Raw genomic sequence first — 144,179 nt, 5'->3', positions numbered from 1 at the left:
TTGTGCATCCATTCAATATGGTTGGTGTAAAGAAGAGGCAAGCCGTTTCATTTGAAATGAAAGTGGAATAAGAAAGCTGGATACGGTTGAGAAGATGGTTGGATAGCGTTTTTCTGCCACTTTTTACCACGGAGGAGGAAGTGGCCTAACTATTGAAACTCATCTTCTAAACGTAAGTTAAACTTAACTTTATTTATCTTCATAGAGTATATTATTTTATGAAATGTTTATTTTTAGTACAAAACAATACAGGTTACTTATGCAACTTCACTTTTCTGCTCACCGTTCGCATATATTTGAGTTATCAGCTGATTCTCAAAGTTTCAGTTCCCTGTTTGCACTGTGGCCACGTGGTTTCTTGACATCAGGCTGATCATTGTTTTTTTCGCTTAAAGTTCCTGAAATTAGTTTGAACTTGTAGTTTGCATTGAAAATATTCATTTTTATTAAAAGCTGATGTATTTCATGTACAATAGGTCTACACTAAGTAAAGACATCTTGGCTTAAAGAGTCACAGATCTGAGAGAAAATCAATGTTTTGAATTTAAGAAAAAGCATATTATTTTGAGGGCAGCACGGTAGCGCAGTGGTCAGTGTGTGTGCGGCACAGTTCTGAGGTCATGAGATCAAATGGTAAATGGTCTGCATTTATTTAGCACTTTTCAAGTCAATGATGACCCCCCAAAGCGCTTTACAATGTGCGTCACTTACCCATTCACACACACACTCACACGGAGCCATGCAAGGCCTGCTTGTTGTCTTGCCCAAGGACACTTCAACATATAACACGGAGGAGTCGGGAATCGAACCTGCGATCTCTTGTTCCCAAGACAAGCGCTCTACCTCCTGAGCCAATGCCGCCCTGTGTGGGGTTTGCATGTTCTTCTTGTGCTTGTGGGCACTCCAGTTTCCTCCCACATTCTCAAAAACCATGCATGTCAGGTTAATTGGCCGGTCCAAATTGTCCCTAGGTGTGAATGAGTGAGTGAGTTTTCTGGCTGGCAACCATTTCAGGGGTCCTCTGCCCACTGCCCGGAGATAGCTGGGATGGGCTCCAGCACCCCCGCAACCCTATTTAGGATAAGCGGTGTGGAGAATGAATGAATGAATGAATATTATTTTGCACTGAAGGTTTCGGTGAATGCATATATGAAGCGCTGGGGTTCAGTAGCTCCGGCCGGGTTAAGAACCACTGATCTCAAACCACTTTCATCACTCAAGATTTTGCTGTCAACTGGACATTGTTATTGCCTATATTTCATTAATGTTGACTGTCTATTGTCTTTTGATGCTCTTTCAGAATCCATTGCAACCTGGTCATCTCAGTTTCTTAATTTTCCTCATGTCGAAGTTTTTCCTTGCCTCCATTTCGGTTTCAGATCAGGGGATGTAGAAATTGTGGTCTGTGAAACCCTTTGAGACTTTTTGTGATAAAGGGCTAGACAAATAAATATTACGTGACATAAAATGCTCACTTTTTGATTCAAAATTGAGTTTTGCTACGTTCAAAGACAATAGCTCTGAATCGATGTCGTCAAACACTTTAAAGGCAATTGGGTCAGTCTGATGTAATCGACTGGCGCTCGTGTTGCTTTAAGCGTTTTTCACGGATGCAAAACTGTTTCCCTACATTGGTAGCCAGTCGAGCGATGGCTCGGTAGGCTTATTTAAAATAAACCGGCTTGTAGCCGCTTCTTTAGAGATTATGGCAGATAAAAGGGGGCGCCGAGGAAACAGTGAGCAGGGAAAGGCGGCATGCAGTCTTTGAAATTCTACTCTCGCTTCCGACACCTCCTCCGCCTAGTCCTCCCTGCACACGGCCCTGCATCACCATAGAAACCCTGCCCTTTTGGTCGCAACACAAGCCTCATTTCCTTCTCCCGACAAAGAGCCCCCAATGCCCGCCTCGTCTGGCCTCCTCGTGCCGGCTCTACCTTTAGCGGGCGCTATGAAATATCTAGCCTGACCCTAGCGCGTTTTCCACAGTTACAGATTAACTGTGCTCGTCAAGTTCCTGTTTCCACACCTTGAGTGACTTGATTGTCAGGATCTGTCGCTTTTTTTTCCAGCGGAATCGTTCCACGTCATAATCTTTTAAAGTGAAGTTTGGCACATGCTGGAAGACTCTGGATGACCCTGAATGACCTGCACAAATCTTATAGTCAAGTTAGTTCTTATGTATAGCCTTGATCACAAAAAGTCTCCAACAGTTTAAGTTCTCAACTTCTCATTTTGTTTTGTTTTATTTTCTTCTTATTGTTTTGTCTTCTATTCAAGCTTCATCAGTAGATGATTAGTAAAAGAAAAGTCCAGAAAACCAAGAGTGTGTGTCTTTATTAGAGTATATTGAACTATCAAACAGTAGAAAGAATTCACCTAAAGTGTGTGTAGCTACCCTTCAGAATAACTAAACAAGGTTCTTCATCCGTTTTCCTGACACGATGATCTCAAAACGTATATGGCGCTGAAAGGATAAAGAAGGGTCAAACGTTGACACCTTAATTTTTGACCGAGTCACTCTTGGTGATATTACAATTGTTCAGAGGTGGGTAGTAACGAGTAACATATACTCTGTAACGTTTACTTGATTACGTTTTGGGACATTTTGTACTTTTAGGAGTATTTTAGATCATTATACTTTTTACTTGAGTAGATTTGTGAAGAAGAAACAGTATTCTTACTCCGCTATATTGTGCTACATCGAAGCCGTTACTAAGTAACTTAAATCCCTTTCACATAAGTATGGGCATTTCCCTGAATCCTTCGTTAGCTTTTTTTTTTTGTCTCTGGTCAGAGCCATGGTACAGCTCAAGCACCGTCCCTTTTAAAGGGGCAGCGTCACCCAAGCAGATGGCTTTTTTAAAGCAAACTGGCTGGTTTGTGATCTACAAAAGTAGAAAAAGAAAAATAACTCCCAGAAATCAAACTTAGACTGTATTTATGTGATATTATTTACTTTACCTTTTCAAAAGGTTGCTATTTTATGTGTTCTATTGCACTCTTTCTTGGACAGATGAGGGGCACATAAGGCACTTTTGTTGTTGTTTTTTTAATCCTAAAAATGACATCAGGAATTTAATTTCTTTATTGTGTTTCATTAATTTCAAACATTCCATAATTCATTAATAAACTTGAAGCGACATCATACAGTAGTTGCATAGACTGCAATCTAATATCGATGCATACAGCATGTGTTGCGTTCATTATAAGGCTCTTCTTTTTTGTTTGGCTCCTGAAAAATGTGTTTTTTTGGTCCAATATGGCTCTTTCAACATTTTGGGGCGCCTGACCCCTGGGCTAGCTTCTTCTGCCTGCAGAGCCTGTTCACAAAAAGTACTTGGACTTTAAATGTGCTACTTGTGCTTAATGTATTTATTTGATTTATACTATTATAATTGTATTGTTTACTGAAGTACTTAAATTGAACTTGAGTTTTGTCTATTATATTAAATTAAGTATAATTTACTGTTGATTAGACAGATTTTGATGATTGAATAGTTGCCATAGTTACTCAGGACGTGAGTAGTTTTTTTTCACCAAGTACTTTCTTTTACTTTTACTCAAGCAATTATTTGGATGACTACTTTTTACTTTTACTTTTGTAATGTTATTCTGAAGTAGCAGTACTTTTACTTGAGTAACATTTTGGACTATTCTACCGACTTCTAATTTGTCTTTGTTGTGTCTTGCACTCTAGGAGAGGAAGTACACGTACATGTAGGCCACGTACTCTACACTTAGAGGGGGGGGTTGTCCGAGACATTCTCTTTTGATGTCCTGCTCCTGTTTTGTTTATCTGGGAATGTTGCCAGGTGGTTTCCTCAGCCTGCAGCCAGACTAGAACCCTTCCCTCCTCTTGACGTATGTATAACAACCCACCACAACCACAACTCCCAACCACCACTACCACCAATTGCTGCCACAGTATTAAAGGGTCGTTCGAGAACAAACGGCTCTGTGAGCCAGCTCTTTGAAGTAAAGGAAGAGAGCCGGCTTCCCATCAATAAGGAGCCTGATCTTTCTGAAACCCTCTCGCGATCTAAACTCTATCTCTCTTTCTATATATTTCTCTTTTTTTTTCCTTCCTCTCTTTTTTACCTGTATTTCTATATCATTATATCTCTATTGTTTTCAGTTTTTTTCTTTCCTCTTTATTTCTCTCTTTTTCTATTTCCCTTTCTTTTCTCTGGCTCTCTCTTTCTCTAGTGCTCTTCTCTCTCTCTCTCTCTCTCTCTCTCTCTCTCTCTCTCTCTCTCTCTCTCTCTTGATCCCTCTGTCTCTCGATCTCTCTTTCTAAACTTCTATATTCCTCTGTCTCTATTTTTCTCTGTGTGTTTATCTCTCTCTCTCTTTGGCCATCTTCCTCACTTTCAATTTATTTTTCTCGTTATCTTTCTTCTCTCACCCTGTTTCTCTCATTTTTTTCTTTTTCTGTTTCTTTCTCTCTATCTGTCTCTCTATTTCTCTCTCTCTCTCTCTCTCTCTCTCTCTCTCTCTCTCTCTTTTTGTGTCTGTCTCCCTGTTTATTGTTCTAAGCCTCTCTTGCTCTCTTTATTTTTGTCACTCCATCTTTCTCTTTGTATTCGTCTTCCTCTATCTTTCTCTGTCCATCATTGTCTTTATTCCTCTATGTGTGTCTCTTTCCTTTTTTCTCTCTTTGTATCAGCCTCTCTTTCTCTCTCTTTGTCTCTCTCTCTCTGTGTTTCTCTCTGACTATTTTTCCGCCTTTCTCTGTCTGTGTGTATGTCTCCCTCTCTATCTACCTGTCTCTGTGCCTCCCTCTCTCTCACTTTCTCTCATTTTCTATCTCTCAATCTTTCTTTCTCTCTCTCAACGGGTCAATATGAGTTGTGTCAACTCTCTGTTTCTTTCTTAGTACGAACGCTTCAAAAGTTTACTGAGTTAAAGGGTCACTGTATGCAATAAGGGCTATACAATCAAAATTACTTGACTACTAAAATATCATATAATACGTTTTCAAAATTACTTAAATTAGTACATAACATTTCGTTGTTTACAACAAAACAAAACCGAAGAACCGTTCGGGAGCCGAGAAAGCCGGCTTTTCGCAGTGAGCCAGGCCGAAAAAGCCGTCTCTCTATAAAGAGGCGGAATTCCCATCAATAGTCACCACCAACACTCTTCCTCCCCCTCCTCTATCCTCTCTCCACTCTCCCCCTCACCCACATCTCCGGAAAGTTGCTAGGCAACCGCACACCGTGAGCACATCCACTAGCCAATTGGATTGGCCGAAACGTTTTCAAAAATTCCCCCACCCCGTCCTCACCCACAATCAAGTCAATTGTTTTCCATGCAAAAATTAGATTCCCCATCTCTCTTTTTTCTGGTGAAATATTCTTTAACACGTGTCGAATGTCGATTGATTGACATTTTCCCCCCTCTGTTTGTCATTTACAAGGTGACAATGAATTTAAAAATAGCAGGTTTGATAAATATTGAGAAAACTGAAGGGAAAAGGCGGAGCTTATCCTGGCCCCCTTGGCAGTCCTATTACATTAATTATGTAACTACTTATCATAAAAAGGTAAAATATATAAAATCAGGCATGAAAATGGGCCTGGGATTAAAAAAACTCACCTCGAGTTAATCTTGTGTTTTTATCCTTTTAATATGTGTAATGTTTTTTTATGTATACATTTATGTAGTTTCTATTTTTACGCTGGCAACTGTGTGGATAGCTAAGTATGAATTTCTTTGTGCAGGGAATTGCGGTTCTTTACTGTGCATATGACAGTAAACACTTTGAATTTGAGACGGTGTGGAGTAAATGCCGTAATTATTTGGGATGAATGCGCAAAATGTTGTTAAATACATGTCGCCTTGATAGAAATAATTTATTGACGACTATGAACATGATACCAAGATCAAATGTACTATCTATTTATTTCAATTCCTTCAAAGTTTATCAACATTTATCATCAGATACACCAACAAGTTGTTGCCATCATCATGCTTTTTCTGTGTTTATTTGTATATTTCAGGACAACTTTCTGTTTTCTCCATTCTCTAATATTCATTTCTGGTACCATGAATGCAAATTTTTTTGGTTTGAACAAATTTATTGACACTAATAACAGAAAACAATCTTGACAATCTCAACAGCAATCAAGCACATTCACAATATTATATTACAACAGAAAAGGTGGGGCATATGCTATGCTATTTTTTGGTTTGAACAAATTTATTGACACTAATAACAGAAAACAATAGTGTGATAATGAGTTAAAGTAAAAAGTACACCAGGCTGTACTCGCCCAAGTACACTGACTCAAACGCACCACCTGAAACGCCAAATTCACTCTGGGAACTACAATTCATGTTGGTCACACTCTTTGACATCAAAATGGTGAATTTCTCTCAAAGGTGAGAGATTTTCATACCAGTAAAATGAATCAGACTTTATCATCATTCAAAGAAAATAAAACAATAATGAATTAATATTGAATTGGGGCGGCAGGGCAAATGAGTGGTAAGCGCGTCCGCGGCACAGTACTGAGGTCATGGGATCAAATGCTCCTGTGCGGAGTTTGCATGTTCTCCCCGAGGGCTGCAGATAATGGATGGATAATATGAAATTAAATAAATGCAGGATTATAGTTTCACATCACACCATTGAATACAATTATGACTCACAACACGTGGTAAGCTTTCTCTCCTGGTTTTGATCTCTTTGATCTCCGGCAAAACTAACATAAAATGCGACAGAAACAACAAAATAAATCCAAACAGCTTGCCAACATCATTTTTTGCCGTTCCGTGTGTTCCGTTACTCCCCAAGCCTGCACAAAATGTAGTAATTTTATTTATATTTAGTTTCTTTTGTCTTTTATTAGCATATTTGGTATTGGAGTAATCCAAAAGTAATTGAATGTAAGTTAAAGTAACCCTACACAACCCTGCCTAATTCCTTCCTATTTATTTTTTTCATTCATCCATGGTGTAATTTGAAAAACTGACGTTGTCCGCCGGGTGGCAGCACGACGGCTTTTTCCTGATGTATTTCTTTTCTTCTTTCCCCTGTTGCCAAGCAATCCCGACTGTTGAGTTTTTACCGTTAAAAACATCTTTGCAGATTTCCAGGTCACCACTTTGTCTTTGTTTTCGCCGCAATCACATGTGATAGCGGCATAGCACAGATTAGCATGAGTAACTGGTGTTTCAGCAAAAACACAAAAATAACCTTGCCCCTGGTGCCGTAATACTTGGCACCGATTTGACTTCTTTGCATCAGGCTGCAGACAGGAAGTGTGCACTTGACTGATTAGGCCTTCAGCTCTCCTGTCTGCTACTTTGCCGACAGAGAGGAGTCCTGTCAAGTCAAGTCATGTTTATTTACTTAGTCCTTAATCACATGAAGTTCCTATTACACCCTCCCCTGATCTAAAACCTACATCAGGGCAAGAAAAAACTCAAAAACCTCAGCATGAGGAAAATTAAGAAACCTTGAGAAACCTTATGAAGTAATCCCCCTTTCAAGGATGGCCAGGCTGCAAAATATGTTGCAAGGGCACCAAAAGACAATACACAACCACCATCAACATGAAATGTAGGACATAACAGAGTGTCCTGTTGACGGCTTACTGTTCCAAAATCTTGACCGATACAGCAGGTTGTAGATGATGCCATACATCAGGTGCAAGTGCCGGTACAGTGGCTCGAAAGGCATGCATGTCATGATTACCGAACCCAGCCCTGTTGTCAGTCCTTCTGCGAACCTCTGTGTATACAAGGTAAGACTTTTTCGACACTGACTCACGCCTGTCCCGTTGTTGCTCTCGTTTGTCTCCGGCTATGACCCGTTTTGATCCTGACCACGTCTGCTCTACCGTCCCAGTTTACAACCCATTTTTGATCCCGACTACGTCTACTCTCCCGTCCTGGCTTACGACTCGTTTCCGACCACGCTTTGCTCTCCCAGTCCCGGCTACCCACCAGTTTTTCCGTTCCTGACACCGCCATCGCTCGCTACGGAAGATCCACTTCCGTGTTCAGATCCCAATCCAAGGGCGAGAGCGAGTTGCTTCCCACGTCCAGCGAATACCGGATCGTGGGTGCAGCCCTTCCTCTTTCTTTCAATAAAACTTGTGGTAAACGTTACGCGATTGGGTCTACCCTTTGTGCTGGTCCTGACAATGCACCGTGCAACAACCAGGCTTATCCCTACCCTCAAGGGCAAGAAGACAAGAGTATGGGGTCAAAATCACTCATAAGCTATAGAATTGAAGTGTGTCTTAAGCCTAGCGTTAAACAGTTCCACTGAGGTTGCGGTTCGAATCTCATAGGGCAGAGCATTCCAGAGCACCGGGGCCCGAATGGAGAACGCTGTCAATCTTGCGGATTTCTTCTTGACTCTTGGGATCACTAGTTGAGCGTTTTCAATTAAATCATGGTGGCATTGTCTCAAGCGCAGAGTTTGAGGTTGTGTAATTTCTCCCTACTGATATTCTAATATTCTCCCTACTGTATATATGCACATTTAAGTTGTATTTATAACTGTAAAAAAGGAATTTAAATGGTCTTTACTGTCATTGATATCAATGTTCTGAAACATTGTGTGCAACAAGATTAGACATAGCACTCCAGGTTAAACATAAAAATACTTTAAAGAGAAAGAAAACGATAAGACCGTCAGCCCCTGGGTAAGGAGCTGTCTCCGAGCCTTGGTTTTCCCTGCTTCAAGGGACCTGTAGCGCCTCCCAGAGGGATACAGGTCAAAGAGGTGGTGGGCAGAGTGGAAATTGTCTTTTATAATGTTGATGGTTCTACTGCGGGATCGCAAGCCGGCAGTGTCCTATAGACTGGGTAGGGAACCGCCGATGATCTTCTGGGCTGTGTTGATTACTCTGTATGTTTTTCATGTCCGCTGCTATACTCCCATCATACCACACGGTGATGCCGTATGCCAGAATTCTCTCCACTGTGGATTTGTAGAAGGGCACCAGCAGTTCCTCTTGTAGGTCGTTTCCAACTAAAATACTGAAATCAGGGGGGTTAGTTTATATGAGCATATTTGGTTGTGTGTCACCAGTAGCGAATAGTAGGTGGAGAGGGGGCGTGGCTAATACCACAACAACAATATCAATGGGGCGAATGAGAGCAATAGAATTTACGGTAAAAGAGTGTTGAATTTCGGTGTTTTTAATTTGTAATATGATTTTTGCAATAACTCAGATAAAACTGTAATATTACAACAGAAATACTACAAAATAGAACAATAGTATTACGACAAAAACACTACAGATATACTACAAAATAAAAGTACAGTAATATTACAAAAATACAACAGAATACGACAAAAAAACTGGCTGCAGATGTACTACAAAGATTCTACGATGAAAATACTACACAAATACAACCACAGATAAACTACAAAAATAAAATTATGATAACTGGGTGGAAACCTATGTTGGCCAGGAGAGGGATGGGCACCACCAGGCTGTACCTGCCCAAGACACACCACAGGAAAATGGTACCCCTATGGCCCTAGTAGTTAGGGGTTAAAAAACAACAAACAAAAACAAACTACAGTACAGTATTACTACAACATGATGAGAATATAAATACTACAGAAATACTACAAAATACAACGACAATAATACCACAAAATACTACAGATATACTACAAAATTATACCATGGAAATACTAGTATATACTACAAAATACGATTACAGCAATATTATAAAAATACTACAGAAATACTACAAAAAATACAACTGCAGAAATACTACCATAATAAAATTACAATAACTGGGTGGAAACCTATGTTGGCCAGGAGAAGGGAGGGCACCACCAGGCGGTACGTGCCCAAGACACACCACAGGAAAATGGTGCCCCTACGGCTTTAGTGGTTAAGGGATCCAAACAAACTACAACAATATTACAAAAACACAACTACAGTAATACTACAAAAATAGTACAGATATATTACAATATTATACTATGGAAATACTACATAATACTTAAAAAAAGTACAGAAATACTACAAAAATACCTCAAAGATACTACTCAAGTAAATCCTTAAAATATTGCAGGTATACTACCAAAAATTACAATGGAAATACTACAAAAATAAAATAACATTAGGAGGACGGAAATGTATGTTGGCCTGGAGAGCGAATGGGCGACACCAGGCTGTACTTGCCCAAGACACACCACAGGAAAATGGTGCCCATACAACCCTAGTGGTTAAGGGATCCAAACAAACAAGAACAAACTACAGCGATACAACAACATTTTGACTACAAAAACACAACTACAGTTATACTACAAAAATACTATGAATATACTACAAAACTATAATATGGAAATACTACAATATACTACAAAAGAAAAGGACAGTAATATTATAAAAACGCTAAATAAATACTACAAAAATCCAACTACAGAAATACTACAAAAACACCACAACGATACAACTCAAGTAAAATACTTTTAAATACTGCAGATATGCAGTACCATAAAGGAAAATGGTACCCCTACGACCCTTGTGGTTAAGGGATCCAAACAAACAAAACAAACTACAGTGATACTCATACATTTTGACTACAGAAATACTAAAAAAATACAACTACAGTAATACGACAAAAATACTACAGATATACTACAAAATTATACTATAGAAATAATCCAATATACTACAGAAAAAGTACAGTAATAATATAAAAACACTTCAAAAATACTACAAAAATCTGACTACAGAAATACTACAAAAATACCACAAAAATACATCTCAAGTAAAATACTTAAAATATTGCGGATTTACTACAAAAATTCTACAATGGACCTAAACAGACAAAACAAACTACAGCAATACTAAACATTTTGACTACAGAAATACCAAAGAAAATACAACTACAGTTATACTACAAGAACACTACAAATATACTACAAAACCATAATATGGAAATACTACAATATAGTACAAAACAAAGTACAATAATATTATAAAAACAATATAGAAATACTACAAAAATCCGACTACAGAAATACTACAAAAATACCACATCTCAAGTAAAATACTTCAAATATTGCGGATATTCTACAAATATTCCACAATGGATCTAAACAGACCAAACAAACAGTGATACTACCACTACTGTAATACTACAAAAATACTACAGATATACTACAAAATTATGACATGGAAATACTTCAATATACTACAAAATAAAAGTACAATAATATTATAAAAGTAATATAGAAATACTACAAAAATACCACAAAGATACATCTCAAGTAAAATACGTAAAATATTGTAGATATACTACAAAGATTCTACAAGGGATACTACATACAAGAAATACTACAAAAATACAACCATACAAAATCTACAAAAATGCTACTGCAGAAGTACTACGATGCGGTGCTAGCATTCAAATAGACTGAACCATTTCAAAGCAGTGGAGTATTTCCGACAGTTTCAAAAACGCTATATCTTTCAGGGGTGCTCGCGTTGAATCTGGGGGTGCGCGAGCACCTCCAAAACCGAGCTGGTTACGCCCATGACTGTAACTCATTGCTGCTTCTACCGAGCTTCTGTTCATGGTGTGCGTTTTTACTCCCCAAATCTGTCCCAGGTCCCTTCCCCCTTCACGTCCCCCTGCGTACGAGTCCCTTGCCGTCGAGCTGCTGCGCAGATGGCTCTTTGTTGGAGCTTCACAATGGAGCTAAGGTCAGCACGCCTCACGCCATGAGCGCATGCTCCAAAGTTCTCCTTTCCAGCTGCTTTTTGTCTTTTTGAGGTTGGTTTGTTTTGCAAAGCCAAAGCACGCTTGCACTCTAGTTCTAGTTTTGGGTGAGGGTCTATCAGTGTGTGTTAAAGTTGTCCACGCTGTTAAGGTTTGGGGTGGGGGGTTGCTAGGTGAGAACCTTATGCCTAGAGCCAAGGATTTGGTCTAAATATATATAGCTTAAGAGTGGTAGAATATTTCCTAATAACGTCATAAGAGGGATCAAATAAGGGTAAAGGATCGGTCCAAATATCGAAATTATCGATGCTACGCGGGTAATTGGATCAGATGGATTCTATTGTCCTGGGATTGATACTTTACTCCTCCATCCATTTCCTCAAAGCAGCGTTTCTCTTTGTGGATGGCGCAATCCTTTTCTCTAATGGAGCCTTTGGCAACGTGAAGTTTATGCCTGAGTTGTGACTGACAGGTACACTTTTAGTACCTCTCCCTACCTGACCTCTGTCTCACTCTCTCTCTCTCTCTGTCTCTCTCCCTCTCTCTCTCATACATGGAGGGTTCAAATTACAGCGACTCAAAGTGGTCTTTCTCTCTCTTTAATTCTCTCATTTCTCTCTCTCTTTATTTCTTTTTTCTCCCTCTTTCTCTCTCTAGCACAATGGAGTAATCAAATTATAGTGACTTAAAGGGATATTTCTCTGTTTCTCTGTCTCTGTCTCTCTCTCTCTCTCATACAATGGAGGATTCAAATTAAAGCGACTCAAAGTGGTCTTTCTCTCTTTCTCTCTCTTTAATTCTCTCTCTTTATTTCTCTCTCTCTCTCTTTCTTCATCTCTTTTTTTCTCCCTCTTTCTCTCTCTAGCACAATGGAGTGATCAAATTATAGTGAATTAAAGGGATATTTCTCTCCCTCTCTGTGTCTTTCTCTCTCTCTTTCCTTCTTTCTTTTTTTCTATCTCTATCTCTCTCTTTCTCTAGCACAATGGAGTAATCAAATTACAGTGACTTGAAGTGATATTTCTCTCTCTCTCTCTCTCTCTCTCTCCTTCTCTCTCGCACAATGAAGGATTCAAATTACAGTGACTTAAAGTGATATTTCTCTCTCTATTTCCTTCTTTCTTTCTTTGTGCTGTGCTGGCCTGCCCCAAGTTAATAAAATGTAAATCATGAAGTCAGGCCGAGGCCTGCTTCTCTCTCTCTCTCTGTCTCTCTTTCTGTCTGTCTCTCTCTCTCTCTCTCTCTCTCTCTCTCTCTCTCTCTCTCTCTCTCTCTCTATCTATCTCTCTCTCTCTCTCTCTCTCGAGCAAAATGGAGTTATCAAATTACAGTGACTTAAAGTGATATCTCGCTCTCTCTCTCTCTCTCTCTCTCTCTCGCTCTTTTTTCTCTATCTCTCTCTTTCTCTCTCTAGCACAATGAAGTAATCAAATTACAATGATTTGAAGTGATATTTCTCTCTCTCTCTCACACACACACAATGCAGGATTCAAATTACAGTGACTTAAAGTGATATTTCTTTCTTTCTTTCTCAATCTCGCTCTCCTTCCCCATTAATGAAAGAGCACCTTCGTTTAATCAATAACTTAAGACCTTAAATCTGTTCGACCTGTAAAAATCTAAAATGATATTGTTTCTTACAATTTATTTTTTGTCGATCCGTTAATATTTTAATCCAACGTTCCACTTGAAATTGGATGTGTGTTAAAAACCTAAAAATTGATTTTTGTATTTCATACTGTATATGTTGTCGCGGTGAAAAATACATCATTTGACTTTACATTTTGTTGTCGTGCGTTTTTCAGGGATTTTGTGTCACTTGACTTTGAAATTGCTTACTTACTATATACCAGTGTTTATAATACTTAAAATAAAAAAGAATGATGTAATTTATTTATGTTTTTATTTTTTACAGTACAATCTTAACCCGCTTTGTTGAGCAAATTAAGTTATTAAATGTACAGTGCTACCTCATGAGCAGATAATTAGTCAATAAAAAGTATATAAAAATCTACTGCCACCTACTGATATGGATGACTTACAGTTCCTCGTCTGAAGATAGCAAAAATGCTGAATAATGGCATTGTTTTTTGGAAAGATAAAATTGGGCAAATTCCAGTGGCGCACTCGACAAGGTCTCACTAGTATAAACAACAAGTTTAAATTGGGTAAAAGTTCACAAAAGATTGAAACAATAAGGGCTGTTATAATGTAGTGGCATAATTCGTTTTTAAAATCAATTATAAACGAATTTGGTGTATATATATTTGGTAATTATTATTAGTCAAAAATCTTTAAAAAATAATAATAATACGAAGAGCCGTTTGGGAGCCGAAAGAGACGGTCCTTAAAAAAGAGCCGGAATTGCCATGAAGGCCATGAGGTCTGGGGGGCAGGTAAAGCAGAAAGGCGGGAAAATCCAGGAAGAAGGGGGAGGAGTCTAGAGAGAGAGGAGCGCTTTTTAGAATTACTGGAAATTTCCACTTACACGCACTCGCTGAGAGGGAGGAGCTAGGAGGTGAAGAAAGCGCTAGACGCCCTTCTCAAGTCGTTCATAGTGGAGAAAGTTATCAATTATCCGAGTAAAACGAAATGAAATAACAACAAAATATCTACTAAAACCAATAACGTACAGTGACACGTTCTAAGGAGATAACTAACGCGGGATTTTGAGGGCATTCTCGGCTTTATTATGGTTTTGGTCATGTTGCCATGGCAATTGTCCACAAACTTGCCCAAACAATAGTCACGCAATTCCTTAAAGGGACAGTGTGTAATAATTGAACGCACAATGGAGTGTTGAAATTACAGTGACTTCAGGTGATCCTTCTTTATTTCTTTCTGTCTTTTCTTTTTCTTTTTTCTTGTCATTCTTTTTTTCTTCTTTCTTTCTTGCCAAGTATTTGGTGAACAGAAAAAGAGAAAAAGAAAAAAAAAAGAAAAACTGAAAAAGGAAGGAAGAAGAAAAGAAGGATCAAAGAAAAAAAATAAAGAAAAAAAAAGAAAATGTAAGAAGGCCAAATGAATAAAAGAGAAGGACAAAAGTGAATAAGAAAAAGGTGAAATATAGGGGACAACATTATTAAAAGAGAAATACTGAATTAAAAAGAAGAAGAAGAGTAAAAGAGGCAGCACGGCGGCGCAGTGGTTAGCGCTTGTGCGGCACAGTTCATGTCATGGGAACCTGTCGTGGGTTCAAATCCAGCTCCAGACTTCCTGTGCGGAGTTTGTATGTTCTCCCCGTGCTTGCGTGGGTTTCCTCCGGGCACTCCGGTTTCCTCCCACGTTCCAAAAACATGCATTTCAGGTGAATTGGCCGGTCCAAATTGTCCATAGGTGTGAATGAGCGAATGAGTTGTCTGTCCCTGTGTGCCCTGCGATTGGCTGGCAACCAGTTCAGGGTGTCCCCTGCCCACTGCCCGGAGATGGTTGGGATGGGCTCCAGCCCCCCCGCGACCCTAATGAGGATAAGCGGTACGGCTGATGAGATGAAGAAGAGTAAAAGAGAAATATTAAAAAGAAGGAAGAATATTAAAGTAAAAAAAGAAAAATAATTCAAGGTGGAAAATGAATAAAAAGAGAATGACAAAAGTAAAAAGAAGAACTACAGGGGACAAAAGAGTAGAAGAGAATTGCTACAGTATGAATGAATGAAACGTGAATGAAAGTAAAAAGAAGAAATACAAGTCAAACTGAGGAAAAAAACAAATACAAAAGAAAGGAAAAACATAAAAGTGAATAGCAAGAAAAATATAAGAAGAATCGAGAAAGCCAAACGAAGGAAAACATAACAAGGAGGGAAAAAAGGAAAAAAAATAAAAGCATGAAAAGAAAAACAAAGGACATGCATTTGTTTTGGGGGGACCTGAAGCAGCAAGATGGCAGAAAATAACATCAGCTCCCTCGAGGTGAGCCTTATCTTATGTAAAAAAATATATATATTTTTCAACATTTCATACATTTTTGAATCAGTTTTCCCTTAACACTAGGAGGCATCAAATACACACTGTCCCTTTAACCGTTGCCCTGCAAAACGCAAATGGACAATTACCAGGAATTCCTCATTTATTTTCAAGAAAGCTGATATAAAGATGCACCCTATTCCAAAATGTCCAGGGATAGAACACCCGTTCCTTTTCTTAGCTCAAGGTCACACCTAAAATGTGTTCTTATTCCTTATGCCCTTATAAGGAGACATCACCCATTAAAACAATGCCACACATAAAAGACTTGTTCAATCCCGTTTTAATTCGTTTTCCAGCAACCAAATCGCAAACAGAATTTCACTCCATATTTTCAAGATTAGACAAAGACTAGGCAAAATGCGCTCTTAAAGTCGATATTGCGAGTGCGTCTCAAATCCTTTTCGTATTCTTCGAGCAGCTAGCAAATCCTCGCCAAAGCTTTAATCCTCGGAGAAGACATTGAAAAGGCAAGTTAACCCGCTGGACCCGCACACGTCTTGCGAATCTCTACCTCGGGGGGGATGTCGAACTCATTATGAGCTGGGGGACACATGCGAGAACAAAACTGTATCGCTGGGGCCGGACTAATAGTTTTAAGAGAGGAAGAAAGAGACGGAGGGATTAAAAGAGAGCAAAGGAAAGGGACAGGGATAAAAAAGAGAGAACAACCGAGAGAGGGAGATAGAGATAGAAAAAAACAGAGGGATTAAAAGAGAGGGGGAAAAGAGAATTAAAGAGATGGGGATGAAAAAGAGAGAACAAGTGAGAGAGAGGGAGAGAGAGGGAAAACGACAGGGGATTAAAAAGAGAGGGGACAGAGAGAAGAAAAGAGACAGAGATAAAAACAAGAGAACATGCGAAACAAAAAGAAAGAGATAGATTAAAAAAAGGGATAGTGAAAGAGAGAGAAGGAAAGAGACAGGGATCAAATGAGAGAGAGAGCAAGAGAGAGAGAGAGATTATAAAAGAGAGATTGGGAAAGAGAAGAAAAGAGACAGGGATAAAAACAAGAGAACAAGGGAAACAAAAAGAAAGAGATAGATTAAAAAAAGGGATGGTGAAAGAGAGAGAAGGAAAGAGACAGGGATCAAATGAGAGAGAGAGAGGGAGAGAGAGAGATTATAAAAGAGATTGGGAAAGAGAAGAAAAGAGACAGGGATAAAAACAAGAGAACAAGGGAAACAAAAAGACAGAGATAGATTAAAAAAAGGGATGGTGAAAGAGAGAGAAGGAAAGAGACAGGGATCAAATGAGAGAGAGAGAGAGAGATTATAAAAGAGAGATTGGGAAAGAGAAGAAAAGATACAGGGATAAAAAAGAGATAAGAAGGGAAAGAGAGATAGCAATTGAAAGAGACAGAGGGATTAAAAGAGAGATAGGGGAAGAGAGAGAGGAAAAGAGACAGGGATAAAAAAGATAGAACAAGAGAGCGAGAGAGGGATTAAAAATGAGAGAACAAGACAGTGAGAGAGATAGAAAGAGACAAAGGGATTAAGTCAAGTCATATTTATTTGTATAGTAGCGCTTTATCACAAAAAGTATCAAAAGGGCTGTACAGAGTACAACAACAACAAAATAACTAGTAAACTATAACATAAGTTATACGTACATTTTCGGTACGTCTGTAAATATTTTAAATGGATGTTTCCTGTGTTTTTTAGGGATAATGGGTTTTACATGACAAATGTAAAGTGTATTCTTGTGTCTCATAGTTTATTTGTTGTTACACCGGAAATTCTATATTTTGAATTGACATTTCGTTGTGTGTGTCTGTCAGAGATTTTGAATTGCTTGACATAAAAGTTGTCTATAATAAAAAAAAATAAAACGTTTTAAATGAGTTAAAATTTCATTTTAGAGTGAAAAAAATCTTTTATAATTAAGTAAAAATTTTTATTTTTATCCATTACCGCCCCAATCTGACGTTTCACAAGGCTACCCTCACTTTGCCAACTCAAACTCTAACAAACAGCGTTAGTGACACCTGTGTTAGTCCACATGGGGCCTTCAAAACAATTCTGAAGGCCTCCGTGCAGATTCCTGGCAACAAGTAATGGGTGAAATGCGATTGGTTAAATGCTTAAATATGAAAGCATACTGCTGGAACCATTTAATAAGTATTCATAGACAAAATGTAATCAAATCACATGGTTGAGATATTTTTCAGGCCAGCAGGAAAGGCCTTCCAGGCCCCGACGGCCCACCGCTCTGTTCTGTTACCCTGATTTACTGTAACAATGTGTTTTTTCCTTTGCATATACTGCAATTGAATGCAATGTTGTCTATCTACATTATACTATCAATAGATGTATCAATCCCTTTGTTTTCTCAACGAAAAGTCAACCTTATGTTTCCCTTTGAGCACCGCGGGATCCGCCTGACGACAGTAGAAAGGTTGCTGGACCATGCTGGAACCCCACTGTCCGAAACAAAAGAGCTCAGAATGTGGCCACCAATTTCTCGAATTATCAGGCCCCATCAACCCTCCCCCTTCCATCCCTAATCCTGACCCTTGCTCTTGAAGGGCCCCCACTTTGCTATGAACATTGAAATTCCACAAGTCAGGTCAGGCCTTTTTTTGTCCTCGTAAAACGGAGGTGAAATCAAGGCGTTTGAAAACTTACTTGCCATCCCGTATCATGTAAGCGCAGTCGGGGGTCTTGAAATCATATTTCCGACTTTTCACAACATAGAGGGGTCTGTCTTTGGTCAATGATTACTTAAGCCTCTTACCACGGACATCTTTTTACCCCTGCAGCTGGAAAGTGTGGTTCAAAGCTCAACTGTTCTTACAATTGCAAGTATTTTTCTTTTTTGTATTACCTGCACACAAACTCTCCATTGAGTTGGACAAACATGGTTGGAAACAAGCTGGGGAAGGAGGAGAAAATTATCTCACAATTCACACCCCCTCCCCCCCAAAACCTCACCGCCCCACCCTCCTTGAAAAGCGCTTGCTTGATTCTATTGGTGCTCACTTTCCACTCTTACAAAGTGGAGAGTGACTAATGCCTTCTGCTATCCCGGAGTTACTCTTGTGTCTCTATCCTAAGCACTCAGTCTATTAGATGCAAGGCAATTGGCATTTTCTTTAGAGGGTTACAATTTCGAGACAGTCTTATCAGTGATAGCACCACCTGATAACAAACAAAACAGGAAAGCCCTTGCATTTTCATTGAACCTACGTGAACCAAGTTACATATTGACTTTTTCCGAATTGTTGGGAATTAATATCAAAATGTACCGTTTACCAAATTGTTCGAATTAGTTATCAGACTCCAGGGGCGGCAGTAGCTCAGGAGGTGGAGCGCTCGTTTTGGGATCAAGGGATCCCGGTTCGAATCCCGACTCGTCCGTGTTACATGTCGAAGTGTCCTCGGGTAAGACACTGAACCCCTAATACTCCCAACAAGCAGGTTAGCGCCTTACATGGCTGCAAGGCCGCTATTGGGAAATGTGGAGCACATTGTAAAGCGCTTTGAGAAGTCATTGACTTAAAAAGCGCTATAGAAATGCAGATCATTTCATTTCATTTCATTAACCAAACACAACCTACATTCACCCAACAATTTATGCGTGCTCGTTTCATGAGGGAAAAGATGAACAAGAAAGCCGACATTTTCACACGGGGGCAGATTTAATTTCATTAACAATTTAACTAAGTGTACTCCATCGAAAATGGCTGAATTAGTGTCGTTGGAGTCTCTGGGAAGCCTTTTTCTCAAGTCCTTTAGCTTTCTCCTAATGGCGTGCCGACTCCTCCCATGGGCGTGCGATGTCTGGAATACTCAAAACAACACCGAGCGTCATCAGGGCCTTTCTGCGTCTGGGTGTGCTGATTACCTTATCAGCCTTACGTTCCGTTCCCGCCGTTCCTGTAAACAACATTTTCTACCAGGGTGCCCTGACCTCGCACCACAGCCCAGTCAGTGAGAATCTTTTGCATTAAATGTAATTTGTATTCAATCGTATAAAATCCTTTATAGTCCAATGTATAAAATTCTTCAATACTTTGCTTAAAACATTCCCGTTCCTATAAAATGATTGTATGTACCTGATGTTATATTTTACTAGTTATTTTGTTGTTGTTGTGCTCTGTACAGCCCTTTGAGACCTTTTGTGATAAAGGGCCATACAAATAAATATAACTTGACTTGAGGCTACATATGAAGCCCCGGTAAGGAGCAGTTCAAAAAGACCTTCGTACAAGTGCTATAAAAGTCATAAAACATTTATCATTGCGTTTTCCAGGATATGGCAGTCCTCGGTTTATGTTACACGCTTATGCTCTGCAGCAAGGGCTTAGGTTGGGACTGGGTATTAGCGGGAACATGGCGCATTTCGGAGAGTGATCACATAACTTCTGAGGTGTATTTTCTCGAGTGCTGGCAGGAACTAAGATGGACCATGTTTGATGAAGCAATGAAGTCTCTTAGTTGTTAAGTTGGAGAGATTTGTTAATGCACATTTTCCACTACGGGGTTCTGGCCTTCTTCTCCTCGCCCAGCTTTTTTTGTTTTTCCATTATGAAAAAGAAACCAGTTCTTAGTGCAGCCTTGGTACCCTCTCTGTTGAGGTTCTATACCCCGGACCGGGGACTTAAAACATCACCCCTGTCACTGCATGTCATGATTACTGATGCGGGGCACCTGAGTCTGCTCCGTTGGCGCCAACAGCCGCGGACGCTGATTGGCTGCTTCCTCTTTTTTAAACCCCCGCCTTCCTGTCAACATTTGTCGGATCGTCTGCGAACCTTCGCTACACGCTAGGCAAGCTTTTGTGACTCCTGACTCTATCCTACCCTGTTTTCTGTCTGATTCCCGTTGCCGACCTGTTTCTGGACCCGTTTATGTTTTTGCCCCTCCGTCCCGGCCATCGACCTGTTTTTTTCTCGCTCTCGACACTGCCTTCACTTGACACGGAAGTGCCACTTCCGCGTTCCCAGTAATCTGCGACCCGTGACCGACGATCACCGGATCGTGGGTGCAAGCCCTTTCCTCCTTCTAAACAAAGCTGAGTAAAACAAACGCAATTGGGTTCCGTCTCCGTTCCTGGTTCGTGACACTGCCGACCACTGATTGCTGCGCTACGTTGGGGCACTGCTGACGCATTGTCACTTGTCTGAGTGTGAGTGTGCTACTGGTTTGCCCGAAGATTCACGCCAAATATGACGCTGACATGACGACAAGAGGCAGCACCGACCTATCATGGAAAAGGTACCCGGGGAGAGGCCGGGCGAGGAAGGCCAGAACCGTGTAGTGAAAAAGGGTCTTTAGAGGACAAATGGAGGCCTAGACACACAAAGGAAAAGAAAGCTGGGGCCAGGCAAAGGTGGAGTAAAGAAAGGCAGAAACATCTCTGGACTTTTCTGACCACGGGTTTTATTACATGTCGATCAATGCCCACAGGGCAGGGCTAAGTGTCTGGTCTCAAATGCACATCCACAAGGGTGGGGCTCCTGGCACAATAGGGGTAAGAACATAAAAGTGTATATCTATTAAAATCTACTTCATGTTGGTGGGGCAAAACATTGATTGCTCAATATTAGTGGGGACATGTCTCCTTAGTCCATGATAAAACTATGCTCTTGCTCTGCATGCTAACATGAACGCAATCTTTCCGTTAATCTTGTATACAACGTTCAAATTCGGTAAAGATCATTTATAATATTTAAAACGTTCGTATCTTTAAAATGTTATACATAAAAATCCTAGATTTAAGATATTTTTTTGCCTCTACTCATGGTTGACAGCAAATTTCTTTGCTAATGTCCAACCAAGTGCATTTTGGCACCAAAACTCAATTTGAGATATAAAAAACGGACTCAGTAACAGTAAATTCATAATTAGACTCTCAAAGACGAGAAACGGAGACAGGACCCACTTGCGTTTGTTTTCACCTCATCTCATTAGCTGCACCCCTTATCCTCAGTAGGGTCGCGGGGGTGCTGGAGCCCATCCCAGCAATCATCGGGCAGTGGGCAGGGGACACCCTGAATTGGTTGCCAGCCAGTTTGCGTTTGTTTTAACTCAGCTTTATTTAGAAAGAGGAAAGGGCTTGCACCCACGTTCTGGTAATTGTCGGTCACGGGTATCAGATCGCTTGGAACGCGGAAGTGGCACTTCCGTGGCGAGCGAAGGCAGTGTCGAGAGCGGGGAAAGAACAGGTCGATGGCCGGGACGGTGGAGCAGAAACTAAATCGGGTTCAGAAAAAGGGTCGACGCTGGGAATCAAACGGGAATCAGGACAGGATTGAGTCAGGGGTCAAAAAGTGCTTGCCTAGCGTGGGGCTGAGGATCACAGACGGACTGACAATCGTTGACTGGACGACGGGGGTTTGAAAAAGGGGAAGCAGCCAATCAGCGTCCGAGGCTGTTGGCGCCAAAGGAGCAGACTTTGGTGCCCCGCATCAGAAAGTATTGCAAAAAAAATGGTATTCTGGGAGCAAGACAGCTAACAGGTTATCAACACAGTCCAGAAAATCATTGGCTGCTCTCTTTTATTTCATTGGAATTATAGTCACCAGGGATACAAACACAAAACATATTCAGGTTGTTCAGTAAAATTACAGCATCCGTGGTGACAATATAACATAAAAACAACCCAACCCAATCCACACCCAACAACAAACAGAGACGACCAAGAGAACAGAAAGAAACAACAAAAAAGGGACCTTGACATACCCGCTAAGGTGGGTGGTACCCCACACGTGAAACACCTGAACACATTGTTGTAAGAAAGAAAAGAAAGCACATTATACACAAAACATTATTCATAATCAATAGTCATTGGCTGCTCTCTGCCCAGTCTGGAGGACATTGCTGGCTTGCCATACCGCAACAGAGCCAACATTAGCATAAAACACTCCTCTCACCCTGGCCACCACAATTTGACCAGTTGTCCTCTGCTACGCTACATGTCTCTCAAAACAAAGACTAACAGGCTTAAGGACAGTTTCTTACCCATGGCCATCACCACCCTAGACAAGAGCATAAGAATGTGAAAAATATATATCTTGCCAGTTGTCTTGGAACATGGGTTTGCTGCTAAATGTAATCGCACCACTTTTCATTGCATTATTGGTACGATGCACTATTTTTCATTGGACTATCACTAAGACAGGAAATTGAACTTCAAACTTAGGCCTGTCTCCAAGAATGCCTGTCTTGTTTATCCTGGAGTGCCATGTCTAACCTTGTTCCAGACAACATTGTCATCAATGACAATAAAGTCTATTCTATTCTGTTTTATTATTTAAGGTTACATAAGGTAACATAATAATGTTGTATGTTTTAACCTAAGGCTGTCAAAAAGGCGGCCCGTGGGCCGGGTCAGGCCTGTTAGTGGATTGAATCTGGCCCACGAGACAATGCGCTGAGTAGTGCAAGAGAAAAACGAGCTGCAGGTTGAAATATGTCCATTTGATGTTGCCAAAGCCAGGTGCCTCGCACAAAGACGGTGTACTTGTATTTCTCTCTCTCTCTCTCTCTCTCTCTCTCTCTCTCTCTCTCTCTCTCTCTCTCTCTCTCTCCCTTCCTCCCTTTTTCTCTCACTCTCTGTCCCTCTATCTTTCCTCCCTTTTTCTCTTTCTTTGTTCTTCCTTGTCTCTTTACCTAATTTTGCTCTCTCTTCCTTTTTTCCTTTTCTCTCCCTTTTCTCTCTGTCTCTCTTGCTTTCCCCTTCTCTTTCTCTCCATCTCTTTTCTGTCCTTCTCTTTTTATCTCTGTCTATTTCTCTTTGGATTTCTTTCTTTCTCTTTCTTTTCCCCTCTGTCACTATTTCTCTTTTTATCTCTTTTGTTGCTTGCATCATCTCTCTCTCTCTCTTTGTCCCACCCTCTCTACTTTTATTACCCTCTCTTTCTCTTATTTCTTTCTCTATTTTTTTTCTTTCTCTATCTACTAGTCTGGCCCTGAGAGAATGTTCTAACGTGTGGCCCCCGTGTTAAAAGGAGTTCTACACCCCTGTTTTAACCATTGTAATAAATGTATATTAGCATATTTGTTGATCAATAATCACATTTCAACATGTTTAAATACAAAATAATTATAAAGCGTAATTTGTTACTGCCTATAAGCCGGCAGTCGCATTGACGAAAGAGGTCCCGGATCCTGCCAGGCACTCACGGCTTTGAACTCACTGCATGTAATTAGTTTTCGTAATTATATTTCTGAATGTGAGGCGAGTCACTAAATAGGCTCATGGCCCCGAAGGCTTCCTTGAAATCTGTGGTTGCAGCCGTGGTGGGGAGGAAAAGGAAAAAAGAAGGTGAGGATCCCAGGAGACGAACTAAAATTAGACGCTTGTGACTTGATATCCCTGCTCGGGCTAATAACATTCTGAAACAAGTGTATTTGGAAAGTAATACAAACCGTAGCTAAAAATTGCTCAGCTAAGGTTTATGAGCCAATTTTGAAACAACTTTGAGCAAAATTGAGGACATTTGTTTACGATTTAGATGTTGAACCTTTCAAACAGTTGATCACAACAAAAACAGTTACCTGGATGCATAATAACGAGCCCAGTTAGCGAAGCAAGGTACAAACATGTCCAGTACATGCTGATACATGCTTTGTAATGCCTGTTGCTGTTAGCATCGCTTTATACTGCTTTTCAAAGTTTCAGGCAGGGCAGCCCGGGTGGGGAATTTTTCTCTTTTGGAGGAGGTTTAGGTTACAATGATTCTAATGTACAGTAACTGACATAGGTTTTTTTCAGACCTTTGCTAACATTCAAGAGCTATTTTCACAGGTACAGTAATCGCTCGTTTTTTGCGAGAGTTGTGTTCCGAGAAAGTCCAGCAATAGTCAAAAAAACAGCTCAGTAGAAACATTTATTAATTTATTATACACGACTGTAACGAAACTACAACTGTAGATGTACAAATAAAAACACCGAATTGCAGTTGAATGAATGAATGAATGAAGGGTCTTTATTGTCACTATAATAGTACATTGAAATTGGAGGGCTTCTCCTTTCAGGGTAAGAAGGCGATATAGAAGGCGGCTGGCTAGCTGCACACTAGCATTGGTAATCAATGGGATGATTAAAATACAAACATCGCAAATGTAGCGGTTTCGCACAAGTTGTAGCTCCAGGTTATCCGTTTCATGGGTAATAGATCTGGCATTGGTGAAATACAGACAAGGCAACGGTGGCTTGTGAGAGTTGTTACATAGCCTCAGCAGTAGGCTGGACCTGCAACCCTGCTTTTGCTCCCAAACACTGCCTCCGTTTTTTCCCGGACTCGCTAAAATTCCAGTGAGCACCCACTGGTGATCAGAATTTCTTTGCACTCTTCTGGCTTTCCTCAGAGTCCAATTTAAATGAATAATTTATCTTCAATGTAATGAGCTACTTGAATACTAGCTGTCACTGTGTTTCATAGTTTGTTTTGGTGGCCACATTGACTTGTGTGCCTGCCCCGCTGTTTGATTGACAGCACACATCAGCCTATCACAGTAGCACACACAAACAGTCACGCCCACTCAATACACACCCACACACAGCCCTCAGCAACCTGCCTTTGTGATAGCATTAGCTGTGTTATGTCTGCTGCACAACACAATGCACGGTTAAAATCCGCAAAGTACTTTATTGGAATCGCAAAGTAATTTCATCAAGGTTTACTATATACTGCAACGCATCTAATTTTTGCCAAGCCTAAGGAGTTCTGACTTGAACATAGAAAGTGGTTTTGATTTTTGGGTTTTGCAGTTTCTGGTATTACATCAGGAGCATGAAGGTCAGTTTTGTGAAAAGCTAGTCATGCAAGAAGTATATAAAAATAGAACCAATAAATGTTACTGATGTAATTAGAGAAATCTTTGCGTGTGTTGTAGAAATGGAAATCAAAGGCGTTCAAAGTGTTTAATCAGTTTTGTGGTTTTGTTTTTGTTAACCATCGTCACAGAAGACCTGGCCACAGGAAGATAGAGTTTTGACTGCTTTTTAGGAGGCATATTTTCACATGCATGTTACTACATCTTGCACAGAACAAGGTGGTTTTGTGAGAATGACCACACTCTTAAAACTGTGGGATCAAAGGTAACCAAAATTGGGTTGTTTTACTTAACACTTCACAGGATCCAAAAGGAGAAACACCAATAATTTCAGGAGTGGATCCCAAATGTTTGATCCCACATGGTGTAAAATAAAATCAAAAAACAAAAGAACACATATCGATGAGTCCAAGTGACAAGAACGGGTTATCAGATTATTGGGATAATTATGGTTAAGCTTATTTTATTTCAAACTTCTTAAAGAAAATTCCTTGAGAAACTTTCTTCACATTTAGTCATTCACACAATATGTTAGGCAGGGTTTTTACTGATCACATTTTCCATGGGTTCAATGTACTCCCTCATTGGGATTTGAAATACAATTTTCAACAAAATCTCCTGGGTTGAAAGTTTTCAGCAACCCACAGAAAAATAAATATGTATTTCCCCTTGTGAACATACACCAAATTGTCAAAACTTACGTAGGCTGTGTGAAAAAGTCCCCCAGAAAATTTCCTTTGCCGGTGACAATTTTTTTTTTGATCTCCGGCAGATGCCAAAGATCCCTTAAAACAAGGACTAACAGGCTCAGAAATGACAGTTTCTCCGGCAGGGCCATCATCAGCCTAAATCAGCACACAATACTGTGAAAATATCTTGTCCGTATATTTAAAATATGTATGTTCATATTTTCTTCTCTGTTATAGTTTGTAAAGTATTTCTGCTAATGTCATCAAACTTTTTTATTGCACTATTTCTGATGCGCTTACAACTTAAGCCAGTCTACGAGCTCTAACTTGTAAATATTACATTTAAGAGACAGAATCAGCCCCACTTGACAAAATAAACAATGTAAAAAAAATAATGAATAGAAACATATAAAGTATTCACCTCTTATATAAAGAATCAACATTTAAATTAAAACTACACACCCGAGATATCGAACTTAAAACCGAGATGTTTCACCTATCCTTTTTTCATTACATGATTACCTTGGAGTGCCGCTACTCATCTCGTTGTACACAATGTTCACTACGTAATTATCAATGACAATAAAGACGATTCAATCAAATTTTGCTCTTTTAGGCTACAGACGCTGCCCGACTTACGAACGAGGTTCCGGACGATCGTTTGTGAGTTGAATTTGTTCGAAAGTTGCTTCAGTGCTATATTTTGTATGTTTAAGGCTTGTATAAGTAACCTGTATTGTTTTGTACTAAAAAAATAAACATTTCATAAAATAATATGCACTATAAAGATAAATAAGGTTGAGTTTAACTTACTTTTGGGAGATGCGCTTCAAGAGGTCCTCCTCTGTGGTAAAAAGTGGCCGAAAAAAAGCGTTCGACCATTTTCTCAACCGCATCAAACTTTCTTATTACACTTTCATTTCAAAAGAAACGTCTCACCTCTTCTTCACACTTTACACCAACCATATTGTATTGATGCACGAGATATTAAACAATAAAAACGTCAAAGTTCTTCTTCGGGGTGGATGCTGGGTGACCTCTCACAGCGCTACACGCTGGTAGCGGAGGAAAGAAGCACTACAGTAATGTCCTGTACTCGGAAAAAAGTGCACAACACAAAATCTAACTTACAGCAATGTCCGTTTTTTTTTCGACATCCCGAAAAAAACGTTCGTATCTACTTTTTTTCGAAAGTCGAATTGTCATAAGTAGGGGAGCGTCTGTAATTCCTTTTCTTGATGGTGCTTTTTCTTCAGAGCTGCAAAATAGAAAAGGCCTATTTTTCCCAGTTAACATTAAAGCGACCTAAACTGAACAACTAAACAGGCAAAAAAAGTTGTGTATTTATTTTCACTAAGAAATAATTTAAGGTGAGAGGGAATTATCATTCGCAGGTAGAGATATGCCATGTAAACTATTTATTCCGCTTGGTAAGTTTTTTTTCCGAAAAGCCTTTGGCGCGCAAGGCCTCATTTGAAGCGACGGGCGCGCGAGGCCGTACGGGCGCCTGTTGTCACTTCCTTTGGTTTAACAGTTGGATGAGCCAGATGAAGAACAACGGAAGTTTAGAAAAAAAAACAGGAAAAAAAACAGGCCGGTCCAGTTAGAAGGCTTAGTCATTAACAGGAAGTAAATCATTTGTTTTATAACCTTTCCACTGACGGTAAATTATCTAAATTACAAAAGAGAGAAGGGTTAGGCCTACATTGCGCTTCATAATGTATAAATATTTTTTGCAGCGGTGCAATTTGCTTTAGATTTGCATTTTTCTTTTACTTTTAAATAATAAATATCAGGTTTTTAATGTAAAAATTCACATTTTTATAAAGTACAGTGAATTTGGAAATCCTGTACAAAGACCAAAGGATGGCTGACTCACAATGAACAAAATTGGAGCGGATAAATAAACTGATTTTCGGTACACCTTGTGCGTTTTTCCCTGTAGCTTTTCAGTACGATACTACCTTCACTCGTGATTTCTGTGGTGGGGTCAATTTTGAAAGGAGTACCCTATCCAGCCATTTCGGCACATCTTGAGGTCTTCTTCCATGCTACGCTATCTAGCAACAGTCGACATTGAGAACGAGTGCCAACATTTCAAATATACTCTAGCGTCCAAAGGTTTAGGGTCACCCAAACAATTTTGTGTTTTCATACTTCCAGAAGCATTTTAGAATCAATTTCCTTTCTTCACTGCTATACTTGGCTGCTGCCACTCAGTTCAATGGGTTCAAACTATAAAGTAAGAATAAATAATTCAGTTATCAGCTGCTAAAATGGTATATTTTTGGGACATATTGTTTTTTAAAACTGGTTGGTTAAAACTAAATCATAATACAGGTATGCCTTTGTCTACTAAAAAGTAAATCATTAATTAATGCAAAAAAAAATCTATATCGTTCAACCGATTACCACAACTCGCTGAACAATTCCTTCTTAAATCCAAATCCAGTTGGAAATACTCCACTGCCTTGAAATGGTTCACTCCATTTGATTCCTTGCACCATTTTCGCCTCCTTCCCTGGAACAATGAAGTGTTGAACAGAATGCGCCATGGTCTATTAAGATCCATGCTTTCGCTGTTTGTTTAAGTGTTCTCTACTGGAAATAATAATAATAATTTCCTTTGTATTGTCATTCTTTGTAACAATGTACACAGAACGAAGTGTCGATACACCTGACCCGTTGTAGCGAGCCGATGCAGCCGCAGAAATAAATGAGTAAAAACTTGGCGTGGCGTAGTAATAGTGTTTCTGCAAATTACAAGGTGTAGTGTGGTGTTCACAAATAGAGAGCTACACTCCTGAACAGTGTTGAATGATCCTAAATCACTTAAAAGGTGTAATATTTGACCACTGGATAACACCGTATTGTCGAATGCAAACGAAAACAAGTGCAAAATGAGCACCGCGTAGCAGAAAGAAGCCAAACATGTCAGCGATTACAAGGTAAGGATCCCTCCATGTATAAGAAATACAATTTCTCAGCCTATGAATATTTTTGAAAAACAACATTAGTTTGATAGTTCATGTACTTTTGCCTATTATTAAAATATATTTTTATGTACCACTACCAGGCACTAAATATTACACACTGTCCCTTTAAGTGAAATGAAAAAGGAAATGTAATGTTATGTTAAATGTGCTCGGCACCCCCAAAGTTTGAACCTAAAATATTAAATATTATTAGTGGAAATACGGTCAAATATTTAACTAGATTCAATAACTTGTATTGAATGAAGTATGATAAAAAAACACCTTGTTACAAGAATCGCATTATTGCTTTAAGAATTATTAAACGTTTCAAAAACCTGAAAAAATATGAGGGAAAAGTTACAGACAAATTTAGAACTGATTTAATTCTCTCTAAACTACACATTTATTGTAATTTGACACCGATGTTTCCAGAGTGCTGGTTAACATAAAATGCGACCTAAAAAATCCGCTTGACCACGTGTTTCACTACATTTTCTTTTTCCTAGTATTTATCTAATAATAATTGAAAAAAAATTATATTAAAAAAAAGTTATCCATTTCGATAGATCAAAGAAACTTGCATCTATTGTTTGGATTAAAACCAAAAGAAGCATGCTAAAAAAAAACTGGCTGAGTAAAGCAGGCGCTTTAAAACCACTGACCAATCAAAAACGAGAAAACGTGGAAGGCGGGTCGTCATCTGTAAACTGGCGTGGCGTTCCTCCAATCAAATGCCACATGCGTCGTTATTGTCCAATCGAGTGCCGAGTTGAGCTTGTGCCACCAACGAGAGTGGTTTTCAAGCGGCTCCCACAGAAAAAGCGGAGACGGGCAGACATCATTTTTCTCTCGGCGCCACTGGACTAGTATCTTCGACGACGAAGACAATAACGCGAAAACTAAGGAAATAACTCTCAAATTAACCAAACTCGTCGTTAAAGTAGACATGGCGGACACAGCTGTTGACACCACCGCAACTGCAGAGGTTACAGCCAAGGTGCGTTTCATTCATTTTATACCCACGCCAACTCGACGTTTTTCTTTTGATATAATACGCTTAAAAAGTTAGTAGTATTAACTACATATTCTCATTTTACAATTAGGGGACTAAAACGGTTTTCCAGTTCCCGTATTTAAAAATGTGTTTAAAATGATAAATTCGACGCCTACTTCGAAAAGGGGTTGTTCTTGTGTAATGTAAAGCGGTGTATAACATTTTGAAATGAAAAGAAAGCGTTTCTGAGTGTTTTAAATTTGCTTTTCTAATGGCGAACATGGACAAAAGCGAGGAGAAGAAAGCAGCCGGTGCTTTTTGCGGTGGGCGGGAAAAGCACGACGAGACCTTTCCATGTCTAGTGCGCATGCGCGGCAAGAACGAAGCGAAAACTCCCCGTTTATTTTGTCTCGCTTGTCGAATAAAATGTCACTGTCTAGGAAGCACTCTTTATCTTGAATATGAATTTGAGCTCAGATATTATAAAGACGACATTTTAAGCGTGTCTTGCTTTTTAGGAGCTGAAAGAGAAGAAAGAAGTTGAAGTGGAAGAAAAGAAGGCAGACAACGGGGACGCACCTGCTAATGGAACTGTGAGTCGGGATGCGTCGTTCGTGAACAAAGCGGCCCTATGTACCTACTCTTGGAAGGGAGCCTTTTTTTCACTTGCGATTGGCCAACCAGCATTGTTTCGGGGATTCTGTGTTGTTAGTCGTCCTTTATTCTCTTTTTATTTTACCATATTCAATTTTCTTTCTCTCTCACTCCTTATATTTTCCCTTGCTTTATCTCAACTTTTTACTTTTTCCCAGTTTTCCCAGCTCTTATCTCCAAATTACTGTGTCTTTTATTTTTTGTTGCTCTTTGGTCCCTTTTCTTTATGTTCCAAGATTTTTCCTTTCCCTTGCTTATTTATTACTTTTTTTTTCTTTTACCTTTTTCTTTTGTTTACTAGTTTTTACAGCTTTTATCTTGATTTTTCGTGGTTTTCTTTTTGTATTATTTATTTGTATTCCTTTATCTAGGATTTCACTTTTATGTTTATTTTATTTTTCTCTCTCCCTAGCCTTTTATTTTTTTTCTATTTTACTCCTTTATTTTTGCTCTTTTTTAAATTTCCACTATTGTTTCTTGTATTGTTTGTCTTTATTATTTTGCCTTATTTTTGTAAGATCTTCATTTCGTGCTCAATGCTACACAATAATTTGTAATATCTGGATTAAATAAACAAAACAAATCTGAAGAGCCAAAAGGAAAAGTTTTTTTATATAGCAGAGCTATAGTATCTATGAGTTTGTTGGCTTTTTTCGAGAGGATAGAAAGAAAGCGGGGTGCTTTTGTCTTATGCAGAAAAGTCCCTCGTCGTGCAGGTGTCGCCATTCTGCTAAGGCAGCATGCTCTTTGTGTAGAAAATAAATGTCACAGATGTTGGCAAGTAAGAGCTGCGCTGGGGGTGTTTTCCCAGGGACCCTGCTGGTGATTGTGCATAATCCTCTGGAGATCTTAAAGCGCCCCCATACACAGCACTCGTTTTCTTTCAACTTCTTTCCAAGTCTGGGGACTTAAAAATTTGCCTTTTGCTTCTCTAGAATGGTGCGAGTCACAGTGACAAAGTTGAAGACGTTGCAGAGAAAGAAGAGCACAAAAATGGAGATGGTATGTATTTACCTTTTAATAACCTCTTGATTCAAATTCATTTCCTGGTATCTGACCTCAATACCTTGCTATTCCGGCTTGATTTAATGAAACTAAAGTAAACTTGGTTGTTTTTTTTTTCCCTTCCCTTTTTAGCAGAGAAAGCCGAGGAAGAGGCGCCCCCTGCTGAGGAGACGGATGCACAGCCTGTGAAGCGTGCTGCCGAGGAAGAGGAGGTAAGTCACGTGTGCAGTCTTCAAGTCGCTGTATTTTTGTTATACCAACCCCTCTCCCCACTTAAAAAAACGAGGTATCGTAATTATGTAAACAAACTCACCAGGATATCATGAATATTTCCAAGTTTTTGTAGAAAAAAATATTCCAATTATTTTCATGATTTAAACCTCTGTTAATGCGCCCTCCCCCCTCCCAGAACTTGAATTCAATTTCACATTTTGATTTCAGTGTCACTTTGGCTCTTGTTTACGTTAATAAACATTTGTTTATCAACTTTGTTTACAGCCAATATCAGTTTATCATTATTGAAAGTCTTTTTCCCCTTTTTAATCCCAGTGAGATGTTTGCAAAGACACTAGATTTTACAAACTGGTAATTGAATGTGCCCCACCTCAAAAAATATCTTGGTTTGATCTAGCTTTTGTTTAGAAATTATTCAATCGTCATTGTTTAACAAAAAATAATTACACTGAAAAGTATCACATTTATGTTCTGTGCACAACAACCTTGGGTGTCCTGAAGGCGCTTCTAAATGTATTACTGCTAATTTTGAGAAACTCAATTCAACCTTTTTTTGAATTTAACACAAACATATTCTACTTTATATTATAATAATATATTCTAAAACATTTTCAGATTTCTTAAAAATGAGTGTTCAACTCATGTTGGTATATCATCCTATAATTGTTTCTCAAGGTATCTGTATAAAAATGGTTCAATTTCACAGGTTTTCAAATCAACTAAGAAGAAATAATATTTCATATAATTTCAATTACCTCTATCAAAAACCTGTTATACCCTAAATATGAAACGCTGATGGACATTCCCCATATTTTTCATCCAATCCTGCATTTGAATTACTGGTACTATGGCAGTTTTACATTTCATTAGATTGTTTCTAATTGTTGCTGCTTTTCATTTTAGGAGAAAGCAGAGACCAAAAAACAAAAGACGGAAGAGAACGGAGACTCGAAAGAGGGTGAAGTGGAGGCTTAAAAAAATAGCGTTTCGTATGCAGCTCAGTCCTACTGGTCAACATGGTGTTGTAGAGCTTGTGCTTTTTTGACTTTTTTTTTTTTTTTGGTCTTTTTTTATTTCCCCTCCACTCCGTGTTCTTTCATTGCTCCGGAGTTGTGAAACATTGTGGCCCTCTTCTCATTTTCCTTTTTTTACCAGATGTTATTTATTGGCCTTTTGAAATGAGCATTTTTTTATGTGAGCGCAAATTGGGGCCATGCTGCGAGAAGAGTTGATTTAGCATTTCCTTGCTTCTGTTTGTACGCACAACCTCTATCAAGTCAGCTCCGACCAGCCGATTGCTCAAACGTTCAGGCAGCTGCTCACGTTCAAGTCAAGGACCAAAGATAAGTTTTAAGCAGGGGATAATAAGAGTAATAACAGAAATTTTGTTGACGCGTCATCTTTCGTTAGGTGTTTTAAGCCGCTCGTCTGTTCCCGGCCGCCCTGTAAGCATAACAGATGGTGCTAGTGATTAAAAAGGGCCCGCACGCCGCTGCCATTTTGTTAAAGACGGGCTTTCTCGTTTTCGGCACCGTCGGTCGATTAACCCCTCTTAAATCTTACCGCTTTGGTCTCGTTCGTCACGTATGCATTCCATGCAAGTTTGTACCATTTAAATGTTTTGGTTTTTGTCATTTTCTTACGGAGTTTACATTTATGGCTGGGTTAACCCGCTTTTTGTGTCCAAGACTGCCTCTCTCCAAACAACCAGCTGAGACATCTGGTTACTTCAGCCAACTGCTTTGTATATTCTCAAACAAATAAAATGTCTTTTTACTTAATTGTCTGAGGTTCGTTGTGAATAACACCCATTTTTGCTCACCAGTGTGTATGCTGTGTTAGTCCAGTGACAAATCAGGGGTCTTAACTCAAGTTGCTCGGGTGCCGCTGGCGCTATGGTCTGGGTAAGGCAAATTGAAGCCACATACTCGTAGAGCCTTCGTGATAATTCATTACCTCGACTACGCCACCATGTGGACAGAAAATGTAAAACATGCGTTTGTAAAATAAGCTCCGGATCCCTTCTTTTTTTTTTTTTTTTTTTTTTAACATTCGGAGAGTATTAAAGTTTGACCCTTATGGATTTATAGAGTTACTTTGTGCTTATGCAACATGTGAAAAATGAGTTGAATTAGGTGCTTATTCATTTTATTATTTCCAAAGCCTTTGAAACCTCTTCGGTTTCTTTTCTGCAAAACGGGCCGAGGTTCATGAACTAATTCAAATACCGGCACACGCTTCAGAGGTGCACAGTACTGGGCAATATCAAGTTTTCACCAAAACGTGGAAGTTTCCAACCATTTTCATAATTATCTACACAAAATTATTCATATGGAAATCAACCAGTGACAAAATAAATCTGGGCTGCATTAGCATGACACAAGACCGCTAAATGTTGCTGTACTGCATTGTGCAATTGAATACGAGTGCTAAATAGCCCAAGGCAGAAAACTACAAGGACTCTGACCAAAGTGCAACATTTTTCTTCCAATTTTTTTTATGCCCAGCCTATTCCAAAGAAAGGAAAGAAAATAGGATGAAAATGGAAAGGAGAAAAGGGGTATTTAAGAAAAAAGGGAAGAAGGCAAGATAAAAGGTAATAAGATAAAATCACGGTGCAGCTCCCTGTAGGTGAGTCTCTTCATGTAAAATTCATTTTTCTCCACATACGAGTATCTAATCAAGCACGTTTACATAATCATTTATTATTGGTTATTTTTTTAAATGAATGTTCATCTCATCAGCCGTACTGCTTACCCTCATTAGGGTCGCAGGGGGGCTGGAGCCCATCCCAGCCACCTGTGGGCAGGGGACACCCTGAACTGGTTTCCAGCCAATCGCAGGGCACACAGGGACAGACAACGCATTCGCTCATTCACACCTAGGGACAATTTGGACCGGCCAATTCACCTGAAATGCATGTTTTTGGAACGTGGGAGGAAACCGGAGTGCCCGGAGGAAACCCACGCAAGCACGGGGAGAACATACAAACTCCGCACAGGAAGTCTGGAGCTGGATTTGAACCCACGACAGGTTCCCATGACATGAACTGGCCGCACAAGCGCTAACCACTGTCCCGCCGTGCTGCCCTAAATGAATGTTGTTTTTTTTTAAATAAAATTTTCCGACCACTCGGAGGCGCTAAGTCAGTGGTTTCCAATATTTTACAACTTTGGGCCTACTTTTTGATGCTCATTAGCCCAAAGGGCACTCCGTTTGAAGTAGGGTTAAAACGACTCTGTCAACCACAAAAAAAATCATTTTACTAGAAAATCACAATGACCCAGCTCAGGTGAGTTATTTTCAGAACATGTCCACGAGCACCTAAGCTTTCCTTTTTGGGAGAAGCCTGGTGCCCACAGGCACCACGTTGGGTACCTCTGCTCTAACTAATACACACGGTTCCCTCAAACTTATGTATTTAGACTGGGGCCTCCAACAATCATTAAAACGGGGGACAAAGTTGAGAAAAGTAATCGCTAACAAACCCAAGAGGCTATTGTAACAATGTTTATTAAAAAGCAAGCTGCTTTGAGTGTGTACAATACAGTCAAATATTGACATTCTGCGGTGGCAGCAGGAACTCAATGGTTGCTTCTACTTATTGTTCGGTCCTTAGGACATTTGCCCGGGTTTTAAAAAGTGAAGAAAAAAAAACCTTTTTAAGACTTATTTCAAAGTGATCTTTCCTGCTGGCTTTAAGGGACCCAAAAGAGTCTATGGCGCTCAGTGTTGTCCACCTCGAGTGAAGGCAGATGGGGTCTCTTTGAGATCTTCTCAAGGTAGATGTTCACACCCCCGTTTCAACTTCTCCTCTTCCTGTTAATGACAAGAACGGCGGTTGTTATCACACCGGCCGGCCAGTCAAGAGGTCCGTACGGGTGCTTGAAATCCTTGAAAAGTGCTTGAGTTTGAATGCGTTTTTAAGGTGTGAAAAGTGCTTGGATTTTGGATGAAATGCTTGAAAATGTTGCCATGTTTCTAAATTAGTCTACTTATAAATGACGCCAACAATGTTCTCTGGTGGCATTGCATTTCTTCTTCTTTGTGATTAACGGCAGCTGGTATTAGTGTGGTATTGTCAGGTCAAGTCAACTCACGTTTATTTGTATAGCCCTTAATCACAAAGAGTCTAAAAGGGCTGCACAGACCAAAGACTATTAAGACACCATCCCCTGATCTAAAACCTACATGAGGGCAAATAATCCACATATATTGTCAACATAAAATATAGGTTATTCATATGCTATAGAATAGAAGTGTGTTTTAAGCTTAGATTTAAACATTTCCACTGAGGTTGCAGATCGAATCTTCTCTTGCCCGATGAAGTGTCATCGCCCCCTACGGACAGGTGCATGCTACACCCAAACGGGGCACTATGAAATGTGTATTAGTGAAAAAAACTACGTATCAATTACAGACATTTATTATGGATCATGTTAAAAATCAAGGTAGTGTTTCCCAGTGGTAAATTGTAATGGGAAGAACTTCCTGCAACTGAAAATGTAAGCTACATACTATGGTCATTCTCGAGGAGAAATTTGTCCCAAAAATATTTACACGAGTATTGTTCAAATCGACAATTACATTTGAGATTAACTCAAGATCTTAAAATCATATGTCTTGAGGAATGCACATGCAGGATTAATGATCGGATATGTCAGGGGTGTCCAAACTTTTTAGGAAGCGGGCCAGATTTGGTCAGCGAAAAATGTGTGCGAGTCAACGATTCAGCCTGACATTCTTTTGAACTATCTCGAAGAAATTCCCCTTTTGTGAAACGTTTGCTTGGCGATCAGCAACCTCGTAGCTCGCCTTTGTAGCATTTTCATTTGACCAGCAGGGTCTCGTCCTAAAGCGCTGCTGTGCCGTTGAATCAGCTCCAGGTGCTTCACCTTTTCACAGCATCTGTTTTCAGTTAGATTTTTGTAGTCTCTTTTCCTTTTTTTATTGACAGTCGCTATCATTATGATTTTTTTAAATTTGGTACAAATGTATTTTATACTGCAGTCAAGATTACTGGTGGGCCAAATGTTAATAATTTGAGGACAAAGACCGCGGGACAGAAAAAATTTGATCACGGTCCGAACTTCGGACATGCCTGTCACATGTAAACCGCAGATATATTTGTGGCTCTGCAAAATACATGATTCGCATCACATTTCTTCTTTTATGGTACTTGAAAAATTGGCTTTGAAAGTCCTTAAAAAGGATTGGAATTGGACTTAATGCAGCGTCGCGTTTCTAAAAGTGAGAGCAGAAAACTTGGGGTGTGAGGGTCCTGGACAGACACCCAGTGTTGAGATAAACCCGTTACAAAGGAAGCCGGTAGTGCACAGGTGTCAAACGTGCGGCCCGTGAGCCGGATCAGGCCCGCCAACCGATTAGATAACGCGCGAGACAATGCTGAGAGAAGTGCAAGAGAAACATGAGCTGTAGTTTTAAATATGTCCACTTGATGTCACCAAAGCCAGGTCCACTCGCAAAACAATTGGAGATCTCTGGCTCTCTTTCACTCTCTGTCTTCTTTTCTCTCTCTCTGACTCTCTCTTTGTTTATTGGTTTCTTTCTCTCTTTTTTCTCTCTTTTTTTCTCTCTCTTTGTTGTCTCTCTTCTTTTCTATCTCTCGTCTTTCTCTCCTTTTTATCTCTTTTTTCTTTCTCTCTCTTTTTTATCTCTCTCCTTATTTCGCACTTGCTTTTCTCTCTCTCTTTTCTCACTTTTTTCTCTCTCTTTACAGTCTCTCCTTTTATTTTTTCTCTCTTCTTTTCCTCTCTCTCTCTTCCCTTTCTCTCTCTTTGTAACCCCTCTTTTCTCTCTTCTTTCTGTATTATTTTTCTCCTTTTTTCTTGATCTGTTTTCTTTCTCTCCTTGTTTTCTCTTCTTTTCTCTTTTTCTCTCAATCCCTCTCTTCTTTTTCTCTCTTTTCTCAATCCGTTTTCTTTTCTCCCTCAATCTGTCTCTTTTCTCTCCCTTTTCTTTTTTATCTCTCTCTTTTTCCTCTTTTAATCCCTCTTCCCCTCTTTCTCCCTTCCTCGCTCTTCCTCTCTCTTTTTCTCTGTCCGTCTCTCTCCCTGTCCCTCTCTCTTCTTTACCCTCTCTCACTCTGTCTCTCCCTCTCTCTCTCTTTCTATCCCTGTCGCTCTCTCTTTTCTTTTTTCTCTTTCTCTTAAATCTACTCGACTTGCCCTTTCTAAGGGCAAATCATTAGAAACAACATCCTCTTACTGTTACACCAAAACATCAGTTATCACCAGAAAGTTTATATATGTATATATATATATATATATATATATATATATATATATATATTCAAAGTACAACTGATTACAGTTACGGGGGCGCTGTCTCGAGCACGGAATACGGGGACTGAATTTTTCATCATGGAGATACTCTCCCAAACCTGTATACTCGCATCCAAGCCAAATTTGAAACTATCAAACAAAATATTGAGATTGGGGTCAGGTTTTATGACCATATTCGGTTGTGTGTCTCCAGTAGCAAATGTGAGGGGGCGTGGCTTAGACAGGAACAACAAACCAACTCAATTATTGGGGTGGACGTGATCACATAATAGAGTTGTGTTGAATTTTGGTCTTTTTATAGGTAACATTATTTTTGCTAGGCATCATGCCTCGAGAAAAAAAAGAAACCGTCTTGGACAGTACCCAGATATGAAGAAGGAAATCTTTAAGTGGAGTGAAGCCCTATGACAAAATGGATATGGAGTGTCTTGGCTAAGCGTTGATTTGGGAAGTTCTCGAGAATGAAAAAGTATGGCAGGGGTTTCCAACAATTTTCAAGGTGAGAGCTACTTTTTGTTACTAATTAGCACAAAGGGCACCTACTTTGATATGAATTTCTAGAATAGCAACTTAGCTAGATGGCTTGCGAAATAGCTCAAATGTAGCTTGATGGCCGGATGGAAAGCTAAAAAAAAGTTAGCGAGCAAGCTAGAAAGGAGGCCAAAATTTAGCTTAATAACGCTCAAAAAATAGAAAATGGTAGCTAGATAGCTTGCTAAATGGTTAAAAATATAGGAAGATGGCTCGCGACAACGCTAGAAAATTAGCCAGATAGCTAGCTAAAAAAACAGCACTTTTTTTGCTCATTAGTTTTATAAAAAACATAAATTGGAATTTAGTTTTTTATATTTGCTGTAAGATAAAACAATAAATTGCTTAAAACATAGACTCTCATTCTCTTTTCTTTCTAATATCTTAAAAATAATTATGAATACTTCATTTTTTATTTGTCCATGAAGCCCATGAATGGAAATTTATTTATTTGAATTCTTTAAATAACAATAGATCGTGTTATTACTGTGTTGTTACTATGTTATTACTATACTATATAAATGGATGATTTTACGAGAAAATCACAATGACCCAGAACTGGCGAGCTGTTTTCAGAACAGGTCCGTGGGCACCTCAACTGTCCTTAGGGGGCACCATGTTGGAGACCCCTGGTGTATATTATTTCTTTTATTGTATAGCTTTTAAAGCAGTTTGAAGGGGCCGGCTTAATTATTTATTATTTACGGTAATCTGTAACAAGCTAGTTACTTTCAGAGTAATGCGCTACTTTTGGGTGTCAGTAATCTGGGAGGAGGGGGGTAACAGAGAAACTTGTTAAATCGAGTAACTAGTAACTGTAACTGCAGTTTTTTAGTAATGCGCCTAACACTGGAAACATCCAAGTGTGTGTTGCTATGCAGATGTAAATCAAAGACACGGCAGTTCATGCGAGACGGCCAATCAAAAGAAAGCAAAATGTCGTGTATGGACTTAGTCAATGGGTGGGGGGGGCAACCGGTGACCCTAATGAAAAGGACTATAGAAAAAGGATGGATGGAAGGGAACTGACCTGGATACACGAAAGCTGCCGCTTTAGATAAAACTACGCTTTTTGAATCGCACGCAAACTATTTTTGCCACACTAATTGGATACTATTCCATTTTACATTTACTAAATTATTCATTAAATTACATATAGTAACAAGGTTCATTATTTTCCAAAGTGTAATGACAAAAATGAAGCTATCTTATATTCTAGATTCCTTGCACACCAACTGAAATATTATAGTTCTTTTTGTTTTAATATAAATTATTTTGGCATACCGCTCATGAAAACCCTAAATTCCATCCATCCGTCCATCTACACCGCTTATCCTAAGTTGGGTCACGGGGGTGCTGGAGCCCATCCCAACTATCTTTGGGCAGTGGGCAGGGAACACCCTGAACTGGTTGCCAGCCAGTTGCAGGGCACAACCTAAATTCCTACCTCCAAAAATTAGCATATCATTAAAAGTGCTGGTTGGGGGCAAATTTCGCATATCCTTCGGAAACCAAGGTGGAAGAGTCTGGAGGAAGACTAGGGAGAAGGAAATGCCAAAATGCCTGAAGTCCAGAGTCGAGTAACCACCGTCAGTGATGGTCTGGGGCGCCATGTCAGCTGCTGGTGTTGGTGCAATTGGTTTTATCAAGGACAAGTCAATGGAGCTTGCTATCAGGAGATTTTGGAGCTCTTCATCTTTCTATCTGCTGAAAAGCTGTATGGACGTGAAGATGCTATTTTCCAGCACGACCTGGCACTGGCACCAAAACCACTAGTCAATGGTTTACTGACTATGGTGTTACTGTTCTCAATTGGCCTGCTAACTACCCAGACCTGAACCCTATAGAGTATCTGTGGGATCATGTGAAGAGGAAGATGAGAGACACCAGACCCAGAACTGAGTTTAAGGCCACTATCTAAGCATCCTGGACCTTCATAACACCTCAGCAGAGCATCAGGCTGATTGCCTCCATGTCAGGCCACATCGAATCAGTCTTTTCTGCAAAAGGATTCCCGACCAAGTATGGAGTGCATTACTGAACACAGTTATTTGAAGGTTGACTTATTTTGAAAATTAAAACCACTTTTTTTATTGGTCGGATGAACTATGCTTATTCTTTGAGATAGGGATTTTTGTTTTTTCCTTACTATTTTTGCCAAAACTATCAATATTAAAACCACAAAAGGCTTAAACTACTTCAGTTGTGTGTAATGAATCTAAAATATATAAAAGCCTAATGTTTATCGGTATGTTACAGAAAATAATGAACATTATCACAATATGCAAATTTTTTAAGGACAGCCCAAATATTAGCGCAAGCTAGCTGTAAACACTGTTGGTGATTAGTTGGGCTGGCTACGCCAGCCCAAGTATTAGCAATGAGAGGTTGATGCTATGCTTATTTATGCTAGCTGTAAAAACTGTTGGTGACAAGTTGGGCTGGCGCAGCCAGCCCAAGTATTAGTGCAAGCTAGCTGTAAACACTGTCGGCAATGCTAACTTCTTCATAGTAAAAAATTTTGGTAATGGCTATATTTTAACGACTTCATATTAACAAATTCTGCTAATGGCCTCATGTTAATGAGTTATACTAACAGATACATTCTAAAAAGGGATGCTAACGGCTTAATGCTAACTTTTTCATGCTAAAACATTTTGGTAATGTCTATATTTTAACGAATTCATATTTACAAATTATGCTAATGGCCTCTTGTTGGTGGGTTATGCTAACATATACATGCTAAAAAGTGATGCTAACGGCTAAATGCTAACTGCTTCATGCTAAAAATTTTGGTAATGGCTATATTTTAACGACTTCATTCTCACACATTATCCTAGTGGCCTCATGTTGATGAGTTATGCTAACGGTTACATGCTAAAAAGTGATGCTAACGGCTAAATGCTAACTTATTCATGCTAAAATTTTTTGGTAATGGCAATATTTTAACGACTTCATATTTAAAAATTATGCTAATGGCCTCATGTCTTTTGCATTTTTTTACCTACAGAAAATAAAAAATAAAACTTAAAAAAAATTAATAATAATATGAAAATAAATCAATCAGTACTCCGTGATCCGATAGAACTGCTCTTAAAGGGATAGTGTGTATTATTTTGAGCCTCCTAGTTGTAAAAATAAACAAAATAATTAGCAAAAATACACGAGTTATCATATAAATGTGCATCTTTTTGTTTTATAATATGAACCTCACCTCAACCAGAAAACCTAGCTACATGCACCCAAAGCAGTGATTCTTTGCGAGCTTTGTGATGCTCTACAAAATGCTAAAGTCAATGCAAATGTATAATGCCTGTGTAGTTGACCCCTATGAAATCGTCTTTGCTCGTGCTCTACAGTGCATGAGAGGTAAGATCTTAAGCCCGAGTCCAACCCAAATTTCGGGCCAAAAATGTCAATCATTACGTTCGGGCCTGGACTCTCGATTGTCAATGTGCTTTGAAATAAATAAATAAATACAAAATGAAACTTTTAGCAGTGAATGCGTAATAACATCAGATCAAACTACTTGGCTGGGCCTACTCAAACTGAGAAAATATTGCATAGTATTCATTTTAACATAGACTGGACGTCAGCTCTCTTACACCTTTGTGAGAGGTCGACCGATTATCGGACAGACCGATTATCAGCACCGATATTTGTGAATTTGGCGGGTACCGGTATGGGCCTTTTTTCCCCATTTGACAGGCAGATTATTAAGTCTCATGCAGCCAAGACTCTCTCTCTCTCTCTCTCTCTCTCTCTCTCTCTCTCTCTCTCTCTCTCTCTCTCTCTCTCTCTCTCTCTCTCTAATGAAGTCCGACCCCCCTATCGACTGGGACGGAGCCACTGAAGCAGGAAAGGGGGGACGATAAAAAAAATAAGTGTTTGCAATTAATAGATAGCGTAAAGGTGTAGCTAACTTATTTGAGAGAGTTGTGTTTATGCAGAGACCGATTCACTAGCTCTTATCATAACATGGGTTTGTCAATCAAGTGTGTCTGTTTCAGATTAAGAGAGAGAGAAAGTGAGAGTGAGAGAACATAAAAAGCACGCTTAACCTAAAGCGGAAGCGATGAGCTCTTATCATAACATTAGTTCGTCAATCTGGCTCTAAAACTCAATGCCTAAACTTTTCGATTTGCACGCTCCGTTGAAATTCCAATGCATTTTTGGTTTTAAGTATATTTAAGTCTTGTTGGGTGTATTGTATTTGATTTCTTTAGGCTATTGTAAAACATTTCAGGGAGCTATTTTAGTTTTGATGTACCTTTATACGAATTGCTGCTAAACCTAATTTTATTTCCTGCACTTTTAGTTTTTGGTTTATGTGAAAAATTTGTCATGTTGGTTTAGTTTGAAATTGAAATTTATTTACAATAAAAGGTTTCAGAAAGCTGCTAAAGTTTTATTTGAATTCATATCAAACTCCCTTAGTTTCTTTTTGCATTATTACAAATTACTTAGGCCAAATTTTAAGCTTCTACAGCAAATGAATATCAGTTATTGGCCTTCTCTTAATACTAATAATTGGTAATGGTATCAGCCCTGAAAAACCCATCGGTCGATCCCTAACCTTTACTGCTCTCTAGCGGCAGGAAGGATCACTTTGTTTGTATTTAGTAAAACAATCATAACTTATGAATTTAACTGATGGAATCTTCCAATGGACCGCATTCGTCCCGTGGTCATATGTTTGACATGCCTGGTTTATCCAAGCTTGTTTAACTTTGATTTCGAGTTTTCACACAATAAAATACGAAATTTCAGCTTTTCTTCGGGCTCGGTCCCGCATACCAAGTTAAATTGTCGGGTTCGGGTTGGGTCGGGCTTTAATACCCGCGGGCCTGGTGAGGTCGGGCTGGATTTTTCAGGCCTGATCTTACCTCTACAGCGCGTGGCAGGATGCGTGATTATCAGGACGCAGTTAAATTTGCGCCAGCAGAGGCTGCGTCAGGCTTTCGGCAGGCTCACCCTCCGCGACGGGCAGCTGGTACACGACGCAGAGGGAGGAGTACGCGCAGCCCACAAACGACATCAGGCTGGAGAAGTACATCACGCCCTGGGCGCCGCCCACCAGGGAGGTCAGGGGCCCCATGGCTACCGAGACCAGGATCTGCGCCAGGAAGTACTGGCAGCTCAGCAACGAGATGTCCACTCCCATCCCGCGCCGGGTGCCCTCCTCGGATGAGCCGCAGAACTGAAATGTGGAGGAACACGCGATTATTGGGGTATTTTCATCAACCCAATTCATGGATTTGTTTGTTGGTGTTTTTTTATTTAGACAAAGCACAAAAACAACAACAGTGACTGATTACTGGGTTTGTACATTTTTATTGTGGCCACATTCAAGCACTTTCAAGGGCAGTTTTTCAATTTTTCCATCAATTTTACCGTCAAAGGAAGAAATCAAAAGCAGGTTTCTTTTGTCGTGGTTGACTTTGATGACTAAAATAAAGTCACTTTCTTGCTGCTAGCACATATTTTGCGCTATTTTGAGCTGTTCACTTCTAGTCAAGTCAAGTTACATGTATTTGTATAGCCCTTAATCACAAAATGTCTCAAAGGATTGCACAGGTTACAATGACATCCATCCCCTGATCTCAAACCGACATGCAGGCAAGGAAAAACTCAAAACCTCGAGATGGGGCCTCATAAGTGGTAATCCCTCTTCCAGGATGACCAGGGTGCAATATATTCATCCAGATTTTCCTTTTGCAATTTTGTGCTTTGTTAAGCGTGTTATCAAGCATGCGACTGTCATGTTGAGGCCAATTGTCCAGCCCATGCTCACGTATCCCCCGTCCACCAATCTATTATCTGCCCCGCTTATCTTCAGTAGGGTCGCGGGGATGCTGGAGCCCATCCCAGCCATCTTCGGGCAGTGGGCAGGTGACACCCTCCTGAACTGGTTGCTAGCCAGTCGCAGGGCAAGGTTGCAATAGATTTAGTGAAATGATCCATCATCATTTTGTGTCAATAGGATGCTATAAACAACAATGCATGCGCAGTTTTGATACATCACAGAAGAATTCCATGGGTATTGGGTAAAAATTGAGTTCAATACGGAGGACAAAAAAAGTATTGTTTGTATAAAAAGCAGAAAAATGAGCCAATTTTGGACTCATTTTAATGATATTGATTCCTCTGAACCAGAGTGTATTCAATCTTTAAATTCTAGAGACTGCTGAGCTTTTGCTTTTGTACGTATAATATTTTGTGCGTGTTTATCAGAGGTTTGGTGTCTAAATTTGTTATAATAAAAATGTAAATTTGTTATTTTTTTTGCATTTTATCATTTATTTATATATATGCTCTGAAAAAGCTGAACCGATTTTCGTGAAAATGTACACAGTTGTACTTTAAGCCTTCGCGGGCAGCTTTAGCTAGGTTTTGTGTCAAGGAACCCCACTAAATGCTAACAAAATTGACAAACATGTGTTTTCACGTGGTCTGATTTTGTGGGGTCTCTAACGCCATCTGGCAGCCAAGTTAGGTACTGCAGTCCCGGCCAACGAAAACTCCCAGCAGCCTAATCTTCTATCCATTTTGCTTTTAATACATCAACATTTACCCAAAGGGGATAAGCTGAAGCCAAAGTTTTTAAGTATTTACCCCTATTCCGTTTTATTCTTTGCAGGGAAGATTTTTCAAAATCCGAACAAGAAAATACAATTTTACCCCATAAAAGGAAAGTTAGAAAACAAAAGAATGACAATTCAAACTAAATTATTTCTGGCATACCGTATAATAACAAAAGAAACTCTAACCTTCTTCAATATATTCACCTAAATGCCGTGACTTGTTCTCAAAAACGGCTCTGAACATTGACAAAATGTTACTTAATCAAATATTTGACCCCGATCTGTCCTTTGAAACACGCGTTAAAAATATTACTAGTACAGCTTTTTTCCATCTTCAGAATATTGCTAAAATACGCCCTATGCTGTCTTAGTCGGATGCGGAGATTATAATTCACGCGTTTGTTACCTTCCGTCTCGATTACTGTGATGCACTACACTCCGGTCTTCCGAAGTCCAAAATCAAGAGCCTTTAGCTGGTACAAAATGCTGCAGCAATGCTTTTAACTAAGACAAGAAAGTTGGATCACATGACCCCAATTTTACCTAACCTGCATTGCCTTCCTGTTAGCTTAAGATGTGATTTTAAGGTTTTGTCGGTACTATACAAAATCATGCATGGACTTGATCCCTCATGTCTTTCAGATTTAATTTCCCCCTATATTCTACTAGTGATCCCAAGAGCCAAGAAGAAATCCACAAGTTCAAGAGCGTTCTCCATTCGGGCCCCGGTGCTGTGGAATGCTTTTCCCGCTGAGATTCGATCTGCAACCTCAGTGGAAATGTTTAAATCTAAGCTTGAAACACACTTCTATTCTATAGCATATGAATAACCTACATATATTTTTTGTTGACAACATCTGTGTCATAATAGTCTGTAGTTTGCAATAGTCTGTGGTCTTTGCAGCCCTTTGAGACTCTTTGTGATTAAGGGCTATCCAAATAAACATGACTTGACTTAAGGTACATCCAGTTTTCAAGTTCATAATCTAAATCACCCCATATATACCTTTTCGGGTAGCACCATGGCTTTTCAATCTTGAATGACAATATTAAACCTTGAATTTATACATCCGACTTAGATGATGAGTGTCAGTCATTCTGAGAAACTTTAATGTTCTCTATTGGAACATTACCCATCTTTATTTTTAATTCAATGTATTTTTTAGACTTCCCAAATACCATAACTTGATACATTTATTGATAAATTACCAATAAATTATCTTATCATTATCTTAATTATTTTTTTAGAGTACGAGGATGTAAGGACGTGCAAGTATCAATACCAGGTTTTTGTATCAGTGCGAATACAGTACCAGTGGTCTTTTAGTGGCTATTTAACAATTGGGATCCTGAAATTAAATGACCATTTATGCAATATTGAGAGAAAATACTTTGTTGATACAAAGGTATTTCCTTAGAAATATATGACATATTATGTTTAGGAATTAAATGTGATGCACTAATGATATCAGTATGTATGCATGAATGCATGAATGAAAACTTTATTTCGAACATTATGAATAAAAACAGGACAAAAACAATGACTCAACAACAAAAATAATGTTAACATAACATGTTCGAAAAGGGGTAGTAAGAAGCAGACGCCTATTTTCCCTACCCCTTCATCTTCCCTATTAATTACATTTAACAGATAGCTCCTCTTTTGTGTCTAATATAACAAAATCTCACGAATATACATATTACAGAGGTAGGATTTTAATTACAATAATAACGATAGTCACATATTTTATACACTAATCATCGTAGTACCCATGTATTAACGTTATAATGCTACTAGTCACTAAATATCATTGTGACACCAATGATAATAACAACAATAGCAATAATATTAATAACAGTTTTGATATAATAATAGTAACAATAACAACAAGGTTAACTATGGTTGTAAACGCAGTAATTCCAATCTCTAGTATCACTCATACGCCATTTTCTTCATCTCTGTATTCTGCCATGTTTTTTTGTATTTATATTTGAATACGTGAATAGTTGGACATTGTTTGATCTCATCTTGTAAATTGTTGACTCCGCACACAGACACACACATACTTTTCCTGGTGGTTCTCACCTTTGGGATTTTGAATTTATGACATCCCCTTAAGTTATAACTTCCCTCTTTCTGTGGAATTATTTATGGATGTTTTCTGGCACAATGTTTTTGTTGACCTTAAATAGCAGTTGTGAAGTGAAAAATTTTACTAAATCATCCGATTTTCATTATTTGGACTGCAGGAATGAAATATTAGTATGATCCCGATATCCTACCCCGTGTATGGTTCTAATTGCACGTTTTTGGAGGATAAAAAGGGGCTGTAGTGAATTTATTGCCCCGGACTTCTGCACAATATGTTATGTATGGCGGAACTATCGATATAAGGTATCAATAGCGATGACTAATCAAGATTTGTGCTTTGTATGGGTATTGATAAATGTGATATCAAATATTTCCCAAAAAAAGGAACTCTCAAAATGACTACACGAGATTACAAATGCAATCCCAGTACTGACCTGAGGGCTTTGGTAGTACTCACATAGCAATGAGTAAGGCAGCGTGCATAGCGAAGAGAAAAGCACCCCGTAGGTGACGCACAAGGACAGCACCACGTAGAGGTTGGTGGACAAGGTGGCAAGACCCGTACCAAGTCCGAACGCCAGGTAGGCAAAAAAGTAGAGTGTGCGCAAGGAGAACCGCTCCTCCAATTTCTCCAATATGGCTGAAATGAAATCATAGCATAAAGCAGGGATCACCAACCATTTTCAAGATGAGATATGAAGATACTGACTGGGAAGAGCTACTGGTTTTATATCCACTTGAGGAACTTCTATAACTCCCGTGTTATTTTCGATTGTTCTCGATTGTTCTCAGCTCAGGGATGCTGCTGGAAATGTGAATTTCCCTTCGGGGATGAACAAAGTATCTATCTATCTATCTATCTATCTATCTATCTATCTATGTTGTTAAAATGTCGCGAGAATGTTGTTATTATCATGAATGTGGTTAAATAGGTTCAAACTATCACAAAAATATCTAAAAAGCAGCAGTGGGTGGTTATAGCTAAATCCTGTCACGGTTGCCATGGCGCCCAATTGGCTCCGCCCGTGTGGCGCCAGCTGCGGCTCCTTGACAGATTTAAGCTCAGTGCCTTCACTCACCCTTTGTCAGTACGTCAATGAACCTCTGCTCCCGCAAGACGTGGGTTTAGACTCTGTCCGATTTCCTGTTTGCGATCCCTGTCAGGTATTGTTCCCGTCTATTTTGTCCTGTTCGATATCGATCTGCAGTTTCTTTCCCGTCTAGTTTGTCCTGTTTAATTTCAAAATCTAGTTTTGATATCAAGCCTGTCTGTCCCGTCCTGTCCGGCATCGACCCCATCTTCTGCCCAACAATCGCCGAATCACTAGCGTTAGGGTCAAGGTGCATGACTGCCCCATTTCCCATAAAATAAAAGCTTGTGTGAGAATTGACACGCATTTGGGTTCTCCTTCTGTTCCAGTTCTTGACAAATCCGATACCTCGGCAATACATTAGGAAAACCATAACATAAGCCAATCCATTTTTTCTCGTTTACATTTACTGCATGAAAAAAGGAAGAGTTTTATTGCCTTTTTGTCTATACGCAGACCATTTCACCCGATTGATTTTGAAATACTCAAAATATACAGATGAATTATAAAAATTTAAATAAAATTACGAACAAAGCACCAACCCGGTGGCCTAAGGTTTGGGTGCCCGCCCCGGGACTTGGAAGTCACAGGTTCAAACTTTGGCCGAGTCGTACCTAAGACAACGTTGGTACTCTTTGCCCTCCTGTTTGATGATCAGCATTGGAGGTTGGATTGGTTTGGTCACCTAATAACTCGTAAAAATCAGCAAAAATGGCAAAAACAAAACAAACAAACAAACCATAAAAAAAAGCCCTAGCTGAAGTAAATTTGATTGTGTCCTGAACTGTTATAGATAACGCCGTTCAAGCACTAAACTTGATCATTTACATTGTTGTCAGAACCAGAACAGGAGGAGGACCCAGATGCGTAACGTTTCTCACACACACTTTATTTTACGGGAATGGGGCAGTCGTGCACATTAACACAAATGCGAGTGATTCGGCGATCGCTGGGCGGAAGAAGTAAAGCAGAAGTCTGGCGTGGATCAACAGGAAACCAGAGGCCGACGAGATTGATACCAGTTACACAAGCAGATACTGGACAGATGGGGTCGATACCGGACAGGACAGGACAGGACACACAGGATTGATATCAGATACAGGAGACTGGAAACAGATGTCAGACAGGACGAGACAAACAGGATCAATACTAGACACTGGAGACTGGGGTTCGATATCAAACAGGACGAGATAGGGACGATATCCGATGCTGGAGATTGTAGCAAGTTATCAGACAGGGCGAAACAGACGGGATCGATACCAGACACTGGAGTCCGATATCAAACAGGATGAGATAGACGGGAACAATACCAGACACTGGAGATTGTAGCAAGGTGTCAGACAGGACGAGACACACGGGATCAATAACAAACACTGGAGACTGGAGTTAGATATCAAACAGGACGAGAGAGACGGGATCGATACTGGACAGGATACACAAGCAGGATACCGGACAGAGTGACCTTAAATAGGAGGGAAGTGTCACGGGGCGTGGTGGCGTGGAAGGTGACCGGACCAGAACGGAGGCAGGAGGCATGAAGGGAGAACTCAAATGCGTTGACGATCCATAGGTTTTATTTAATAAAATAAAAGTCGCCCAATACTCCGAGGCAAAACAGAACAATACAGAGTTCCTCCGGCACGAACTCAACAGGACATGGCATAACAGACTAATACATGACAAGGCATAACAGACTAAAACAGGACAAGCATAACAGACCGGGATTGTGTATAAGAGTAGTAATGAACCCGCAACCGCAGAGCCCACCATGCAGCCTTAAATACAGACCCACCATTAGTGAAAATGCTTTCAGCTGTTGCCCAGGGGGCGGGGCAGACTGGTCACCAAGGCGACCGTGACAGAGCCCCCCTCTTAAGGGACAGCTCCCGAGGTCCCAAAAAAGAAAAAATTACAACCTCACGCCCCGGAATGGTTCGACGCTCACGATTGGGGCAACCCCGCTCCCTCCTCCGAACACGCAGGAACGGGGAGAGGCAGGCGCCATCTGCGTCGGGCGGATCGGAATCGGCGCTCGGCAGGGGGGGGTCCGGCGGGCAAGCTGGACAGGGGATAACAGACAGGCAGAACCGACGAGAACAGGACAGGCAAAATCAGAGCAGAATCAGAACAGGTAAACAGGACAGGCAAAATCAGAACAGGTAAACAGGACAGGCCTCTACAGAAGAGTCGCACTCAGGTCAGGCCTCTACAGAAGAGTCGCACTCAGGTCAGGCCTCTACAGAAGAGTCGCACTCAGGTCAGGCCGATGCAGAAGAGTCGCACTCAGGGGGTTCAGATTCAGAAGAGTCGCACTCAGGGGGTTCAGATTCAGAAGAGTCGCACTCAGGGGGTTCAGATTCAGAAGAGTCGCACTCAGGGGGTTCAGATTCAGAAGAGTCGCACTCAGGGGGTTCAGATTCAGAAGAGTCGCACTCAGGGGGTTCAGATTCAGAAGAGTCAGACTCAGGGGGGATCAGATTCAGAAGAGTCAGACTCAGGGGGGATCAGATTCAGAAGAGTCAGACTCAGGGGGGATCAGATTCAGAAGAGTCAGACTCAGGGGGGAACAGATTCAGAACAGACAAGACAGGACAGGAAAGACTGAACAAAATCAGTACAGGGGGAGTCGAACAGGCAGGCATGGGAGTCGAACAGGCAGGCATGGGAGTCGAACAGGCAGGCATGGGAGTCGAACAGGCAGGCATGGGAGTCGAACAGGCAGCATGGGAGTCGAACAGGCAGGCTTGGGAGTCGAACAGGCAGGCTTGGGAGTCGAACAGGCAGGCTTGGGAGTCGGAGTCGGGCTGGCACGCAGGGGAGACGGAATAGCAGGCAATCGGCACGGGAGTCGGGCAGGCAGGCATGAGAGTCGAACAGGCAGGCGTCAATTCCTCCCGTGAGTCGATTCGAGGCACAGCAAGGGCCACGACGGGCGGGGCCGTGGTTCGAACGAGCAGGGAAGGCCAACTCAGTAGGCGCCTGCCGAACTGCGCTCTCCAGCTCTCCCCAAGTCGCGCTGGGATCGTTCGCTGAGTTCTCTTTGTTGGCGGGTTCATTCTGTCTCGGGGCGTGGTGGCGTGGAAGGTGACCGGACCAGAACGGAGGCAGGAGGCATGAAGGGAGAACTCAAATGCGTTGACGATCCATAGGTTTTATTTAATAAAATAAAAGTCGCCCAATACTCCGAGGCAAAACAGAACAATACAGAGTTCCTCCGGCACGAACTCAACAGGACATGGCATAACAGACTAATACATGACAAGGCATAACAGACTAAAACAGGACAAGCATAACAGACCGGGATTGTGTATAAGAGTAGTAATGAACCCGCAACCGCAGAGCCCACCATGCAGCCTTAAATACAGACCCACCATTAGTGAAAATGCTTTCAGCTGTTGCCCAGGGGGCGGGGCAGACTGGTCACCAAGGCGACCGTGACAGGAAGCCAATCAGTCAATGACCCGCTGCTGGGGCAAAACGGTTGGGCCCAATTTGGGGCAATGGGCAACCGTGACAATTGTAAAACTCAATGTGGGCCACTTCAAAAGTGTTTTACTGCATGACACTTAATTGAAATTAAATTGATTTTTGAGAAAATCAGAAAGACGTACCAAAAAATGTAGCCAGCTCTTGAATGTTGGCCATTATCCCAACAAAAATGTTGTTTTTATGGGTGTACTCAAAGGGACACGGGCTAAGAAATCCAGGTGAGTGCAATACTACCACCTACCTACCTACTACTATACCTAGCCACTCCTTTGCACATCTGTTCTCCTCTGCACTATCGTACTCCAGTGTTATTGTTATTGTATAGTGACTTGTTTACCTGACTGCCTATTTTGCACATCTGGTTAGCTGCTCCTCTTGCACTCTTTGCACTACTGTATAATACTATACATAGCTATAATTATTAGTATATTATTAGTACTTCAATACTCCAACTCAATACAACATTTTATTTATATCTGTACATTCAAGGAAACTGTGCGGGTCAGATGTATCGACATTTCGTTCTGTATACACATGTACAAGAATGACAATAAAGTAGATCTGAATACTATTGCCCCAAACAGCTATTCTAAGTCAAATAACATTGGAATGGTTTGTTTCCTTTAATGTTCTCTGGTTGATAAATGTTAGTCAGCAAATACAGACGGTGGATAGTTTATTTTGCGAGTAACGCTTAGCTTTGGCGACATCCGGTGAACATATTTAAAACTTTCTGAAGTGATGAGGCTTATTTTTCTCTTGTGTTTCTTGCAGCTTAGTCATATATTACACAGTGTCTCTTTGAAATGGGTTACAATTGCAATGTGTCAAAAAGTGACCCGATGAGGCAATCGACAAGACAAGACCCTAAACCCTTGCGTGGCTGTTGCCGCTATCGGTGTGTGAGTGTGTGTGTGAATGGGTAAGTGTGAAGCACATTGCAAAGCGCTATGGGATGTCTTCAGTGACTTGAAAAGCACTATATAAATGCAGAGCATTGACCATTTTAGAAGCATAATTCGGAGGCTGACCTGAGTAGAAAGCAGCACTGAATGCATAGATGCACATGCCCCAGCAGCCCATGCTGACCCCAGCGTTGTAGCGCTGGTAGGCGTCAGAGTCGTGGGGGGCTTTGGGGTCCCCTTCAAAAACAACCTCCCCCATGAAGTCCGTGTAGAAGAGCAACATGCCTTCGAAGGACAGCCAGCCTATCAGAAGACAGTGACACGTAAAAGTTGTGCGCAAATCTTGGTAGCCTGGTTGCAGTATAATACGGTACATATGACAAGAAAGAATACATACCAGTGTGTTGTTTACGGTAAATTTCTGACTAAAAGCCCCTCATTTTTTCCTACATTTTAAAACCTGTGGCTCACAATACGACGCAACAGTGCTCCCCAGCGGCGCGGCACAGTGTATTAATTGTGACACAATGTGATTTCTGCCTAGTGCTCTAAATGTCAGATTAAAGAAACTCAATAAAGCATGGGCAAACGGCAGGAGTAACTATGTACAAAAACTTAACACATTGTCACGCGAATTGCTGACTATATTCACAACTGTCAATCTTAATCAACTAGCGCAGCAGTCAATATGATCTAAATTTACATTAACATATACGCAGGAATGTGACAAAAACATTCCCAAAACAAAACTCAATGTACTGTACTGAAAATTCAGAAACCCAAGGGTGCAAGGGTTGGGAGAACTTAAGATCAATCGCATGGCTCAAAACGTGTACAGGCTTTTGTGATTGTACAGGTCAGTGTAGTGTATTTAGATTTTGTGGAGTCTAAGAAGCAGACCACTGACGTGTGGGAGAGCTATAAATTGGCTAAGAAAAAACATCGGGCAAACACTTGTTAAGTTTTTAACCAGCTGCAGCAGGGGGAGTGCGCTGAGGAGCGGACAATTTGAAAGTAGCAATAAAACAAACAATACACAGAAAAGGCACGTGTCGTAAAGTTCTTGTTGAGTGAACGAGGCGGATGACGACGGATCTGCTCACCAGTCACACTCACACTGGGTCACCCCCCTTTGCCTCTGTGTTTTATTGAAACCACAAGACAGGAAAAGTACTGGTATGTATAAACAAAGACAAAAGACCACCTGCATAGAAAAGTACCAACACCAAAGATAGCAAGACTAATAAACGGCCAAAAGGAACATCACCTGATTAGAAATACACACCTTGAGCAAATACGTTTAAGCCTACTTTACAGTTTTGTTTTGATAATGTTTTTGTCGCATATTTGTGCGTATATAGCTCTGATTCCCAACCCGCGCACCAGGGTCCGGACTGGATCGCCATATAATCTGGATTTAAGATTAATTGTTAAATTATTTTTAATTTAGACAGGTGCATCTATTTCATGCAGTAACATTACCTTTCCCTTTCCAAGCACTGCACTGAGCAGGCATTGGGAGGTACCAACCAATCGTGTGCAATTCATACTACTTAGGTGATTTCAACTAGCCAATCAAATCGCCAACAGAGCGAGACAGACAGTCAGTCAGAAACCAAAGCTGAAAAGCGAGCGGCAAGAGATTGAAGTGGATGAAACACAGAATATTAATGCCAAATCAATTAATTTTGACTGCTGCGCATTTGATTAAGATTTACAGTACGTGTCACAGTCTGCAAACGAGTGTCTTAATTGTGGCATAACGTGTTACTTTTCTGTTCTAGACATTTCCCCGCTTATTTTTTTATAATGTAAGAAATGGTCGTGAATGAGTTCATTTTTATGGTTGTTGGAGTCTGTGGTTTGAAGTTGGGCGTGGCTTGTACGAAAACAAAGTGGAGTTTCTTTCTTAAATTTGCGCTTCTATTAAGGTGCGCTCTGTCGTCCGGAATTTATGGTAATTATATCTTCGGTACTCGTGAACCTAACCAGTTATGATTACGTGTACTCACCCAGGAAATGGTTAGTGCATAAACTGCGAAGAGAGGGAGGCATCCGGTAGATGGCTATACACAAGAGTTTCATGGACATTTGGGATTCTCCCGTCTCCGCATTCTCACTGAGGTCGCTCTCGTAGCGTACTCCATTCAGCAACATGTTTGCAACCTTCATCAGACAGAAGCATAAAAATTAGTTTGGACAATTAATTCGGTGGGTTAGCATCACTCTCAATTTGTGCAAGAAAATCAATTTCCTTTATTTTTTACGTCTTTTTAAGGGATGCAGGCGGAGCATCACTTCTCAGGATATAATTTTTGCGCAAAAACAGTCGTAACACCAAAGAACACCTGAGTAGACCTGGACAGTTTCGTGTATAGCTCATTACGCTTCATAAGGATTTTCGAGGAAATTTGGCAGTACAGTAATCCCTCGCTATATTGCAGTTTACTTCTCTCGGTTTCGCTACTTTGTCGTGCATTGTGTTCTGCATTCTGATTGGCTAAACAGTTGCCCTTTTCTGCCTGTGTCTGCCTGTGCATCAACAACCTTGCAGTCTAAGTTGTACACTTGACGAACCTACATTACAAAACTCCTTTCAATTTTGAGTTTCTCTGAAAGCCATTCCAACAAAATTATCTGGACTGACAAAAACACCAGAAGGCAGAGGAAGACACTTTCCATCGCAGACAAACTTGGACTTCTCCACATGCCGGAGGAAGGTAAAAGCATTTTTACGGCACTTTTTCATTTTCCAATCATGTCCACATGATGGCGACAAATATCATCTGAAGTAAAGTTGATTGTTTCTTGAACAGCGTTGGAAATACTGCTGTTATAAGTAACGCATTATTTTTTCAGTAACAGGGTAATCTAACCAATGGAGTGTACTTTTGTTGGGCCAGGTGGTCCATTATCCCCAGTCAACTATAGCTGAAAGCGGTTTAGGGCTGGAGAGCAAATTCGTGTTATGCGTAGCAGCTTTTTTTTCCCGTTCTTTACACCTAAAAAGAACAGCACTCGTGCGGCCGCAATCCATTATCCCCGGTCGACTATAGCTGAAAGAGGTTTAGGGCTGGAGAGCAAATTTGTGTTATGCGTAGCATCTCTTTTTTCCCGTTCTTTACACCTAAAAAGAACAGCACTCGTGCGGCCACAATCTGTTGTCCACGGTTGACTACTGTTGTAAACGATGGCAGACAAAGCGCATTTCGTATTTCATTTTGTATTGAGTATTTCTGCCCAAAAATATCTGCACAAGTGCAGCTGCGATCTATTATGTTTTTGTGGTTAGCTGGGCCTATTTTAGCACCATTTTTAAGACCATAAACCTTGTAATAACACATTAATAACAAAGTAACAAAATTCATATCAAACTGATAGCACTTCTCACTAAAAAAACAAGAAGCTATTAGCTTCACGAACCCTTCTTTTTAACGTTTCATATCGAAAAAAAACCTGATCAACATCATGCCACACCCATATGTGTATGTCCACTGATGGCTCACGTTATACCTGCTGGCTGAACGTCACAGTTCTTCTTCGTCCATTCTCCATCCCGACTATTTGCGTGGCCATTGGCTCCTCCTCCATGAGAGCCAGACTCTGAGGTCGCTTGAGGATTCCCGAAGAGGAGCCCCTACGTGTTTGGGGACCAGTCTCTGACCCGACTGTAACCTGAGACGCAGGTTGGGATTGTGGGACACCCTCTGTGTCTGGGTGACAGACTGTATCAGGGTGCCCATTCATCTGGGTGGATCCTTCGGGAGCAGGTGAGTCACCTGGAAGAATGGGAACAGAATTGGGGGCCTGGAGGCCCTTTGGTGAGAGGTAAGATCATGCCTAAAAAAAAATCCAGCGGTATTTAAGCCCGACTCAGCCCGAGCCCAACCAACTAACTTGATTTGAGGGACCAAATGTGAAGCAAACTGAAATTTCATATTTTGTGAGAACTCTGGAAGTGAGGTGAATTATGATAACATATTAAAGCCTGTCTTTTGTAAAAAAATCTAAGTTAAAGGTGGTGTGCGCTGTTTGAGGTGTTGGGCGAAGCTGTTCGGGGTGCGGGAGGAGGAAAGTTGCGGACAGTGGGGCTTCGAGAGTGACTATATGTACGTCACTGCCGGTTTTTGTAAGTGTAGCATGAAAATGGTGAAAGTAAGAAGAGGTCTGTGTCAATAACAGTACAAACACCAAACTCCAAGAAAGATGAAAAAAGGAAGAGTTTATTCTAACGTGTATAAGAAATGCACGAGCTTGGCAGAGACTGCAATGATGACACAGACCAGAATATGGCGTCAGCGAGTTAAAAAGTTCAAAATTCCGTAAGGCACCTTTAAACTAGACTGTAAAAATGTTTTACATTGTTTATATTTCTAAGTTCGGAAAGGTTACCTTAACTGACAATTTTTTCATCATTGATAGATGCATTTTAAGAGTAAACGGGAACATTTTTAGCCTGTCCATCATTTTGCGGGTTGAAAATTGGGCTATAAACTACAGCAACATTATGTTCAGCAAGAATCTAGCGCACTACTTTGGGGGAGAGGAAGAGACAAAGAACAATGACAGGTGGATGAAACACAGAGACAGAATTTGACATAGCAATAATTTACTACAGTACGTGTTGTGATAAGGCAACTTATGTTTTTTTTACAGACCATGGTATCACATGGCCAATTTTACTCACAGCCTTGAAACACCTCTGATGTTAGCATAGCAACATCACGTCCTAACTGGTGGCTAAATATTCCCTTTGATGTTAGCGTAGCAACGTCAAATTGAGATGTGAAGAGGATACCGATTTAATCACGATATTTCTTGCACATCATGGCCCCTGCTATTAGCTCTAGAAAAAAAAGGCAGCGAGAGAGAAGCCCTGACGTGGGCTGAAATTCGGGTCGGGTCAGGCTAGGATTAGGGATTGATCTTAAAATCTTACCTCTGCCTGAGGTGTCTGTTGACCCGTGTAGCAGTCTATGAGAACACTGTCAATGTAGGAGTTTCCCATTGAAGAGGCAAATTCATTGAGGCCGGCGAGTGAGTTATCCCGACTTATAAAGCTGCCGTATTTTGGCGTGAGGGGGCTCATGGGTGATATGGGGCTGGTGAGGCCGGCGCACAGGCGGGCGTTGGCGCTACAGGAATGCGCCAAAGAGTCAAGGTGGCTGGACTTTGACGATTGATAGCCGTAGTGACCTTCCTCGTCCTCATCATCCACCTCCAGCGCAGATCCCGGTGGGGCCGGTGGCGATGGAGGAAGGAGAAAGTTGGGGCTCTTCAAATGGTTTTTGACAGAGGGATGGCTTTTTGGCAGAGGCCGTTCTGGGATACTCGTGAGGGTCATGGCCGTGGCGATCACCAGAGTGATGCTGGTGAACACATAGATGACCCGTAGCTGACCTCCCATTGACCTTCCGAAGTGGGTCTGGTCCCAGTTGATGCCGCCCACAATATACCCGAAGCCTCCCCCGAGTCCTGCATGGCAACACATACAAACAAATGTTAATTCAAGACCTGCTGGCAAGGCTAGTCTCTTGGCCTATGGAAACATGTTGAAAAAGACATTTTGGAATAAAAACAACAACATATGTTTGGGACCACACCATGGCTGGAGAAAAAAAAGCTTTTTTGACAGTACCCTGAAATGGAGAAAGATATCTTTGAGTCGTTTGAAACCCAGAGACAAAACGGATATGGAGTGTCTCGGCTAATTGTTTTTTGGAAGCTTGCAAAAACAAAAATATATGAAGGATTCACAGCTCCCTCAGGTTAGTGTAATCTTTTTTTTCTATTTATTTTATTATGTGGCCATTTTAAAGCAGTTTCAATCTTATGCCACATATTTTGGTTTTCAAATGACATCCACATGGTGGCGACAAAATTTCATCTCCCATAAAAAAATTTATACATTTTTATCAGTAGAACTATTTATATTATTTCTAACTATCCTTTTGAGCAAGGAAGTAGTTTTGTCATGAACGTAAAGGGCTTAAAAATGTGCTATGTTCTCAAGACCAAGCATGCGCCCTCGCTTTTGAGTCATATTTATCTAGTAAGAATTCTGGTAACTTTTATTTCCTCAAAACTCGAACATGCTGTGTTTGCGTAATACCAACACAATTTATTTGCATAGGAGTAAAACTATGATCTTAGTCTTAAATACAGTGGTACCTCTACTTAGGAATGTAATACGTTCTGGGAGTAGCTTCTTAACCTGAAAACTTTGTAAGCTGGGACGCATTTTGAATGTAAATGCGCTAATCCGTTACAAGTCCCACCAAAGTATGATATTTTTAGAGCATCAGAACATGAAACAAATAAATGTTAAAATTGGATTACTTCACAATAAACACAAAACATATAGATATAGAAAACAAATAATAAAGATAATAGTAAAAAAAATTCACTTCCCTTATTTGCCTCGCGGTTCTTGAAAAATTGATCCAATGACGTCTGCTTTTGCCGGCTTTTTTCGTAGCAGTAGCCCGACTTGTCAACACTTTTTTTCGGGTGATTCCTTTTAAAAAAATTCCTAGACTTCAAGGAATTTTGCTAAAATGTCTTATTTGGCCTGGTTAAATGGAACCCCTCCGCGTCTCTGACCTCTAAACTGTGACGGTGATACAAAGAGCATGCTGGGAACACGCATGTGCACTGGGTTGCCAGGCAGCATTTAAACCAGTTTGTTTACGTTCGGCAAACTCTGGGAGCGGTTTATGGCAGCGCGTACTGTACTGTATTTTTGTCTTCGTATCCTGAAACGGCTTTCTAACTATCGGCAATATTTTCCCGTTCAGATACTTCGTAACCTGAAACTTTCGTATGTAGAAACATTTGTAATTTGAGGTACCATTGTGGTTGAGTTTACCATTTGGTTTTAATTTGTATTTTTTATTTGTGCATGAACATAATCTTGTCTTTGGCACAAAAGCATCTGCAGGGTAAATCCAGTCTACCCAAAGCCCACCTGCCAGGAGTGCGTGAATGTTCAACCCTCGATCCTGGTCCTCCGGGCTGCACACGTCCATCATGTAGGCGTGACTCGGGTTGTCTGCCGAATCTGCGCTGAAATCCATCAGCACCACACCACACACCGTCAGGATTATACCCCACTTGTGATTGAAAGCCGTATCCGCCAGGGCTCCTCCGATGTCTCGCCCATTTAGCACCAGAGTCAGACCGACCAATGCCCCTGGAGGTAGGTAAAAATATTAATTTAAGGTGGGAAAGGGTTCGTAAACCTTTTTCAATGCCAAATTCAAGCACTTTCTAAGCACTTTGAAGGCCAGTTTTTTCTTGTTTCCAGTCCATCAAAGGAAGAAATCCAGTGCTGATCAAAAGGTTTTATTGTTGTTGTTGTTGACGTTGATGATTAAAACTAAGTCGCAATGTTGCTGCTAGCTATTTTGTCCTATTTTGAGATGTTCTTTTCTATTATCTACAATATTTGTGTGTCCTTTTTGAGATGAAGTGTTTAAGGAGTATGTTAGGAGTGACAAGATTGTATAGATTGATAAATGAATTTGTGAGAGACAGAACTGGAGTAGTAGTGGAACTGAGCAAACGTGTGGATAAGAGAGTACTCGGTTGGTTTGGACACATGGAGAGGATGGATGAGGAGCGAATGTTGATGAGGATCTACGGAGCAGAAGTAAATGGAAGGAGACCAAGAGGAAGATTGATGATTGATGGTGTTATGAATGCACTGCAGGAAAGAGGTCTGTAGTGGAAGCTAGAGCTCTTGTTGGTGATAGGAATGAGTGGAGAGGTGTTGTAAAAGGATATTGGGATGTTTGGATGCGTTCTAAGAGATTTACAGGGCACCAGCAGGGGTAAACCAGTAAAAAGCTGTCGGGCCCTGCTGGTGGCGCCACCAGGCTGTGCCCAGGACACACCACAGAAAATTCTGCCCCTACGAATGTAGTGGTTAAGGGATCCAACCAACCAACCAACTGACCAGTCTGATGCAATCGTCCTCTTAGATGCGAACAGTAGGGGGTGGTTATGCTTCACATGACGACGCCATATCAGGCAGCAGGCGTGGTGGCATCGTTTTCAAATATTTTTTTTCATTTAATGCGCACAAGACACACCACAGAAAATGGTGCCCTTAGTGGTTGAGAGATCCAGCCGCTCACCTACCCACCTTATCAGGTCACACTGCCAGGAAACATGGCAGTGTCAACATTTCGAAGCATCTTCCTGACCTTGAAAACACGACATTCAAATTCAAGCATTTTCAAGGCACCCGCATGAGGTGTGAAAAGAGTGATCAACAGTTTTAAATGAATTTCCTGTACTTTGCATGGATGATATTTTCCTTAAGCCACAAGAGATTAAAAAAGCAACAAACCGCCTACTCGTACATCTCTTTCAAGTCCCTGCTCGGCAGAGCAAAACGGAATCTCAGAGGCGCTTTTGTGGCTTACCTATTGCCAAAGCGAAAATAAAGGGTCTCCTGCGTCCAAACCGGGATGTGCAACGGTCACTCCAAGCTCCGATCAGAGGCTGAACTAGGAACCCTGAAAAGACAAACACAGACAACAAAGACAGAGGAATATTTAAAGTTTGACATTGAAAATCACCAGCTGAATGTCAAGGACAAGGACAAGCTATGGACTGTGCTGCTTTGTCCATATTTAGAAAGCTGTCAGCAAAAAAATCAACGTCATTTCCGTTATCTGTTATTCTTCACCTGAACCATTTGTGAGTTTTTACATACCTCACATGTCAGAGATTCTCTTACAGTTTCTTGTTTCATTCTACAATAGTCCCCCCTTTGATGATTTTAAATCATCAACAACATCTTTCTTGGGCTATGGATCGCCCACAGATGCATGAAGGGATCCATGCCACACGTCTAGTCCATGCTCAGGTTCGAAAGACACAAGTTCAGTCCTTGCGCGTGTTTCAAACTTTAGGAACTGGAAGTTGCGAGTTCGTGTTTTTACTCAACCCATCATTGATGATTGATTGATGTTGGAAAGGTGAGTGGAGAAAGGGAAAAAAAATCCTGTACCTGGCAGAAGTACAGGATGTTCCTGTATGTTCTGGGGTAAGGAAACCAGGTCGACGTAGAGACTCAGAGTCAAGGACGAACCATATGGTCGGAACTTGTCAGGGTATCATAACAGAACACATAGGCACCATTGTGTCTAGTGATCGACCGCTATGGGTTTTTCAGGGCCGATACCGATTATTAGTATTCAGAGGAGGCCGATAACCTATATTTGAAGCCGATATTCATTTGCTGCAAAAGCTTACCATTTGGCGCAAGAAATTTGAGATAAAGTGAAAAGAAAAAAGGAATATTTGTTATAAATTCAAAAAAACTCAAATAGCTTTCTGAAACCTTTTACAGTAAATAAATCAGAATTTCTTCACAACTAATATGACTAATCCTTCACTCAAACCAAAAACTAACTGAATTGAAATTGGACTTAGCAGCAATTTTATAAAATTACATAGAAAAACTTAAATAGCTCCCTGAAACGTTTTACAATAGCCTAAATAAATAAAATACAATTCAACCAACACGACTTAAATGAACATAAAACAAAAAGTGCGATGGAATTTCAACAGAGCTCGCAAACTAAATAACGTGGGCACTCCTGTTTCAGAGCCAGATTGTCAAACTATTGTTCACTTTAGCGTGCTTTTTATGCTCTCTCTCAATCACAAACAGACACGCTCGATTGATAAACTAATGCTATATAGGAGCTAATTTATCATTCTTCACCTGAACGTACCTCTCTAAAACAAGTCAATTACACTATTTACACGATCTCTTAATCACACACATGCTCTTCTCTTCCGGACAAAGGTACGTCAGGACCCGTTAGCTGAGCTATGCCTCTCCAGCTTCCCAACCCCCGATCGCCTATCCCATCAGAAGGCGCGGGGTGGGTAGCATAAGGGAGGAGGAGGGGAGCAGTTTTTCAAGGTTATTTCATGAGAGCAGGGCGGTGAGTGGAGAACAATGAAGCAAGAGAGAGAGAGATTTAATAATCGACTTGTGAAGGAAAAAAAATGTAGATACCGATATCCGTCAATTTCCCAAATATCTGTGCCGATAATCGGTCGACCTTGTGGTGCCGGACTGTTAAAATAGATACCTATTAACTCAAATTGTAAAAAGTTGAAATGTCAGGGTATCACAACAAAACACAGTTTTCGCTTGTGTCTCAACTTACCAAGTATGGGACTGATGAACCACACTAAGCTATAGAACTGATCTGGCATGCCCATCTGCAGAAGGACGGGTGTCACATAAGCCGTTTCCATGGCATAGCTGAATTCGATCCCAAACAGGATGCAGCCGTTGAAGAGCAGCTCCTGGAAGGTACGTCTCGGCGGCAGTTCGTTGAGGTCCAGCCTGTCCAGGGGACACGGCGTGTTGGGCGGCGGCGGCGGTGATGGTCGGATCAGCTTTTGACGCTTTGGCTGCCGTTGGAAGTTGTTGGCACGGTGACTGAGGAGTCGAATGGAGGACGTGGGGAAGCTGGCCGTCTTGGGCAGCGAGCTCCTCCACAGTCCTTCTTGGGCAGAGGGCAGCCTACCCATGCCTGGACTGGCCAAAAGGGGGTCGCTGGGGGTGCCCATGCCCGGAGATGACATGTCTCTCTAAAGGCAGCTTACTCTGCAACACAGTCGGTCAAAGTCACAAAAGGTTCCAGACATATGCCAACCAAGCAACATTATGGGGCCCTGAGACCACATGCATGTGGTGGGTATTTCCCCAAAACTTAATCAATGCATAGATACAATCTTCCTATTCATAATTCTTTCATAATGTGTTCCAGGCAAAATTGCAAATGATTATTCATGTTCATCACTTCCTGGTCTTGCCTTAAAAGCTGATTTTGTCACGGTTGCCATGGTGCCCAATTGGCCCCGCCCATGTGGCGCCAGTTTCTGTCACGGTTGCCATGGCGCCCAATTGGCTTTGCCCCTGTGGTGCCAGCAGCAGCTTGTTGACAGATTGGCTCCCTGTCAGTATTTAAACTCTGTCCTGTCAGTCCCCTTTTGTCAGTCCGTATGCAAATCTCCGTTTTTACACGGAAAGCCCTTTTTTGCCTGTCCTGTGTTTTTGCTCCTGTTTTTTCTCCCGCTACGATCTGTTTGTTCTCGACCACGTCTGTTCTCCCGTCCCGAATAATACTGACAGGGAGCCAATCTGTCAACCCATTTTCTGATATCGATCACGTTTTTGCTCTTTTAATCCCGGCTACTGATCCGTTTTTTCCATTCCCAACACCGCCATCGCTCGCCACGGAAGTCCCACTTCCGCATTTGAGCAACATACTCCCCGTGACCAGCGATCTCCGGATCGTGTGTACACTCCTTTCCCTTCTTCCAAATAAAACTGTGAGAAACGTTACGCGAGTGGATCCTGTCTCCGTTCGGGTCCTGACAGATTTATCAGCTATTAATCTATCGGAGTTATCAAATGTATTGACCTTTTAACACCGAATTGTTGACTCATCAAAAACACACGCCAGACTTTGTCCACTGGCTCTGATTTTACTACATGAATGCTATACATTAATCACAAGATGGACGAACTATTTCTGTCATCAGACCTGGGTTTGGTGATCAAGGCATTTGGGCTGATGGATGAAAAGTGCTTAGTCCAAGGGTCTTCAACATGGTTCTCGCGGTACTAGGAAGCCACCTAAGAGCACCTGAGTATCCTGTGTAGAAGCTCAGCAGTGATGTGTTATCGTGATTTTCTAGTAAATTTGATTTCTAACTGGCATCTGAAATCTTTGACGTGAACAGGGTCTTTAAAAGCACTGTAGTGGTTGACTGTGCTCATTTTAAGCACACTTTTAATAATTACAACCGGAATACTGGTATGCTGTGTAGGTATCTACTGAGACCTTTAAATACTGGACCGAATATCAAGAGTTATCAGCGTTGCCTTGGCTATGTACGCACTTTCAACTTGGAGCCTAATAATATTAGAACACTACAGTGGAACCCTGCACGCGTAGCACTTTATCTCCGAGCCAGCCATATGTCCTCATGAAAAGAGACATATCTGGCTTGCGAGCCATAGGTTCCCGACCACTGATAACCAAAAACACACATGATGAGTGAAACAACTCTTTGGCGTATCTGATAATGAACGAGACTTCATGTTTACTTATATCTTTCAGGACCAATTTTTTGTTTTCTCCATTCTCTAACATGCCTTTGAGGCACTGTGAGTAAAAATAATGTGATAATGAGAAAAAAAATGAATGCCTTTTCGAAGGTCATCTGTATCACTGGCGGTCTAGTGTCGTCACGCTCACTGCCGTGACCCGGTTTCCATTCTTGTTGCATACAATGCTTTGCAATTACGGTCAGCAATGTTTTCAATTGATCAATCATTGCACAAATACGGTAGTATACCGCAAGGGTCTCAAACGCGGTGCCCCCAAAGGACAGCTGAAATGCCCGTGGACCTGTTCAAAAAACAGCTCACCAGTGCTGATTTTCTATTAAAATTGTTTATTTTTTTATGGTTCGCGGAGTCTATTTAACCATACTTCTAATAATTAGCCCGGAAATAACATAGTAACAACATACTAATAACATACTAAGTTGTTATTTTATGAAAGCATATCGAACTGGGTACCCCTTGTGCCAGTTAGTAACCAAAAAGTAGCTCTAAAATTGCAAAACGTTGGAGACCCCTGCTGTTAAACCTTGTTTGCACACGCATAAATACTGTATGCATTTCCAAATGTATCCACCATATTTTGCAGTCTATAAATTTGGGGTTTTTAAGTATGCCTTATAATCTGGAAATTACGGTATCAAAATTTCCACTGGCGCATAGTGGGAGCACTCCTGCCACGTCCGGTTTATTGGAAATGTTTGAATAATTAATACGTATCCGCTTAACCAGCAATTCCTTCAATTAGCAGTGAAAGAGGCTTGTGTTGCATTGGTGGTCAATGCTCAATGGTCAAAAGTGGGCGTGCATTGGAGAGTGTGGGTGGGGGTCCACCGGTCAGGAGGACACTGCAGGCACCAATGCGCAAGGAGCTGCGCATTGCCCATGTGCTCGCCCAGTGAGTATGCGGCATCGACGGGGAGCCTGTTTCCTTTTCAATATTGCATGCAGGAAGCAGGGTTTAACGGCGCCACACGACGCTAGAGACATCTTACTTTTCCCTTTCAAATGAAAACCGATCCTTATATGGTATTACGCAATCGGGACCACGTAAAAGGACACTTGGCGTGCAAATGAAAATGAGATCATTACCTTGTCGAGCTGCCTCGTCATTTATATCCCCGTTTTATTCACGGAGTCAGCGTGATGGCATCTTGAAAGCGGCGTGAGATGAATTAATGGAGCCATTATTGTGAGGTTATTTGCGCTGTTTACGTTCCTTTGATGCAAGCGCTCCGTGGTCTCGTTTTGAAAGCCCACCCCCAAGAGCCTCTTCCTGCCGGTCTCTACTGTGACGTCACGCCCCTCCCCGCAACATCAGCACCATCGGATGCATCTCGAGCATCACAAAAAGGATTTTCTACATTAAATATGTCAAGTTCAGTTTATTTAGATAGTCCTAAATCACAAGAAGTTCCAAAAGGGCTGTGCAGGCTCTATACTACCATGACACCATCCCTTGATCTGTAACATACAAAATATGACTACTACAGAAATATTCTGACAGAAATACTACAGAAATTCTACAAAAATCTGACTACTACAGAAATATTCTGACAGAAATACTACAGAAATTCTACAAAAATCTGACTACTACAGAAACATTCCGACAGAAATAGTACAGAAATCCTACAAAAATCTGACTACTACAGAAAAATTACGACAGAAATACTATACTACAGAAAAATTACGACAGATGTACTACAGAAATCCTACAAAAAACGCTTATAACCGCTTACAATTCTTCCGCATTTCCACCAGCATGTCGACTTTGCTACAAGAGGTGAGAACACATTGGACTTGGCCAATCCAAATATCAGAGGAGCATACAGAGCAGCCTCCCGCCGCCACCTTGACTTATCAGATCACCTTTCTGTTATGCTAATTCCTGCATACAAGCCCCTGCTACCAGAGAAAAACCTACAGTGAAGCAGGTGAGGGTGTGGACTGAGGGGGCAATAGAGGCACTACAGGACTGCTTTGAATGCACAGATTGGGACATGTTTAAAAATAAAGCAGCCTAAAGACTAAAATACTAGTAGTTCTTAAGGGGAGAAAAGCGGTATCATTACGCGTAAAGTGGCCTTTTTTTGTGAGTTTGAAAATATATATTAAATAAAAACGTTTTTTTTCTACACATTAAGGGGTTAGTATGTAATATTTGTCCCCTAGATGTCGCTGGACTGTGCTAAAGAGTGTTCAAAACCACAATACTAAAAACTCCGGAGACTCAGAGTGACCAATCTGCAGGTGTTTTCTTATTTTTATGCCCAGCCTTCTGCAAAGAAAGAAGAAAAGAAAGGGAAAAAGTGGAAAAATAGAGGAAAAAAGACCAAATGGGAAAAAGGATGGGGAAATTAAAAAAAAAGAAAAAGGAAAAGGGCAGAGAAAAAAAGAAGGGATAAGTGTGGAAAAAGAAGAAAAGAAGAAAACTAGGAGGAGGGGGAGTCAGAAAAAGGGATAAGAGAAGAGGGAAAAAAACAGGTTTTTGTTTCTGGGGTACCCTTGGAAACAAGATGGCCGATAATCATGTCAGGTCCCGCTGGGTGCTCCTTGTGTTAAATATAAAATAATTACACATTTCTCCACATGCGAGTATTAAAACAACAAAATATTTTCATATGATAGTTCATCTAGTTTTTATTAAATAAATGACGTTTGTCACCACTAGGAGGCGTTAAATAACACACACACTGTACCTTTAACAATTGAAAACACTATATATATTTTCAAAATGGGATAATTTGGAGTATATTTATGTTAAAAAAACATCAAATAACATAATTTTTTGGTTTGAACAATTCTATTGACACTTTTAACAGCAAATAAACAATGTGAGGTTTGAACAAATTTTCTCGACACTTTTAACAGCAATTAAGCATATTTACAATTTTGTTATATCATTTTCTAACAATATGACGTTTGAACGATTTATGTCGACATTCTTAACAGCAATTATTTAAAACGCTGCTTATTTGAAACGTTAAATCAGGGGAGGCTTGAACATGATTTACTAAAACGAATTACAGTACACGTTACGTTGACATTTACATATTCGTAATAAAAAGGAATATCTAAGGAAGAAGGGGGGGTGTTGTTCCGTGTATAGAAATACCCCATAAAACGTTGCAGGATAAGGAGTGGTCGAAATTATTCTTTTATAACTCGTAAACTATGCAACCTTTGCTCAACTCACACACTCATAGCGACATTTCTCTAGTTCGAGAATGTCCCGCCTCTCTTCGTATCCTTGCATTCTGATTGGTTACTACTTCCACGAGAGCCCTACGTGATTGGATGACAATAGTCAATGCGCTTATCAGGAAGTGGTTGTTTTGCAATACCTCCACATTACATACACGGTACTATTTATTTAAACTTACTCTTTCTCTCGCCATTAAGCACCTTTTTTTTGTTGTAAACATGGCCAATGTCGACCTCGTAAGTGTCGGGAAGAATTTGTTGAAAAGTGCAGACACTGGAGAGGTAAGTTCAAGATACACTGAGTTATCCATTGTATTTTGTATTAAAGCAAGGGTGCACATACTTGTTCAGCATTTGAACCACTTATAAAATGACCGAGTCCGAATTTTCTACCAACCTTTAAAAAACAGAGATTAAAAAGCAAGCCAGCAATAAAAAAAGAGTCCTAATTGCTCACAATATTTTCAAAGCACGCCTAAATACACGAAGCATGCTGAATCTATCCATCATCCATCCATTATCTGCACCGCTTATCCTCAGTAGGGTCGCGAGGGTGCTGGAGCCCATCCCAGCTATCTTTGGGCAGGGGACACACTGAACTGGTTGCCAGCCAGTCGCAGGGCACACAGGAACAGACAATTTGCTCGCTCATTCACACCTAGGGACAATTTGGACCGGCCAATTAACCTGACATGAATGTTTTTGATACGTGGGAGGAAACCGGAGTGCCTGAAAGAAACCCACGAAAGCACGGGGAGAACACGAAATCTCCACACAAGATGTTCGATCTCATGACCTCAGAACTGTGCCGTACATGCGCTAACCACTGCGCCATGCGTAATCCAAATAAAAATAAAATATGCCGGCTATAACAATAGTCAAATTGTAATAAGTGTCGTCCTACATGGTTTTGATTTCCTCTCCATTGCAAAGAATATGTAATATAACCTCTACAATATACTTGATATTCATAAAGGAGCAACCTGTCCAAACATACAAGCCTCTGAAATACCAAAACAAACAAAAACAAAAAATCCTCCCCAAAAAAGACTAAACAAAAATTACACTAAACAAAAAGGAAAAAATATTTACATTGCCATACAAAAACACACACATTAACATAAATGTACATGTATATACAGTGAAAACATAAATATTTGAACACCCTGCTATTTTGCTATTCCTCTCACTTAGAAATCATGAAGGGGTCTAAAATTGTCATCATAGGTGTATTTCCACTGCAAGAGAGATATAAACTAAAAGGAAAAATGCAGAAATCACAATGTAGGATTTTTCATGATTTATTTGTGTGATATAGCTGCAAATAAGAATTTGAACAGATGAGAAAATGATAGTTAAATTTTGGTACAGAAGCTTTAGTTTGCTATTACAGAGGTCAAACGTTTCCTGTAGTCCAGGGGTGTCAAACTCATTTAACCTCGGGGGCCACACGATAGAACAAACATTCTTTCGGGGGTCGGACTAGAATTTTAGAGAGAGAGAAAAAGAGAGGAAGAAATAAGACAAAGTGAAGCAGAGAAAAAGAGAGAGGGTGGGACAATGAAAGAGAGAAAGGGAGAAAGAGAGAGAGAGAAGAGAGAGGGAGAGAGAATGTGAGGAAAAAAAGATATAAAGACAAATAGTGAGAGAGGGGGAAGAAAGAGAGAGAGAGAAGAGAGAGGGAGAGAGAATGTGAGAAAAAAAAGATATAAAGACAAATAGTGAGAGAGGGGGGAAGAAAGAGAGAGAAAGAATGATATCCAAAGATAAATAGAAAGAGAGAAAGAGGGAAGGAGAGAAAAGAGAAGGAGAGAATGGGAGAAGGAGAGAAGGGGAAAGCAGGAGAGAGCGAAAGAGAGAAAAGGAAAAATGGAAGAGAAAGCAAAAGAAGGTAAAAAGACACAGAGAGAGAAAGAGACAAAGAGAAACAAAGAACGAGACACAGAAAGTGAAAGAGAGAGAGAGACACAGAGAGTGAGAGAAAAAGGGTGGAAAAGAGAGAGAGAGCGTGAGAGAGAGAGAAAAACAAATAAATTCAAGTACCGGTACACCGTCTTTGTGAGACGCACCTGGCTTTGACAACATCAAGTGGACATATTTAAACCTGCAGCTCGTTGTACTCTTGCGCTTCTTTGAGCGTTGTCTGGCGGGCCAGATTCAATCCCTTAGCGGGCCTGATCTGGCCCCCGGGCCGCATGTTTGACACCCCTGCTGTAGTCTTTCACCATGTTAGCACACACGGCAGGAGGGATCTTGGCCCACTCCTCCGCACAGATATTCTCTATATCAGTCAGGTCTCTGGGTTGTTGCTGAGAAACACGGAGTTTGAGCTCCCTCTGAAGATTTTCGATGGGTTAAGGTCTGGAGACTGGCTGGGCCATGCTAGAACCTTGATATGCTTCTTACTTCTTGGTTTTCCTGGCTGTGTGCTTCGGGTCGTTGTCGTGTTGGAATACCCAGCCACGACCCATCTTCAATGCTTTGACTGAAGGAAGGAATTTGGTCCCCAAAATCTCACAATACACGGGCCGAGTCATCCTCTCTTTAATACACTGCACTCATCCTGTCCCATATGCAGAAAAAAACCCCCAAAGCATGATGCTACCACCCCCATGCTTCAGAATAGGGATGGTGTTCTTCGAATTGTACTCTTCATTCTTTTCCCTCCAAACACGCTTAGTGGAATTATGACCAAAAAGTTCCATTTTGGTCTCATCTGACCACAAAACGTTCTCTCATGACTCTTCTGTAACATCCAAATGGTCATATGAAAACTTAAGACGAGGCTTGACATGTGCTGGTTTAAGCAGGGGAACCTCTCGCGCCATGCATAATTTCAAATCACGAAGTCTTAGTGTATTACCTACAATAACCTTGGAAACAGTGTTCCCAGCTCTTTTCAGGTCATTGACCAACTCCTATCATGTAGTTTCGGGCTGATTCCTCACCTTTCTTAGAATCACTTAGACCCTACAAAGTGATATCTTGCATGGGGCTCCAATACGGTTGAGATTGACCGTCATGTTTAGCGTCTTCCATTTTCTCATGATTGCTCCAACAGTGGACCTTTTTTCACCAAGTATCTTGGCAATTGCCCAGTAGCCCTTTCCAGCCTTGTGGAGGTGTACAATTTTGTTTCTGGTGTCTTTGGACAGCTCTTTGGTCTTTGCCATGTTACAAGTGAAATTCTTACTGATTGTATGGGGTGGACAGGTGTCTTAATGCAGCTTACGACCTCAGACAGGTACATCTGATTCAGGAGGCTACATGGAGTGCATGTGGACTTCTAATGGGTGGACTAACAGGTCTTTCAGAGTCAGAATTCCACGTGATACACAGATGTTCAAATACTTATCTGCAGTTGTATCACACAAATTAATTGTTCAAAAATCATGCATTGTAATTTCTGGATTTTTCTTTTTAGTTTATCTCTCTCACCCACAAGAACTACCAAATACAAATCTCTTTTCACATTTCTGTCTGACTTTTCTATTGTCGTAGAATGTGGAGCTGCAGTCTCTGTGGCGAGACCATGCGGTGGTCTTGTTCTTCCTGCGGCGTTTTGGCTGTCAAGTGTGTCGCTGGACGGCGGCCGAGATCAGCAAACTGGAGCCTGACCTGAGCGCAAACGGGGTGGCGCTGGTGGGCATCGGACCCGAGGAGTTCGGCCTGGACGAGTTCAAAAAGTTGGGCTTCTTTAAAGGAGGCAAGCCTTGTTCCTTTGACACACTTTTTTTTCTGAAGTAGGGTTAAATACTATTGGGGAGTTGACAAATATGCAGCCCACGGGCCATATAAGGTTTTTAACTCGGCCCGCGGGACAACACCCAGAGAAGCACAAGTGAAAAATAGGCTACAGTTTGAAATATGTCCACTTGGTTGACAAAGCCGGGCATCATTCGCAAAGCAACTGGAGCCCATATTACTTATTATCTCTCTCTCTCTCTCTCTGACTTCTCTTCTTTATTTCTCTTTCTCTTTTTCACCCGCTTTCCCTTATCTCTTTTTTTGTCTCTCTTTGTCTACATCTGTCTCTCCTTTTCTATTGTTTTTCACTATCCCTCATTTCTCTTTCTTTCTCTTTCTCACTCCCTCTTTTTCTCTTTTGCACTCTCTCTCTTTCTTTTTCTCTTTTTCACTCTCACTCTCTCCTTTTCTCTTTTGCACTCTCACTCTATACTTTTCTCTTTTTTCTCTTTTTTCTCTCTTGTCATTCTTGATTTTTCTCTTTCTTTCTTTCTGCTCTCTTTCTTTTTTCTTCTCTTTTTTTGTTTCTTTTTCTTTCTTTGTATCTTTCTTTGTATTTTTCATCCTTTCTTCCTTTCTGTTGTTTTGTCTAGCTGTCTTTCTTTCTTCCTTTGTAGCTTTCTTTCTTTCTTTGTATCTTTCTTTCTTTCTTACTTTCTCTCTCTCTCTCTCCTTTTCTCTTTCTTTCACTTTTTCTGATAGGCCAGTGTTACTATTCAAAAAAATAACCGAAACATACATTTTTTTTAGCTATCTATGTTGATGAGCAGAAGAAATGCTACAAGGATTTGGGCTTCAAAAGGTGAGCCAATCCAATTTGACCTTTTCCCACCGCTCTATGCTTTTCTTTCATTCTGAAATCCGGGGTCCGATTCTTTGTTTTTAATCATGCACACAGAGGTGGATTTCCAGTATGATCGTGTTGACGCTAAAGAACCTATTAAACGAAAGAAATGTTGCAATAATCATTTTTACATAGTTTATAGGCGCCTCAGTGCTTTAACATTATACTGTTCTAGGCCACAGGATTATACAAATTTAAGTATGTGTTAACAATGCCCAACTGAGTTCAAAAAGCTTCTATGCTTTGTTTTCTGATGCGCTTATCTGTTTTTATGTTACTTTTAGCATAGGTGTTTGGGGCGGAACACATTAGGTTTGGGGAATGAGGGCTTGAGAGTGACGTCATGCCTCTCCGTGCAAGTGTTTTTAAATTTCTGTTTTTTAGTAAAGCATGAAAATGGTGAAAGTAAGAAATGGCCTGCCTTGAGTCCAAACACCAACTCTAACCCCAAAGAATATGAAAAAAAGTAGAGTTACTTGTGCATCATGGATGAGCTGAGTGAGGCTGCAATGATGGCACAAGCCAAGAGATGGTGTCAGAGAGGAACAAAGTTTCAAATTCAGTCCAGCTCATTTAACATACTCAAAAAACAAATAAAATGGTTAAAAAAATTCAAAGAAAAGAGTTAAATCGATAAAGTAGTCCCTAAAACGAGTTAAGTTGTCTGCTTTCTACCTCTGAAGACAAACTTGATCCTTCTATTACTGATTTTTCCAGTAAGACAATCCTTTATGGGGCTGCACGGTGGATGAGTAGTTGACGCATCCGTGGCACAGTCCTTAGGTCATGGGTTTAGATCAGACCTGGGCACTCCGGTCCTGGAGGGCCGCATGTCCTGCCAGATTTTGAAGTTTGCTCTTCTTTAACTCAGGTGATACAAATTATAACCTTGATAGCAAGCTAGCAAGTGCTCGTTAATGATACTGGTGATTGGAATCACCTGTATTGGATCAGAGAAACCTCAAAAATCATGCAGAACATACGGCCCTCCAGGACCGGAGTGCCCAGGTCTGGTTTAGATCCAGCTACCAGCCTACCTGTGTGGAGTTTGCATGTTTTCCCCGTGCCTGCATCAGTTTCCCCCATCACTCCGGTTTCCTCCTACTTTTCAGAATCATGCATGTCAGGTTAATTGGCCGGACTAAATTGTCTCTAGGTGTGAATGAGTAAGTGAGTTTTCTGGCTGGTAACCAAATCAGGGCGTCCCCTGCCCACTGCCTGGAGATAGCCAGGATGGGCTGCAGCATCCCTGCGACCCTAGTGAGGATAAGCAGTGAAGGGGGCGGCACTAGCTCAGGAGGTAGAGCGCTCGACTTGGGATATTGGGTCGCAGGTTCGATTCCTGGCTCCTCCGTGTTATATTTCGAAGTGTCCTTGGGCAAAACACTGAATCCCTAATGCCCCCAATAAGCAGGTAGGCGCCTTGCATGGCTGACCACCTATTGGTGTGTGAGTGTGTGTGTGAATGGGCAAGTGTGAAGCACATTGTAAAGCGCTTTGGGAGGTCTTCATTTTACTTGAAAAGTGCTATATAAATGCAGACCATTTACCAGATAATGAATGGATAATCCTTAATGTACATGTTTCTTTATCTGTTGACATATTTTCTGCTGCCCTACAAAGTGTCTGAGCTCAGAGTGTCAACTTGACTTACCAGGTACACGGCTTTGAGTGTGGTTCCGGCTTCGCTAGGGAAGAAAGTACGAGATATAGCTTCAAAGGTAACTAACATTACGTCACGCGCTACCATTCGATGAATATTTCCACCAACACTGTGTTTCTACTGCTTCAAATGCAGGCCAGTGCTGATGGTATTCAGGGGAACTTCTCAGGTGACCTACTCCAAAGTGGTGGCCTGCTCATCGTAGCTAAAGGTAAATCCCTCCAAGAAACAATCATTGATTTATTTATTTTTTTCAAAAATACTTTATACACGGTTATACACGGCTTGATAAGTCCTCAAAAGCATAAATTCAATATTCCAAAAATAATGCCTTCATTGGCATTAAAATGAGGTGCTGTATTTCCATCCTAGTATATTTCTTGTATTTCTGAAGTATTTTTTTTATTATTACTGTAGTTTTGTAGTACTGTATTTCCGTAGTCATAATGCATGGCTGTACTGTAGTTTTAAATGTATACTATTTCTCCCATAGAAGTATTTTTGTATGGTAGTGTTACAGAGGGGTATTTTTGTGGTATTTCTGTTGTAATCATTGTTTAGTCATATTTTTTTGGTCGTAATATGACTGTAGTAGTATTTATGTAGTATTTCTATAGTATTTCTTTGTAATCAGAATGAAAACTAAATAATATGTTAGGCCCTGTTTTTAAGGACTTAATTATATTTAGATATCTGTATTTAGTTTTGACTTGACTAGTAATTTTCTAGTATTTTTTGTAGTACTTTTATTGCAGACACTCAAAGGGACAATTAGGACTTGGCACAAAAAAAACATTTTTTACTTGTAATACTATATTTACGATTATACCGTCATTATATTTCGACCATTTTTGTTTTGCCACCCCTGAACTGGGTGCTGAGCCTCCCCCCAAAGCTCTGAACCTAAAATCGCCGATGACGGGACTGACTGAGGCCTTCATTCCATATACTGTAAGAATATTCATTGTGTTGAAGTCCGTCCACAAGGGGGCATTCTTGTTCCATATGAATTAAAGCCGTACTGACTGGTTTTAGGTACGGGCGAGGCGGGCAGCCGCACGGGCCGAACTTAATTTAAAAATCTAAAATAAAATAATGATAATTATTATTATCAATGTGCGCCGCAACTCAGTTTTGTAATATCTAACAACATATGACTTTGCGTCTTGTCAAATGGGCGCCCCTTCGTTGCAGCTTTAACGCTAAATTGGCAGGCTTCTAAATAAATAACGCAAATTATTCATAACTTTGAAAATACAGGCCAACTGCTGTGCATTTTTCTTAAATAGATTAAATATGTGATACTAAATCTATTTAGAGGTTACTGGCCCTACTGTAATCACCATCACGAAATACAGGAGTAGATTGCTTATGATGATAATATCCATATTTGTTATATTATTTATCTTTATTTTTTTAAATGCACACTCTTGTTTTGGTATTAAAGGCGCTCACGTGAGACTTGCATCTAATAGTACAGTGCGCCGGAGCGGTCGCATCAAATAGGCCAGTGCGCAGTATGAGCCGACGATAAATAATTCGGACCAAGGAGAGTGCGCCCTTTAAAACAGTGCACCAAATGGGTGTGGAGATGCGATACAATCATGAGCTTTTTCTATTTTAACATTGACTACCGGCATGCAACACATGAGCTTCATCTCGTTTCTTCTGTTTTTCTCTTTTTTCCGCTCCGGACTCTTGTTGCCATTTCGCACAGGTGTTCGCCAAATTGGGAATGAGGCATAATCGAACATATCACTGGGAGGGAAGAGGGGCATCATGAAACTGGAGATAGGCCGGTGCACAAAGCAAATTCACCCCTGTTCGTGGGAAATTTGGTTTATGCTGCTTTTGTATTGTTTAAACCATGTTCATGCGTATTACTAACACTTTTACCACTTTAAACTTTTTTCTCATGGCCCTGACTTCTTTTGGTGCCCTGCTGGACACTTGATACCCTACGCAGTGCGCGTTATGTGCGTTTGCTGGGCTACGGCCCTGATATTATCGATGGTTTTGCATCAAGGAAAGCCTAGAAGTTTAGTTTTTTTTTTAATTATACAACTACTTTCTCTTTAGCATGTTTTCAGCATTTTTAGCATATGTGATTTGCTACATAAAATATAAGTCAATTTTATCCTTTCATATTATTGTTCGCTTTCCAATGTTCAATGAATATTTGCCATTTTGCCACTACAGATCGTAAGTTGCTTCAGTGCTATACTTTGTATGTTTAAGGTTTATCTAAGTATTTTTAAGGCTTGTATAAATAACCTGTATTGTTTTGTTCTAAAAAATAACAATTTCTTAAAAAACTATTCTCTGTAAAGATAAATAAAATGAAGTTTAGCTTACTTTTGGAAGATGAGCTTCAAGAGTTAGGCGACTTGCTCCTCCATGATAGAGAGTGGCCGAAAAAAAGCAATCCAATCATTTTCTCAACCGCATCAAGCTTTCTTATTCCACTTTCATTTCAAAAGAAAGGGCTAGCCTCTTCTTTACACTTTACACCAACCATATTGAATGGATGCAAGAGTTATTAAACAATAAAAATGTCAACGTTCTTAGCGTGCTGGAGAGTATAGAATGTATACACATGAACTGGGTGACCTCTCTGAGCGCCGCGCGGCAAAAAGTAGCACGACAGTACTGTCCTCTACTCGGAAAAAGGTGCACACAATACAAAATCTAACTTACAGCAATGTCCGGAAATTTTTCGACATCCCGAAAAAATGATTGTATATACTGTTTTATGTAAGTCTAATGGTCCTAAGTAGGGGAGCGTCGGTATACTGTATAATGTTTGTGTGCATTTCGGGGCTGAAACTTTGAGGCCTGGCCCAGTGAAAGACGTGTTACAGTGAAATTAGGCACAGTCAAGTTTGCTTGTATAACCCTTAATCACATGGAGTCTCAAACGGCTGCACAAACCACAGATTATGACACCATCCCCTGATCTAAAACCTACATGAGGGCAAGGAAAAACTCAAAAACCTCAACATGAGGAAAATGATGAAACCTTGAGAAGGGACCGTTCATGAGGGAATCCCCCCTCCAGGATGACCAGGCTGCAATGAATGTTGCATTACCAAACAATGCACAATACAAGTATTCCTATTGTATTTACATTGCTACTTGTTTGGTTTGACTCTTGGCTTTCATACCAACACAGTGGTGATAGAAATATACACGTATATGTTTTATACTGTCATAATTTGCAATGTCGTTATTTAATCTAAAATAATTTATTTTTAGGGCCTGAAATCGTTATTTTAAACTAACTCTAGTATGGGGAGGTACAACTATTATATGACAACAGCATTCATGATATTATTGTATCTGTATCAATCGATACTACCCTGTATTCATTTCTATTGGATCAATACAAATATCCCCAGTATTGCCCACCCCTGACACTCATGGACATCTTGCAATTAAATAAAAAAAACATGGCAGGGTTGCATGGAGGATAATCCCATTGGGGAGGGGCAGATTAAATATTCGTTCTCCTACTCCTGGCCGCTTATTTTGAACTACAGGTGAGAACGTCGAGTGCGTTTAAGGATGCGGCTGTTCCCGTCGCGAGCATAGAGATACTGTAAAAAAAAAACATGGCACATTCTGTTGTGAGCTCTGGTTAATGGGTAACTGTTAGCTTATCACCTTCAAAGTTCATTGCAAGATGTAGCTACTTCTTTCCACAACTCCAACAAATAAAGGCCATACAATTACTCTATATTTTTTATGTTCTTTCGTGTTTGTTTTACGTTTTTCCTTTCCTTTATTATGTTTTTTTTTTTTTTCCCTTTTCTTGTTTTTTCCCTATTTGTGTATTCTCTCAGTTTTTCTGCATTCTTCTTTGTTTTTTTCCCTTTATTCTACCTTTGTCTCCATTTTTTCATAGTCCTCTTTTTTTCTTTATTTTTCTAGCTAGGCGAAGTCATTTAAAGCAAGATGTTGTGTTTTGGTTACTTTGAGACTCTGTTGTTTTGTCTTCTTCCTTGTGCTTTGTAGCATTTGTTTTAAGTTGCACGACACATCGAAATCTAGTGGTCAAATGATATACAGTGTCCCTTAAGTGAACCCTACACAAATTATGTATTCATTTATTATTGATTGATTGGTTTATTTTCATATAAATTCAATATGTTTTTGTTTGTTTTTGTGTGTTTTTATAGATGATTTTTTGTAGGAAATGTTAGTATTTGAAAATGGTAAGACATTCTTCTCAGAGCTTTTCTTGTGTGAAACTCAATTTGTCCCAACCTCACCCAGGCCCTAGCTCCCGCGGCCCCCAAGTAAATTAAGTTTGAGACCCCTGCATTACACTATCATATATGGCAACTAGATGTCGGTTACCTTCCTTGAGTATGTTTGTTGTCACTGTTTAAAAGCTTAAAGTTGCTTATTTTGATTCCTCTCATTTGATTTTAATAGAGATACAGGTTTTAGAGGCCAATGATGACCTTTATTGGTTCTGTCTGCCTTATTAAATTGCACATTCAAATCGCAGGTAAATTTGTTGGTCTGCAAAATACATTATTCACATTATTCTTTTAATGTTACAGAATGAATTGGAAAATTGGCCTTAAAAGTGCTTGAATTTGAACATGAAACAGGTCTACAAACCTGGTGGTCTCTGGTCTCCAAGGATATCCGCCACAAAATAAGAAAAATATGTCCCATTGCTTATTGTGTTTAATATTTTTAGTTTCCCAATGTTTCTTAATTTCTCAGGTTTTACTCTTAAAAGATTTACTACAATTACTTCATCAAACGGACTTGATTAATATTTGTCTGTATCTTCTCTGATTGCTAAGGTGGGGAGAAGACTCTTCTGCATTTCGTCCAAGACTCCCCAGGAGATTTCGTACCTTTGGAGGACATTGCAAAAGCGCTGTCCATTTCGTCCCAGGCGAAAGAGGGCCAGAGGCCAGTGGTAAGCCACACCAGTGATATTCTTGAAAAAAGTCTGTTTCACGAGATAGAAAGGCCCCTCCCAGTGAAGGATTAAGCAAAAAAATCAGGAAAAACATGTGTTCCCTAGCCACGCGTCAGTCTCTGTTGGTTTTACGTCAGCGCTGCTGCACGCTTCCAACCGGCTTCTCTGTGGTTGTTACTCTGTCGTCATGGCTCATCAGCCCTTTCATGATGGCGCTGCAGATGAAAGACGACTTAATTGTTGAAAATCATTCTTGCGTCTACGGTTTAAAGAAGCAAATACTATTGAGCTAGTTACAGTGTAGCTCAGTAGTATTCTTGTTTGAAAACAGGGTTCCCCAAGGTACAGTGGCCGAGAGGTGCAAAACATTTTTACATTGTGTAAAAGTCAAGTCATGTTTATTTGTGACGCCCTTTATCACAAGGAGTCTCAAAGGGCTGCACAGACCACAGATCATTGCAAACCGCAGAATGTTATTTCACCATCCCTTGATCTAAAACTTGCATGAGGGAAAGGAAAAACTCAAAACCACAGTCATGTGAAGTCATGTTTGTATATTTATATACCCTTTAATCACAAGGAGTCTCAAACGGCATCACAGACCATAGACTATTGCAAAATACAGACTATTATTATACCATCCCCTGATCTAAAACCTACATAAGGGAAGGGAAAAACTCAAAACCACAGTCATGTGAAGTCAAGTCATGTTTATTTGTGACGCCCTTTATCACAAGGAGTCTCAAAGGACATCACAGACCATAGTCTATTGCAAAATACAGACTATTATTATACCATCCCTTGATCTAAAACCTACATGAGGGAAGGGAAAAACTCAAAACCTCAGTCATGTGAAGTCAAGTCATTTTTATTTGTGACGCCCTTTATCACAAGGAGTCTCAAAGGGCATCACAGACCATAGACTATTGCAAAATACAGACTATTATGACACCATCTCCTGATCTAAAACCTACATGAGGGCAGGGAAAAACTCAACCTCAACATGAGGAAAATGAAGAAACCTCGAGAAGCGAGCACACATGAGGGAATCACCTTTCCAAGATGACCAGGCTGCAACAGATGTTGCAATAACAAATAATTCACAGATATTGTCAACGTGAAATATAGGTCATTCATAAACTATAGAATAGAAGTGTGTTTTAAGCCTGGATTAAACAGTTCCACTGAGGTTGCAGATCAAATCTCAGTGGGCAGAACATTCCACAGCACCGGGGCCGGAATAGAGAACGCTCTCGAAACGGGATTTCTTCTTGGCTCTTGGATTTACTAGTAGACCAGCAGTTTCAGAGCAAAGGCTCCGGACCGGAACATAGGGGGATATTCAATCTGAAATACATGAGGGAGCAAGTCCATGCATGATTTTGTATGATAGTAACAGAACCATAATCTTATCTCTTAAGCTAACAGGGAGCCAATTCAGGCTAGCTAAAATCGGGGTCATATGATCAAACTTTCTTGTCCTAGGTGACAGCGAACGTGTCATGTTTTGCCCGTTTTGTGGCGATTACATGAGCCGCTTAACGCAGTTTGGCTTTTTGTGTGGTCGGTCCTTGGCGTTTTTAAATACTGTCGCAGAGAGCGAGAACGAGAACATTAGCTCCATCAACATTAGCTCTTCGTATCATCCGCTTCTCACAGTCACTTCCGGTTTAAGCCCGAGAGTTGGGAGATTCCCTTTCCGGTAAAATTTTCGATGTAAAAGTGTTTTGGGATTTGTAGAAGTTTGCTAAAATGTAAAATTGTTTTTTCAAATGTAAAACTGTTTTATACAAAGTGTTTTGCACCTCCCGGCCACTGTACCAAGTTCTTAAAAACTTGCAAAAGTCTTAAATTTGATAACTGCAAATTTGGGCATTTTTTCTCCAAGTCTTGAATTTAACTCTCAATGTTCAGTTTTTTCCTCGTCTTATCTGCGCGATAGAGCTAATAACTATAAGTAAACTAACATAAGTATGGAACATTGTGTCATATAATTATTTCTCATTTTCTATGACTTTATCGATCAATGCAATGTTTCGGTCAGATTATCCAGAGTAGCCTAGATGGTAGTGTGCCCGCACAAAGAATGACAATACAAAGGAAATTATTATTAGAATAGAATAGAATAGAATAGAATATACCTTTATTGTCATTGTTACAAAATGGGTTAACATATTGTGACAACGAATTTGGGCATGACACTCCAGTTTTACACATTCACAATGAGGTATGAGCCAAGAAGATAAAGGAACAGAGAAGATAAGGTTATAAAACAAGGGGGATAAGGCTATAGTTATAATTTACATGGTATTTACACAAGAAATGTCGGCATGTGGGATGTTACATACAGTGTTGTCGTGAATATTGCATTTGGTGCAAAGTCATCATAGTGCAAAAAATAGTCAGCATATGCATTGGTGCAAACATAGACAACATAGTGCAGAAAAAAGGAAATGGTCAGACATTGTGCAAGGTGAGCAGTAAACGTAGTGCAGTCGACATGTGCAAGAACATAGACATTAGTACCATTATATTCGTATGAGGTAGTGTTGGCACAAGTTTTCAGGTTTTTTGTGCTGTGTCTGTTTTGAGCAGTGAACAAACATAGTGCAGACAGCATGTACGTGAGTACCATTTTACATTCGTGTGAGGTAGTTTTTTGCAACAGTTTTCAGTTTTTTTGTGCGGTGTCTGTTTAGGGTGGTAATGGCTGTGGGGAAGAAGCTGTCTCTGAGTCTGTTTGTTTTTGCTTTGTGTGACCTGTAGCGCTTGCCGGAAGGCAGCAGGTCGAAGAGGTGGTGGCCGGGGTGAGAAAAGTCCATGATGATGTTTTCTGCTCTGCTGAGGTAGCGAGAGCAGGCAATGTCCTCCAGACTGGGCAGAGAGCAGCCGACGATTCTCTGGGCTGTTTTGATGATCCTCTGGAGCTTTTTCCTGTCTGCTGCTGTGCACCCAGCATACCACACCGTGATGCAGTATGTTAGGATGCTCTCCACTGTGGCTTTGTAGAAGGACACCTGCAGCTGCTGTTTTAGGTTATTTTTCCTGAGCAATCTCAGGAAGTGCAGTCGCTGCTGGGCCTTCCCTACCACCGCTCTGGTGTTTGCAGACATATTATTATTATTTCCGTGTTTTCGAAAATGCAGCATTATGTTAGAGCTTTATGCACAGTCAGTCTTTGATCCGCTGTCGTCGGAGTAACTTTTGGATTGGAAAGTGTAGTTTTAACCCAGTAATTGGGGAGCTTTTTGATCCAAAGAACCATAAAAGCAATATTATTTAGATTTGTTTCTGAGAGAGAGAGACACACAATATATTTCAAGACAAATTTTAACAAAACCGCTGAACCCGCTCTACAGACAAGCTAATTGTTCCACGTATTTTATTTCACTGTGTGAAAATTGATAGTTTCATGAAACATATAAATTAAAAATAATGACAGAGCCTGTGTCCCTTATGAATATACCACTTAAAATGTGACTTTCTCCCACAGTTACTTCAGAGTGTTGACTCAATTTTGTCCTAAATAATGGTTTCAAAACAAGGTGCAAGCAAAGGTATTTTATAAAAATGTCCCAAAATACTGCATACGAGGATACCAATGTAATTACCATCAGTGCAGACAGAGATGGCCAGAGGAGAGAGAGTGCGTACGTCCTGTCCTGTGTATAGCCCCGCCCATTCCTGGCGCTCACCCAATCACACTTCTCTAGGTAATTTGCTAGAGCTTCTGGGTACAAAGTTTGTTTTGGGTTACTCTGTGGCTTTTCATCATAAACTGTTTCACCAATGAACATAGATTGTTTAATGAGCTTCCATATTCAAGAGATTCAAAGTGTTTATTGTCATATGCACTGTAAAGAACCACAATTCCCTGCGCAATGAAATTCTTACTTTACTGTCCACACAGTTGCCAGCTTAAGAAATCTAAGAAACTATATACATGTATACATAAAATAATATTTCCAATATCAAAAGATAGAAATACAAGATTAACTCAAGATGAGTTAAGGTAATAAGATTAAAATAAGATAAAACACAGTTGAAAGTGACTGTAGTGCAAAAATAGTCACAGTATGGTCCAGTTTAAAGTGTCTGTAGTGTAATGAAGTGTCTGTTGTGTGCCGAACGTGTCTGTGGTGTATTGTTCGATCAGCAGTCGTTTAAGAGTCTGATACCAGAGGGGATTATTTAGCAAATTAAAGCAAAAACGGGGTCTGCTGTTGTGACACCTTGTAAACTGTAGTTAAAATTGTGTCTCATATATAATGGACCGAACCTTGTTAATAATAGTATTGTCTCTGCTTTTAATGTATAACATGTAGCTCAGCATAAAGTAATATAATAACAATCGCAATTCCGTTTTATCTCCGAGCTCTATGTACTCCTCATGGCTCACGAGCCATAGGTTCCCAACCACTTGTTGAGTGATTTGAAATTTAACTGGTTTCAGTCTGTTCCAGAGAATACGTTTGGGAGGGGTTGCCCAGCAGACGTCCGTAACCCGTCGCGATGGGGGTGTCGGGCGCGGTGGGGATAACGGGAGCAGTCAGGAGCTGACCTCCATCATGGAGTTGCCCAAATGACGTGCTACTCCGCCACCCCAGGCGGTTCCGTTTAGCCTCTGTACAGTCACCCGCCTCTGCGCCCACCCGCAGCCCAAAGTGGACCGGGAGGGCGCGGGGGCTTTAGGGATCGGTCCTTATTTGTCCCCAACCCCATGAAAAGGTCTTAAAAAGTCTTATATTTGAATGGAAAAATCCTGGGGGAACACTGGTAAACAAGAATTGACCATTTTTAACGTGGAGAGCTCAGTCGCCCGCCCCCCAACCCGCCATCCTCCATTCCTCCAAGTTATGTGTTTCCTGATTAGAACCTTTCCTTTCACATTCATTTTTAACTATGAATTAATGAAAACAACATACAGAGAATATCTAACTCAGCCCAGAAAATCATTAGCTGCTCTCTGCCCAGTCTGGAGGACATTGCCAGCTTGCGATATTGCAACAGAACCATTGACATTTTAAAGGCCTTCTCTCATCCCGCCCACCACCTGCCCTCTGGTAGGCGCTACAGGTTCCTTAAATAAAGGACTGACAGGCTCGGAGAAAGTTTCTTCACAAAGGGCCATCATCACGCAACTTTGGAGTTATTGTTGCTGTTAACTGTAAGCGCACTAATTTTCATTGCACCCTTTATACGATGCCCTTTTTTTAATTGGACCAAGTTATGCCCATCTCTAAGCACTATGCTGTATCTATCTTTGAATTTGTACCCTGGAGTGCCGTGCCTAATCTCGTCGCATACAATGTTTCACTGTTATTAATGATAACAAAGACAATTCAAACTAATTCATGATGTTTACTAAAAAGATGGCCATTTTTTCACTCTCAATGAAAGGTTTGACAGTATCTCATGCTTTATATGAGTAGAAAGACAATTATCTATCTCTGGTAGCCACAAAAGCAGGCTTTCACTGATCTTCGAATTCAAATTTCCTTTATTGTCATTGAAATCAACGTTGTGAAACATTGTATGTTACAAGATTAGTATCATTAATCATGTCAGCTGATTAATTACTGTACTAAAGGCTTGAGATGTTCATCAGTGTTATAGCTAGACATGACAGATATAAAATAATCCCCAGAAAAATAAAAACGTCTATATTTATTTAACTTAACAGCGACCGGAGTTGCTTTCCGAGTTGGAACAGGATGCTTCTCCTGCAACTGGAAACCATATAAATCAGTACTATGTTTCACAATTGGGGAGCAAAACCTTACCCTAAAGAATGGTCTGGATAAAAATGGGTGCTGCCAGGTTGTACTTGCTCAAGACACAGGTAGTGGTGCCCCTACGGCCCTGGCAGTGAAGAACTCTGTGAACCGTAACCTTTGTATAGATAATTATTAGAAACACACCAGTGTGCAGTAAAAATTGTTGAGATGTTGGTTTTAAATGATGGCTGAATAAATGGTGAAGCCGAATTTTCTATGCTGAAACATACTGTATTTTATGTTTCCCCTGTGTAAAAAGCTCAACTAGGCATATAACATGTAGTATGCTGCCCTCGCTCCTAAGTTTCACCGATTTGGCCGAACTACACAGCTAGCAAATGACGTTCTGGAAAACCAGACCTCTTGGCTTTTGACTGCTCTTTATTCAGGCAGTGGCCTCGATCACTACCCTTATAAGGTAGTCGACAAACTGAAACAAAAGTACAAAAAAGTACCGTAAGCTTGATTATACAGAAACATTTTGTGCTAAGCTAACACAGGCTAATACAAAAATGTGTACAAAATCCTACAATAAACAAAAATCAGTATATCCAGAAAGTCATCACAATCTGCTCCATACTTGCAGACCATAATATTCCTACGCAACAACAAATGGAGGAATTTTCACAGAGCGTAACAAAACTATTAACATGTTGAACTGTAGAGGGCGCTTAAGACCATTCTATATTTTCTCCCACAAGGCAGAACATGTCGTGTTCCTCCCCACAATCATGCCGATTCCAGGTGCCGGGGGACTGAAAAAATTTAGCTTTAAGGTTGACCGAGTTGGGTCATATCTAGAAGAGCTCTTACGTCACCGGATGAAAACAAAGACTCGTAACAATGGCCGGTCCCATCGAAAAACAGGCAGTGATTGTCGTGAACAGCGGTTGCATAGCGCTCATTTCTGCTTGGAGAAACAGGAACTTTACTTATTATGTCGCTGGGGGACTTGTGACTATTTTGTATGAGTTGTGTGCTTTGCTCATCAAACAATGCGTGAGGTAAGTTTACCAGCCATTGTGTACAGCGTGTGTTTCTTTTTTTGCCTTCACCTCCTTTTAGGTAGACAATTGTGACTTTTCCCTCGTGTTTTTCACTGCGTGTCTTGCAATTGGTATATTGTCCAGCTCCCCGTTAGCGCCTGGGTTCCTGAAGGCTTCCAGTTTTGTTTGGACTAGATAAGCCCCGTTTGCAACAGCTTTCCTGTTGTCCCCATTGTATTTTTTTCCTGGCTGGGTTTGTGTTTGTTGCCGTGGGTGTTTTTTGTTGTAGGTTCCTGGGTAGCCTGGCTGCTTACTCATGTCTTCACTTACCCAGCCTCTCGTTTTCCCACTGATCTGTCCTAGCAAGCCCTCTTTAGCTTCCAGCTAGCCTGCTGTGATCATTTGGTATATTCACGGCTTGGTTTGTGTCTTTTGCCATGGCCTTTTTTCTTGTTGTTGGCTCCTGGTCATCCTGGCAGCTTACTGCATGCTTTTGGTCCGCCAGCCTACTGTTTTTCCGCCGATCGGCCCCTGTTATCCCTTTTTAGCAGCCGTCTTGCCTGCTGTGTCCCGGCTGGTTTAACTCCTGTTAGCTCTGTGTGTGTTATTTTTGCCCCATTTGTTGTGCCATTGCTGCACCCACCTACAAGACAACACCTTAGCATTCTCCACAAAAACTATTGAAACTTGTCTTAAAACACTCTAAACCTCTTTGACTAATTAAAGCGTAAACCAATATGATGACTTGGTTGCTAGCATTCTTCACATGATGTCACAGCTCAGAAAGTCAAAAGACCAGACAGTCTTTCTTCAAAATGCATTATGAATTTAGAATAATTGCGATATACCAATGAAATATATATATATATATCAATATCAAAGCGGCGCTGCCACGAGCGGCTGCCTTTTCCAGCAGCTGCCCTATTGTTTTATTGTCTGCTCCTATCTTCGGTGTTTTTTCTTCCCGTTTTGACAACTACACTATGGATTACTTCTATCCTATGGACATGGGTTTTAACGCACAAGAAATGCGTGTATTTAAGGAATTTCAACTCCTTGCCCTGAAAAATTCTCGTGCCGGCGTGATGAAGGGGCCTATCGTGGAAGAAAAGCCGGAGCTAGCGAAGCGGCTAGCGGCGTTATAAGTCTTCGGTACCATCCGTAATCATGGTAAATGCGAACTCACGACCAAATAAGATCATCGAGTGCTGGTGGAAAACATCGAAGCGCACAGGGAGCGCAGTTGCTGTGTTTTGCGGAAACGTGGCTCACGTTTAGCATTCCGGACGCTAACGTGTAGCCACCCGGAGCTACCCGGAGCAATCCGGCTTCAACGCCGCTAAACAGAGACACGAAAGCCGGGGGGAATCGGAGAGGAGGCGGACTTGCTAACACGAGGTGGTGTATCCCTGGATTTTCACAAAGAAAAGTTTTCCATCTGCCGCAGGGATGTCGAATTTTTGGACTGGCGTGACGTCATCCACTTCGCTACAAGCACCCCTAGGGCATCATGTTCATCTGTTAATAAACAACGGGGTAGACTGCTGGAAGTGTGAATTTCCCTACGGGGATGAATAAAGTATCTATCTATCTATCTATACCGTAAATATTATGCAAAAACATGTACTTTTTTCTCGCATTTTGTAAGGTTTAGAATTTGGTTATCCCTTTAAACTGTGAGTTTCACCAGGCCAGCGTCGACGGTGACCGGGACATTGGCCACACCCGCCGCACACCTCGTCCTTTCCAAGTACGGCAGACGTCCCCGTGACTTGTCTGACGGGCAAGCCGACACAAAAGCCTTCGTTGTTACACCGTGTGCTCCAAATGCTAACAGAAAGAGGGTGCTAGTCACAAGCCCGGGGATGCGCGCGGATGCACGCTGCTACTGAAAACTCGTGTACGTGTCGAGGTCGACAGCTGATGCCGAGAAATTGCGCTTATTCTCAAAATTGACTGGACACGTTTGTGTCGAGGGCAAGGTCTCCTCCGCGGCGGCTCTAAACACCTTCTGACATCGATTCGATGCGGTCGAATTTGCGATGCTGCTCACAGTTTTTCTGCAAATAAGGGACGACTTGAGCTTCAAGGCTTTGGGGGTGTTGAGCACCCAAAGTGTCTGGTATGTTACCATTTCAATAATTCATGAATAATTAAATAATAAATAATCTACCTGCGTGTTCTCAAACACAAGCTGTTTTATTACCAAAAAGATGAGAGTTCAGTATCAGAAAAATCTGTATCAATTCTTTTTTGTAATAATAATTGGTTTATAGATTATCCATCTATCTATTAACCCCGGTCATATCCCTCAAGAGGGGTGACCAACAGCAAGACAAACACATACAAAAATAAAGAAAATGAAAAAAAAGGGAAAAAGTAGCAAAAATCACACAAAAATTTTTTTGGACCATGGCCAACCCTAATGCCCGAACAGCCAAACAAGTTAAGCACCTCGACACCCAAGTTGGTCATGCTTGACTTCTGCTCTGTAGATCCTCTTCAACATTCGCTCCCCATCCATCCTCTCCATGTGTCCAAACCAACCGAGTACTCTCTTGGTTTATAGATAATCCATCAAAATGTGATATCAATGTTGAGTAGAATAGAATTGTCATTATCGTGATTGATATCAACGTTGTGAAACATTTGATGCAATCCCGGGTCAAACATGTAATAAAGACTTTGAAGAAGAAGAAGATATGACCGTCAGGATGAATAGGCAAAAAAAATAATCGCAGCGTAGTGCTTAGAAAACTGGCCATGGTTATAATAATAGCGCAATGGAAAAGAATAGTGCATTGTAACATGAATGTGGTCATCAAAATGAGGAGAAAATACATGCATCTCTAAATACATCTTAAATTTCATACTGGATGGGATGATTTTAAGAGAGTGGTGCTTGGAATCAAATGGACTGAACCATTTCAAGGCGGTAAGGTATTTCCGACACTACGTTGTTCACGTTTTGTTTTTTTTAAACTAGCGTTTTTCATCATATTTAAGCCTATCCCGTCAACATTTTGGAGGTGCTTGGCTTGAATTCGGGAGCAGGTTACGACCATACTGCAATGTGTTCCAAAAAATGTACACTACATACATTCTAGCTGCTGTTAACATCATCATTTTTTTGTTTTTTATAGACTGAACCATTGAACCGAGTGATGGCAGCCAAACTTAAAGGAAAGGAAATGTACCAGGTTTCTTACTGGTGCTTAAAATCCTTAAATGCTTGAATTTAAATGTTGGGCTTCCAAGGTTTGAAAATTGCTTGACATTTGGGTGAGGTGCTTGTAAAAGCTTGAAAGGGCTACAATGTTTATAAAAAAAAAAATCTACTTAAAAATGACACCAACACTGCTTTCTGGTGGCTTCACTTTGGCATTTCTTCTTGGACAGGTGCATGCTACACCTAAACAGGGCACTATGAAATGCATATTAGCACAGGGATTATGAATCAATTCTGGACATTTATTGTTGGCCGTGCAAAAAATTTTAGAAAAATTAAGATCCCAAGAGCCAAGAAGAAATCCGCAGGTTCGAGAGCGTTCCCCATTTGGGCCCAGGTGTAGTGGAATGCTCTGTCTTCTGAGATTCGATCTGGAACCTCAGTGGAACTGTTTAAAGCTCGGCTCAAAACATATTTATATTCCACGGCTTATGAATGACCTATGTAATGTGTTCAGGATGTCTGTGTTATGCACCATCCTGGAAGGGGGATTACCTTGTGTACCTTTATCAAGGTTTCTCCATTTTCCTCATGCTGAGATTTTGAGTTTTTCCTTGCCCTCAAGGAGGTTTTAGATCAGGGGATGGTGTAATAGTCCGTGGTCTGTGCAGCCCTTTGAGACTTCTTCTGATTAGGGAAGCATGTAAATGTTGAAAAGAAGGGGGCCAAGCACTGAACCCTGCGGAACACCGCAGGTAACATTAAAGGGCTCAGATGTCATTTCACCATATTTACCACAGTGCGTCCTATCTGAGAGGTAGGATCTGAACCACGAGAGGACGGTTCCTGAGAGACCAATCCATTTTTCCAACCGTTCTAGTAGGATATTGTGGTGCACTGTGTCAAAAGCAGCACTAAGATCCAGCAGCAGCAAAAGTGATGAAGCGCCAGAATCCATTGACATTAGGAGATCATTTGTTACCTTGATCAGAACTGTCTCAGTAGAGTGGTTAGCCCTGAATCCTGATTGCATGGATTCAAAAAGGTTATTCTCGGATATGAAAGCATTCAGCTGCTGTGCCACTACTTTTTCGAGTACTTTAGAGAGGAAAGGTAGGTTTGACACAGGTCTGTAATTACTTAATATTTCTGGATCAAGGTTGGGTCGTTTCAGTGTGGGTTTAATAACGGCGGACTTAAAAGCTGCTGGAACTACACCTGAGGAGAGTGATATGTTTATAATATTTAGAACTGAAGGTCCAAGGACGCCAAAAAGACTTTTAATAAGTGAACCTGGGAGCGGGTCGAACTGGCAAGTTGTCGGTTTGGCCGCATTTACCACCTGTTTGAGATCATCAAGTGACAGTTCACTAAAACCGGCCATTTTCCCAAGGCAGCCACCCTGTCGTGCATCTGTAAATTTCAGTCCTTTAATATGTGTGGTATTAATAATTTCTTTAGCAATTTCTTCCTGTATGCATTGAATCTTCTTAGTAAAGAAGACCATTAAGTCCTGAGCAGAGTGTGTCGAACTATCTGCAATAGTCTGTTGCCTTGTAAGCGATGCTACAGTGTCAAAAAGGGCTTTGGCATTGTTCTTTTGAGACGCAATCACCTTCGAAAGGTAGGCCGATTTGGCAGAGGCAAGGGCCGCTTTATACATTAACAAGCTGTCACACCAGGTTTGATGGAAAACCTCAAGCTTGGTAGCGCGCCATTTTCTTTCCAATTTCCTGCATTCTTGTTTAAGGGTTCTAGTTTCATCAGTAAACCAAGGCGTGCGTCTTTTAGGACGTGATTTTAGTTTTATGGGCGCTATTGAATCCAGCACACTAGTCAGGGTCGTATTGAACTCATTCATGAGTGAATCAATCGAGCCATTGTATGTAGGAAAGGACGCAACTGCTCGAGGAAGGAGTTCAAAGAGCTCAGAAACTGTGCCAGTGCTTATATTGCGTCCGCTAAATACTTCAGCTTTTTTAACACTACACTTAGCTAGCATCTCAAATGTAACTAAATAATGATCCGAGATAACGGTAGTACACGGTAACACCATAATGTTTGAGGTTAAAACTCGAGTCAGAATTAAGTCAAGCGTGTTTCCATCTTTATGGGTTGGTAAATCAACCAGTTGATTAAAACCAAATGCATCAATTAGAGACCTAAACGCAATAGTAAGTGAATTGAGTGGGGAGTTCATATGAATGTTAAAGTCTCCCATAATTATAATTTTGTCTGCATAGGTTACTAGTTCAGACAAAAGTTCAGCAAATTCGTCTAAGAAAGTTGTGTATGGCCCAGGTGCACGATAGATAGTTATTACATAAATTGACAATAGAGAGGACCGCATCACAAGAGCCTCAAACGCCTTGTAATTATTCGAGGTACGTGGATTAAATTTGAGCGATTTTTCAGAAATGAGCGCAACACCACCACCCCTTTTCAACGTGCGCGCTACATGGCTACTCTCGTAGTCTGGGGGAGAAGCATAATTTAGCGCTAAGTACTCATCCGGGCGTAACCAAGTTTCACAAAGACCCATACAGTTAAGTTTATAATCACGAATAATGTTATCAACAAGTAAAGCTTTTGGAGCAAGCGATCTAATATTTAACAGACCAAATTTCAGCTTTGCTGAATCATTTGACTTAGCTGAACTCTTTGTAGTCTTTGTCGAAATCTTCAAAAGCTGCCGCTCTTGTGGCTTTTCGTGTGGGTTGTCCGGCGAGGGATGAATGGTGGAATTAGTTACATCCTCGCGTCCTTCCTCGCGTCCATCTTGCTGCTTAGACTTCGCACGCTTCACACATCTGCCTGCACGGCAACCACGCTTCTGTTTTCTGTCCTTACGGCGCCGTCGTCGTTTATTAAGCGGAATAGCCGTCCACAAGGATGCCGGGTCTCTTTGAAGTTCGCTCGGTATATCATAGGCGTTATAAAAAGTGCCCGAAAAGTCGAAATTTAGACGCCCACCCAACCGAATAAGTTCGTCCCTACTGTAAGTATTTTTGGCCACACATGTGTCCAAAAGTGAAAGCAAAAAAGACAAGAGAACGGCAATAAATAGAAGATTAGCTGGACAACGAGCCGCAAGCATGTATCCATGCGCCGCCATGTTGGATCAGTTCTTTGTCAAATTATGGCATTAGGTTTTATCTCATTGTCACAGTATTTCTAGTCAGGATACCAGATGTGTTGGAGAAATTTGAAAGTGAATCCAAATCGGTAAACATTTTGTTTCTTTTTTTTTCCCAGCTCAAACCATTGTAAGTGACAAACATTTTCAACACGTGCGGCCATGCAGTTATATATTTCAGGAGGACTGAATTACTTCCCACAATGCCTTTCTCTTTATTCAGTTCACAACAAAGTAGCATTTTAGAATGCATTTACTTTTTTTCACAGTCTGAGGGCCATAACTCTGTTCAAGTCTATAAAAATAAAAAAAGAAAGAACATATAATTGAATGATCAGCTAAAATGTGTATGCATTTAATGGGACACCCTGTATCGAAATGTACTGTTTACACATTTTCGGTTACATTTGCACATAAGTCAGATGTTGCCAATGCATGATAGGAAAATGGTCATATGAGTACCCCAAAGAGAACCATAACTGTTATTTATTTCAAAAGTATTTTTTGGTGAATCAGGGAAAAGAAAGAAATCGAAAAGTAAAAAACGTGTCACTTTTTTTCTTGCAGTGCAATGAGGATGTTTGCACTCGATGAGGACGTCGCTGTTCAAGCTTAATTGTGACAAGGCATCCTAACATTCTAAGTGTCATCATATGTTAAGGCGTTAGCCTTGAGTTAATGCTTTAACTGTGTCAGATGTGCCTGAAAAACACATTTCCATTTTTCTTTCATGATCTTCAATTTTGCAATATTTACAATGTAAACATTTTTTTTGAAAAACAAAACATTGAAGGAAGATATATATTTTTCACATGACAACATTTGCAAGAAATGATTTAAAGGAATATTAGATTGCTATTAATTTCAATTTTGCTGAGGTGGGGCGGGGACTTTATCCATTAGGGTTATATTATCATACAATGGATGTTTTATACATCATTTTTTAAATTTCGGTGTCTTAAGTGCTATAGAGATACATTTGGATTTTGTGTGCTTTTGTTTACTTTTACGTCATGACAAATTACGTAAACAAATGTAATTATACCAGTTTACATCCTCTTTAAAATGTCTGTTATAATCACTTTACTGCTTGCCTAGGAAATATCTAAATCATGTGATGTTAATTGAAATGTTTCCATGAATACTTATTAAAAAATTCCAAAGGGTCTGTCAGCTTCCTTTCACTGCTTCCCCCCTGTTTTCGCTGCGTCCAGACATGTGCTATCATAATTAACCAATCACATTTCAGCCATTACCTTGTTGGCATGGTCAGATATCTACCCGGAAGCCTTCACAATCAGTTCAGCAGGCCGTGGGGCGGGACATCAGTGTTGATGAAGCTGTTGGTTAAGCCAATCAGAGTTCGAGTTGTTCGAGCAAGGCCTTGTTGTAAGCACAACGAAACGTCAGCAGTTTCGCAAGGGGCCGGTAGAACGGATGTATCGCAGTGAAAAAGTGGAGAAAAAAATCCCCGTGTCCCCTTCTTCTGTTGAACAGACATTTTCAGCCCGAATAAAAACCTATGCCAGAAATATGACAGTCCAGGCTCAACTTTCAGTATTAGCTTGGATGGCCATAGAAAATAACTTCTTGATGGGACTGAATCACGTGGATATTCTGTATGACCGAGTAATTGTCTTCTTGAGGAGAGAAAGGAGGATGGATTTTGACGCGTAAAATGTGGCTATATTCCTAAATAATAGTGAGTTTTTTATACTCTATGTGATGTAACTGGAGGAATTGTCTTACTTATTTTCTTCACTGTATGTATATATATAATTTGAACACCCTGCCATTTTGCTATTTCTCCCACTTAGAAATCATGGAGGGGTCTGAAATTTTCATCGTAGGTGCATGTCCACTGTGAGAGAGATAAACTAAAAAGAAAAATCCAGAAATCAAAATGCATGATTTTTCTAACAATTTATTTGTGTGATACAGCTGCAAATAAGTATTTGAACACTTGTGTATCATTTAGAATTCTGATCCTGAAAGACATGTTAGTGCACCCATTAGAAGTCCACCTGCACTCCATGTATCATCCAGAATCATATACACCTGGTTGGGGTCCTTAGCTATATAAAGTCACCTCTCCATCCCATACAATCAGCAAGACTTTAGCTATATCACACAAATAAATCATTAAAAGATCATGCACCTACGATGAAAATTTTAGACACCTCCATGATTTCTTAGTGGGAGAAATAGCAAGGGTGTTCAAATACTTATTTTCTTCACTTTATATAATTATGTGTTGGATTGATTCAAAAAGCACAGCCCCGTCACTGCAGCTCTGCCTACCTCTACACTTCACATTGTAATTGTGTCAATTGTATCCCGTCCAAAAGTTGAAGAGATATACATATCATTCACCTTGGTACATTCACTTTAATGTCAATTGTTAAAGTTCAGCATCACAAAAATAGCAGTTGCTTTAGAAATGCAATAAACAGTAGGAACAGTCATGAAACAATCTCATAAATAAATTAATTCATTTTACAATCATATAGAGTTCTGTCTGTATATACTGTATATGTGTAAAAAAAACATACTTGGCTGGTAATAACACAACATGACCATGTGGATGTCACCTGATGTGTTCATACAGAAATCACTGTTTCTCAACTGGTGAGGCGGGAACCAAAAGATGATTGCTGCCCCGTCTTCAGTCGGACGTGGGCCTTTTCCTTGGCAAAATAATGACAAGAAGAAGAAAAAACGTTGGGCCGATTACACTCCCAACCAGTAGATGGCGATAATGCCCACATCTCTCTTTTTTTTGGGCTTGGTTTTATTTCATTTTCCTCCCCATAATGACGAATCCCAAAACAGTTAGTGATAAGGAAAAGGAAAAGTGGGAAAAAGTGAAAACAACGATCGAGTTAAAGATTGATTACGATAAATGAAAATGGTGTACAGACGCTCCCCTACTTACGACCATTCGACTTATAAAAAAACGGTAGATATGAACATTTTTTTCGGGATATTGAAAAATGTCCTGACATTGCTGTAAGTTAGGTTTTAATATTGTCTGCACCTTTTTCCGAGTACAGGACAGAACTGTCGTGCTTCTTTCCGCCGCTACCGCCGTGCGGCGCTGTGAGAGCTCACCCAGCATCAACCCCGAAGAAAAAAATCCAGCTTCCTCTTCCTAGTTCATGTGTAAACATTCTATACTGTATCTCCAGTGCTTTGACATTTTTATTGTTTAATATTTCGTGCATCCATTCCATATGGGTGGTGTAAAGTGTAAAGAAGAGGCAAGCCCTTTCTTTTGAAGTGAAAGTGGAATAAGAAAGCTTGGTACGGTTGAGAAAACGGTCGGATCGCTTTTTTTCGGCCACTCCCAAACACAGAGGAGAAAGTCGCTTAACTCTTGAAGCTCATCTTCCAAGAGTAATTTAAACTTGACTTTATAGAGCATATTATTTTTATGAAATGTTAATTCTTAGCACAAAACAATACAGGTTACTTATACAAGCCTTAAACATACATTCCATACAAAATATAGCACTGAAGCAACTTACTAATTCAACTTACGAACGATTGTCCGGAACTAGGGCAGCGTCTGTACAAGTGTCTGCCATTGAAGGCACAGTAAATGGTTTAAAATTGTGATATGTTTCGCTTTACCTGTATATTAATCTTTATTAACTACACCATTAAATAATTATCAATGTTTAGGTACATGCTTTATTAATATTTTGAATTTTAAATCAGTTTTAGGGGGTCAATTATATATTTATAATTAGGCCTTATTATATATATAATTATAATTATATATATGTAGGCATTTATGCCAATTTTTACGTCACTTAAAGTCGATTTGGTTTTGCTGGGATTTCAATTTTTAAAAAATGAATATTCTACTATCTGTGCCATACATTACCCAATCCTTGCATTGGATCAATTTAAAAAGGGGAAATGTTTTCGTATCATTAGGGTGGAATGGTGGGTCCTGAACCCAGATCAGTTAAGAATCAGTGATGTAAATAATCCTGTGTTTCACATTGAACATATACAACAACACCACAGTATAGCTTGTATTTACATTTTTCGAATATAGCACATTCAGACTAAACAGTCACAAGGCATCCTGAATGCCTTTTTTTCTATCTTTGTTAAAGCTCTCTGCAACACAGAAACCACCCTAATCAGCTCTACTCCACAACCTCCTCTGATGCTCTGCTTTGATTCTCCTTCCATTACCTGGTAATAAAGATAGAAAATAACAGTCCCTGCCCTATTCGTCCAGGTCCTCATTGCCGGTCACAAGGTCTCAGTGTCCTTTCATCTCCATTAAATCAATAAGTTCTTCATCTGCTTGCTGTCCACCGCACACATGTAATTGTTTGTGTTCTACAAAGTCCAGGAATCACTACGTGTACGCTTATGACCCATGTGGTTGCACTAATTCGACAAATGTAGCCTTATGTTGTCTCAAAATTGTCAGCTTGTCGAGCTTTAAAAAAACACTGCGATAATAAGCTAGTACGCCTGCTGCCCTTTTTGTGTTTTGTTTTTTTACTGCAAAAAAAAACATGTGACTCTGTATCTGAAGAAAACAAAAGACCAAGTACAATAATCCCTCGCATGCGGCATCAGAGTCGCCTGTTGCAGACCCCTGCACTAAAGGTTTGCAACAATCGAGGTTTTGTTTAGTTTATTATCCGGTGGCTACCAAACGTGATTGTATACAAAATTTCTGTGTACGAAAAATTCAAGATCATAGTCACGTAATCAAGATCCATCCATGATCAAGCAGAACTGGAACACAAATATTTAGTTTTGAGTTTGGGAGCCATTTTTTTTTTTACGACAAATTGGAAAATGTATCCAATATATGTAACATTTGAGCAAGGAGTAGCAAAACTTTACACACAACAGTTGACAATTAACTACAGTACATACAGCAAAACAGATACCTGTAACTATTAAGACATGTTCTATGAAATGAACATTTACCTAGCTCAACAGTTTTTTTGCCACACTTGATCATCAATTAAAATCGAAACATTGATGAACGGAGTGTGTTCAAATTCAGAAGTTTTTTCACAATTATTTCTCTAAAATGAAGAACTGTGTCAAAAGACCTTCAGACGGCTTCTGTAAAGCTATTGTCAAATATTAGCAGACGTTGTTAAAAGGCTAAGTTCACTGTGAAAGGTGAATTTCTTGGTAAAACTGCAATGTTTGCTACAATCAAGGCTTTGTTTAGTTTCTTATTCGGTGGCTTCAAAACGTGATTATATAAAATTTCTGTGTATGGAAAGCTCAAGATCATTGTCAAGTAATCAAGAACCATACATGATCAAGCAGAACAGGAACACAAATATTTAGTTTTAAGCTCGGGAGTCAATTTTTTTTATGACAAAACTGGAAAATGTATCCAATATATGAAATATTTGAGCAAGGAGTAGCAAAACCTTTTACACAACAGTTGACAATTAACTACAGTACGTACAGCAAAACAGGTTCCTGTAGTATTAGGACATATTCTATGAAATGAATGTTAACCTAGCTCAACCGTTTTTTTTTGCCACACTTGATCATCAATTAAAATCGAAACATTGATGAAGTGAGTGTGTTCAAACTCAGAAGTTTTTTTTACAATCATTTCTCTAGAATGAAGAACTGTGCAAATTCAGTCAAAAGACTTTTAAACGGCTTCTGTCGAGCTATTTTAAAATATTTGCAGACGTTTTTAAAAGGCTAGTTCACTGTGAAAGGTGAATTTGTTGGTAAAACTGCAATGTTCGTTACAATCAAGGTTTTGTTTAATTTCTCATCTGGTGGCTACCAAACGTGATTATTCAAAAGTTCTGTATACAGAACGCTCAAGATCAAAGTCAAGTAATCAAGAACCATCCATGATCAAGCAGAATCGGAACACAAATATTTAGTTTTGAGATCGGAAGCCAGTTTTTTTTTACGACAAAATGGAAAATGTATCCAATATATGAAACATTTGAGCAAGGAGTAGCAAAACCTTTTACACACAACAGTTTACAATTAACTACCTACAGCAAAAACAGGTACCTGAACTATTAAGACATGAAATGAACGTTTACCTGTCTCAACCGTTTTTGGCCTCACTCGATCATCAATTAAAATCGAAACATTGATGAAAATAGTTCCTCTGTGTATCCAATTCTGAAGTTTTTTTCAGAATTGTTTCTTAAGAATGAAGAACTGTGCAATTTAGTCATAGGACCTTCAGATGGCTTCTGTAAAGCTATTGTTAAATATTTGCAGACGTTGTTAAAAGGCTAGTTCACTGTGAAAGGTGAATTTGTTGGTAAAACTGCAATGTTTGCTACAATCAAGGTTTTGTTTAGTTTCTCATCCGGTGTCTACCAAACGTGATTATTCAAAAGTTCTACATACGGAACGCTCAAGATCAAAGTCAAGTAATCAAGAACCATCCATGATCAAGCAGAACTGGAACACAAATATTTAGTTTTGAGCTTGGGAGTCCGTTTTTTTTACGACAAAATGGAAAATGTATCCAATATTTGAGCAAGGAGTAGCAAAACTATAAACACAACAGTTGAGAATTAACTACCTACAGCAAAACAGGTACCTGTACTATTAAGACATGAAATGAACGTTTACCTGTCTCGACAGTTTTTTGCCACACTTGATCATCAATCAAAATTGAAACATTGATAAGTTAACTAAGTTCCTCTGTATGTTCAATTCTTAAGCTTTTTTCAGAATTGTTTCTTTAGACTGAAGAACTGTGCAAGTCAGTCAAAGGACCTTCAGAGGGCTTCTGTAAAGCTTTAAATATTTGCTAGCTCACCTTGAAATGTGAATTTAGAAGTAAAGCTGCAAAGATTGAAGTCTTAAGTCTCTTAGGTAATTTGGTGCACTTAACGGTCAGTGGACAAACACACTGAGCGAAACTAATACTGTCGTAGCCTCATGATGTTTTCATTACTTTGGTCAGTGCTTGGTGCAGTGCCAGGCTGATTATGTGGCAATCTGATGAAAACCAGGTTAAAGATCTTCTCTAGAGATTTGCATGGACAGTTCTTCGAAAAAAATGTTGCCTAACGAATCCACCTTTGTTTACTCTCGACCCAGGAAACTAAGCTGTGATGTCACCAGTTTCAAACAAGAACTGTGGCTTCAATAATCGGTGTCGAGCCACAAAAATGAGCCTGTTGCAGGAGAATTGGAATCTCCTTTCACTTTTTTCCTCACAGGGAATAAACAAAACAGAGGAAGCGTAAACCTGCTACCAAATGCGACACTTTTGCTCTGGGTTCATGGGACTGCCTTTCGGGCACTGGAACGCCTCTGAGAAAGCTTCAAAATTCTGGAGTGAACCGAGAACCCTAAGGAACAAAAACAAATAGAAACAAGACGAAAATGAGTTCGAAATTTGATTTTTAAAGGTTTCTATAACACAGCAAATTAAATAAGAGAAACATGTAAAATCCAGGAAAATCTCCCCAATAATCCAGAGTTAAATCAAAAAACCTTTAGTTCACCCTGGAGAACCTAATAACCCTTTTCTTCTTTGGAAAATTGTGACACGTTCTCCAGAGTTTTAATACGTCTGTTTTGGAGATTTTAAAGGAAATTATGTATGACCTCAACTTCACACAATGGAAGAAAAAACTCATTCAATGGCAGCAATTCTCATAAATTAGGAGAATCGGTGCCTTTCAACTTTTGCCATTTTGACTCCTTTTTAAAAGCCTACAGAAAATATAATCCTGTAACAATATAGGCATAGGACATATATAAAAAAGGTTGATCCTCATCTTTCATGAGAATTTTTTTTCTAAAGAACAAAGATTTCAGTTATCAAGAAGTGTAAGAATTCCCAGGGAATTCCAAAGTCTCCAGAGATGACAGGAATTTTGGAATAAACCTGTTATATTACGCATATGATAAGTTCCAAAAAATGAAATGAGCTGCTGGAGAAACCTAGACTCCCAGACAACTCTTGAACACTTACTGGAGAAATTCAGCCTTCTTAGAGAAAATTGGAGTACCAAAAAATGAACAAAGCAATAAAACCTCCCATATTGAGATTAAATAAAGAGTAAATTGGAGTCAGGATCTTGCCACCCAGGGAAAATCCAGGAGTTACTACGTTATGCTGAAATCCCCCAGAAAAGTAAGGTTTAAAAAAGAAAACTGGAGTTTCTGGAGAAACTTAAGAGTCAGCTGAGAAGTCTGGATCAACGGATAAATTGAATACTCAGTGTACCCACAACAAAGAACGGAAAGTACATGCAAACTCCTCAAACAATGGACACAATATGAAACTATGTCTTTGTTAAAGTGCTGACTGCCTCTGAAGGCTTGGACCTCAACATTTTGACTTCAAAAATCTATGTTCTTGCAAACTGAGCAATACACAACTCTGATTTCTATTGCACACTTTGTAAACCGACATAGCAAATGTCCCAAAATATCTTACCTATATTCTAATGGGCTGTGAGAGTCTGTCTTGATCGACTGGCTGGCATATTCGGGCCGATATGCACCGCACCAAACCTATGATGGAGTAAAGTGATATTTTTGTGGAGTAAGTCATGTGTTTTTGATATTTGATGCACATAAAAGTTATCATGTATCATTTTCAGTGGCAGAACTAATGCGTTACAATGGACTACCGAGTAGGCTACTGTGTAACTCAACTGCCGTTTATACATGGAGCATTACTGCGTTACTCATTAAATGCAGATAATGAAATACAATGTTCTCCAACTGTTGATTGATTCTGCATCACTGATATTGTCACATACCACCCTTGACCCACCACTAACGGTGGGCTGGAATGTTCATATCTAGCTACAAAGTACAAATGAATAGAGTTATGGTGCCTTAAACATGTACGAGGGTGCTGAATTTATCCTTATGGAGATATTCTCCTACCATATATACTCGCATCTAGGATAAATTTACTACTATGAAATAAAATAGGCTTATATGTGCATATTTGATTGTCTGTCATCACAAGCGAGTGGTTGGCAGCTTGTTGGGAAGGGGGCGTGGCTTATAGAGGAAAAACAAACCAACTTAATCAATGGGGCGAACATAAGCACTGTATTTACAGTGTGCTGAATTTTGGTCTATTTTTTTCATAAAATTACTTTTACAATACAACATGAAATAAAGAAAACATCTTGGACAGTACCCAGAAATGGAGAAGGAGATGTTTGAGTGGTTTGAAGCCCAGAGACAAAATGTATGTGGAATGTCTTGGCAAAGTGTCTGTTTTCAAACTTTAAAGATTGCAAAAACCAAGAAAAATGTGTTGTTCACTGCTTCCAAAGGTTGGTGTACACAATTTCTTCTATTTATTCTGTTATGTGGTCTTTCTAAAGCTTCTATGCGAGTATGTACGGTCTTTTGTAAATACATAGATACTTTTGGAGTAATGCGCTACATTTTTGAGTAAGGTGCCCAAAATTGATCATTCTTGGTGTTGTTGTCTCCTTGCTTACTTGAGCAAAGTTAAGAAAGAACAGCTGCTTGTGATCCATGTCTAGACCAGGCATACGAGGCTCTTCTCCCTCTGTCTCCACCCACTTCAGGTATGCCTGTAAACAATTCAAGTCTCCATATCAAAACAAATTTCATGTGTCTTGTAGAGCTTTCAATAATGCAGACATGTTACCATGTGAAAGCCCACCTTGTAAGCTTGCCGAACTCCTCCATTATCTGCGATGTTCTCCCCCAAAGTGCTGATCCCGCTCACCTGTAACGATAACCCGATGAATGGACACAACCAGCTTCTTCCGAAATTGATCCAAGGCATGAACAAACCTTACATTTTGTCCACCCGCGAGCTTCCAGTTGAACTTGCCATATTGCTGCACCATGCACTGCGACTGCTCTTTGAAATGTTCTGCCGAGTAATTGCTCCACCAGTTCAACATATTACCGTTCTTGTCGAAATTACGCCCTGTCGCAGAGAAAGGATGAAACGTTCATTTGAATCACATTTTGTAGAATATGCAATGCTTCGGGAATGTTGTTCTATCTATGCGTTTATGTAGAGCAAGCAAGTGTTCAAGACCAAAGTTTGGGATCTTAAAGGACTACAGAGATAAAAATTGGCATCTGGTGACAAACCCAAAATAATATACATACATGAACTAAATGATAGCGAGTGCCATTAGCACGTCTTTCATCTAGCTCGTGAATATTATAGCAATCGTTAGCAAGACATTGCTTGAAAAAACAAATCTATCCTTTTTCAAACAAAACCTCCGTTTTGACTCTGTAGAGTATTCAACGTTGGTCAGAATCTCATTTTGCAAGATCGGAAAATTATCAAACAATGTCAAAACTTGTGAGGTGAATGCAACGTTTGAAGTCAATCACATAGCTATGTTATCTGACTGATACTGCTGGAATGTGAGGTTGGGAACGTGGCCTTTGGCTTCATTTGCGCATCAAAGGTTGTCATGACCACTCCACCACAGGGGGTCCACCCCTCCCAGGAGACTGGAACAAAGAGCTGCTACATGTCTCACCTTGCAAGGGCAGTCTGAATTTGGCCAGCAACAAGGGAAGAGGGCAAATTCTAACAAGCAGAACTGAATCAAAATCCTGGCCGGTCCTGACCAAATCTCAGATCAACAAACACCCAGAGAACCTTGCCAAGTCAGCAGCCAAGCTTGATCAAGCTAGCGACCAAACCAGTAGGACAACGGCAGCAACCTCTGAGAATACTCAAGCCACCAGCAGTCAACCTCTCCTTCAACACTCTGCATCCTGTGGTCCTCGTCCCAACTGGCTCGTCAGCCTACGAGGATTCCTCATCGCTCTACAGCTGAGGACATAAAGACTGGGCCGGCATCTTCATCGACACAGAACTTCACAGAACATCTCGTTGTTGCTAGATTTTAGTATTGGTGTGACTTTAAAAGGGGGAACTCTATCAAAATACAATAACGTAATAATCCAGTCAATGTTGTTGTCTATCCAAATGGTGCCAGTTTAAGTTTTCAACTCTAGTTTTGTTTTGATTTATTTTTTAATATTGTTCTGTGTTATATACAAGCTTTTTCAGTAGATGATAAGTAAAAGAAAAGTCTATAAATCCAAGAGTGTGTGTCTTGACTAAAGTACGTTGAACTATCAAAACGGTAAAAATAATTCACCTAAAGTGTGTGTAGCCTCCCTTCAGAATTACTAAACAAGATTTTTTCCTAACATAATGATCTCAAAACGTATTTGGCGCTCCAAAAAGGCGAGACGAGTTTTGAAGAGAATAAACTGTGGGTCAATAAATTGTTTGTTAGAATAATTGATTTACCACCCATATACAACTCCACTTGGGGATGGTGTCTTCCACAATGGACAAAACTTGTCGAATTTTGGCCAGATTTTTTTATCCCGGGGAAAATTCCTCGGCTCCTGAGTGGCGGGGTACCTCAGACTAAGAATCCAACAAGAATCTGATTTAATCAAAGAGCTCCTCTTTTGGTTGGGAATTTTATTATTCCTTAGGTCTTGACTGTGGACTGTTAAACATGGAGAACCAATGTGTTCTTTAAGACATACCCATGGATTTGGGATTCCCTAAACTGGAGAACATTCAACCAGTGTTTTCTGTGCTTATTTGATGAACCCTCTTGTAATTCAATTCAATTGTCATTGAAATTCAAAGTGGATTACTGTGTGATTTTAAATTCTGATAAGAAAACAGATTTATCAGAATTTACAGATTTTATTCAGGTGCGTGTAAAAGAGAATTTTGGGACCAAAAGTAGATTTATCAAGCAAATTAAGAATAGATGACTGGCCATTAAACTGAAACAGAAATAAAACATAGTTGTTAAATTAAGTCTGCTAAACAAACTTAGAATTTCTCATCCAACACCTTAAACCAAGTAAGAGTGTTCTTTTCCTATAATTTATTTAAATTGTTATCTACTGTGCGGACGGCACTGTGGCTGAGGAGTTAGCACGTCCGCGGCACAGTTCTGAGGTTATGGGACCAAATCCAGCTACCGACTGTCACAAGCCAGAAATGGAGGCAGGACCCAATAGCGTTCGTTTTACTCAGTTTTATTGATAAAGAGAGAGCAGTGCTTGCTTCCACGATCCGATGATCGTCGGACACGGGTAGCTGGTGGCAGGAACGCGGAAGTGGCACTTCCGTGTCGAGTGAGGGTAGTCGTAGGCAGCGGAAAAACAGCGGGAAGGAGGAGCAAGGGCAGCAACGAGTCCAGAAAAGAGGTCGGCAACAGGTATCAGGCAGGAAACAGGGCAAAACAGGTCGATGGCCGGGACGGAAGAGCAAGGCAGAAACGGGTCCAAAAACAGGTTGTCAACAGGTATCAGGCAGGAGAAAACAAGGCAGGAGAATGTCGGATAGTGCAGAGCTTGCCTAGCTGAAAGCATAGGTTCGCAGACGGTCTGACAGCTTCGGGGGTTTAAAAAGAGGCAGGTAGCCAATCAGCGACTAGGGCTGTTGGCGCCAACGGGTCAGTCGCAGGTGCCCCGAATCAGCAATCATGACACTGGCCTTCCTGTGCAGAGTTTGCATGTTTTCCCTGTGCCTGCCTGGGTTTCCTCTGGGCACTCCGGTTTCCTCCCACATTACAAAAACATACAAGTCAGGTTAATTGGCCGGTCCAAATTGTCCCTATGTGTGAATGAGGGGGTGAGTTGACTCTGTGTGCCATGGACTGGCTGGCAACCAGTTCAGGGTGCCCCTGCCAACTGCCCAAAGATAGATGGGATGGCGGTGCAGATAATAGATGGGTTATCTAGTGTCTTGTCTATTGTTCATCAAATTGCCGACTATTTTTCAAATTTCGACTCTGGCTTTTCCTCCATTTATCTACCACTCATCAAAGCGAGAGCTTGTCCAGTAAGTTTTTTTTCTTACTGCTAATAGCATAGGTGCTACACAACCCAAGGACACATGTTGCACATCAGTTATCCAACCACCATTTATCAAGTCTTACCGTTGTCATCAAATCCATGTGTGATCTCGTGGCCAATGACCATTCCTATTCCACCGAAATTCAGAGCCTGTTGTTGGTGTTTACTAAAGAATGGTGGCTGAAGAATGCCTGCCGGAAACACTGCAAACACGACCAAGGTTCTCCTTAACACAACAGAGGATGATTCACAAGTGACATCACATAATATCGTACCAATCTGGTTTCTGTTTGGAGAGTAGAAAGCATTCACGACGGCAGCACCGATGATCCACCTGAAGGGTGACCAGGATTATTTGTAATCCTGTTTTGGAGCATTCTTGAGCAGAAGTTACTTTTGCCTTAACCTTTTGTTGAGTGGTGACTTACAAGTCGGGATCCACTGGCTCCCTGAGCTTTTTCAGACTCTTGTGGGCGTCAGACTTGAGGTTCTCCAGAATATTCTCAAAGTAGTATTCCTCGCTAAAATTCAGCTAATTGGGAAAAGCCGTATAAATAAGTGGATGTTTTGAAAGAAATACAGTTTTTATTCTTACATGAGCATATTCTTGGTCCAACTTCTGGTTACTCGTCTGCAAAATATGATCTGGATAGCCAATATGCTCTTTTATGGCCATTGCCTGGAAGAGATAGAACAGAATTATGGTAACAATTGAAAAATATCCAGTCCAAGAGGATTGTTAGCGTAGGTCTAGAAGACACATTTAGTTCATAAATTGTATCTCTTCCAACAGGAGTGTGATTGCCTTGAGGGCTAATGAGCCAAAATGACTTGTCGAAGGCAGGAAAGACTACACTCCTTTGTTCAAACTGCCTCCATTGTCCAGGGTCAAATGAACATGTTAATTGGATGGATCAAGGTCAAAATACCTTCTCTCTAGCCTTCTCCTTGGAAGGAGCATCCATCCAGCTTAGCTCCTCGAGTGTTTCTACATATGCCATCTGGATCTTCCCAATAAGTTCGCTGACCTATAACCATGAAGAAAAGTGGGTGATCTTAAAACAGAAAACAATTTCAAGGTTTCTTTCACCTTATACCCAAAGTTATCTGAAAAGAAGTCTCATTATAGAATTTCAAACATAAACTACACTAAATTCAGGACTACGGAGTGCACTTGATCGTTTCAGTTCTGCCTTTTTTGAAACAGGTGACCATTTGAGATGGCGATTAGAAAGACAAGCAAATATTTAAAGAAAACGTGAATGAGAGTTGTGTCACATAAAATGTGAGCCTTATGATTCTAGAGGGCAGCACCAGGGCAACCATACTGTGGAGAATGAGGCCAGATTGCAACAAAGATGTATTATTTTGTGTTGTTGTCACTGGTAGTCTCAGTGGCACCGGACCAAATTGCCTTTGCTTGATATCATTCCTAGAGGATTAAAGGAAACATCAGCGACCAGACATTGACACCGACTGTACAGACGAGAAGTGTGGAGTTTTTTTGTAGATAACTTCAACTGCTGTTTCATTTGGATGCATACACTGGAGATCAAAATTAGATAACAATTGAGAAAAAATTTAACAATTCAGAAAATAATGCCATCTGCACTGCTCAACAGTTTTTGGACATTTTGTTGAGTCTATGCCATGCTACTACAAAACTTCTTCACCCAAAAAACCTGTATTTTGCCAATAATGTACTGATCTAAATTAGAGAACATTTTTGGGTGCCCCCCACTTAATGGTGCTAACCAGCTCGGTAGCCTAGATGGTAGGGCGCCCGCTCTGCTGGTTCAAGCCTCGGCCGAGTCAAGCCTAAGACTTACAACATTGGTACTCATTGCCTCCCTGCTTGGCGCTTAGCACTTGTTGCTAATTTCCTTGATTTTTTTGTCAACCCCTATCTAACTGGCATTCAAACTGCCAGTTTCACTTACTTTGCGTTCTGAGGTGACTGAAAGCCTTGCCAGCTGGTTGTCCACTTGAAAATGAAAGGGATTACCCTCTCAGCCATAGCAAGACAAGTTGATCATTCTAAATCGGTGATTTTAAGAATATTGAATATTTCGAAAACTATTGACTCATTCCAGTCGACCAAGAAGGCCGGTCGTCCTTGGTAGATAAATGCAATAGAGGACAGGTCACTGTGGAGGATGTCAATGGGTAATCCTTTCCACACTGCAACTGGAATTGCTCGAAAAGTTCGGTGCTGAACATGGTAAGGATCAGTCTCAATCAGCCTGCAGTCTTCATGCAGGACAATCCCCCACGTCACACAGCAAAACGGGGAAAAAAATTCCTTAAAGTTGAAAACATTGAATTAATGGCATGGTCTACCAGGAGTCATGATCTCACCCTAATAAATAACTTCTAAAAAATCCTTAGAGTGTCATGATTACTGATGTGAATCACTTTGGAGCCAACCGCTGCAGGCTCAGGTTGGTTCCTTTTCACTATTTGAACCCAGTCCTGTCAGTTCCCTGTGGTGAGTCCGTCTGCGAACCTTTGTTTTTACAAGGCAAGTCTTTTTCGACCCTGACTGTCGCCTGTTCCGTTTTCCTCCCATTTGTCTCCGGATACAACCCGTTTTGATCCCGACCACGTCTACTCTCCCGTCCCGACTTACGACCCGTTTTTGATCCCGACCACGTCTGCTCTCCCGTCCCGGCTTACGACCCGTTTCTGACCCCGACCACGTTTTTGCTCTCCTTTCCCGGCTATCGACCTGTTTTTTCCGTCCCTGACACCGCCATCGCCTGCTACAGAAGATCCACTTCCGTATTCGGATCCCAATCCGATTGCGAGAGCGACTGGCTTCCCGCCTCCAGCGAGCATCGGATTGCGGGCGCTGCCCTTTCCCTTTCCTTCAATAAGATTGTGAGAAAACGTTACACGATTGGGTTTACCCTGTGTGCTGGTCTTGACATAGTGACAAATTTATGGTAAAAAAATCCACAACAATCACCGAATTCTGGACGAGGCTGGTAGAACAATGGAGCAAAATCACACCAGAGCAGTGTGAGAGACTAGTGCTGCTGAAGTCATTCACAGCAGAGGCCTGAACACTTCTTACTAATTTCTGACTAAATTAACCTTCAGAATGTTTTTCCATGCCAAAGTCATCGTTGTTCTAATTTTGATCTATCTGTTCTCTAATTTTGGAAAGAGCGATTTTTGAAATATATTGTTTTTAGGGTGAATGGCCTTTAGTCATTTTGGTGAAAAGTTGTTATAGTACCACGATATTGATACAATAAAATGTCATTTAACTGTGGAACAGTGATGATGGTATGATTTCAAAGTATTTCAGTTTTTACAAGTGGTTCTCTCATTTTGAGCTTCTGTGTAAATTGCAGAGTTGATTTATGGATGAGAAATTTTAAGTATCGAGAGACCGTTATAAATATTCAATTAACTACTGTTAAACCTCTCGTTTTGCTCTGGTTGTCTATGAATAATTTTGTCAAAAATGTCGAGTAATTGCTCCTCTAAAAGGTTGTTTCCAAACATAACCGCAGTGTTTGTATTTAGTGCGCATGCGTTGTGGAAAAGAGCGGCTCACCGTTTTCCTCCCTGCCGCCACGAAAAGAAAAAGAATAAGCTTTCGAGCCACAGCGCAAAAAGTAGCAGCTTGTAGTCCAGAATTTACAGTATATAACAAGAGAGAACACAAAATGTTCCTCACCATTCGTTTGCTTTCTCCCGCAAAGGTCTCTCGTACGTACAGCGCTCCAACAGCATTCTCCATGCTACTCTGGACATAACGGACACATTCTCGCCACCACGCATCCTCCACCGTTGTCCCATAGAGAGTCTATGACACACACAACCTTTAAGGGAGGCAGAATTTTCCGAAAGTCAGAAAACAGTTCAGGAGTCTACCTTTCTGTAACGGGCTCTGGCGTCCTTGAAACGACGACTCAAGCTGTTTACTCTGTCAATGACCAGCTGCCAGGTGAGATAATTCTGCATCGTTCTGCACAATACATAGCGACTGTGAGCTTTTGTGAATCACTTCTCTTTTTTTCTGGATGTTGGCCTCATGCTGACCGGACGCTATGTCTGGGAAGGACTTCGTTCATCTTTTCCAGGTAGGGCGAACCATATATAACGACTTCTTCTTCCAGCTCTACATCAAGAGACACACTGGATAGCACGCCTCGTATAAACCGTGTCCAATTAAAACCCTGAAAAAGAAGTATAGCGGTTATGTTGCTGTAACAAATACTGGGAAAGAGCGAGTGTTTTATTTTACAGGCCCAGAAGCCATTTATTTTTATCTCCATTACCTAGACTTGGGTCGCCAGGGCTGCAGTTTTAGCGGCGAGCCACTTTCCCAAGATTCTCTCCAAAGGTTTTCTCGGACCAGCCGAGAAATACAGTCTTTAGCGTGTTATTTGTCATCCATTAAATTTCCTGCCAGCAGGGTATGTCCTTAACACCTCTCCAGAAGGCGTCCAGAAGGCATCCAAATCAGATGCCCGAGCCCTTTCAGTTTTATCCTTTCAACGTGAAGGAGCAACTCTTTATTTTCTGTGAAGTTGGTTGGACTTATCTCACTCTGTCTTTTACATCCCACTGCTTATTTTCATAACTGAGGGTTGACAATTTGTGAGGATTTCACCATCAATAAAATAATTGTATTTAATGAATAAATCATACCCGTCAATTTTTACAAATTCCCTGTATTTTATGCCTTTTTTGATCACTTCAAATTGTGTGTGCCATATAACAATTTTTGTACGGGCTGATCTCATCTTGCTTGCTCTAATCTGGATTGTCTCGGTCATTGGTAGCAGACGACACCGCCATTGTAGATTGCTAATGAAGATGAAGGTGACATCCTGCACTTCCATGTATAATAAGCAACACTAATTTCACTGCAAGTGAGAAAAGAACTGAGAAAATATGCTGAAAGAATTGTTTGTGTTGTTTATTTGGTAAATGAAATAAGCTTGTTCACAAAAATTATCTTTATGTTTTTACTCTACAAAAGAAAATAGGTGATGTGCTTTGTTTGTAAGATTTATTAACGCTTAATGAAGGGAGTTGCGATCATTAATAAGGGGAACAGTTGGCTGAATTGCGTTTAAGAGGCTTTAATTTGCCTTAAAACTATATATAACTAACTAACTAACATATAAGTAAGTTTGTTGCAATAACGGTTCCCTGATTGGCATCAAAGTTTCTGAAAAACCTTTTACCTAAACGAAGCTGAGTCGCCATTTGGGAAATTCCTAAACTCAGTCACACACATTTTAACACACTGTCGTTGATTGTTTTGACGATTACATCATTGTCGCTATCGGTCAATCATGTAGCCGTTTCTGCACTCTTTATGGCGGATCTGTTACAATAACCTGGGATATGCAATAAAAAGAAAGGTCTTAGAGGAGGGTCTTTAGATCAGGTTGGGCTTTCTTATCCGAAGGCTTCCTTCCCTGCATTTGTGTTCAAAATCCATTGATGTCTTTCCTCTTTAATTTGAGTGTGTACTAAAGTTTAAACTTATCAAAATGAGTACAAATAAGCTCCATTCTAAAATAGGTATCCTGGTCATGTTGCCAAATTTTGAATTTCTTCGAGCAACAACGATAAGAGAGTACACATGGCAATCAAAACGTGAAAATGTATCCAGCTACGAAAGTGGGTCTTATCCAACAAAACATCTGCTGTCACGCCGCCCACCCCCTGACCATTACGCCTACATAATTGTTATAATTTAAGAAACAAACATTGAAGCTTTATCACCGTGTCTCAAGACAAAGACGTTACTGACAAATCACGTACGGCAGCCGTTTCTCGTAAATCTCCATCGTAACACACGTGTTAATTACTTTCTTTTGTCAGACTCGAGCATTGTAATCGTCTGCTTGCCGTCATCCTGTGTGTTATCACTAAGGCCAGACAAAATCCTCACTCACGTTGAAGCTGAATGTGCTCTGCAGCTCGTTCAGGGTCATTTTGTTGTAAAGAACAGTGACGTCCTGGCGCTCCTCGGCCGGCAATGTAGCCTGGAAGGAGGAACATTTTCCGAGTCATATTGTATAAAGACAGCCTAACAAATGGCATTTGATGCTCATTGTTGCACGTGAAAATGAATTGTATAATTGGGTTTTTACGACGAGTTGAGAGAGGTCATTGATACATAAATATTTAACATCATTAATTTCGATCCATTCCTTTGCATTTTGCCATGTCTGTTTGCCTATCACGACCTTTGATGCTACATTCCAGGAAAGTCCAAGTCGACATGCCATCCTAAACATGGTCTTCCTGGAAATTTCGGAGGCTGGATGACGCAGCTTTCCCGGAAAGTGTATGGCATCCTTTTATCCATAGCCAAAAGAATTGCTCTATGCGTTTTTCTTCGTGGGACATCTCTCCTGTTATCTCAATGTGCTTCAATTCAAGACACTGAAGGAGACTACGCTGAGTGTCACATTATGGCGTCAGTAAAGAAGAGGACTTGAGAGAACCGGACATGAAAAGGAAAATGAAAGATCATACAATACTGTAACGATCACACTGGCATGAAGAAGAAAACTATCGCGACCTTTTTTCACATGAAACTTCAAACATTGTCAGTTCTTCTGAAAAAAGAACATAAGTTGAAGAGTCAGCACTCAAGTGGTGATATTTTGAAAGGGATCTCAATGCAAACACATCTGTTCGCACCCAGAAGTAGAGCAGGGACTACTCATATGGTTCCACCAGAAGTCGTGTCAACCTCAACTTCGTTTGGATAGGGCTATGATTTTGGATCAGGCTAAGAATTTTTTAAGAGAAATTAGCCCCGACTCAGAAAGTACCATCTCTTTGCCATGGATTGATGGCTTCAGGAAGCACCATGGCATCGCCAGGATTACAAAAGCAGGAGAATCTGGTGCGGTAGATACAGAAGCTGTCAATGAATGGAAAACTGGAAAGCTGAAAGAACTCCTTGTATCATATGAAGTGCGAAATATCTTCAATGCAGACAAAACAGGAATATTTCGGCTTCTACTGCTCGATAACTCTCTAGGATTTATTGGACAGTCACAGCATGGTGCCAAACAGCCTAAATCTCATAACATGGATGGTGGCAGAAATTTACCGTCTCTACTTCATCGGCAAAAGTATGAAACAACTATGTTTCAAAAATGTTCACATTCCTGTGGAATAGCATGCCAATAAGAAACCCTGGATGACCTCCACCCTATTAAAAGGCTGCCTCAACAATCTCCACAAGAGCATGAGACTTGACAAAAGAAATGTTGCAATGGTAGTAGGAAACTGTCCTACTCATCCTAAAGGGGAATTCAGGAATATCGAACTCTTATTCCTGCCCCTTAACACAACTAGCCATACACAGCCCATGGATGCAGGCATAATAGAGAACCTGAAGAGCCACTACAGATACATCTTGTCATCTCATTGATAGGACGCAGCAGAGGAAGGAGCAGAACCTTTCAGCTGGAATTTGCTGGATGCTCATTCAGCACAGTTACTGAATAGAGAACCAAGAATTGTTATATAAATGCAGGTTTAGTCTCTGGGCTGAGTCAAAGCCAAGAAGAAGAATCGCCAGTCGAACCAGAATCCAGTGAGGATACAAGTGCCACCTGCAACATACAGAACCAGCTACGACAGAGCTACGGTGGCGCAGTTCCTTCGAACTATGATCAGGATGTGGCTGTGGACAGTGTCGCCGAGGTTTCCGTTGAACTGACCGATGAGCAAATCATTCGAATGGAATTCATTTTTTCCCCTGTATCACATTATTTTTACTCCCGTGCCAGACAAGCATGCTAAAGAATAGAAAACAGACAACATTCTCCTTAAAGAAATAAATAAACGCAAATAAGCACTACAAGAAAAATTTGGTGTATCTGATGTTGAATCAGATTTCTCGTTTATTTTTATCTTTCAGGACGATTTTCAGTTTTCTCCATTCTTTAACATTTGTTTCTGGCACCTTGAGTAGAAATAGTGTGATGATGAAATGAAATCGAAGGTCTTTTCAAATGTAATCTGTAATCTGGTCTAGTAGTAAGTGTCAGCTCTATTGCCACAGCCTGGGTTTGATTCCTGTTCCATACAGTGTTTTGCGATGTTGGTCATCGTTGTCGTTTGATTGAGCAGTGGTAGACCGTAAAACCTCGGGTAGTAACGCACATGTACACATATATTTACGATCTTATCCACCTTATCTTGCGGTCTATAAAAGGCTTTATATAAGGTTATAAGGCGCACTTTCAAATGTTTGCCCAATTTGGGGGTTTTAGGTGCAACTCATGGTTCAGAAAATACAGTACAGTTTATATTTTTAACACACTCATCCCTCAATTTTGCGATTTGTGCTCATTAGATGTCATTTTTACAATTATAACACAACTAAACACAAAATTGTAAAAACTATGTTTACAGACTCAGGCATGTGTGTAACAAATAAAAGTACTGTATTTTATGAACTCTATTTATAGGGTCTGGTTTGCCCATCACGACAAGAGGGCCCCCACCCGGGTTTGAACTGGGCACAGGTGTGTCCAATCACCAAACACCTGAGCTCAATTATCCTTCACCCTTTATAAAAACCTTCTGAACATCACATTTTGTCTAGTAATTTTCAATTCCTCTGGCATTGTGATTGTCATTGTCATTTCCGCCACCGCACCAGTTTTGTTTGTTTGTTACTTTGCTCCCTGCTTCGATTTTATGGTTTACTCTGGCACTCACGTTGGCGACTTCGGTCTCAAGGTCCAAAACTTGCGTCATCTCCTCCCAGACGCGCTCATCGTCTTGAGTTAGGTTCCGATCCTCCCGGGTCATCTTGGCGATGGCAAACATGAATTGGAGGTAGGCCTCTCGAACCTACAGTAACATCGTTGATAATATTTAAAATGGTTGTCAATAGGATACTCTTTTTCCAACACAGTGATGTGAGTAACAAGGATATTTTACTCAATGGGTACAAAATGTTGGGCCGTTCAAGACATACCTTTTTGTAGTTTCCATCATTAAAATAATAATCTCTTGAAGGCATCCCAAGTCCTGGCTGGTCAATCTGAAAAAATACATAGTGAATATACAGTATATGTTAATACACCATAAAGTCATATTACTACAGGCGTAAAGTTATACTAGTTCATTTTGTTAATTGGTCAGTTGGTTCGTTGGTTGGTTGGTTGGATCCCTTAAGCACTAGGGTAGCAGGGGCACCATTTCCTGTGTTGTGTCTTGGGAAAGTACAGCCTGGTGGTGGCCATCCATCTTCAGGCAACATGTTTCCATGTGGTCTAATTACTTTAGGAAAATACTGTCTTTAAAAAAATCTATCATAAATATTGTACTTTATAGGTATTCCCGAATTAGTACAGGTTTTGTGTAAAATCTATTATATTTCATTAGTATATATTTCAATTATTTTCCAAGGTAATGCATTTTGAAGACAGCATGTCTTGTCTTGTGTGCAGAAAACAACAAAAAAAATGCCCAGACCTAAAACAAAAATGCAAGTAGCAAAGTGACAAAGAAACCAGGAATAAATGAAGGGCGATGACAGGAGAACTTAAAAGGAACCGACAGATTTTCGGAACAAAAATGTCCCTTTAAAGGGTTCAGGATGATTGGGCACACCTGTGTCCAGTTCAAAACACCAGTTGGGCCCTCTGGTGACAGGAAGTATGCGATACCCAATTACTTTAAAATTCTGTGTTAGTTTTTAAATTCTATGTCTCTTTAAATCATATGTGTACGTGTGCACTATATGAGGCAGCTTTTAATTTCATTGACCTTTTGAGTAATAAACTATTCTATTCTACGATATACATTTTTCATTTTTGTGCTCTCTAATTTGGGGTTGTGATGGCCCTGGGGAAGACACTGTCTCGGAGCCTGTTCGACCTTGTTTTAAGAGCATTAAATGACAGATGTCGGCAGGGACCCTCAGTCGCCTATATTTGAGCAAAAGTGGGATAGAATGAAACAAAATAGTAGGAATTTTCTCAATTAACTACAATAAAATAAAGTGCGAGGAGAAGAAACGTATGGTCAAAAACAAATACACAACGATTACTGGTGTATGATACAATGTTGAATCGAAATAATCTCAGAGGCTGAAGAAAACACATGACATATGTGTTGTATGGAAATCATTTGGGTTGATTTTGCTCTAAATTGAATTTTTTTATTGTCATTAAAAAACACATTGTCACGACCAGTACAAGCAGGGGACCCAAATGCGTAAAGTTTTACATAATGCTTTATTAAGGGATCGGGGAAGTCAGGGCGAGAGGAAAAAGACAGCAATCTGGTGCTCGCTGGGCAGGAGAAGCGGGAAGCCCGCGCGACCGAAGCGTGGTTGGAGATCAGAACAGGTCGGGTAGCCGGGACAAGCAGGAAGCCTGGGATCGGGGATCGATACAAGAAACGGAATAAGGATACGAGTAGCCGGGACATGAGAACGGAGCTTGGATTGGGGATTGATACAGGAAACAGAATCAGGATACGGGCAGCTGGGACAGGAGAACGGAGCTTGAATCGGGGATCGATACAGGAAACAGGTTGGGATCAAAACGGGAGCCAGAGTCAAAAGTGCTTACCTTGCATGCGCTGAGGTTTGCAGACGGACTGACCAGGAGTGAATGAGAATGACGTGTTTAAATAAGAGTACGACTAATTAGGGAACAAGTGGAAGCTCGGGCTGAACGAGTGAGTGCGGGTGAGGGCAATTGGCAAATCATGACACACGTAGTGAAACATTGTGTGCAATGACACCAGACATTGCACTCCTGAGTAAACCCGTAATAAAGACTTTAAAGAGAAAGATAAGATAATAAATTGTCAGGATACATGGGTAAACATATTTACAACATAGTGTTGGGACTAGCCTAAGTCATAATGATAATGCAATGAAAATATAGTGCAACCCTTTTAAAATATTTTACTTATCTATACTTAATGAAAACTGTCTGTGACCAAAAGTTTGCAAACTTACGTAAACAATATGGCGCTGAGAGTCCCGATCGTCGGTCCACACGTACATGTCCAGGAGAGCTTTCTTGTGAAAGCGAGCTGTCATTGTGGCCAGGATGTCCTCCAGATTCCATTCGTCCTCTGCCGTCCAAATTGTATTATAAACAACGAGGCACTCAGATTTCTCACAAGAATTATTCAAGTGGATTTGCTCATGGATCATAACAGATTGGCCGGTTCAGTATCTCGTCTGTGCATTTTAAGGCTGCATGCCGGCACACAAGTTATACAGTTTAAAAAGCAAAATTATATACTATTGTGACCTCTTGTTCTGTGTTTTGACTAGTACATCATTGTCACTATTTTACAATCATTTTGCTATTTTTTGATATCCACACCCATTGATGGGGGAAGGGTCTGCTTTTGTAACAGGATATTTTACAAAAACCTGGGAAATACAATCTCGAGGAGGACCTCTAGAACAGGTTAGACTTTCTTATCTGAAGGCTTTCTCCCTGTCCTCCTTGCAAGTTCAAAATCCTTTGATTTCTTCTCTTTTATTCTGAGTGTCTACAAAACTTTGAACTTATCAAAATGCAAAATTTATTTCCAAACAATAAAATATCGTTCTGTTGGCAGATAATTTTATTCTACTTTTAAGTATTGTTTTCTCATTTTATTATATTTTCCCCTTTTTTTTTTCGTGTTTTACTATATTTTTGCCCAAAGCTCCGCTCAAAACAATACTCCAAATTGAATCTATACAAGTATCGTAAAATGGGATTTATATTTTAAATATAAGTAAAAACTGAGTTCAAAAGGATTTTGTGTATTATATAGCACAAAGGAAATTCAAACATAAACAACATTTAGGGTAAATGAAATAAATACAAAAAAGGAGTGATGTAAAAAGCTGTTTTAAAGGGACTTTGTGTATTTTAATTCATAATACTGATAGGTCGAGATCAGGGTTGGGTAGGGTTACTTTAACTGGATTACTTTCAATTACTTTTGGATTACTCCAATACCAAATATGCTAATAAAAGACAAAAGAAACTAAATCTGAATAAAATGATTACTCACAACACGTGGTAAGCTTTCTCTACTGACTTTGATCTCTTTGATCTCCGGCAAAACTAACGTAAAATGCGACAGAAACAAAGTGAAAATAAATCCAAACAGTTTGCCAACATCATTTTTGCCGTTCCATGTATTCCGTTACTCCCCAAGCCTGCACAAAATTGAGTCACTTATTCATGTTTAGTTTCTTTTGTCTTTTATTAGCATATTTGGTATTGGAGTAATCCAAAAGTAATTGAAAGTAATCAAGTTAAAGAAACCCTACCCAACCCTGGTCGAGATATACTTGTTTTACATGATATGAGGTTCATCTAGAGGGAGCTGACAAGATTGTCAGACATCTTGCTGCTAAGTACACACCCCCAAAACCAAAATCCTTGTAAAAGCTGGGCAAAAAAATTAGAAGAAAAAATGTTCCGGTTTGATCACTTTGAGCCTCCGTGGTTTGTATTCTTCCTTAAGCTTTGTAGCACTCGTTTTAGATTGCACTACGCAATACAGTGACATCTAGTGGTCAATTATTACACAGTGATTTTTTAATGCGTGTTTGATTTGCAAAATTATCTGCCAGCAGAACCACATACAGTATATTGTTGGAGTATTTTGAGGCTGAGGGAGTTCTAAAGGTTCTATTTAAATTTCCATCAATTTTCTGTACCGCTAATCCTCACCAGGGTCACAGGAGTGGTAGAGCCCTTTCCGAACTATCTTCAGAACATTTAGACCCATCAATCAACCCTCCATGAATGTTTTGAAACGTGGGAGGCAACCAGAGTGCCAGGAGGAAACTGGCGCAGGAACGGGGAGAACATGCAAACTCCACACAGGGAGGCTGGTAGATGAAATAGAACCCTGGACCTCCGCACCGTGGGGCTGACGTGCTAACCACTCAGCCGTGATGCTGTCTGTTTTTTTAAACCTATTTTTTATGCATTTATTTATTTTACCTGAGGTGGCGTTCCAGTCATCTGAGGCCACAGGCCAGTCACCAATCACGTCGATAAGCCTCAAAAGAGGCTGAGAGTCGCGCTGTTCGATGAGGCCTGAAAAAGCCAGGTGGTCACAACATGAGGGGGTAAATAACTTTCTTAAAGGGACAACTAAACCTGATCAGATTACTTTTGTTTCTGACATGTATCAAAGCAGCCTCGATTAACAAAAAATGCTACAACACGCAAAGGTGTGGAATCAGTTGCTATGAGACTCACTAAGGGCAATCTTGTTGGATGTACAACACCTTTCTGGACACATGCTAGGAAACCAAGAAATCCTTATTAAACTTCTCTCTCTTTTTATTTTTCCAGTCTGTGTACTTCTTACGTATTTCCCTTAGGTGGGAATTCAGCATAAAACGCTAACCCATGCTGCCAGAAATCGCCTTGTGAAACAGGAACGACTAAAACGCCCGCCGTGCTATTGAACAGCAGGCCGCGGTATCGTGCTGCTAATCTGTGCTAGCGAATCCATGGGACTCGATGATTGCTACCTGGAAAAGACATAATTTTTCCGGCTTGAGGCTATCCGAGTGTTCGGTTTTTGATCTCTTTTATGTTTCCCTCACCCATTACTGCAACCGGTTGTACCTCCTGATCAAGATGTGACCTGATATATGATTGGTTGGTTGATCAGAATTAATGAGATCTGAGGAATATTGTGATGAAGTCTCACAATGGAGAACATCCTCCCTTAATATTCGTAATATCACAATACTTAACATACTTAACACTCCTAATACTTAATATGTTATTTGGGAAACTAGTGTGGGATAATTTCTCAGTGGATCCTGCGTCGTTAATTGTCCTAAAACTGCTGCACTCTCCTCACTGAAAGAAGTCTTGTTAGCTAACACACGCGACACACACAAACACACACACACACCGCATAAAGGGATAGAGAGAACAAAATACTTTAAGTACAGTAGGCTATGTCTACTTGACCAGTTGTCTCAGCTTGTGAGAGTTAGATGTAATTTTATTACACTAACCTTTTAGTGTTTATATTTGTTGCACTTTAAATGTAGGATAGATCTGTTGCTGGTGAGGTGCAATAAATATGACATAATATGATATGATATAAGTTTTATAACAAAGTTTTCTTCTCTCTTCACTTACTCAAATATTGCTTGGAATTTTTTCAAATTCTTTGACTAACAACTTATTTTAAAAGCAATGGAAATGGCTACTTTCCCTGGTAACTAGTTACATTTACTATAGAGTAATTCAGTCACTAACTCAGTTCCTTTTTGGGAGAAGTAGTGAGTGACTATCACTAATTACTTTTTTAAAGTAATAAGCCCAACACTTCCTATTTTCGGAACAGGTCCGCGGGCACTTCATGTGTCCTTAGGGGGCACTCTGGTGCCTGCAAGCACCACATCGGAGACCCCTGCTCTAGATAGATCTCTTTCAATATTCTGTCATGGTTGGGATCTTACCAATCCAAATATGATATGTTTCAAGGTTTGGAAAAATCACTTTACAATGACTGATGAGCTTACTCTCGTTCATACAGGAGCTGTAGAGGGTTTTGGCTTTTTTGATGGCGTTTCGGTCTCCTTCGCTTTCCGTCTCTAAAGCACCTGAAACGAGGAAACGGCACACGTATCATATATATATATATATATATATATATATATATATATATATATATATATATATATATATATATATATATATATCAGGTAAGAAATTAACTCAGTTTTGACATTGTTATGTTGAATAGAGGTGTGGTTTACAACATTTCTAAGGGTCATTTTTATAAACCAGTTTCTTTCAAGCAGAGTCTGGCTGGTTATTATTAATATTTATTTGTTTTTCGAATTTCACTTAAAGTAATTTAGGATTATTTAACACTGTTAAAGAGTGTCACAATTTATGGAAAACTAAAATGCCAGAGCCTTTGTCCCATATCAAAAAATATACCACTTTAAACCTGTTTCACTCCCACAGGCCTTATTTTTTTCCTCATAAATAATGGTTTCAAAAGAAGGTGCAAGCAGAGTTCATTTGTAAGTATGTCACAAAATCTACAAACAAAATTTATGGATGTATTTCCCTTCAACGCTGTGGGCACATAGGAGAGAGAGGGGAAAGTGTTGCATAGCTCCGCCCACCACTCACCTAATCAAATTGTTCTGTGTGCTTGGCTAGCGTTTGTGGCTAATTACAGCTTGTTGCGTGGGTTTTTATCAGAAAGTGTCTCAACGGTGAACATACATTATTTCATAAATTTGCATTATTTGGCGATGTACAACCAAAACAGGGTCTGTTGGTGTAAAAGTCAGTAAATTGTAGGTAAATCTGTACGCTTTATAGACCAGACCGAACAGTGAGTATTAATAGAGTAGCTTCGGCTATGCACGAACAAAACCCGACATAGAGCTTCCCAGAAATGGAACCGTACGGAGGAATTTTTACAAGTAGCATTCTATCACCGAGCCATATGTTTTCATGAAAAGAACCATATACAGTATGTCACAAAAGTGAGTACACCCCTCACATTTCTGCAGACTTCATCATAATGTTTAATTGAACAACACTGAAGAAACATCACTTTGACACAATGAAAGTAGTCTGTGTAAAGCTTATATGGCAGTGTCAATTTATTTTTCCCCTTTAAAACTCAAAATAACCATTATTAGCTAGACCCCCTAGTAAACAAAAGTGAGTGCACCCAAAAGTAAAAGTTTCTGAAGTTCAATATGTTGTGTGGCTTTAATGATTTTGGAGAACTACCTTAATCCTCCTGGGCAGTGATTTCACCGGAGTCTCACAAATTGCCACTGGAATGTTGTTCCACTCCTCCATGGCAGAGCTGGGGGATATTTGAGATCTGGTGCTTCTCCACCTTTCTATTGTGTTTGGATCTGGAGACATGCTTGGCCAGTTCATCTCCTTTACCCTTAGCCCTTTTCAGGAAAGCCTTGATCATCTTAGAGTTGTATTTGGGGTCATAGTCTGGCTGGAATATTGCCCTGCGACACCGTTTCTGGAAGGAGGGGATCAATCTCTGCTCCAATGTTTCACAGTAAATTTTTACGTTCGTGTTTTTCCTCAATGAAATGCAACTCCCCAACTCGGGTTGCACTCATGCTGCCCCAAACCATGACGTTCCCAACACCATGCTTGAGTTTAGGCCCAACACAAACATCTTTGTATCCTCACCCAGTTTCCGCCACACATGCTTCACACCCTCTGAGCCAAATAAATTAATCTTTGTCTCATCAGACCAGAGGATATCTTTCCAGTAAGCCATGGCCTTTGTCAACAGACTTCTTTTCATTGTGTCGAAGCGCTGTTTATTCAGTGATGTTCTATTAAACATTACAATGAAACCTCTGCAGAAATTTAAGGGGTGAACTCACTTTTGTGACATACTGTTCTGCTCACGAGCCGTCGGTTCCCGACCCCTGCATTGCACCTTTTATATTTACATCTCTTTGCAGAAACTTGAGTTGCTCTAAGCATTGAAAGGGCCACGTGCTGACCTTTGAGCACAATCTCCAACTTGTCCCTGAGGATGTCAAAGACGCTGTGACGCGAGCTCGTCTCAGGGATGACGTGGCGCTCCAGCCAGCCCCCGCAGGCGTACTGGTAGAAATTATCGCAGGGCTTCACCGACGCGTCCATGTTCTGCAAGAGGCGTGACGCTTTTGGCGAAAAGATGAAGGGATGAATCTCCTGTTTCCCACATTTTTGAAAATAATGAACGCCTCACCTGCCGTGACACAATCAGCAGTAGTGCACACGCTGTCGAGGTTGGAGCGGGACAGTTGACCTGAGTGAGAAAAGCACTTTAGTATTTGCCTGGAATATCAAACACCATATAAATTGTCTTTTTTCCTTGGAGCTGTCTTTAACCCCGCACGACCCAGCGTCGCTAAAAAAAAAAAAAAACCTTTCGTTTTTTGCCAAATAGTGTTAGAAGTGTTTATTGTGGTCGACTTTATTCATATTAACATCATCATAGGGTGCTATTGTTAAAACTGACAATGATTCTTGGAGGGATATTTGTATAAGGTGTCCCAAAAATGTATACACATTTTAGCAGCTGATAACTGAATTATTTATTCTTTTTTTACAGATAGAACCCATTAAACCGAGTGATGGTAGTCAGACTTGACTTTGAAGAACCAAACTGTACTCTAAAATGCTATTAGATGTATTATAAAAAGGTATGAAAGTGCAAATTTAGAAGAGTTTCACAAAAGACCACCAAAACAAGCAGTGTTTGGCACATTTCTTTAAAATAGTAATTGGTTATAGTTACTCACTATTCCTTCTAAAAAGTAACTGATTTAGTATCTGAATTACTCTAAAAGTAACTAGTTACCAGAAAAAGTTAATATTTCCGTTACTTTCATGAGAAGTTATTGTATGTCAAAGAATTTGAAATTTTCTAAACGGATACAAAACACAGCGTTTAGTTGTAGAGATGGGAATTCCGACCAATTTTAGAGAACCAGCTTTTTCAGCTCGGTTCACTATAAAGAGCCGACTCCTTCGGCTCCCAAACGGCTCTTGAGGTTGTTTTTGTTGCTTGAATCTGTACACTGCCAATTATTATGTAACATTATGCACAGAATGATTTGAAAAGAGGGAACATGAAGAAAAAACAGGCAAAAACGGGAACAAACGAAACAAAAGAAAATACAATAAAAAAAGGAAAAAAAGTCGAAAGAACCGAAAAAAAACCCATTTTTATACAAACAAATTAACACCGAAAAACACAGTAACTATAATTAAAATATCAATAAATCTACAAAAGAAGATACGATACAAATCAATATCATCTTTAATGCTCAACAAACTTCAAGCCAATAACACAGAATTCCCCAAAAATGCATATTGGCCAATCATAGCAGAAAAAAGTGTCTCGTAGAAAAACAGCTTTTGATTGCTGCGCATAAGAATCTGGACTAGAAATTATGAAATTAGAGTTGCAGTGCATGCAAGCAAAAGAAATGCACTTTTTCTCTGTAGTTTAGGCGTGGTATTTTGAAGTCAATGTCAGTACAAGATTGAGTAAATTAAAACGAACGTGCATATGTGCTCATGTTATTGCGAGAGAGAGGCTGAAACTTATTAATATTGTATTTTTTGTCACTAAGACTATAAAGAGTCAAATGTGTTTTACCTTAATTATCGCCTGCACGGTTGGACAAAGTAGCTCCGTGACTGTTCTTACCTTCGGATGACGTCAATGTTGGTTTGCAACTTTCAGTCTTTTTTAGAGAAGCGTCTCGGCTCACTAAACTGGGCCCTCAACATTAAGGAATGGACTGGTGCAAACTTTGCCACAACCCAAGAATAGGTCAGGGACTGTCAACAGTGGTCAAAGGTGTCCAGAGTTGCGTCCTCATTGGTGCCTCGATGACCAATGCGGTTAAGGGAACTGTGATTAGCAAGCTAATAGCAAGTTGTTTTGAGCTTTTTTTTCACGACAGAGGATTACCTATCTATCCATGCAATTATTCAAAAGGAGCAAAACATTTTTCAATGCTACAGTATAGTGCATATATAACTTTATTGCTCTGCCTATCAAATGATCAAAAATCTGACTGTGCCTCACCAGACACAAACCTCACCACACATCAATGCCCATGACTGAACAAATTTAGCACGAAGGAACTCCGGATTGTTTGTGCAAAGCATTTAGGATGAATGGGCGGCATGATGGATGCTGATGTGTCAGCACTGACTTTTGTGCTGCTCTTGCTGTCTCTGCAGCAGTGAGACTTCAATGTATTAAGAGGAGAGGTCGGCAAAGTACGGCCTGCGGGCCAGATGACACCTCCCAATGGATTTAAACTAGCCTGTGAGACGAAGCTGAGAGAAGCACAAAAGTAAAATAAGCCCGTATCACGAAAATTAGTGACCTGCAGTATTTAATATGTCGCCAAAGCTGAGCACTATTCCCAAAGCTGTATTTGATGAATACCTTGCATTAATCAGAGAACATTTAAGGAAACATCCCGTTGTTATTTTACTTAAAATAGAAGTCACGGACGCACACGCTGTTTAAGGTATTCGATTGCACTCACCTGGATTAAACAATGCACAATGAAAAAAAATTTATCTGGGGGTCTTTGCATAGTTTATAGAAGCATTAGCTTTCCTCCATGATATATATCAGATCAAATGGCAAAGTTCCTACATATAGGTAAACATTTTCATAAACAAAAACAAAAAAAACAAACTGAAAAATACTTTTAAATCATTAATTCAACAATTTACTCGGCGTTTTAACCCTGCCTACCAAACTAAAATGGTAACGGTAGGATGCTAACATATATGTTAAAAAAGTACAGATGCTGCCCAACTTACAAACAACCGTTTTTAAGTTGAATATGTTTTGTAAGTTGCTTAAGTGCTATATTTTGTATGTTTAAGGTTTATATAAGTATGATTAAGGCTTGTATACTTAACCTGTATTGTTTTTTACTAAAAAATAAACATTTCATAAAATAATATGCTCTATAAAGATAAAGTTGAGTTTAACTTACTTTTGGAAGATGCGCTCCAAGAGGTCCTCTTTTGTGGTAAATAATGGCCGAAAGAAAAATCGGCCAGACAATTTTCTCAACCGCATCAAGCTTTCTTATTCCACTTTCATTTCAAATAAAACGGCTCACCTCTTCTTTACACTTTACACCAATCATATTGAATGGATGCACGAGATATCAAACAATAAAAATGTCAAAGTTCTAAGCACGCTGGAGATATAATATAGAATTTTTACACACGAACTAGGAAGAAGAAGCAAATTTCCACTTCGGGGTGGATGCTGGGTAACCCTTAACAGCGCCACATGCCAGTAGTGGCGGAAAGAAGCACTACAGTAATGTCCTCCACTCGGAAAAAGGTGCACACAATACAAAATCTAATTTAGAGCAATTTCCGGATTTTTTTCCACATCCAGAAAAAATGATAGTATTTACCGTTCTACGTAAGTCGAATTGTTGTAAGCAGGGGAGCATCTGTACTAATAATAAAAAAAATTTTTCTCTCTTATCCTGCGCGTGAACTCATAAATAATATTTTTCATCCTGCTCATACAACATTCAAATTCCTGGATACATTGTTTGTACTTGCTTTTTTTAATCATTTTTTTTTGCATTTCTAAGTTCATTTTGTGCAATAAAATACTTCTGAAGAAGCCTTATTGCATTGAGTTTTACAATGCAAATGTTAAAATTTAGTGCTTAAAAACGGAGGTATTTCTTTGCTATTACTTTTAATTTTGAGTTAACTTTAAAGTTTTTATATGTAAGTAAATGTATTTATTTGTATATTTCGAACACAATTGGATCGAATGGTCCCATTATAAACAAATTGCCAATAAATAATAGACTTGTACGGGTAAATACAAACAAGAAAAAAATGGATGGGCTTATTTTATCTTAATTGCCGAGTTATTCCATTTAAGACTCTCGTCGGCATTTACAAAAATTATATACGTCAATCAGCCACTTTTCTCTTTTCGACCCGGCCCCTGTACAAGTGTTTTCATACCAAAGCGGCCCTCCACTCAAAAAGTTTGGAGATCCCTGCTTCGGCGTATTAAGTGAGAGGAACTGACTGTACCGTGTCGGCTGCGGCAACTCACCTCCCGTGTCTGCTGAGCTTCGTGACACGCTGGAACGATGAGATTGTTCTGGAATGGGGTAGACATCAGAAAATATGGAGAAGGTCAAAAGCGTAACTCTTTAATGTTCTCATAGCTTACACCACATCATTGGCATTGTACAGTATTAACAATAATTCTTACGATTTTTACACCCTAAGATTTTTGCACCATCAACCGTTTTCGTTCACCCTTTTCGCCGATTTCCGTTTTTTCCAGTACCGTTAAAAAAAGAAATCCAGGGCTTTTCAAAAGAACAAGAGCCCAAACCTTAATTTCAAACCCCAACCTTATTTTGGAACTCTAAAATCCATTTTATAACCTTAACTTGCAGTCCAAACCCTAGCTCTACATCTAACCCTAGCTGTAATCTTAGTCCCAACCCTGTTTCAAATTGTAACCCTACCTATAAACCTATTTTGAAACCATACATTCAGTTTAGGTCCCTAACATGAAGCTTAAACCCCAGGTCCTAGCTCTAACCCTGTTTCAAACTACCCCTAGCTCTGGACCTATTCTGGAACCCTACATTCAATTTAGAACGCTAACACTGAGCTCAAACCCTAGGTCCTAGCACTGACCCTGTTTGAAAATGTATCCCATGCTCTGAAACTATTCTGGAACCCTACATTCAGTTTAGAAAACCTAACATAGAGCTTAAACCGCAGTTCCTAGCCCTAACCCTGTTTCAAACCGTATCCCTAGCTCTGAACCTATTCTGGAACTCTACATTAAGTTCAGAACCCTAACATGGAGCTCAAACCCCAGGTCCTAGCTCTAACCTGTTTCAAACTGTATCCTAGCTCTGAACCTTTCCTGGAACCCTACATTAAGTTAAGAACCCTAACATGAAGCCCAAACCCCAGGTCCTAGCTATAACCCTGTTTCAAACTGTATCCTAGCTCTGAACCTATTCTGGAAACCTTCATCCAATTCAGAACCCTAACATGGAGCTCAAACCTTAGTTCCTAACCCTAAACCAACATCTAACTCTAGATATGAACCCTAGCCCCAAACCTATTTGAGAACCCAAAATTTAGTTTAATACCCTAATAAGAAGCCTAAACCTTAGTTTCTAGCCCTAGCTCCAATCCTATTTTGGAACCATAAAATATGTTTACAACCCTGATTTGAGACTCAACCCCTAGCTCCTAACCCTAGCACAACACCTAGGAAACATGTCAAGAATACCTAAAATTCAAGCACTTTTCAAACCTTGAAAATACAACCTCAAAAGTCAAGCATTTACAAGAATTTCAAGCACCTGTATGAACCCTTAAACTGATTAAAAAAATGTATGTCTCGTGTCGATTTTGGCCACTACTACTTTTTTGTCACATGTTTTAAATTACTTATTTTTTTTGAATGCAGGGCCATAACCAATTCAGATTAAATTAAAAATCAATTTAAGAGAGTCTCCGTTCAAAAAAGAAGAAAAAAAAGTACCTATGTGTTACTCTTAAAGGGATAGAGTATATTATTTGACCACTGGATATCGCTGTATGGTATAGTGCAGGAATGCCAAACATATGCCCTGTAGCCCCACTCGGCCCGTTGGATGATTTATTCTGGCCCGCCGTTAATTTCCAAGTACGGTATGTTAAGAAGCCTAGGTCAGTTCTATCAAAAGTTATGATTTTCAAATTAAATACAAACCAAATACTTCCTCTGGCCGCTAGAGGACAGTAAAGGATATTCCCGCAACTTTCTCTCATCTTTTTACCCATGCACTGCTAAAGCTTTTTGTATTTCTTTTTAAATTAATTTTAAACCATTAAGACAATTAAGGCAACAATTGCATTTTTTTCTTTTTTTTAATTCATATGGCGTGGTGAGTTAGTTCAGGTGCAAAACTCATTGAACTGTTAAACCAGTTTAAGCATCCAAAACTAAACATGAAAATATTATTTTGCATTGTTTATGAATAAATGTGTTTAGTTTTCTTTAAACAAATGATCGTATCTTAATGCTGAGGTTTTTATAACAATCTATTTGTATTCAATTTAGAAATGATCACATTTTTCAAATTTGTCACGGTTGCCATGGCGCCCAATTGGCCCCGCCCATGTGGCGCCAGCTGCGGCTCATTGACAGATTGGCTTTCCGTCTTTTTAAGCTCAGTGCCCTCATTTTTCCTTTGTCAGTCCGTCAACGAACTTCTGCCCCGCAAAACGTGGGTTTCGGCTCGGTCCTGTTCCTTTTGGTATTTCCTGTCCGTTACTGTTCCCGTTTATTTTGTCCTGTTGGATTTCGGTGCCCAGTTTTGTTTCCGTCTACTTTTGTCTTGTTTATTATTTTCTCCAGTTTTCATTCCAATATAGTTTCTCCTGTTTATTTTCGATATCCCGATTCATTATCTATCCTGTCTGTCCTGTCCTGTCTGGTATCGAACCGATGTGTCCGATATCAACTCGCGCAATTGGAATCAATGTCGTCGGTCTCTTGCTTCCTGTCTTTGCACGCCAGACTGCTGCCTACATGCATGACTCCCCATTTCCCGTAAAATAAAAGGCTTGTGTGAGAACGCCACACATTTGGGTCCTGATCCTGTTCTGGTTCTTGACACAATTAGATATCTATTTGACAGTTTCTGAGGATTTAACCCTGTTCCTTGTCCTTGCTCTCTAACAACAATACAACATGTAAAACCTGAGAGAGATACGCATTTTTAAATATTTATTTTGAAATGGGATTGGATGTGAACCTTAAGGGTCAGTTACAAGGACCCGGCGAGACCAAGTGAGAGCGCAGCCACTCACTCCTATCATGTGCTTTTTTGCAGGTCAGGTAATGATGATTTTTAACAATAGGAGGGGCTACATAACGCACACCGTCCCTATAATAACAAATGCAAATGAAATTGTCACTAGTGTGTATACCTTTTAAAGCTGATGTGTAAAGGACCACAAGTCCGGCCAAAGCGCAGCTTACGAGCAGAAGGAGCACAGACAAACCGATTTCTGCCGCAGTCCATCCACGTTTGCCAGCTTTACTGGATTTCTCCATGATGTCCATTTGGCTTTCCGATTTGCCCATTCTTTTGACTGTCGCCTCTCTGAGGAGGAAAACAAAGAGCAATACGGTGAACCCTCATGCATCGCAGGGGTTAAGTTCCAAAAAGAACCTGTGATAGGCAAAATCGAAAGTAGAAAACATTATTTTTTTACATTTAGTGTACAATTAAATACTCTATTACACACAAAACCCAAAGAACAAACATTTTTTACAAGCTTGAGCATTTGTTTAACAAATAAAAGTAATGTATACTCAACCTGTAAATATCGACTTTTTTACCTACTCTCTTAGAGACTGTTTAGCCAATCAGATTGCAGAACCAAATGCCCCAAAAAATCAGTGAAGCAGCGATACTGAACTGCATATGTGTCATATCCATGGCCCGCAACTCAAATGTGGAACACCACATCTTTTTGTGTGGCCCCTGAGACAGAGCACAAGAGAAAAACTGTCATGATTACCGATGTGAATCACCTGTGCCCGCTCCACTCATTTGGTGCCAATGGCTGCAGGCTCTGATTGGCTCCCTGTCCTTATAAACCCAGTACTGCCAATCCCCTGTTGTCAATCCGTCTGCAAACCTCTATTTATACAAGGCAAGCCTTTTTTCGACCCTGACTCCTGCCTGTCCCGTTTTTGCTCTCGTTTGTCTCTGGCTACGACCTATTTTGATCCTGACCACGTCTGCTCTCCCGTCCCGGCTTACGACCAATTTTTTATCTGAATTACGTCGACTCGTTTCCGACCCGACCACGCTTTGCTTTCCCAGTCCTGGCTACCGACCAGTTTTTCCGTCCCTGACACCGCCATTGCTCACTACAGAAGATCCACTTCCGTGTTCGGATCACAGTCCAAGTCAGAGAGCGACTGGCTTCCCGCGTCCAGCAAACAACGGATTGTGGGCGCAGCCCTTCCTCTCTCTTTCAATAAAACTTGTGATAAACGTTACGGGATTGGGTTCCGTTTCCATTCTGGTCCTGACAAAAACCACTTGCAGTTTTCAATATGTCCACTGGATGTCGCCAAAGCCAGGCACCACTCGCAAAGCACCCATTGAAGCTGGATTTGCGGACTACCATTGATCAACCAGAGAACATGATACTTAAAAATCATTGGTGCGCTGTTTAAGGCAATACGAAAAGTACCAAATTTAGAAAATTACCTGGGTGTATTTGCAGCAGTTTAAAGAAGCTGTAGCTAGCTCTTTCCTATGCAAAACATTTTCATAAAAAAGCTTACTTTTAGAAAATTTAAATTAGAGTTTGTCTGCTATTTTGTTACCTTCCAATCTGCATGAGTTTCTCTGGGTTAAATAAATTGTAGTGGAAATGAATTGAATAGGTGTTTTCCTTTTTTTATTTGTATTTTTTACAAATGCACAGGTATTAACAATACAAGAGATTTAAATGAAAAATCAAATCTTACATCCTTGAATCATCATTCATTTGTGAGCCTCCAAAAAGACCTCCAACCCGACCCTCCAGCTAAAGCAAAACGCCATTAATTTAGAATGTTTTTTCCTACCATGTGGACCCCGAGTTAAAAAGAGTTTGACACCCTGGTTTAGCCAATCATTACACAGAAGAAAATTCACAACAACAATCAGTGAAGCTGCGAGACTGTGAAAGGTATACTACGATTTAGCGATGAATGACTGTACATCAGCATGTCGAACATATGGCCCGCGGGCCAGATCCCACCCGTTGGTTTATTTAATCCGGCCCATCATCAATTTCATGAGTCAAAAAAAAGAAGAGTCTCTAGGTCATTTCTTTTAAGTTAAGATTTTATAAAAAATACTGTATATGCAAAGCCTGCGCCAAGGCATAAGCAAACTAGGGGGCTGCTTGGGGCCCCGCGACCACTAGGGGGCCCCAACGAGCGATTCAATATTGTCCCCATTGTCACTTTCGTTGTCTAAATGAAAAAAACATCGACAAAAAAGCACTACAAAAATAAATATCACATATAGTGATTAAAAACAGGGACCTCTTATATTATTTTGCTTTCATTTGGAAAAGAAAAAATAGTATAGAAACGCTACAAAAATACTATGATAGAAAATATTACAGAAATACTACCCCAGAATTACTACAAAAACACAACTATTGATATTACAAAATACTGAAGAAATAAGACCAAAAAATACTATGTGAACATTATAAAAATACTACTAAAATACTACTTAGGAAATACATCAAAAATACAGAAATACTTCAACTATAATACACAACTCTACCTGAAAAAAATGTCACTACAGAAATACTGCTACAGAAGTATTACAACAGAAATACAGCAAAAATACAACTAGAGCGATACTACGAAATTTCTACTATGTAAATACGGCAAAAATACTACAAAAATAAAACTACAGTAACACTTTACTCCAGAAATACCACAGAAGATGTACATCACAAATTCTACAATTCTACAAAATACAACAGAAATTGTACAAAAATACGAAAAAATAATAATAGAGGATTTCTACAAAAACACCGAAATCATTAAAGTACTGTAATACTACAAAAATATTACAGTCATACAACAAAAAGTCTACTATCGTAATACAACAAAAATACAATTTAAAAAAGAATTTACTACTATGGAAAAAACAAGAAAATGACTTCAGAAATAGTACAAAAATGAAACTAAAGTAATACTACAAAAAATCTACTGAACTTCAACAAAAATTCGACCACAGGATAACTTTAAAAAAAAGTACAACTGCTGTAACGCTTCAAAACTAAATATAAAATGAATTGCTCAAAATAGGGACCTTATATATTATTTTGCTTTAATTGTGATAGTTTATAAACCAATTTGATGAGACTAATCTAGTTCAAAAGAACTATATCATGTAAATGTCTGCATGTATATTTATTCCCCAAATTTGGCCAAATTTTGGACCCGATGCGGCCCCCGACTCCAGATAGTTGTCCATCCCTGGATTAGAACATGGAATGAGTTCTTATAGGTATGCAAATGATCAAGTTATAAAGGGCTCCAAATCTAATTTTGCTTAGGGTTTTTGAGTTTTTCCTTGCCCTCATGATGGTGTCATAATAGTCTGTGGTCTGTGCAGCGACTCCTTATGATTAAGGGTGTCACAAATAAACATGACTTGACTTGACTTAGGGCCCCATGAAGGCTCGGGCCGACCCTGTGTATATGCAAACCGAAGGGAAAAATTGGAGTTTTACATTCTTTTACTGATCCGGCCCACCTGAAAACAAAGTCTGGATCCGACCCCGGAGCCAAACCGAGTTTGACATCTCTGCTGTACTGTCTATTTTGGGTTCACTCACTGTTTAACATATATACTGTTATTATGATGATTGTTATTACAACATTTATGTGACTATTATTGTTATTATTAGTAGTATTATTGGAATCCAAATAATATAAGTGAGCAGAAGCCTTATCTAGTGATGGGTCAAGCTAATAGTTAAGCTTTTTAATATTGCTACTACTATCATGACTATTATGTTTATTGTTGTTGTTATCATTATCATTATCAACTACATGTCTATTGTTATTGCTTTTGTCGAACATTGTTATTGCACAACTGTCACCATCATATTGTGCAAATCAATCACAATCTGGACCTATATTTATAAACAAAAAAACTGTGAGGTGAATAATTATGTTGGTGAGGATGGTGTAAAACAAACATAAACTAAAAAAATGGGGATACAATCACATGGATACACATCTTAAAAAGAACACAAAACAGACATATACTGCACATCTCACAGTTAGGGTAGACAAGTGGGAGCTTGATGCTAGAGGCATCTGGCTAAAGCTCCCATACCTTGTTTTTTAGTGCACAGATCAGGACATTTAAGAATGGTGGTCCTGCTGCCTGGGGGCAGACCCCCTAATGAAGCAGGTCCAAAGATACCATGAGCACCCAAGAGAACTATGTTATCATAATGGATACTCGAATTGACGATGATGATAATAAAGAGACTGTATATCCACAGAGACAATGTAAATATGCGGGAAGCAGGTCGCTCTGAACACGGGGACTTCTGTAGCGAGCGATGGCGGTGTCGGGAACGGACAAACGGGTCAGTAGCCAGGACAGGAGAGCAAAAACGTGGTCGGGGTCGGAAGCGAGTCGTAACCTGGGAGAGGAGAGTAGATGTGGTTGGGGACGAAAAAGGTCGAAAGCCGAGACGAGAGAGTAGAAGTGGTCAAGATCAAAAACCGGTGGAAGCCGGGGGACAGACAGGAGCAAAAAAGAGGATGGAGTCAGGGTAAAAAAAAAGGCTTGCCTAGTGTAAACTGACGTTCGCAGACGGACTGACAACAGGTGACAGAAAGGAGTAGGTTTAAATAAGGACAGGGAGCCAATCAGAGTCTGAGGCTGGCACAGGTGCTTCGCATCGTTAATCATGACAGTTGTGGGTTTTTTTTGCTTTCTTCATGTTCGAAATAAAAGTTTCATTCATTCATTCATTCATTCATATATTTGTTTGTTTTTCAGCCATCGTTTTTTGTCAATGAGCCTTCCAAAATAGTGAAAACGAATCGATAAACTACAGTGCGTTTGTGAGTTTTGGCTGAGGATCGTTAAAGCTCAGTCATGCCCGTTGTCATTCCCTTGAGTCTCATTAGTCCCGCGAAGAAAAAGAAAAAAAAAGGATTATTTTAGGAACGTCGTGCCGGACATTTGCGATGGTGAATTTTGTACACGCTGCTCAGGATGTGAGAAATCATTTGAAATCGAATTTGAAACAAAAGAAAGGAGCGAAACTCTTCATATCCTATGTCTGTAATTGACCTAAAACGCTTCAAAATATAAATTTATGCTTCAAATTGCGGGATTTTGATTTGCTCTGATGGTCTTGCATGGTATAAGACAGGCGTGTCCAAAGTCCGGCCCGGGGGCCAGTTACAGACCCTGATCAATAAATACTGTACATCAATAGTAATACTACAAAAATACTACTACAAAAATATATACACAGTAAAACTACAGAAATACTACATTAATACTATATAAATTCTACATAAATCCTACAACCTGATAGTACAGAAATACTACAAAATTATTACAAAACTAATAGAGAGCTTAAACTTTGGACCCAATATGATAACTTGCTTTCATAGGCAAAACTCATCTTTTTAAAAACAAATCTAAAAAGTAATATCACATGTAGATCTATGCATGTATATCTATACATAAATGACAAAATTGGATTGGTCCCCAGGACTTCTTTGTCATGGTTGCCATGGTGCCCAATTGGCCCGCCTGTGTGGCGCCAGCTGCGGCTCATTGACAGATTGGTTTTCTGTCTTTTTAAGCTCAGTGCTCTCATGTTTTTTTTTTGTCAGTTCGTCAACGAACCTCTGTCCCGCAAGACGTGGGTCCTGTTCCCTGTTGGCATTCCTTGTCCGGTATTGTTCCGATTTATTTTTGTCCTGTGTAATAATTGTTTCCAGTTTCATTCCCGTCTATTATTCTCTCCAGTTCTCGTTCCCGTCTAGTTTGTCCTGTTTATTGTAGATATCCTGTTTCATTATCTATCCTGTCTGTTCCATCCTGCGCGGTATCGATCCCATCTGTCCGATATCAACTCGGGCAATTGTTATCGATCTCGTCGGCCTCTGGCTTCCTTTCATTTCACGTCAGACTGCTGCCAAACGTGCATGACTCCCCATTTCCCGTAAAATAAAAGGCTTGTATTATTACATCACGCGTGTAGGTCCTGAACCTGTTCTGGTTCATGACATGGTTCCTTGCCAATTTTTTTTTTTTTACTCCAAAACTTTAAACCCACCCGTTTTAAAGCATAGCATAGTGAGGTACTCACAATTTCAATCAAAACAAATATTAGTAGGTTCTGACATCGAACCTTCCTGTGTGGAGTTTGCATGTTCTCCCCATGCTTACATGGATTTCCCCCGGGCACTCCGATTTCCTCACACATTCCAAAGACATGCATATCAGGTTGATTGGCCGGTCCAAATTGTCCCTAGGTGTGAATGAGTGAGCAAGTTGTCTATCTCTGGCTGGCAACCAGTTCAGGGTGTCCCCTGCCCACTGCCCGAAGACAGCTGGGATGGGCTCCAGCACCCCCGCGACCTTACTGAAGATAAGCAGTGTAGATAATGGATGGATGGATGTTTTATTTATTTTTCAGTTTGATAGCCGCTCATCTACTCTAATTTCGTTGTTAACCCATTTTTAGTAGCAAAATGTACGTTTATCTGCACTGATTGGGTTTAACAATCAATCTATTTTGTGTTAGAATAAGTTACACAGTAATACACTTTGAATTTCAATGACAGTTCAAATGAATGACAAGAAGGTTCATTAAATAAGCAAACACAATTCCAATGTTTTCCAGTTCAGGGGATCCCAAATGCATGGGTGGAGAGAAGCACCTTTTCCGTTACTGGCTCCATCTAGTGTTAAAACTGAGAAGTCCAACAGAGTTCAGCTCAAGCGCCATGTGCGGGCCATATTCTACTATATTTTCAGAATTTGCTGAGGGCCTATAAAAACTGACCGGGCCGTAGTTTGGACACCCCTGCCTTATACAGATTGTAGGTCTGTATAAGGGCATACAATTGTAATGAAATGCATACAAACATATATTGTACATACTAGATTATATTGCATCATAACGGCAACGTTTTAAAAAGGTATTAAGTCATTTTTAATCTAAGGTGGATTGTTATACAAGTTGTACACACAATAATATGCAAAAATAACACATAGGCACATACTAAAAATTATTCTCTTTATCTTTAAAATTTAGGTGTCATATTTGACCCTGATCTATCCTTTGAGATGCATGTAAAGCAAATTACTAGAACTGCCTTCTTCCATCTTCGCAACATTGCTAAAATCCGTTCAATACTGTCTCAGTCTGATGCGGAAACAATAATTCATGCATTTGTTACCTCCCGTCTCGATTACTGCAATGCACTACTCTCCGGTCTCCCGAAGTCCAGAATCAAGTCTCTTCAGCTAGTACAAAATGCCGCAGCGAGGCTCTTAACCAGGACAAAAAAGTACGATCACATAACACCGATTTTGGCTAACCTGCATTGGCTCCCAGTTAGCCAAAGATGTGACTTCAAAGTTCTCTTAGTATTGTACAAAATCATACATGGACTTGCTCCCTCTTATCTTTCAGATCTGATCTGCCACTATGTCCCGGTCCGAAGCCTACGATCTGAGAGTGCTGGTCTTCTGATGATCCCGAGAGCAAAGAAGTCTTCTGCTGGTTCGAGAGCGTTCTCCATCCGGGCACCGGTGCTGTGGAATGCTCTTCCCCCTGAGATTCGATCTGCAACCTCAGTGGAAATGTTTAAATTTAACTTAAAACTCACTTCTACTCCATTGCATACGAATAACCTACTCCTCTTGTCGGTTGAAAATAGTTTGTGTAATATAGTGTAACAATCTGTGAAGCCCTTTGAGACTCTTCGTGATTTAGGGCTATACAAATAAAAATGACTTGACTTGACTTGACTTTTCAGGAAACTTCAACGTCCTTTCAAGTATAATTTAAACTCATTTAGAAATGTTAAAACCATACATTTTACCAGGGTTTTTTTGTGTTTTTATCTTCAACAATTAATAATACTGTCAAGTAAATATGTGACCCCCGAGGCCGTATAATTTTTAGCTGAAATTATTATTACACTTTTGTGAAAATTTTACCACAAACACTCACAATCGATCATAAAGTTGACATTTTATCATTCTTCACAATCACCGAGTGTTTTTTTTTGCAGTAGAGTTTTTTTTTTTTTTTTTACATAATACAAAATTTGAACTGAGCACAAGAGTCGAACGTCTGTGTACTTTTTAAAAAAACGCTTGCTAATAGTAGTTTTGTCAGAAGCAGAACAGGCGGGGGACCCAGATGCGTAACGTTTTCACACAAGCGTTATTTTACGGGGATGGGGCAGTCAGGATCGATACCACATACACGAGCTCTCTCTCTCTCTCTCTCTCTCTCTCTCTCTCTCTCTCTCTCTCTCTCTCTCTCTCTTTCTCCCTTTCTCTATCTCTGTTTCTCTTCGGATTTCTTTCTTTTTCTCGCTTCCTTTCCCCTTCTCTCAGTATTTTTCTTTTCATCTTTCTCTTTCTCTCTCTCTCTCTCTCTCTTTTTTCTTTCTTCCCCCTTGTCTCTTTCTCTCTGTGTGTCTTTAACGCTATTTTGCTCTATCTTCCTTTTTTCCTTTTCTCTCTCTCTCTCTCTCTCTCTCTCTCTCTTTTGCTTCCCCTTCCTTCTTTCCCTCCTTCTCTCTTTCTCTCCTTCTCTCTTTCTTTCCCCTCTATTACTATTTCTCTTTTTATCTCTTTTGTTTCTCATGTTGTCTCTCTCTCTCTCTCTCTCTCTCTTTTTTTTTCTTTGTTCCTCTTTGTCTCTTTCTCGCTGTGTTTTTTTTACCTTATTTTGCTCTCTCTTCCTTTTTTCCTTATCTCTCTTCATCTCTCTCTCTCTTGCTTTCCCCTTCGTTCTTTCTCCCCTTCTCTCTTTCTCTACTTCTCTCTTCTCTCCTTCTCTCTTTCTCTCTTTCGATTTATTTTTTCCCCTCTTCCTTTCTTTCCCCTCTCTCACTATTTCTCTTTTTATCTCTTTTGTTTCTCACATTCTTTTATTTCTATCCCTGATCTACTAGTACGGCCCCTGAGAGAACGTTATTACGTGTGTGTGTTTGATATTGTGTGTGTGTGTGTGTGTGTGTGTGTGTGTGTGTGTTCCTGTGTGTGTGTAAAATATTGTGTGTAATATTAAATGCAGTAAAGTACTACTACTAAAACTACTAATAAAATAAAAAAATACTACAGAAATACTACCAGAAATATTACAAAAACTACTACAGTAAAACAACAAAAATATCACCACCTAAGTGCTACAAAAATATGAGCACAATGCACTTACAAAAATACTACATAAATACAACAAAAATACTCCAACAGAGATACAACAAATACAGTGCATTAATGCTACAAAATACTACAAAACTAAATATCAAATTTCAGGCTTAAAACAGCTAGCTAATACAGGGTGTTCCAAAAGGTTTGCTATCTTTTGAAATGTAAATATCACAGAAAGTAAATGATTAAGGCTAACAAAATTAAAATGTATTAATATTGAAAATCATCAGAATTATGATTTTAAACATGTATGAGAAATTCAAGAGCATGTGAATGATATAAAATATTTCACAAATGTTCAATATGCGCACAGCCTGAGACGCAGCGCACTTTAAACACGCTGAAGCATAACTTGGGTAATAGTCAGCACCACATTTTTTATTTTTTTTATTTTTAAATAAATTATCTGATCACGAGTTAGTACAGGTAGATACACATATTTACAATATAATGAGATAATAATATTAAAATTATTTTTGAAAGACCCTGTACTTTAAAAAATCTACAACAATAATACTACATGAATACTATCGAAATACTCAAAAATCTTTTGACAGAAATACCACAAAAGTACCACAAAAATACATCGACCGAATTACTACAAAACGAATGGTCACATTGAGTGCTTATTACAGGGCCCATATATAATATTTAGCTTTAATTGTGAACAGTTCAAAACAAAACTTTGATAATTAAAAACAAATACAAAAATAAAAATAACATGTACATAACTTCATGTACGATGATTCATAAATGAGAACAATTGTAAAGGTCTCCTGAACCGGCCCCCTGACCACATTTCTGAAGCGCGTCTCAAAAGGTTTGCCGACCCCTAATGTAGACTAATATCAAACACATCAAAACGGTTTTTCTTGTAAAAATATTTAGTTATTTCCTTTTGTTAATTAGTCGTTGATGTTTATTTTCTGGACTGTGCCTAAATAAAAAGCCGCAAAAAAAAACAGCAATGGGTTATAAAATATCACGTGTGTGTGAGTGCACTCATATAAACTTTATAAACTTCTGATTAATTATTTAAAAAAGGAGTCATAGAAGAAAAAAAGTGTACAGTACACAGTAACATTATTCATGTAAACTGATATCAAAGTTTTGATCTCTTTCATGTGAGAAAATAAACCTGCAGGGTTAAGTAGGGTTATAAACCTCACAAACCGCCACTAATATAAATAAAGGCGATCGAATTAATGAGCACGTGAAGTATTAGCACCTCCTGTAGACTTTTCTAAGCCCTCGGTTTGACCTCTCCATATTGATCCCCTGTATTATTAGCGGTCGCCTCGGCAACGGAGAACGGCATCTTACCTTTAAACGGGGTTGGTGGAGATGGGTGATCTTCTCCCCCTTCCCACCCACCACCACCACACACACACTCACCCCTCCAGCTCTCACACACACTCTCACACAATCATGCAGTGCGATAATCTCTCAAAACCTCCCTGCAGAGTGAGCATCCACTCTTGACGGTGCGTGGAGAAATGAATCCGTGCTGCAGTTTGCTGGAGGGGGAGATCCACTTGTGAATCTCCACTTGTGAGCCCGTGTGTCGCTCGGGGGACAAGGGAGGTGGCCAAATGAGAGAGAGACAGAGAGAGAGAGAGAGAGAGAGAGAGAGAGTGAAGGGGGAGTGAGAGAAGTAGGTGTGTTCCTGAAAAGAGGGACTAGTTGGGACCACATGCTATGTGTGTGACTATCCTTTGGGATAATAAATGTAAAGAGATGACATCATTACCGACTGAGAGTTCAGGACTGTTACAAAATAACAATTATAGATCTACAAATAATAACACACAACACATTGCGGTTGAATGAATGTTTTTACTGCCATGTGACAAACGCAACACCATCAGAGGACACTTTGTGTCATGATTTTTCCATTGCCCTCACCTGTGCCCACTCGTTTAGCCCCAGCTGTTGCTCGTTTCCTGATTGGTTCCCCTCCTATTTAAACACATCATTCTCATTCACTCCTTGTAAGTCCGTCAGCGAACCTCCGCACATGCAAGGCAAGCACTTCTTGACTCTGGCTCCCGTCTGTTCCGTCAAGTCAAGTCACATTTATTTATATAGCCTTCTATCACAGAAATGTCTCAAAAGACTGCACAGGATTACAATAACACAATTACCTGATCTTAAACCAACATGCGGGCAAGGAACAACTCAAAACCTCAAAAGAGGTACCTTGAGAAGGGACCTCACAAGTGGTAATCCCCCTTTCAGAATGACCAGGGTGAATTAGATTTAGCATTACAGTACACAAACATAGTAAACACTAGGTAACATGTTGAGAATTTGTCCGGAAAGTGCATGACAGCAACGACGCCCCCAGACTGTAAACTAGTCCAGATAGTCTATGACGGCCACAACGCAGCTTCCCATCTCTGCCAGCTTGTCAATGCAGGCGTTGACAGGCTTCAGGTCAAACGCTGGTCCGCTGACTCATCTCGTCCTTCTTCGTATCACCACCAGGCAGGCAGTCAGAAAAAGATAGGACAATACAAAATATGAGGTGGGCATCAATCATAAGCTTTGGAATAGAAGTGTGTCTTAAGTCTTGATTTAAAAACTTTCATTGAGGTTGCAGATCTTATCTCCGGAGGGAGGGCGTTCCATAGCACCAGGGCCTGGATGGAGAACGCTCTCAAGCCTACAGACTTCTTGGCTCTCTGAGTCACAAGTAGACTGGCATTTTCCAAACGGAGACTCCGTGCAGGAGCATAGGGGGAAATCAAATCAGAGAGATAAGAAGGTGCAAGTCCATGCAAACATTTGTATGTTAATAGGAGAACTTTAAAGTCACATCTTAAGTGTGCTGGGAGCCAGTGCAAGTTAGCCAATACAGGAGTACTGTCCTGTTTCCTGCTTGTCCGTCCCTGGCTTCCCGATCGTCTACGATTACCTGACTTGATTCTGTCCTCCGACCACGCTCCGATCTCCCGTCCCGTCCCCCTGCTTCTCCTGCCCAGCGAGCACCGGATCGCTGTCATTTGTTCCCCCTCGCCTGACTTCCCCAATTCCTCAATAAAGCTTCATGTGAAACGTTACAAGTTTGGGTCTATTCTCTGTTTTGGTTCTGACATTTTGGACCCTACCAAGAACTGTTGTCAACTGTGCGTGGACGAAAACTTTAGTGGTATGGTCATCAGGACTGACTAAGATAATTCTCCAGTGCACAGTCCAAGGGGGCAGAAGAAGAACTGGGCCGACAACATCAAGGAATGGACTAATGCCAACTTTGCCACGACCCAAGAAAGGCCAGGGCCTGTGAACAGTGGAGAAAGCTGTCCATAGTTGCGTCCTCATTGGTGTTCTGACCACCCATGCGTCTAAAGGATCCTTGAGCTGTAAACTGAATGAAATTGGAGGGCTTGTCCTTTCAGTGTAAGAAAGAAATTTAGAGATCGGCCGGCTATCTGCGCACTAGCTTCAGGTGCTTCTCGAATGAAGATGGATCCCATGATTAAAATAAAACTATCCTGAATGTAGTGGTTTCCCACGCGTTGCGTGGCTAATAAACCTGGCCTCGGCAAGAAACAAGGTCCGCAGCTTTGACTTTGAGGAGTTGTTAGCCTAGTCGCTAGCAGTAGGCTAGACCAGCAGCACCCCTCTTGTCTTATCCCAGAGTCCGCCCAAGTCGCTTCTGGAACCCGATAATAATCCACGAAGCACCTGCAGGTGATCACAATTTCGTTGCGCTGACTTTCCTCATATTCCGATTTATTGGATGAATTTCTTTTCAATGTATCGTGTTGTTTGCTAGCGGTTGCTATGCTTACCAGCTTGTTTACGGAGGCAGCGCCCACCCGCTGTTTGATTGACAACATACACCAGCCTATCACAGTCACAAACACAGACAGTCACACACACTCAACACAGAGCGTCGTCCCTTTTTTATCCCCGCGGGTCACAACACAATGCGCAATATAATAATATAACAATAAAAAATCTAATCAATTCCAAATCCACTGAGGAGTGAACCAGCAATAGCCGAAGCGCGAAGTAGTGAGGGGTCTCGATATTTATCTGTATTTCAATTGTCAGCATCTGGTTTTTTTTTTTGTGTTTTTTAGGCACAGTACAAAAAACTAACATCAGTCCTTCATTAAAAAATGGTAACAATAAACTGCACGAAAAACAGCCGGACAATACAATAATACAATACACTTACATACAATTCATCACATGAGTACATATCGTAATTTGTAACTGTATAGTTACTTTCAAAGTAACGCGCTACTTTTGGGCATGAGTGTTCTGGGGGGTAACGGAATTACTTTTTAAATGAAGTTACTAGTAACTGTAACTAATGACAGTTATCCATACATAGACCAAACACTGTTCCAGACATTAGGTTCATGGTCAGTTTGTACATTTCACTTCAGGCATGACACGATGAGTCTGGTCATATCTTGAGTCCTCTGCCCTTATAAAGAAGAAGATTTTCATTTCCAGTAATCGTTGCGGTGGCAGTTTAATCGCGCGCAACGACGCAGTCACACTGAGAAAATTTGGCCCGTCACCACTCCATCTTCCCCGCAGAACGGCACGATGAGAGCTGATTAAACGCTCCAATTAGCAGATCATTGAGAGTAAGCGCTAGCCGGACCAGAGCAGATGAGAAACGACCTTCGGAGGGTTTGCTAGCTCGGTTTACTATGCAGGCTTGTGCTGCCCGGCAGACGCGGAAAGCTTAATGATGGCCTGAAGCCGGGAACAGATTAAATATTTGATAAATGAGTTCCATTGAGGAGAGGGGAAGCTATACCACTGCAAGTATTCATGGTGTTTAGTCCTTTATTTGACTTTCACTCGTGAATGATGTATACATACATCATTTAAAGGAGGAAGTATGGCCAATGAAGTAATCCTCTACTGGGATTAGAGGCAATGAATTAATGATGTACCCTATGACGGTATATTGAGGTTGTTATACAGTGTGTACCCAAAAAATGTATACACATTTTGGCATCCGATAACTCAATGGTAAATGGTCTGCATTTATGTAGCGCTTATGATTTATTCTTTTTTCAAATGAACCCAGTGAATCAAGTAATGGCAGCCAGCCTTGACTTTGATATGAGTTAATTTAAGTTAAATTTATTTGTATAGCCCCTAATCACAAAATGTCAGTGTCAAAATTACACCATCCCCGATCTGAAACCGACATGAAGGCAAGGAAAAACTCAAAACCTCAACATGAGGGAAAATAAAAAACCTTGAGAAGGGCCCACAGGAGTGGTAATCCCCCTTCCAGGCAGACCGGGCTGCAATAGATGTTGCATCGGGTCACAATATACAAAACATTCTGATCATCAATGAAAATAACATAGGTAATATGCACCATTGTCCAAAAAGTCCATAAAAGCAACGATGTAGCTTCCCATCTCAGCCAACTGGTCGATGCAGATGATGGCATGCATCAGTTCAAGGTGCTGGTCTGCTGACTCACCCAAATACTTCCCTCTCTCTCATGTCACCTCCATCAGGCATCCAGAAAGGACAGGAAGAGAAAAGTATGAGGTTGGCATCAATAATAAGCTGTAGAATAAAAGTGTGTCTTATGTCTGGATATAAAATCTTCCACTGAGGTTGCAGATCTGATTTGGGAGTCAGAGTGTTCCACAGTGCCGGGGGCCCTGGTGGAGAACACTCTGCTGCAGATTTCAACTTGGCTCTTGGAGTCACAAGAAGACCAGCATTTTCCAAGTGGAGGCATCCTCTCCCTTCCTCTCCCCTCCTCTCCTCTCCTCTCCTCTCCTCTCCTCTCCTCTCCTCTCCTCTCCTCTCCTCTCCTCTCCTCTCCTCTCCTCTCCTCTCCTCTCCTCTCCTCTCCTCTCCTCTCCTCTCCTCTCCTCTCCTCTCCTCTCCTCTACTCTACTCTACTCTACTCTACTCCCCTATGTATCTTATCCTCTCCTCTTCCCTTCCCTTCCTTTCCCTTCCCTCCCCATTCATTATCTGCACCGCTTATCCTCAGTAGGGTCGCAGGGGTACTGGAGCCCATCCCAGCTATCTTCAGGCAGTGGGCAAGGGACACCCTGAACTGGTTGCCAGCCAAAAGCAGGGCAC

General features: G+C 40.2%; 4 protein-coding genes across 7 annotated transcripts; 2 read left to right on the top strand and 2 right to left on the bottom strand.

The window, feature by feature from the left end:
* The first annotated feature begins 29,900 nt into the window (after window positions 1-29,900).
* Window positions 29,901-33,788, top strand: LOC148363946 (uncharacterized). Its single transcript, XM_088338059.1, has 5 exons — window positions 29,901-30,117; window positions 30,633-30,707; window positions 31,704-31,770; window positions 31,906-31,985; window positions 32,911-33,788. Exons 1-5 carry the CDS (start codon window positions 30,067-30,069, stop codon window positions 32,980-32,982), a joined length of 345 nt encoding a protein of 114 aa, XP_088194185.1. The 5' UTR covers window positions 29,901-30,066; the 3' UTR covers window positions 32,983-33,788.
* A 1,716-nt stretch (window positions 33,789-35,504) lies between these two features.
* On the bottom strand, window positions 35,505-66,422 carry slc45a1 (solute carrier family 45 member 1). 3 transcript variants are annotated; one of them, XM_088338056.1, is made up of 11 exons: window positions 66,263-66,422; window positions 63,198-63,643; window positions 61,434-61,526; window positions 59,972-60,196; window positions 57,944-58,479; window positions 56,518-56,820; window positions 55,017-55,170; window positions 53,131-53,307; window positions 47,954-48,159; window positions 43,730-44,043; window positions 35,505-35,826 (listed from the first exon to the last, which is right to left on the bottom strand). In XM_088338056.1, exons 2-10 carry the CDS (start codon window positions 63,619-63,621, stop codon window positions 43,771-43,773), a joined length of 2,391 nt encoding a protein of 796 aa, XP_088194182.1. In that variant the 5' UTR covers window positions 63,622-63,643; window positions 66,263-66,422; the 3' UTR covers window positions 35,505-35,826; window positions 43,730-43,770. The 3 variants fall into 3 exon arrangements, with proteins under 3 accessions (XP_088194182.1, XP_088194184.1, XP_088194183.1); XM_088338058.1 differs by having other exon boundaries at window positions 43,818-44,043; XM_088338057.1 differs by having other exon boundaries at window positions 56,518-56,811.
* Window positions 66,423-68,458: 2,036 nt separating this feature from the next.
* On the top strand, window positions 68,459-93,806 carry prxl2b (peroxiredoxin like 2B). The gene is made up of 7 exons (XM_088337134.1): window positions 68,459-68,656; window positions 71,876-72,080; window positions 72,872-72,923; window positions 74,623-74,686; window positions 74,764-74,839; window positions 79,449-79,567; window positions 93,206-93,806. The coding sequence occupies exons 1-7, from the start codon at window positions 68,468-68,470 to the stop codon at window positions 93,230-93,232; spliced, it is 732 nt and encodes a 243-aa protein (XP_088193260.1). The 5' UTR covers window positions 68,459-68,467; the 3' UTR covers window positions 93,233-93,806.
* A 1,200-nt stretch (window positions 93,807-95,006) lies between these two features.
* On the bottom strand, window positions 95,007-139,462 carry mmel1 (membrane metalloendopeptidase like 1). Of its 2 annotated transcripts, none has more exons than XM_088338054.1 (24): window positions 139,416-139,462; window positions 129,049-129,224; window positions 126,152-126,199; window positions 122,261-122,320; window positions 122,031-122,192; window positions 120,042-120,122; window positions 118,492-118,587; window positions 116,487-116,605; window positions 114,489-114,554; window positions 114,227-114,361; window positions 111,433-111,522; window positions 109,559-109,695; window positions 109,391-109,484; window positions 109,194-109,322; window positions 106,435-106,533; window positions 106,101-106,184; window positions 105,934-106,037; window positions 105,781-105,839; window positions 105,589-105,708; window positions 102,436-102,569; window positions 102,297-102,362; window positions 102,109-102,204; window positions 101,079-101,155; window positions 95,007-99,981 (listed from the first exon to the last, which is right to left on the bottom strand). In XM_088338054.1, exons 2-24 carry the CDS (start codon window positions 129,203-129,205, stop codon window positions 99,882-99,884), a joined length of 2,313 nt encoding a protein of 770 aa, XP_088194180.1. In that variant the 5' UTR covers window positions 129,206-129,224; window positions 139,416-139,462; the 3' UTR covers window positions 95,007-99,881. The 2 variants fall into 2 exon arrangements, with proteins under 2 accessions (XP_088194180.1, XP_088194181.1); XM_088338055.1 differs by lacking the exon at window positions 139,416-139,462 and adding an exon at window positions 129,464-129,555.
* Between the last annotated feature and the right edge of the window lie 4,717 nt (window positions 139,463-144,179).

Source organism: Urocampus carinirostris, chromosome 6 (assembly GCF_059441175.1).
Source record: "Urocampus carinirostris isolate Australia breed hairy pipefish chromosome 6, RoL_Ucar_1.0, whole genome shotgun sequence".
Taxonomy (NCBI): Eukaryota; Metazoa; Chordata; class Actinopteri; order Syngnathiformes; family Syngnathidae; genus Urocampus; species Urocampus carinirostris.
The sequence above is the reverse complement of the archived record's forward strand: the minus strand, read 5'-3'. Positions and strand labels throughout refer to the sequence as shown.

Bases quoted from the DNA above. Each gene is read 5' to 3' on its own strand.
- mmel1 (XM_088338054.1), bottom strand. From the start codon at position 129,205: ATGGGCAAATCGGAAAGCCAAATGGACATCATGGAGAAATCCAGTAAA. The intron at 109,323-109,390 runs GTAGACTCCTGA...TGTGTGTCATAG, and splicing joins CCAGAGCCCGTTACAGAAAG to ACTCTCTATGGGACAACGGT. The intron at 105,709-105,780 runs GTACGATATTAT...TCGTGTTTGCAG, and splicing joins TCCAAACAGAAACCAGATTG to TGTTTCCGGCAGGCATTCTT.
- LOC148363946 (XM_088338059.1), top strand. From the start codon at position 30,067: ATGGCGGACACAGCTGTTGACACCACCGCAACTGCAGAGGTTACAGCC. The intron at 31,771-31,905 runs GTATGTATTTAC...TTCCCTTTTTAG, and splicing joins AGAGCACAAAAATGGAGATG to CAGAGAAAGCCGAGGAAGAG. The intron at 31,986-32,910 runs GTAAGTCACGTG...TTTTCATTTTAG, and splicing joins GTGCTGCCGAGGAAGAGGAG to GAGAAAGCAGAGACCAAAAA.
- slc45a1 (XM_088338056.1), bottom strand. From the start codon at position 63,621: ATGTCATCTCCGGGCATGGGCACCCCCAGCGACCCCCTTTTGGCCAGT. The intron at 61,527-63,197 runs GTAAGTTGAGAC...TTGTCTTTTCAG, and splicing joins GTTCATCAGTCCCATACTTG to GGTTCCTAGTTCAGCCTCTG. The intron at 48,160-53,130 runs GTCAGCCTCCGA...ATTTCATTTCAG, and splicing joins CAGTGCTGCTTTCTACTCAG to CCATATTGGAGAAATTGGAG.
- prxl2b (XM_088337134.1), top strand. From the start codon at position 68,468: ATGACAATAGTCAATGCGCTTATCAGGAAGTGGTTGTTTTGCAATACC. The intron at 72,924-74,622 runs GTGAGCCAATCC...TTGACTTACCAG, and splicing joins AAGGATTTGGGCTTCAAAAG to GTACACGGCTTTGAGTGTGG. The intron at 79,568-93,205 runs GTAAGCCACACC...TTTTTCTTGCAG, and splicing joins AAGAGGGCCAGAGGCCAGTG to TGCAATGAGGATGTTTGCAC.